Below are 144,179 nucleotides of genomic sequence, written 5' to 3'. Positions count from 1 at the left end.
TATATATAAATAACAGTGCACTATTCTGCTTGTGTTTTAAGTCTTCGACAACACAAAGTTAGGTTACACATTTAAATTAAAACCAAAATTAAACATGGTTACAATTAATTTGTATGTTCCTTCAAAAGAATCTCTAATTCACACAGATACGTATTTGGTAGCAATTTGGATTATGTCAGAATTTACTGTTAAGTGAAGTGAAAGTGTGTATCAGGGACAGTATTAACCAGTATGGTAATAAGGTTGTTGGTGTCTTGCTTACACAGTGATACACTTGTACAATTCTTAATGTGAATAGACCCTTCATGTACTCAATATACCACAGTATACTGTAGAAAATGTGTGTAGTCAGCAGTTACTCTCTAATGTGCTTAAATCTGACCTTCAATGTTGGTTATTGTCATTTTAACAAAGGCCAAAGTTGAAGCTTTTTGATATACATTTTATATATTACATGAGGTGGGGTGTTGATTATAGGGTTCCTGTATTATTGAGATACGTCTGATTTTTTTTAATACATGCAAATAAAAAGATTTAAGTGAAAAGAGTCTGGTAAATTTGTTTCTGAAACTATGTATGCTATTTAGCACATGTCATATGTCTTTTTACTTAAATGTATTAGTAACTATATCTTTGATATAAAATTTTAACAAAAACAAACAAACAAATAAAAAACTTGATAATCATTTGAATCTGTAGTTTCAGTACCTTATGTACTTAGAAGGAAAAGAATAACAAAAGAAAGGAAAAACATTGTAAATACAAAAAAAGACAATATTTCTATACCTTCATCACCTTCTTGTCTCTGTTGTGTATTTCTTAGGCCGAGATTTCAGAAACCAGTCCTAGTTATTTATTCATCAACAATTTTTAGTTTTCCAATTTATGTTACATACAGAGATAAGAAAATGTCTTCAATTACTATTGCTTTAAGACTTTGAAGATAAGATGATTTGTACTGCAAATTTTTAATAGCTCTTTTTGGTTTGTTAACTTCCTTTGTCACTGTATGTTTGTATGTTTGCTAAAACCAGCATTACATTTAGGATTGTTGATGTTAGAATATCAAGTACAGTAAATACTTTTAAAAATTGAATGCCCTTTTTTTTCAGTTTTATCCCAAATCTTCTTGCAGTCTGGACTGTTTTATCAAAATGGTTTTCAGTGTTTTACGTGTAAAGTTCTGATATAAAACTGTTTTTAGGAAGATTGAGAGATTATAAAATATACGCAATATATTGTAAAACAAATTAAAATTTAGCGATCAAATTTTACAGTTGTTTACAGTAATAAAAAAAAATGCTCAGTACTTGATAATGCCAATTTCAGTTGTTAGATTAGGCATCAGAACGTGATTATTAAGTGTTAACTTGTAAGTCACACCCACAACACAAACACTGTTTTACCATGTGGACATTTCCTATTGAAGTATCAGTTTCAATATATTTATACCCCCCCGCAACGAAGTTAGAGGGGGTATACTGGAATCAGGTTGTCCGTCCGTCTGTCTGTAGACACATTTTGTCCGGCTAACTCCTCCTAAACCTGTGAACCGATTTTGATGAAACTTTACAGGAATATTAAGGATCATGTGTAGATATGCATGCCCCTTTCTTTTTTTGAAAATTTTGGTTGCCATGGTAACTGGTCACTATAAACAAGTTTTCTAATAAATGTCCATAACTCCTCAGTTATTTGACCGATTGTATTCAAACTTAGTAAAAAGATGTAATTCAGTAAGGCCAATAATTGGAAATATTAGACGTTTCCCAAACTGTTACCGCAGAAACACAATCTTGGCCTCTGATTGGTCAAAATTTAGATATTGTCCAGTTTTGACCAAATTTGGTATATAGGGTTATTAAGGGATGCCAAACATTATAAAATAGGTTTTGTTGCCATGAAAAACATGAGTGTTTAGTGTAGATCAAGAACATAACGGCAGACATTTTTTTGTCTCTGTGGCCCCTCAGTGGAAAATATTACTTCAATAAAGATGTAAGTATTGCAAGACTCTCTTGATCATGAACAACATGTATTCCACCCCTTCTGATTTCCAGAAATGCAGGCACATGCAGAATATGTCAATTACTCTCAGAATAACACTTTAACTTATCCATTGACTCATTGCAGTGTGTGGGGAGGTATTGGTCAGCCATCTAGGCGACAGTTCTAGTTCACTTGTGCAAGAGTTATTTCCTTTGACAGTTTGAATCTGTATTTTTATGATAATTCATGGTTTCTTTAGATATCAGTGTTATTTGATACAGATACCAATTACAAATTTGTAATTTGATAGATATTTAGATGGGGTATTAAAACAAGTGTGGTTCAACACAACTGGCAAAGACGGTTTAATATTGCAACCAAAAAGATCTATTTTTCAAGGTGGCTTTTAATGTTACAATATAAAGATAATCTATTGAAATTTGGGTTTACTGTGAATTTGTTCTTGGACTTGAATTTGACCTTTAAAACTGAAAAGTAAGAAATCAGATTTTAGATGGATATATATATCCATGAATAGAAGTGATCATTGTTGTGGGTTTATAGCCCCATGAACAGTCATGGCCATTTTTAGGCAAGATCTTTGTGTAGTATATGGATAATACCTCACTGAACAACATGCAGGAGGCCCATCACACACTATCCAGAGAAATAGCAGTATCATACTAAAGTATTTTGCCCAAACATACAACCTTGACAACACAGCATTGATGGTGGTCTGCAATCTTAGCTACTTTTGAAATTCAAACTGCATGGTTTCAACTTAAAAGGATCGTACTCTTTTTCCCTCTTCCCTCCTTCCTTCTTAAAAAATGTGTAATTAGTAACAAAACTAGGTAGTTATTGTTATCACTAAAGGGCATATAGTGTATTGTAACCACATTCATATCTACTATCTAGATCCAGTCATATAGATTTGAATATGACCTTTGACCTTGTGTGGAAATGATTGACATGTTACATAATAGGAAGGTTAAACTCACATGTTGTGTGCGATGTGTGTATTGTGTCATTACAATATTACTTGCATTGAGGTAAATGGTTTCGAGCTGGTACAATATACCAGTCAGTAACTGAATATACGTAAACCTGTGTTTTTGTTAAGTGAGATATCATGTTGATCCAGACAGTTTAGGTGAGGCCTTTGTATATTGATCCAGATAGTTTAGGTGAGAACTTTGTGAATAGATCCAGATAGTTTAGATAAGGCCTGTGTATTGATCCAGAAACATATTGAATCTTACATAACACACTTGTCAAGTTTGCGATAATGTTGGATTTGAAAGTAAACAAAGATTTAAATATTGATATTAGTGCATATTTTTTATCTTTTGTTGCCTGCAGGATTGATACACTGACACTGAAATCTGACATGTATCTTTGGATGGCAGTTTCAACAATAATTAAGGTCGAAGAAAATCTTTTATTATATAATGCAACTATTGAATTTATGGCGGTTTAGAAGACTGTATTGATCATAAGTTCTCAAAAATGTTTTATTTCATAAATTTTAAATAACAAAATAATATATGTAAGCTGACATTCTGAGATCAAATTTTTTTTTTTTTTTTACCTTTATCTGCTCTGAAAAGTATCTGCTCACATTACGTAGGTGTATTTATTATGTGGATTTTTATGGTACATAAACAGATGATGTTTGAGTTTGAAGATAAAAAAGCTTTTGATGTAATTTGACACAAAAATCTATTTTGTAATAATCTTTTGAATCTAAATTAAAAATGGTCAATAGTTATTTCTTTTTGTATTTAATTAGCAAAAATTTGATTTGGGGAGAACTTAAATTTTATGAAGCACATACATTTTTATTTATCTACAATATTATGTAACTGATCAATTTGATATTCAGCATATATATATATATATATAATTGAAACAAGAACATCTTATCATAAATCTAGATTATTCAATGTCCACAGTGTTTGGGTTTGAATTAAGAGGGCAGCTATTTTAAATTATAATAATGAAAAATTTGAAAATTAATCGAAGAAATAAATCCTTGTTAGGTTTTATATCTAGTTATACAGGTAAACGTGGGTGTGCATGCCAGCCATAACAAACATTCCTGTGTAGTCCGGCATCCAGGAAAATAATATATTTGTGGGGGTGTTATCAACATTTAGTGGTTTTGCTTGTGTCACGTAAATAGTGTTAAATGTGTTACAGGGAGTAACATATACATCATGAGGTCAGCAGTTTATAAAATTTACCTGTGTTGCAGGTTTTATATTTTTATTTTTGAATCTTTAAAATGGCCACACCTTTAAAATTGATGTTATTTTATGAAATCAAATTCATCCCGTTTTGGCACTTTTTCTTATGAAAATAAAAGAATAAGAAAAAATCCTTGCACCTGATTTAAAAAAAGAAAATTAAAAAGTAGATGTAAAATAGTTAAATCATTTACAAAGTAATTTGTATGGATTAGTTTGATGAGAAAACTAGTTGTTTTTATTTCTGTCAAAGAAAATAAACATACACAGATGAGTACCATATTTATCTGGTTACAAGCCCATGCTTTCTGATAAGCCCAGCCATATTTTTTTCTGTTGCTTGGGATTACAAATTTCAATCTACTGACTTTTAGTGAGAGCAAACTCATTGTAATCCACTGGGCTAACTCAATGATATATATTCTCTCTCCCACCCCCACTGATAAATATATATGTAGGAGCTCACTTTATCAATATATTAACACCAGATGCCTTTAATGTTTAACAAGAGAAATAATTTGGGTTGGAAGACATTGGTTGGGTTAGTGAATAAATCACAGGTGAAAACACCTTTGTCGTTTCTGGGATGATACATTCAGAGGACCATGAGTCATGGTCAAAGTTGTATGGGTGTTGGAATTCAAGTCAGAGATGCTTTTCAACGCCCATCCCACCATTGTCACCAAAATCGGTCTACATCTAAGGTGAAACATTGCTATGTCCATTTTAATAGATAAATTTAATAGATAATTTTTCGTATGTGAGATAAATAGATATAGTGTGTATTTATAGATATGATAGAGATATCAGGTCAGTAACATACAGGAAATAACTAGTGTACTGTAATCTCACCCTGTGGATATTCGGTATCTATCCAACAATACGCTCAGCTAGCAAACTCTCCGTCAGTGTCAGAGAATTCATCTAATTCATAGTGTTTCATGGCTTTTCTTCTTTCATTATAAATTCTTGTTGTTTTTATGTCCCTGAAAATTCTCAGAGGAGCATATATAGTCATCGCATTGTCTGTCCTTTTGTCTGTCACTTCTCATCTTTCCGTCTGTCCTCTTCTTTGCCCACACTTATGCAAAATCATGAAACTTGGTGTATACATTGGTCATACAAAGGGGGTGTGCAGTGTACCAAATCCATCGCCCTAAATCCCTCATTACAGAGTTATTGCCCTTTATTTAAATTTCTTGCCTAAAACACAACTTTGAATTGCTTGCATTTAAATTAGGATGAAAAAATTGAGTGGATACTTTGATCATACTTAAACAATGTGCAGTGTACAAAATTAAGCCCATGGCAACCCCTTGATTACTGAGTTATTGCCCTTTGTTAAAGTTTTGTGTCGGGAGCATTACTTTGCCTGCATTTAAACAAAGAATATTGAAATGTAATGTAAACATCGGTGATACAAAAGCAAGGTGCAGTGAAGCAGAGTCAGGGCCCATGACCCCTTAGTACAGAGTTATTGCCCTTTATCAAAATTTTGTGTCATGAAAATAGCTTTCTTGCATCAAAACTAAGATCATGAAACTTGGTGTATACATAAGTCTTAACAAGAAATGTACAGTTTACCAAATTCAGTGCCTGCAGCCCCTTAATTACAGAGTTATTGCCCTTTATTTAAATTTTGTTTCCAATGCAGTTCCTGGGGAGTTTTACTGATACTCTTGTTTTTTCTCATTTTTCACAGAAACGTCACAAACAATGGCCTTTGTGGTTACCCAGGAGACAATATGGTGAAGGATTTGCCCATTATCTCAAATTAAATACAAAAGTGTTTGGAAAAATCTTCAAATGGCTGGCCGGTAAGATATTGGTTTAAATGTTGATGTGGTAATGTTTTTGTTGCTAAATATTGTAGTTATTTTATGCAACAATATTGCTTTTTAGATGACAGTTTTAACTCACATACCAATTGATCAGTCTCTAAATACATATTTGTCACTATTGTAAACCAAGGTTGGATATGTTTGTGTTGTGATGTTTAATAAGAGGTAACCTTTTTGATAAAAGTATTTATCAAAGCTCTAAGTATTTTTGGGGAAGTTATGTAGTAATATTTCTTGCTTTTGATTGAACCTCTCATTACAAAGTTTTCTTGTTTTGAACTTGTCTTCAATGTGTCTTAGATGCCTCGATGATTAAAGGAAAGAATATTTATCGGGCTTTTAAGCTACAAAAATTGTCAACTTAGAGAACAATGTATTGATAAGATAATTTCTTTATTCCGACAAAATGACATTAATCAGCACTGAATACTCACTGTAATTATTAAACTTTTGTCTTTTTTCCATAGGTGATGTTTATATACCAGCATTATGGCAGAGTCCCCCATGTCCAAACGGACTGAAGTTCCCTGTGGTTGTTTTCAGCCACGGCATAGGCGGTAACCGAACCACCAACACCACGATGTGTACTGAACTGGCCTCACAAGGGTTCATAGTGGCAGCATTGGAGCACAGGTAAGGTCAAGGTCATAGGTTTGGTCAGGTTCAAAGGTGATATACTCCTGTATGTTTATTCAGAGTGAAAAGCTTAATTTTGTGTCTGTTTGGTTAATTTTTAGGTCATTGTTCGAAAATACAGTTCAATAACCCAAGTTTAGGATTTAAGGTCAAAGTTAAAGGCCAAATATCAAAGTTAAATTTCAAGATTATGAAATCTTAAGATGCATTCTGATATCCAGCAGTTAAGGTCATATGCTTAATATTGGCTGTACTGGCCAAAGAGTCTGTCTGATGGTCTGTAGTTAAAATCAGTGTGTAAAGATGATCTCAAATGACCTCAGATAACCTAAGGTCAAGATCAGTAGATGAAGATCATCTGTCCAATGGCATTACGTTAGGTACAATTGTAACCAGGATAATGAAATCCATAAAAATTATTACGGGTATTTATATGAAAAATTTGTATGTATGTAAAATGTTCTTCTAGAGATATAATAAATAAAGATTATACATTTTTTCAGAGATGGGTCAGCATCTATGACGTATGAGCTAAAGTCAAATGAGAAAGGAAATGTGGAGATCGTAGAGGAAGCAGAACAACCACAACATAAACAAAACCGTCTTAAACGTAACCACAGTTTTCATGGTTACAACACAACAGATGCGGAATGGAAACCTTATGTACATTATGAACCCTGGAATGAATTTGAGTATCGAAATAATCAGGTGAGACTTTGTTTGAAGAAGGCAATCACATGTAGGTATTATCTGTCCAGCCATGTATCTGTCTGTCTGTCTGTCCGTCCGTGTATACAGCTGTGATAAAGTTTCTCGACCTGGAAGGTCCATGTGCCACAGATATTGAAGAGCATGTGACTCTGGTCTATGGAGAGACTTACTTCTGAGACTTGAGACTTTCCTCTGTAACTATCAGGCACTAGGCTACTCAATTCATTCTCAAAAAATCACATTTGCTTTTTTGCTTACAAAAACAATAGGATAATTCTGTATGTGAATTGGAGATGGGTAGCCATGCAGGCAAACTTTAGAGGTTGTATGTGAATTGGAGATGGGTAGCCATGCAGGCAAACTTAAGAGGTTGTATGTGAATTGGAGATGGGTAGCCATGCAGGCAAACTTAAGAGGTTGTATGTGAATTGGAGATGGATAGCCATGCAGGCAAACTTTAGAGGTTGTATGTGAGATCTTATATTGTATTGCTGATTAATCTTTCATGGGAATATGGTTTGAATTGGACATAAGCCATGTTATTGAACATCAGAACATATTCTTGGTTTTCAGTACTGAATTTCATTTTATTTTTTCTTCAAGGTCAAGAAAAGGTCACGAGAGTGCTCTGAAGCTTTAGATATTTTGACGTCACTAAACCTTGGTGTAGAAGTTCATAATACCCTCGGAGGAAATTTCAATAGCAAACTGTTTAAGGTATGTTAGAACTTGCCACATCAACAAAATTGTATACACCGTATGTATGAAAAAATGTAACCCATAAAAAATTAAACTTGATAAAACTTGTACTTATTGTAGTCAAATGTTCATGATAATCTATTCTCAGTTTTGATAAATAATGACATTAAATTTTTCTTTCTTCCATTATTTGTGTATGATCTAAGGGAGGTAACTCAGTTGAAATGCAATTTGAAGTTGTATTTAAACAGAAATAAATATTTAGAGCAATCAAGTGGACATAATTTAATGAATGTTGATAATTTTTTCAAAGTTTTGAATTTTTTCCATCATAATTTTTCCAGGATCGCATGGACTTATCGAAAGTGATAATGATCGGCCATTCCTTTGGTGGCTCCACCTGTCTTCATACCTTGGCACATGACAAACGATTCATGTGAGTTTCTGTTCAAATCAGTGACATATTTGTTGCAATGCTAATCCCAGGGATCTGGCACAAACCTATATGGAGTTTGTCTGCAAGTTGCTCTACAATTTCTTTTGGTCCTAAATCATACGTAAAACAGTGATACTCGAACACCTACACTTTATAGTGGGTTTTAATGAAACATTATGCAAAGGTCAAATGTGACAATATCTTTGGATTCAAAGGTCATGATAAGAAAACATTACTAGTTTTAGAAATTTCTTAAATATGGTTTGTATACTTACTGGTTTATATATGGAAGTGAGGTTATTCCCGTCATACAGGTGTTTTCTATTTAAAGGAAATGACTTTCTCCAGTATGTTTTAATTGTATTTGCTAATCAACTCACCTGTTGGACTTTCAGTATTGGTGCTGTGCTGGATGGCTGGATGCATCCTATAGGTGAAGAAGTATATACAGGGATCACACAGCCTTTACTCTTACTTAATATGGAGAAATTCCAGTGGAAAGAAAACATCGAACAGATGCTCAAAATCCAGAAAAATCAGACAGAGAAAAACATGATCACTATGAAGTAAGCTCACCTGTAATACTTTTACCTGTCCTTTGAGCAGGGAACTTTTCTCACTATGAAGTTAGCTCACCTGTAATATTTTTACCTGTCCTTTGAGCAGGGAACCTTTCTCACTATGAAGTAAGCTCACCTGTAATACTTTTACCTGTCCTTTGAGCAGGGAACTTTTCTCACTATGAAGTTAGCTCACCTGTAATATTTTTACCTGTCCTTTGAGCAGGGAACTTTTCTCACTATGAAGTTAGCTCACCTGTAATACTTTTACCTGTCCTTTGAGCAGGGAACTTTTCTCACTATGAAGTTAGCTCACCTGTAATACTTTTACCTGTCCTTTGAGCAGGGAACTTTTCTCACTATGAAGTAAGCTCACCTGTAATACTTTTACCTGTCTTAAGAGCAGGGATCTCTTATCAAGGGAATAAGAAATTTGGAAGTAAATTTCAAATACATTTGGTAGTGATCTGTTCTGTAGATAAATGGATAAGTTGGATTATTTACTGGTGAAATATGACAAAACCTTAAAAAAGTTTAAATTTCAATTCATTCATCACTGAAATTGATAATGTATTGACAAATTGACCAGCATAAGGTAGATGTAGAGATGTTTTTTGTATTTGTTTTTAAATCTGTTTGTTTTTACTGGTATTACCAGCTCAGTATATAGACTATAGGACTTGTGTAAGTGTGTCTGTAGGGCTTTTCTGTTGCTTGTTTACAGAGCTATTTATATTAGTTGTTAACATATACTTGTTTTTATTGATTATTACAGGGGTGCATGTCACCAGAGTGTTACAGATTTCCAGTTCATTGTTGGGAAACGACTGGCTCGGTTCTTGGATTGTCGACATATCATACATCCCCGTGTCTCCATGGACCTCTGTAACAAAGCTGTGCTCAGCTTTGTGTGGAAACATTTGGGTAAAAAATTAGTCACAGTATGATGATATATCACTTAGAAAATAAAACTTGTCAAACATTTTGTTGAGAAAAAAGGTTTACAGCCATTACACCTCAAACTACAGGTAGATTTGATTAAATTGCATAAGTTTGAAACTTTTAAATTAAAATTTCCATTTTATTTTTTAAAATACCTATTGAAGGACTGCAGAAGGATACAGTGGTATTGAACATTTCTTTCAGCCAGAATTTGTTATCCAGGATGTACTTGTCTACATTTGTTCATCTCTTTTTCAGGCTGTGAAGACCGAGAAATCCATGAGGATATTTTGTCAGGTGAACACTCCCTCATGATAAAGGGAACAAACGTCAACATGTCATGATAATCAAATATTTGTAGCTCGAAAGTCAACATTGTAACGACAAATTTTTCTTTGTTGTTTAATTATCTATTTGTTAAAAGCGTTTTGTGATATATCAAAAGTTGCAAGTTGATGGAAATATGTTTTAAATTTTCAAATATCCACAGAGCACATCTCTTAGAATTCACGCAGATCAGTGTTCGTTAGATGCTTGACACTTAAGCACTTTCTGATGATGTAGTGAAACGTTTTGTTGAGTTCTTAAAAATCAAGTCGTGATTTGTCCCCTGGATTTTTGCTTTTGATTTAATGGAATGCTATTATAATAGTTTCCACAATTAGAATAGATATATCCATAGTTTGCATAAAAAGATATGAAGTTATTTCAAAATTGATTTAAAACATTTCAGTTTTGGATTCATATGTTTTAGAACAAGATTGTAAAAATGTTTGACAAAATTATTGACACAATTTATTTTTCAAGTCATTCTGGAAGTATGAGATATCAACTTTTGTAATTTAAGTTTGAAAAAAAAACCAGAAATATGGAGAAACAGGAAGAAAATTTGACACCAAGGTATGATTTAACAATAGTGTAATCTCAGTTCTCCTTGTCAGGTTCTTTAGAGATTTAATTTGTTTACATATGACAATTATTACCATGAAAGTTTGTTACTATGGTTACCAGTTCGTCTCTGGAGGTTGCCATGGCAACACTCAACCCATTAATGTCTTTCACTGTTAATGTAATTTGTTAAAATGCAACAAATATTGTCTTTATTTCCGTTGTCTATATTTGTATATAATGTATTAATTTGCCTAAAACTTGAAGCTTTATAGTGTATATTTATATTGCTATGTTATAAGTTATTATTTTTCTTGAATGTCTTTTAAGAAAAACAACATCACCGTAAATTCTAAAAATTACAATTTTTGTATTTATCTGACAATAAATCCACACATCTGTATTGTTGTGCACGTAAATAAATGGTACAATATAGTTGATTATTTCCACATGGATGATATTTTTTTTCACTCTGTCATGAGGAATTACTTTGTTGCCAAAATTGAATGTGTGAAATAAAAGTCGCGTAAAAGTTATATGCGATATAATAAATTGTAACTAAAGACAGTAACGGTCTAAAGGAAATTTTATTTATTATGATCGAGAGGAATGGAAAATAGACTGTGACATCTAAAACATAGATTATTATTATGAATTGTAGTGGTGTTTGACTTATAAATCAATGATTTCGTGTTTAAAACTTGACATCAGCAGCAACAAAAATTCATTAACACAAGTATTCCTCTTCAAATCCAAATTACAAAATTTTGATTTGTTAATATTAAATTCTCATGTTTTAAATTGAAAATCCGTAAAATTTTGATGTACAAAAACAACCAGCTATATGGCATTTCTTTGTCCTGTGGTAGGCCAAACATGCTGAGATTTAGTGAGAATTTGTAGAAGCCCCTCTACAAAATAAATAGTCAGCATTTTCTGAATGCAGAGCTCTTTTAAGATAAAAATACCATGTCTTTTTTCTAGATTATTAACCAATCTAACTCTTGGTACCTATGACTTATATTTTGTTTGGTGTATGTCTTCTATATTCTGTAATAAGCCCATGCCTTGTAACATGCCACTCCGTATAGATTTGGCTGTTCAGTAGAAATATGTGCCTATTCCATTGACTTGTGTTTAGTGTAGCCCTAGTAGATTCTGACCACAACATACAGCGTGGCAGGAATGATCTTATCTCAGAAGAAGAATTGGTTGTGTGTAAAATTAGTAAGCCAGAGGACCAGGGTTCAAATCCTAGCCGAAGCATTGAAATAAAAAATTATCTCTGTTACATTGGTGCCTGAGAAGGAACTCTATGCTTAGCATTGCATTTATATGCATAGCTGTAACCCATGGAAACTCAAGAGCAAGTCATTTCCTTGAAGGGGAGTTTGTAACCCTGGAGAAATAATTGCCTCAATATACCGCTAAGCAAGAGAGTGGTCTTCTCTATAGGTCAGTCAGTTTGGCATTAGACAAGTAAACCAGAGGTCTTGGGTTCAAATACAGGAGGAGGCATTAATATGAATAATGACTTCTGTGACATTGGTGCCCATGAAAGGACTCTGGTATAAATACTTAGTGTTACTTTCACAAGCATCACGTTGATGGGTTGGGCAGTAGATCAGTAAGCCAAAGGTCCTGGGTTCGAATCTTAAGCATGGAAATAAGTGCGAACCTCCATCACCTAAGCCTATTGTCTTGCATTTAATATGGGGCATATATTGTCAACTTTGGCTGTTGTCGGATAAATAATTCTTACACTTGATTAAGAAACAATGACATTTATAAATCATTAGATGTTGATTTAGATAGAAAAAAAGTCAGTAAAGCTTTACACTTAATCAATGCAATTCATTTCACAGTCATCAGATAAGTTAACTGCATAATTGTTCATTTTTCTTTGTAATCTCTTAAATGTAATTTTTTTTTTTTTTTTTTTCATTTATGACATTTTTATTTTTCTCCACTTAGATTATACTTAATTTTGGAACAATATCAAGCAAAAGATTAAATCGTGATTTCAAAACTGTTACTTAAAAAAGATTTGCAACAGGAGCAATGTTTGTTTAGAAATAAAAGATTTTAAAGTGAACACAATAGATTAAAAAAGTAGAAATATACCAAGAATTAAGAAATCTCATTTTTGTTTTAATGTTCTTACCTGAGGTTAATTTGACTTAACGTTCGTAATGTGACTCAAACACGAGTTATTGATAGCATTTTTTGTATAAAGAACATTAACACATTCCAGTGATCATGTTATCTACACAATGTATATCAGAAGGTTTTTAGCATATTCATGACATGAATATTTATGTTTTATCATCAAAGATCTGAGTTCATAATTTTTTTAAGATCTGAATTTTAATATCTCCTTTTCCCTTCCCTTCTCTATTTTTTGCAAATATCATGACATTATACATTTTGATATATATGTATAAGCTGGTGCTTTTCATGATCTCTGTATCTTGAGGACTATCTGTTTCACTGTTCTTGTATCAAATCCCTCCATGGTTTAGAGTAATGTAGCAATAGACATTACTCGTTGGTATATGATACTGATGTACCTCCGTTTCAGAGTTAATTGAAACCCTTTGTGTCACGTGTTAGATTCTTTAGAATATATACATCTTGACATTTTTCTTACGTTAATCCAATCTGGAGTAGGTACTTCTCCCTGTCTACATCTTTTATTTCAGCTTAATTTGATATCACTACCTCCCCATTTAGATTTCTTTACATATTTAAGCCCCTTGCATCAATGACGAGTCTTAAAAAGATGAAAAAGCTATATGATACCGGTTCATTTATCATTCAACATGCTTATATATTATTCATATTATCAAATCTGTATTGAAAGATTCTGGTTATTTGAGCGTCATTTGTACAAACTTTTGTCTATGATAAAATTCGGTAAAATTGTAAAAACAAGACAGTTCAACCATGAAGGAGTTCACAATATTTTTCTGTAAACTAGGTAGTTTGGCATGAAGGAAATTTGGCAAATTAATGTAATGTTGAATTATCACATTCACTCTAACTGCTATTTAAATAAAATACCAAAACTTCAACTATCACAATGGTATTTTCGCACAATATTTCTCAATGCTAAAATCTGATTTCCTTTGAAATATATACATTTACAGTATTTTACAAAACTACACAGCCAAGGGCAAGAAACAAGTCCTTAATTTTTTTTTCTTTGTTTTAAATAATTATTTTTAGTGTTTTAATACAATGTATGAAGGTGCCTTATACTCAATTTGAAATCTTAGACTTAATTGATGTACGATAAATCAAAGGATGTTTTTAAACTTTCTTTTTCTATTTTGTGTTTGATAAACAAAGTTTATTTAAAGAAAATTGAAATGTTCTTGGATGATTTTTGTGACAAACAATTTTTTGAAAGACATTTAAATAAGGATGTTCTTTATATATTTTATCAAATACAGGGTATTTCATCAGCATACAATATCGTTGAATGTTGATCATTTTTACTGTACAATTTTTGTTATCATTATGAAATTGATGTTAGAATTTGAAAATTGTGATATTAAAGTGATTTCGTATTGTCTGTGTTTTATGCTATAATTTCATCTTTCGTTTATATTCTGTTGTTAAATGTCACACAAATTTAATTCAAGACATAATCTACGTACTTCAGATGAATCGTAATATTTCAAAAATAAACAAATAAGTTTACAAAGTTAAAATCAATTATCACTCTCTTGAGAAAACTTTGAAATTAATAGGGTACTAAACAAGATTTGTTTTTTGTTAGGAGAGAGAATGTTGATCTTTCAGGCCAGAATTAAAACATTGTATGGTACTTGACACATATATACTCTATGTACCCTGAATTCATTATTCAGCAAAATGGAACAAAGCAAGATTTTGGTGGTGTATTTTTCATTATCGGAAAGAAGCATGCAACATTTATGTTTTTATATTGTGTAAGAATATACCCATTGATGACCCGTATAATCACTTTTGTATTATAGCTTATTAGTGTATTGATCTGTAAGTTAAATTTCTGTATGGCATAATATTACTCATCTTAGTGGTGCTCACTGCTACTCTTACCAACATGTAAAACTAAAAATCTGATACATTAGATAAATACATTGTACCATGATCTTATAATCTGATTGAATGTGAAATATAAATTATTTTCATCTTATCAAACTGAATTTCTCAGTTGTGATACAAGAGTATATACACCTGGGTATATGAATCTAAAGCTGATATGTAAACCTGGTCTATACTTGTCTTAATTTGTACTAATTTTTTCTTTTTATTTTTCTTAAATTTTTCCCTCGGATTACTTGTGTACACAAAATTGGTGCTTCATTTCTTATGAATTTTTTTTATGGTGTGTATTTTTTGTATTTTTGAAATTTTATAGCAGTACAAAAAAAATCACATTTTTAATATTCTATTGTTAAATACATGAGAATTATATATCTTTTTTTTATCCTTTCATAATATTTGAAGCTTCTTAAATATCTTAATACCAAAGAGAATATATTTATGCTCATGTAAACAAGGCAGAATCATGATTCCAAGAGTTGAAATACTTAGTGCTTTGTAAAGTTTTTAGAGAGAGAAAGAAAGTTACAGTCAGAGGAAAGAAAAGACAAGAAAGGACAGAAACAAGGTGCTTAAGGATTAATATCTTTACATGTATTTGATATAATATATAAATTTTGATTAGTCATTTTTTTCTTCAATAAATCTGTTTTTTTTTCTGTAACATAGATATGACATAATTGTGTATATGACTATCGCATTACATCAGACACCAACTCCAAACTCTTGTGACATGTGCTACAGAGTATATAATAAGTTCTACAGAGTATGTAACATGTGCTGGAGAGGATGTATCACAATAACACATACAGAAAACAACAAATAGTTACTAAAACAACAAAACGTAACAAATAGTCGCAAACAAGTTTGTACAGAAAACAACAAAACATAACAAATAGTCACGAACAAGTTTGTACAGAAAACAACAAAACGTAACAAATAGTCACAAACAAGTTTGTACAGAAAACAACAAAACGTAACAAATAGTCGCTAACAAGTTTGTACAGAAAACAACAAAACGTAACAAATAGTCGCTAACAAGTTTGTACAGAAAACAACAAAACGTAACAAATAGTCGCTAACAAGTTTGTACAGAAAACAACAAAACGTAACAAATAGTCGCAAACAAGTTTGTACAGAAAACAACAAAACATAACAAATAGTCACGAACAAGTTTGTACAGAAAACAACAAAACGTAACAAATAGTCACGAACAAGTTTGTACAGAAAACAACAAAACGTAACAAATAGTCACGAACAAGTTTGTACAGAAAACAACAAAACGTAACAAATAGTCACAAACAAGTTTGTACAGAAAACAACAAAACGTAACAAATAGTCACGAACAAGTTTGTACAGAAAACAACAAAACGTAACAAATAGTCACGAACAAGTTTGTACAGAAAACAACAAAACGTAACAAATAGTCACGAACAAGTTTGTACAGAAAACAACAAAACGTAACAAATAGTCACAAACAAGTTTGTACAGAAAACAACAAAACGTAACAAATAGTCACAAACAAGTTTGTACAGAAAACAACAAAACGTAACAAATAGTCACGAACAAGTTTGTACAGAAAACAACAAAACGTAACAAATAGTCACAAACAAGTTTGTACAGAAAACAACAAAACGTAACAAATAGTCGCTAACAAGTTTGTACAGAAAACAACAAAACGTAACAAATAGTCACAAACAAGTTTGTACAGAAAACAACAAAACGTAACAAATAGTCGCTAACAAGTTTGTACAGAAAACAACAAAACGTAACAAATAGTCGCTAAAAAGTTTGTACAGAAAACAACAAAACGTAACAAATAGTCGCTAAAAAGTTTGTACAGAAAACAACAATACGTAACAAATAGTCGCTAACAAGTTTGTACAGAAAACAACAAAACGTAACAAATAGTCACAAACAAGTTTGTACAGAAAACAACAAAACGTAACAAATAGTCACGAACAAGTTTGTACAGAAAACAACAAAACGTAACAAATAGTTACTAAAAGAACAAAAGGAAACCAATAGTTACGAACAAGTTTGTACAGAAAACAACAAAACGTAACAAATAGTTACTAAAACAAACAAAACGTAACAAAAAGTCACAAACAAGTTTGTAGAGAAAACAACAAAACGTAACAAATAGTTACTAAAACAACAAAAGGTAACCAATAGTTACGAACAAGTTTGTACAGAAAACAACAAAACATTACAAAAAGTTACTAATACATTGGAAACTTGATACATTTATTTTCAAGTTTGATATCATTAATTAGTGCTTTAATATTTTGAAAATGTTGAATATTTAGTTAGTTACCCATATTTCTAAGTTGCTTTCAAGGATTTCAATACTTAAGATATATATATAAACTGTACTTGGTATAAGGAATTCTTTCAGATAAGGTTTTTTCATATAAAATGTACATAGGATTAGTTAAACCTGAAGTCATATGCAAACTTTGATGTGCTTTCAGTTCTATTATGATATTGCACATTGTTTTTATATGGTACAGTTATGTTCCTTGTGGTACAGTTATGTTCCTTGTGGTACAGTTATGTTTCTTATTAAAGGAAAAATAAGATACAAAAAGGCTGAAGGCATCTCTGTTTTTCATTTCTTACTGTTGGTTACAGAACAATTTTATAAATGATTAATCTCCTAGCTCTGACCTTACGTACAACAGTTTTGTATTTAAAAAAGATAAAGTTTGTTTTTTTAGCACAATTTTTTATTAAAGGAACTCAACACAAGCAAGCAGTCCTTTAGTTGCACATTTACAGGGTGATTCCTAACTCAGATTTATTGTTTTTTTTTTTTTTATATAATTTGAAGAAATTCAATATCATCAAATAGGAATGGATGAAGTATTACAGGTGGAAAAACTATTGATGCTATTTATAAATAATTTATTAGATTTTAAATTTGGTATTATTTATTTATAAAGTATTAAAATATGTATAAATTATATGATATTACAATATATATGATTAAGTTATAATATGTATGAATTATATATACATGAGATAATGTATGGATAAATCTTATGATATGACATTGTATATGATAAATATATATATGATAAATATATGATATTACATTGTATATGATAAATATATATCGTATGATAAATATATTATATATGATATGATAAATATATTATATGATAAATATATTTTATATGATATGATAAATATATTATATGATATGATAATATATTATATGATAAATATATGATATGATAAATATATGATATAATATGATATGATAAATATATTATATGATAAATATATTATATGATACTATATGATAAATATATCATATGATAAAGATATATGATAAATATATTATATGATAAATATATCGTATGATAAATATATTATATGATAAATATATTATATGATAAATATATCGTATGATAAATATATTATATGATAAGTATATTATATGATAAATATATTGTATGATGAATACATTATATGATAAATATATTGTATGATGAATACATTATATGATAAATATATCATATGATAAATATATTATATGATATGATAAATATATTATATGATATGATAAATATATTATATGATATTATGTATGATTATGTAATACTTTATAGATAAATCACATATTATGCATGGATGAAAAATATGGATGTAACAATTATTACATAAAAAAGATAAAATGGTCTGCATAGAATCAGAAACTACCTGATACGGTTGTCAGTAGATTAAATAGTATTGTCTCCAAACACTTTATCCATGAGCATCATCTATTAGTGAATGTAAGAAAAAATAAGTGAGTGTTTCCTGCCCTTTGTGCCTCTTACTGACAAATTTGTGCTGTTGTCTTATTTTTTGAATGATGTTGTATGTATGTTTCTTTAAAATGTCCTATAGATATATGTATCACAATTGATGTTATTTGCTTGCTGAAATTGTCAAATTATTTTTCAATAAAATATGAAAATCATTTGATGATGTTTTAGTCCATTAATATTCTATAGGACCACGTTAGCTGATGCTGTGGTGGGTTGTCTGTCCAGCATCAGATTTTCCCTATAAACAACTTCTTCTTAATAACCAAAGGGCCTAGAATCATATTTGTTATCTGGATGGAAAGTTATTTGGATGAGGACAGACAATTTTTTCTCTTTTTTTTTTGTTTTCTTTGTTAAATGACTTTAACTCATATTGAAGGTCATAGGGGTCAAATTTGTAAAAACCTTTAGATGACCTCCCATTAACCTTATGGCTTATGATCATGTTATTTTTTACTATTAGGTGCCTGGAATAAAACTCAACAAAGTTTACAAAAAGAAATTACTTTGACTCATGTTCAAGTTCACAGGGGTCAAATTTGTCAAAAACTTTAAAGGAAGTGTTCTTAGTAACCAATAAGCTTTGACTCAAGATATTTGGCTGGAAGGTTTTTTGGATAAAGACAGACAAAAAAGTTAAAAAGAACTTGACCTTTATTCAAGGTTACATGGGTCAATTCTTTCAAAACTTTTGGAAGACCTCTAAAAATCAGAAGGCCTGGAATCATGATATGTAGCTGACTGGTTCTTAGAATGAGGTCCTACAAAGTTTACAGAGAAATGACTGTAACATAACCAAGGTCACACAGGGTTACTTTGTCAGAGCATTTAAATGACTTTTCATCATCAAGAAGGCCTAGAACCATGACATCTGATAATTGTCTTGAAGTGAAGCTTGAAATATGTTATAAAGAGAAATTAGAAGAAATTACTATCAACTATATTTGAGACTAGAGATATCAGAATTGTCAAAAAACTTGAGTGTCATCTGATTAATAACCAAATAGAATATAATCAATCATATTCATCATATTCAGGTACCCATCAAAACCTTACATATCCAGTCACCAACTAAAACTTTATATATCCAGTCACCAACCAAAACTTTACATATCCAGTCACCAACTAAAACTTTATATATCCAGTCACCAACCGAAACTTTACATATCAAGTCACCAACCAAAACTTTACATATCCAGTCACCAACTAAAACTTTATATATCCAGTCACCAACCAAAACTTTACATATCAAGTCACCAACCAAAACTTTACATATCCAGTCACCAACCAAACTTTACATATCCAGTCACCAACTAAAACTTTACATATCCAGTCACCAACTAAAACTTTACATATCCAGTCACCAACCAAAACTTTACATATCAAGTCACCAACCAAAACTTTACATATCAAGTCACCAACTAAAACTTTACATATCCAGTCACCAACCAAAACTTTACATATCCAGTCACCAACCAAAACTTTACACGTCAAGTCTCCCATCAAAACGTTGCATTTCTAGTCACCAACCAAAACCTTACATATTTAGTCACTTATCAAAGCATTACATATCCAGTCATCCATCAAAGTTTTACATATCTAGTCATCCATTAAAACTTTACATATCCAGTCAGCAACCAAACCTTTACATATTTAGTCACCCATCAAAACTTTACATATCCAGTCACCCATCAAAGCTTTACATATCCAGTTGCCAACCAAACCTTTACATATCAAGTCATCCATCAAAGTTTTACATATCAAGTCACCCATCAAAGCTTTACATATCACCATAACTTAATAAATACAGTTCCCCCCAAAAAACCTATTCATTCACTGACCAAACCTTTCTATATATAGGCTTTACAAATATAACCATCCCTTTCGGTCCCTTCCAACGGTAACTTTTACATATTTAACATAACTTTAACGACATACATGACTATCAAATACGGAAACAATGTATATCTTATCAGAACTCAATATCCCTAAAATCAAACTCAGATAAGTCACGTGCTATATTGTCGTCTGTTTCTATTTATAACTCGATCTGATTTTTTGCACCTTTCAGCTGGACAATCTCTTGCATTTTCAAAACTTAACTTTCTTAATAAAATACAATTGTCCGTGAAATAGTCGGATGATGCGTGAAATAGTCGGATGATGCGTGAAATAGTCGGATGATGCGTGAAATAGTCTGATTAACTTGTCTGTCACGAAATAGTACCACACAATTCTCCCTGATATGAGTTAATCAGACAGCGTCGCTACCGTCGTCTGACTTAACTTGTAGATTATTCCGTAACACTACTGCCATGATAAGGGCTTGGCCATTCTTCATTCTACTCACACTGACAGGGTAAGTTTTTACACTGAGGAAGTTTCCTTAAGGAATCACGTGGTTTACGCTGAATATGTTCGACTTCTGCGAGAATTTTAGTTTTTCGATTTCGGGACAATTGCAGTTTCCTTGACACGAGAAAGAGGTGGATCACTGGGAAGCCGTGTGTTTGACATTATAATCTGGTGAAGATCTCTCTATTTTATTCGAGATTGTAGATTTGTAGACACTAGTACTGCTGGTGGACGTTTAATACTCGAAATTTGCCGTACTCTCGCCATGTTTTATTTCCTTCAGACAATTCCACATACCCAGGTTCTTTACGTTCTCGAAATTATCAGATGAGTGATTATTTATGGGTCCAGAACACATCCAGCTTTCTTTCGATCAATTTTTGTTTGCCTCGGTCTCCTTTTAGGTCTCAAAATGTCGGCCCTTAACACGGTTTCCAGAAGGACAACAGTGTTTTATAGCTTGGTATATAATTTGGCTCTACTGTATCTGATCTAAATTATTATTTAAAGGGACTGTTGACATGTGTGTCTTTTTACAAATTTAAATATCATTCGTTCAGTATATATTCTGATATGTCTATATATACAAAATTAATTTTGTCAACCGCAAGCCAAACTATATTTTAACATTAAATTTTGTTTTAAGATAACGACAGTAGAACCCAGCTTATACTTTACAAGTATCTAGCTGAACTATTTTCACATCAGTGTTTCCTCCACAATCCTTACTTTAATAAGGTGGTCATCGGCCGTCCTACACTGTCAGAACGAATGCAACTGGAATGGACGATGTGACGTAAACAGAGGTCACTGCACGTGCTTCCAAGGATACTTTAACGACGACTGTTCCGGAGATTGTGGGTGTTCTGGTCATGGGACTTGTAAAAACGGTAGTCCATTGGGTCTTTGGTCATTATAACTTCAATATAGCATGCTTCTTTTCATTCATAATTTGTGTAGGGTTGTGTTCGGTAGTGTCAAATGAACTAATACAAAAACCTTGTCGTACTCTCTTAATATAGTTATCAAATAGCAAGCACGCATAAAAGACATGCCTGTTAAAACAAACAAAATAAAAACAAAAACAAAAACAAAAAACAAAAAAATGTAAATATACATGTATTTCACTGGCACCATCTTTAAGTCTGGTGAAAACAAGTAGACTAATGATCCCACAAATTAAACGAAGGATGGACCTATAAATATTGATGCTGAAGGAAATCACTTTAATGCATATTCTGTATTCCAGACCATACATGCGCTTGTGAAGCCGGGTGGACGTGGTCAGGAAGCCTACACAAGTGTGTCTGGGAATGTAATTGTCCACAGGGTGAGTATTTTACTGGTAAAACAGTAGTAAGTAGTCCTTGTATGGAAGTATATATCTTGGAACTGTAAGGGTGATCACTTCCTCAGAGGATGGACACAGAGTGATCATGATGTTACACATAAATTGAGTATTGATTCTTAAAACAAAACATACGTATATGTAGTTTGCAGTTGTTTGTGTGAAGTTTTCTGTCCGTTATTAATAGCACGAAACATTTATCTGAGACAGTATTTTTCAATATCAGATGTTGTAACTACGACTTGAATCTCTCTGTAAAGAACAGCAGTTTTTAATTTTCGATATTGGCGAATACTTATGGTACATTGAGGTTACTAGGGATACAACACAATATTGTGAAAGTATTGCACCAGTAAAATTTCTTACAAACAAGACACCTTTATCAATTATAACTTTAATTAGTGAAAATTGGTATCTTACTAAATGTTTGTGCTTACATAAGTCATCCTTCTATAAGAATAATACAGTTTTGAATATTATCATTGTCCGGTATCTTAACATAATTCATGTTTTCGATTTACACAATTTCTGCCCTTAGCATCACTGTCGAGTCCTAGAAGGACGAAACAGCTGTGTGATGTATCATCACTGACGAGTCCTAGAAGGACGAAACAGCTGTATGATGTAGCATCACTTACGAGTCCTAGAAGGACGAAACAGTTGTATGATGTAGCATCACTGACGAGTCCTAGAAGGACGAAACAGCTGTATGATGTAGCATCACTTACGAGTCCTAGAAGGACGAAACAGTTGTATGATGTAGCATCACTGACGAGTCCTGGAAGGACGAAACAGTTGTATGATGTAGCATCACTGACGAGTCCTAGAAGGACGAAACAATTGTATGATGTAGCATCACTGACGAGTCCTAGAAGGACGAAACAGTTGCATGATGTAACATCACTGTCGAGTCCTGAAAGGACGAAACAATTGTATGATGTAGCATCACTGACGAGTCCTAGAAGGACGAAACAGTTGTATGATGTAGCATCACTGACGAGTCGTAGAAGGACGACATAGTTGTGTGATGTAACATCACTGTCGAGTCCTAGAAGGACGAAACAGCTGTGTGATGTAACATCACTGACAAGTCCTAGAAGGACGACATAGTTGTATGATGTAGCATCACTGACGAGTCGTAGAAGGACGACATAGTTGTGTGATGTAACATCACTGTCGAGTCCTAGAAGGACGAAACAGCTGTGTGATGTAACATCACTGACGAGTCCTAGAAGGACGACATAGTTGTGTGATGTAGCATCACTGACGAGTCCTGGAAGGACGAAACAATTGTATGATGTAGCATCACTGACGAGTCCTATAAGGACAAAACAGTTGTATGATGTAGCATCACTGACGAGTCCTAGAAGGACGACATAGTTGTGTGATGTAACATCACTGTCGAGTCCTAGAAGGACGAAACAGCTGTATGATGTAACATCACTGTCGAGTCGTAGAAGGACGAAACAGCTGTATGATGTAACATCACTGTCGAGTCCTAGAAGGACGAAACAGCTGTCTGATGTAGCATCACTGACGAGTCCTAGAAGGACGACATAGTTGTGTGATGTAACATCACTGTCGAGTCCTAAAAGGACGAAACAACTGTGTGATGTAACATCACTGACGAGTCCTCAAAGGACGAAACAATTGTATGATGTAGCATCACTGACGAGTCCTAGAAGGACGACATAGTTGTGTGATGTAACATCACTGTCGAGTCCTAGAAGGACGAAACAGCTGTATGATGTAACATCACTGTCGAGTCCTAGAAGGACGAAACAGCTGTATGATGTAGCATCACTGACGAGTCCTAGAAGGACGACATAGTTGTATGATGTAGCATCACTGACGAGTCGTAGAAGGACGACATAGTTGTGTGATGTAACATCACTGTCGAGTCCTAGAAGGACGAAACAGCTGTGTGATGTAACATCACTGACGAGTCCTAGAAGGACGACATAGTTGTATGATGTAGCATCACTGACGAGTCGTAGAAGGACGACATAGTTGTGTGATGTAACATCACTGTCGAGTCCTAGAAGGACGAAACAGCTGTGTGATGTAACATCACTGACGAGTCCTAGAAGGACGACATAGTTGTGTGATGTAACATCACTGTCGAGTCCTAGAAGGACGAAACAGCTGTATGATGTAACATCACTGTCGAGTCCTAGAAGGACGAAACAGCTGTATGATGTAACATCACTGTCGAGTCCTAGAAGGACGAAACAGCTGTATGATGTAGCATCACTGACGAGTCCTAGAAGGACGACATAGTTGTGTGATGTAACATCACTGACGAGTCCTAGAAGGACGAAACAGCTGTATGATGTAGCATCACTGACGAGTCCTAGAAGGACGAAACAGCTGTATGATGTAGCATCACTGACGAGTCCTAGAAGGACGAAACAGTTGTATGATGTAGCATCACTGACGAGTCCTAGAAGGACTAAACAGCTGTATGATGTAGCATCACTGACGAGTCCTAGAAGGACGAAACAGCTGTATGATGTAACATCACTGCCGTGTCATAGAAGGACGAAACAGCTGTATGATGTAGCATCACTGACGAGTCCTAGAAGGACGAAACAATTGTATGATGTAGCATCACTGACGAGTCCTAGAAGGATGGAACAGCTGTATGATGTAACATCACTGACGAGTCCTAGAAGGACGAAACAGCTGTATGATGTAACATCACTGACGAGTCCTAGAAGGACGAAGCAGCTGTATGATGTAACATCACTGACGAGTCCTAGAAGGACTAAACAGCTGTATGATGTAGCATCACTGACGAGTCCTAGAAGGACGAAACAGCTGTATGATGTAACATCACTGACGTGTCATAGAAGGACGAAGCAGCTGTATGATGTAACATCACTGACGAGTCCTAGAAGGACTAAACAGCTGTATGATGTAGCATCACTGACGAGTCCTAGAAGGACGAAACAGCTGTATGATGTAGCATCACTGACGAGTCCTAGAAGGACGAAACAGCTGAATGATGTAGCATCACTGACGAGTCCTAGAAGGACGAAACAGCTGTATGATGTAGCATCACTGACGAGTCCTAGAAGGACGAAACAGCTGAATGATGTAGCATCACTGACGAGTCCTAGAAGGACGAAACAGCTGTGTGATGTAACATCACTGACGAGTCCTAGAAGGACGAAACAGCTGTATGACGCAGTTTGTTCATTGTTTGGCTCTAATGAGTCTAACGTTACATGTATATTGGTATTTAAGTATTTTTTTTAAACAATCCTTTCAAAGGTATTAGTTGCATGGGTCCGGGCATCTGCGCATGTACACAGAGCTGTAACTATGGCACGTGCTGGAATGGTCAATGCGAGTGTTGGACAGGATATACAGGTCATACTTGTTCACAATACGACCCGTTAACGTAAGTACTGATTTTTAGAACAACAGGCCATCTCTGTATTGAAGTATAGTGATATTTCCTGTTTAACAAGTCAGTATCAACAGTTGCTCATTGTACTCCACACGGAGTCTCAATAATATTCTAATATCGCGTGATTTTATATTCAAAATGTGATATGTTTTAAAATTTGTGATTATATTTTTAAAATTTTCTAAATTATTTAAATACATTATAGAATCTTTTCTTTTCTTTTCGAATTTGTCTGATGTATATTCAAAATAATTTGATTCATGGGTAATGTTACGTTGTCGAGTATAATATGATATAATAAATATTACATTTTATAAGATATTGAATATAAAACAGGATATTTGATATAAGATACAAGACTTACAATATAAAATACAAGACTTACAATATAAAATACAAGATTTACAATATAAAATACAAGACTTACAATATAAAATACAAAACACACAATATAAAACACAAGACTTACAATATAAAATACAAGACTTAATATAAGATACAAAATTTACAATATAAAACACAAGATTTACAATATAAAACACAGGACTTAAATATAAAATACAAAATTTACAATATAAAATACAAGACTTACAATATAAAACACAAGATTTACAATATAAAATACAAGATTTACAATATAAAATACAAGACTTAATATAAGATACAAAATTTACAATATAAAATACAAGATTTGCAATATAAAACACAGGACTTACAATATAAAATACAAGACACACAATATAAAACACAAGACTTACAATATAAAATACAAGACTTAATATAAGATACAAAATTTACAATATAAAATACAAAATTTACAATATAAAATACAAGATTTGCAATATAAAATACAAAATTTACAATATAAAATACAAAATTTACAATATAAAATACAAGACTTACAATATAAAACACAAGACTTACAATATAAAATACAAGACTTACAATATAAAACACAAGACTTACAATATAAAACACAAGACTTACAATATAAAACACAAGACTTACAATATAAAATACAAGACTTACAATATAAAATACAAGATTTGCAATATAAAATACAAGACTTACAATATAAAATACAAGACACACAATATGAAATATAAGACTCACAATATAAAATACAATACTAACAATTTAAATTTCAAGATATTGAACATAATTTTTTTAAGATTTTAGAACGTTTTACATGCGTACCTTCTTCGAATATTGGGATGAGATGAAATACCTCTAGCAATGTGCAAACAATCTCTGCCATATTTCTGATATCATTGTTTTTATTTATCTGTTATCTATTGTTCTTTGTTTACCTGGTATATATAATGTAAGTGTTCTATGTTTTCCTCGTCTAGTTCTTGACTTCATCAAAACCTCGAACTACGATTCGTAGTACTATCAGTCTCAGACTTACTGTAATACTGTTTACTCAATAAATGTAATTAACAGGATGTGGATATCAAAGAACTCCAAACAGCCTTTAACCAAGTTTGAAATTCTATTTTGAATACATTTCTTCTGTAAGAGCATTCTCGGTCTCTTGTTGTGGGAGTTTTCTTTTGAAGGAAAGATTAAAGGCGGCTGCACTGTATATGGTTGTGTCAATGTATATGGTTGTGTCAATGTATCAGGTTGTGACAATGTATCAGGTGAATGTATAAGGTGGTGGCAATGTATATGGTTATGGCAATGTATCAGGTTGTGACAATGTATAAGGTGGTGGCAATGTATAAGGTTGTGGCAATGTATATGTTTGTGACAATGTATATGATTGTGGCAATGTATCAGGTTGTGGCAATGAACATGGTTGTGGCAATGTATAAGGTTGTGGCAATGTATATGGTTGTGGCAATGTATAAGGTTGTGGCAATGTATATGGTTGTGACAATGTATATGGTTGTGGCAATTACATGGTTGTGGCAATGCATCAGGTTGTGACAAAGTATAAGGTTGTGGCAATGAACATGGTTGTGGCAATGTATATAGTTGTGACAATGTACATGGTTGTGGCAATGTATATGGTTGTGACAATGTGCATCGTTGTGGCAATGTATCAGGTTGTGACAATGTACATGGTTGTGGCAATGTATAATGTTGTGACAATGTATAATGTTGTGACAATGTACATGGTTGTGGCAATGTATCAGGTTCTGACAATGTACATGGTTGTGGCAAAGTACATGGTTGTGGCAATGTATCAGGTTGTGACAATGTATATGGTTGTGGCAGTGTATCAGGTTGTGGCAATGTATTAGGTTGTGGTAATGTACATGGTTGTGGCAATGTGTATGGTTGTAGCAATGTATATGGTTGTTACTATAATATCATCGAAACCAAGAAGAAATGTACACATCCCTGCATCCAGCACCTACGGTGTTGACATGTCACAGTCCGTTAAGCATTGGCGTGTTCCAAGTGTCACGATTGGCGTCCGATATGTTAACAGCTAACAGACAAACGTACAGTACAGGTTTTCGAGAGATGCAGATTGATGATAATAAGGAATCTTCACAGTCGCCATAGTGATCTTGTGCGATATGAAGCTGGACGTTGATTTTCCCGGTGATCTCGTAGTTGGTAATCATGTTCCTATCTGGGAGTCTGACGTTTCTTACTTGAATTAATCAAAATTTACAAGTCGGGAACGTCACAGAAGACTCTTAACCTCCCGGTGTAAATCTTGTTTTGTTTATATTTTGTCCTAGTTTAATCAGTTTTATCGAATGTTAACTCAAATTGAGATTCTGTAAACATGGCGATATTTTACTTGGTTGTTTTTGTACCTGTTTCTGAAAAAAAAGATGAACGCCCCGAAAATATGACAACCTTGATTTCGTCCATTTTTAATGACTTAACGTCGCCAGACAATGGTCAAAGGTGCATTCCTTAAACATTACCATCCGTTTGATGTGAGATTTTGTGCTATTCTCAGAATTAAAATATTTTATATGCTTCTACTTATCAGGATGCCTAACAGGAACGTCACTGTGGGCATGAACCTGGGAGGACTGTCCTATTACTCCAGTGAGATCAAGTTTGTGGATGTAGCAAAGGAGTCGATGGAATGGATAACACAGCGCCGCGAAGGTGACCAGGCACACCAGTGGAACACTCATGAGGAGGCCACAATCCTTTTTGACGAGGACGGGTATCCTACACAACTGGAAGGTTTCGATTTTATCTATTGTTTGGGAAGGGGGATGGGATCACAAAGTAATGACTAAAATGATGATTGGAGGTTAGAAGAACAGAATGTAGTAAGATCAGCTTTGTTTTTATTTTGCTTTCTTGCTTTTGTTTTGACGTTTTTAAATTGTTTTGGTTGTTGTTGTTTTGTCCCTCTGCCTAGACAGCACGAAGGAGTTCAAAACGGGTCTCCTACTAGCTATTAGAATGAGGCACATGAATTTAATTTTTTTTTTCTTTTATAGAAGAATTCTACAATATTTCTGCATCCTCGTGTGAAGTATCCAATTTGTCATCTATCTCTTACTTTTCTCCACTGTATTGTCTATTTTTAAACTTTTTTGTATATCTCCAAAATGTTCTACTTTCTCTTTGTAAACATGTATTTGTTCAGGTTTGTTTTTATGCGGTTGCACGTCCCCGCAACAGTCCCAGATAGTCAGTAGGACGGTTGTCTACCGAGCAACAGTCCCAGATAGTCAGTGGGACGGCTGTCTACCGAGCAACAGTCCCAGATAGTCAGTAGGACGGTTGTCTACCGAGCAACAGTCCCAGATAGTCAGTAGGACGGTTGTCTACCGAGCAACAGTCCCAGATAGTCAGTGGGACGGCTGTCTACCTAGCAACAGTCCCAGATAGTCAGTGGGACGGCCGTCTACCTAGCAACAGTCCCAGATAGTCAGTGGGACGGCCGTCTACCTAGCAACAGTCCCAGATAGTCAGTGGGACGGCCGTCTACCTAGCAACAGTCCCAGATAGTCAGTGGGACGGCCGTCTACCTAGCAACAGTGCCAGATAGTCAGTGGGACGGCCGTCTACCTAGCAACAGTCCCAGATAGTAAGTGGGACGGCCGTCTACCTAGCAACAGTCCCAGATAGTCAGTGGGACTGCCGTCTACCTAGCAACAGTCCCAGATAGTCAGTAGGACGGTTGTCTAGCTAGCAACAGTCCCAGATAGTCAGTAGGACGGATGTCTACCTAGCAACAGTCCCAGATAGTCAGTAGGACGGTTGTCTACCTAACAACAGTCCCATATAGTCAGTAGGACGGTTGTCTACCTAGCAACAGTCCCAGATAGTCAGTTGGACGGTTGTATAGCTAAGGTACACCAATAGAGAGAAACTTCTAGAGGGATAGATATACAGTGAGATCAAGTTTGTGGATGTAGCAAAGGAGTCGATGGAATGGATAACACAGCGCCGCGAAGGTGACCAGGCACACCAGTGGAACACTCATGAGGAGGACACAATCCTTTTTGACGAGGACGGGTATCCTACACAACTGGAAGGTTTCGATTTTATCTATTGTTTGGGAAGGGGGATGGGATCACAAAGTAATGACTAAAATGATGATTGGAGGTTAGAAGAACAGAATGTAGTAAGATCAGCTTTGTTTTTATTTTGCTTTCTTGCTTTTGTTTTGACGTTTTTAAATTGTTTTGGTTGTTGTTGTTTTGTCCCTCTGCCTAGACAGCACGAAGGAGTTCAAAACGGGTCTCCTACTAGCTATTAGAATGAGGCACATGAATTTATTTTTTTTTTCTTTAAAGAAGAATTCTACAATATTTCTGCATCCTCGTGTGAAGTGTCCAATTTGTCATCTATCTCTTACTTTTCTCCACTGTATTGTCTATTTTTAAACTTTTTTGTATATTTCCAAAATGTTCTACTTTCTCTTTGTAAACATGTATTAGTTTTTATGCGGTTGCACGTCCCCGCAACAGTCCCAGATAGTCAGTAGGACGGTTGTCTACCGAGCAACAGTCCCAGATAGTCAGTAGGACGGCTGTCTACCTAGCAACAGTCCCAGATAGTCAGTGGGACGGCCGTCTATCTAGCAACAGTCCCAGATAGTCAGTGGGACGGCCGTCTACCTAGCAACAGTCCCAGATAGTCAGTGGGACGGCCGTCTACCTAGCAACAGTCCCAGATAGTCAGTAGGACGGTTGTCTAGCTAGCAACAGTCCCAGATAGTCAGTAGGACGGATGTCTACCTAGCAACAGTCCCAGATAGTCAGTAGGACGGTTGTCTACCTAGCAACAGTCCCAGATAGTCAGTTGGACGGTTGTATAGCTAAGGTACACCAATAGAGAGAAACTTCTAGAGGGATAGATATACAGTATAGCTGGGAACACTGGTCAGGAAAGTGGGTCATTTCCCATTTATCACTTGTAAACATCACATCTAAACTACAAGTAATAATTTGTGTTTCTTTCTGCAGATACAATGATCCTGGTGACCTTGATGCTCCGCCAAGGTCATAGTAGCCCCGGCGGTAACTACACAATCCTTTATGACGGCGAAGGAGAAATTGGTCTGGGTCTTGTACGTTTCACCCGTATGTACGAAGGCAAAGGTAAAGTTGAACCATCTAGAGAACATATCAAAAGAATGGCCTACAACTTCAATTCAGTTTTCCTCAATATTGTCTTTGTTAGATTAGTGTTGGTTCCACTCACTTGTCAGGCATCTATCTAAATAGATAAGTTTTTGTGTCTATCTTTATGTTCCGCATTGTAAGCACAACCTGGCGACAGGTGTGAGTGAGTGTAGTATTTCAGGATATGATGGAGTCTTGGTAAGGTGCCCCATATCACATTTGATACAAGTGTTGAAACATGTTGTATTTATTTTCCATGTTACAGCTTAATTATGAGTAAGACCCATATTTAGAAATCAGAGGTATCCACGAACCTTATTCTAACCGTGTTACGTTTAAATGATTTGCGACGAATTAATTATCAAAAATCCATATATGACAACATAGATGACGTCATTTTCAGGACGTATGATAGTAAACATGGATCCTGGTTCAGGTGGTATTGAGCTGAAGATCATGCGCACAAACCCACAAAACCATATTCGGAACATCCGTGTTATACTTCCGGGGTTTGAGGATAGGCATGCGCACTTTCCTTACAATCCCCTGTTTTTAGAAACAATAACACGTTACTCCGAGTTTAGATATATGGACTTTATGCATACAAATGAACATCAAGTAAGTAACAGCATCTTATGATAATAAATGATAATAATGTGAAGTATGAAAGATCTTCCCAGAAATAAAGTACTGAATTTATACTTATTCATCTTATAGGTTACTATGTAATTGAGAAAATCTAAACAGAAATGTATGCTTCACTATTGTTTTATAGCCCGAACCAACTACATGGACAACTCGAAGGAAGAGGACTTTTCACACCCAGACCGGAAGTTATGGAGCCGCTCTAGAATACATGATACTGCTTAGCAATATGATGGGCGCCAATCCTTGGTTTAATATTCCTCACGCAGCAGACGACGACTTTGTCAGAAAATTTGCCTTATTTGTCAAAACTTCTCTTCGTCCGGACCTTAAGGTTTGTTCCTTCATAATTCCTCGTAAAATAATTTTTGAGATGTGTAAATTTTTGTTGCTTTCATGTGATTACTTTTCACTCAAAATATCAATTTCACGTGATATATAGCATTCGTTAATTTCTTTTTTACAATTACATTAATGTATGTATAAGGTACAATTATCGATACATAATATATATAGGGGACAGCTCATTCCCTGGCGAAGATTTCTTTTTTCTATGAAAAAAATATAGTGAACGTATTTCATAATTCAAAATTTAAATTCACACACAATAAAGAGAAAATAAAACAGAACAAAATCCCCCCTCAACAAAACCAAACCCCAAAACACAAAACTGAAACCTTCTGTTTTTGTTGAAGGAACGCGAAAAGTTCAATGTGTTGTCTTCATCCTTGTATGGGAGAATCACCAAAGGCCGGAATGTTGAAATGTGTCGATGTTTTCATATTGGTCACATATAATGCAGCAATTTTAAGCGAACATTTGAATAAATAAATAAAGGAGTTACAGACATCTAGATCAAGATATACTTTATTCTGTTCATACCTATATACCTATTTATAGATTTACCTGGAATATTCTAACGAGGTGTGGAATGGAATTTTCCGCCAGACAGCATACTCCGCGGAGAAGGGTAAACAGCTAGGTCTGGACAGTCAGGGTTATAAAGCCGGACTGAAATATTATAATAAGAGGTCATCAGAGGTCATGGACATATTCCAGTCGGTAAGCTTTTCTGACTGTACGGTAGAGTGATGTACCGTGTTTATGATATTCAAAATATCTTAATCTAATGAATCAATGGTTCACACGGCAAGACGCACTATACCTTTCTAGTGACGTCACATATCCTGCCATAGGTTTAAATGATATATCTTTGTGTCACTCCTAAGGCAGTGGTTCAGCTGTTATCTTTTAAATTCTATTTCTATTATGTTTTATTCTGATTTTTCTCTTAAAAATTGTTTCAAAGGTTTTATTTCATAGTATTTTCAACAAAATTGAAAAAAAGTTAACTTTCTCTTTGTCTTCACGTCACATAATCTTGTATTCTTCATTCTGTTCTTCTTTGTGATATACGTAGATATTTCAAAATAACCAGGTATTCGGTAGCCATAGTAACGACAGAGTGTTTCCGGTTTGGGCTTGGCAGACCGGATATCAGGATTACTACAGACAGGCCCTGGACGACCTCGGTAATCGGACACGAAGTTTTAAAGCTCTGGCGATCACTGGTTACTTTTCATGTGATGGCGCTGCCTCTAAACACGTTAGTTCACTGTTTTATCGTTTGTTTTTATTTTAATATTTTGTGATATTTCTTTAATCATGAACGCTGTGATGGTGTTAGTTATTGAAGAGTAAATTGGAGTATAATGCAAATGACGTTCATGTTTTCACAGAACGGAATCGTAGGTATATTGCATATGTAAAAAAGGAAATTGATGAAGTATCATCGACCCCGTGGATAAATACGCCCTTTGGCCTCAGGTTTTCCTTTCAGCCGCAATGTTTAAACCATTTTCATCATAGCAAAGCCATTACAGTATTCATCATCAGAGTCCTTTTTACGTTGGAGACATTAAAATGTTAAACCTCTAGGTACGTTTGGTAGGTTACCAACGCCAATAGAAGCAGTGTGTATAAGCATAATACAGTCAATGGAAGCCATGTGTAGGAACTGCCATCGTAAGAATATTTTTGGGCCCCAATCAAATATAGTTACATTCTATATACATTATGATAGCGGAATTAACAAGAACCGGCGTTATCTCAGAAACCAATATTGTAATATAATAAACTGTTTGACTTTTTTTTTAATTCCTGGATACCGAAAATTATGATTATCATAATTATACTTATCAAATATTGTTTTTAAAGGTAAATGTTTAGCCGTTTAAAAAAGTCCTTTCACATTTTTTGATTGTAAGTTACATTTTTTTCTCGCTAATAAAATAATTTAATTTTAGGATAGGAACCATTACATCAGTAGATCCCAATACACAACCTTGTTGTAGCACTGTTGTTCAATATTTCCCTGACACTAGCGAAGCATGAAAAGGAACCTAAAGTCACATTATGTATATAAATATTCTGAAATCAACATAAAACTATAACAGAATAAGTCGGTTTACATCAGCTTTGACTATGTCAAATGTTTTGGTAAATGCACTTTTGTGTATTATTAGCGCTAAAATTTGAAAAATTGTGAACAACATGATGTAACCTTAATTTGACGCTCGAAAGAATATTTTTCATAAGGTATTGGAAAACAGATTGTCCGTACGTGAAATTTGCTTAGCTTTTTTGCTTCATGATTTATATTAAATATCTCTTTTTCATCAAATTACTTTTTCGATTTTCTCGGCCCCAATGGTGCATTTGACATCTGTCCTCATAGCCTACACCCTATCTTAGATATACATGTAAAAGGTAGGAAAAATTAAAACAGCGACAAATATCTTCTATAAGAGGCATACATAAAGGATCTGTTTTAGGTCCGTCTTTGTTTATTCTTAGTGTTATTGATGTGCATGACAAAGAAATGAAATCAGAGTGAAGATCTTTATTTGGAATAAACAAAAACACTCTTATTGAGCGAAATAGTAGGAGCGTGAGATATTAACGAAAACTACAAAATTGTTTCACAGACTAAACAAAAACACTCTTATTGAGCGAAATAGTAGGACCATGAGATATTAACGAAAACTACAAAATTGTTTCACAGAAAAAAAAACAACACTTTTATTGAGCGAAATAGTAGGACCATGGGATATTAACGAAAACTACAATATTGTTTCACAGAATAAAAAAAAAAACATGTAAAAACCTCGCACGCGTATGATACCTAACACTACTAATTTAACATTAGATACAGGACAAGCCGAACAAGGAAGGTGTGTAACACGTGGTTAGGAGATGAGGCATGTTGGTAAACAACATGAAATTATATAAAACAAAGACACGCACATAAAAGTACATTTCCAACAGATGTGCATGGATTACTGAAGGCCAAAAGTTCAATATACATTTTGTATGTTAATTTGAATATTGGATGATAGGATACCTAGTACATGTGTGTATTCTGAACCGTGCTACGATTCAAACGAATTAAAACACTCACTCAAGGACATGTTGTTTAAACTTCAAATAATTTGTATCAACAATTAATATACAAATAAATCATATGTATCAAAGCAGTAATTTTGGCAAGCAACAAGAACTTAGATCATGGGAAGATATATGGAATGGTTGTAAAAAATGAAAACAATATCATTCATAGAACAAAAATTTTTTTAAACCGCAATGTTTTAGGATACTATTCCAAAAGCTTTTATAGTTGCCTTGTTTTGTGAGTTTAAAGGGGACAAGTTCGGGGTACCAAAAACAAGAACCTATTATATCAAACAGATAAGGCGTAAGAAATTGTACTAAGCAGCAATGGTGACTATAAAAGACAGACCATAAACTATATCTTAGTACATTTTCTCATCAATCCTGCACCATTCGACACTTTGAAAAAAATATCATTTCATTTGTAAAAAATCACAATCTTTAAATGATATACAACCAAAACAAAAGATAACAGAAGTCAGCTTTTAAATCTTAATTATCGTTATCTTGTTCTTGTACACTATCGCTTTACATTATATGCTTATCAGAGTCCTTGCTTTGTTTAACGATGTGTTCTGTACATATAGAAATAAATTAATGCATTAGGGCAAAAAATGATATATAAAGACATGCAGTAGATGGTGATTACATTTTCTGTGATTTTGTTTCTTTTTTTATCCATGTGTTATTTTCGTATTTTGTTGTAGAAAGCGGAACTGCCACAAATGTCAATGATTGAGATCAGTAATTTATGCGCCTTGGAACTTCCTTCCCAGGAAAGTTTGTATAGACATTACATGGACGTCGCAAAGGTAGAAAACACGTTTATAGCATCCATTTCTATTTGATATTTCTCACGAATCCCAGTGATTGGTTCAATTTCAATTTACTATAGAAACAATCTTTGAAATTGCAGGTGGCAGGTGATTGGAGGACATTTAGCCCCAGAGGTTTGCAGTAACATGCATGCCACGTTTCAATTGATCCATATAGTAACACAGTTCAGAATATGCAAACATACCTGACGGTGTTTCAATAACTATCCGATATATGAAAATTATGTAATTGATTGAACCATGGGGCTAGTGCACCTCCCTGGCTAGATTTTGACTTTCCTTTTGATCACTCTAGATATTCCTCTGTCGCTTCCTAGTCTTTAAGATTTAGGCCCTTGACATAACTGAGGAGTCCAAGAAGGACCACACCTTATGATGCAATCTGATTTATTGTTTGGCTCTAATGTATCTTGTGTATTTTTTAAAAATCTTTGATACGAATCTGCATGACAGGTGGTGAGGAAGGGGAAAACGCTTAAACCGCGTGATATTCCTTATTTACTAATCATTTTCTTCGTCTTCTTTTCTTCTTCTTCTTCTTCTTCTTCTTCTTCTTCTTCTTCTTCTTCTTCTTCTTCTTCTTCTTCAGAACCACAGTTTGGCACTAGTGATGTACGAGGGTGGACCAGCCGTAATGGAACCAGGTGCTATTTCTCTTGGTTCATCAAATGATTCTGTTACAAACAAAGCCATCGCATTTAACTCGGATCCTCACATAAAGGACAATGTGAAGGCGATTTTGAACGCTTGGAAGAGCATTGTGACAGACGCTGCCGGGAATAAGGCTCCTGGTCAGTCTGTTCACTCAAAATTGAATCAATGTTTATGATAATTGCCAAAGTACGATAACCTTTTTCATAATCTGGAGTGAGAACAAAATGATTTCAAATGCGTTTCATTGTAACCTACACATATTTGTGAGCTATTGACTATCTTTCATTATACATAAATACGAATTTATTCCATTTACCCAACTATAAAGATCCATTGATAGATTATCTGATATTTGGTCAAAATGACCTATAGTCATCGTGTTTCTCCCGTCGTCGTCCACCGTCCGCCATAACATTTTACATATTACATTTCACATCCAAATCAAGTGATGGGATCCTGTCCAAGTACTTTTATTTTTCGGGTAGGTTTGAAATCCAAGGTGGCTGCAAATAACTGCCATCTTGAAAATATATTTTAAACTTTTCCAATTCCACTGGTGCTAACTGGGCTGAAAAATGGTGGCCATGCTAAGGAAAGGAAGTTTTCATATTTTTGTCATCGTCAAAATCCAACATAGCTGTTGTCTGAAATACTCCTTGGACGGTCCTGACCGTTCTTATATTTTAGATTGGTCCGAAATACAATATGGCCGCCATGATCACAATTTAAAAAAATAAATAAAAAGAAATCACTGACAAATGAATTTTTCATCAGGTGGTCTGTTTAACTACTTTTCTTCGACTGGATTTCCAAGCAAATACGGAAGTTGGGGAATGTTACGTTATACTGGCGAGGATCCTCACACCGTTCCGAAATACATGGCTGTCCAAGAATTCATTACTCAACACCTGGGTCATGACGTCCTTGGAAGGAAGTGTTCGTTTGTAATAAGTGGAAATCTTGCATTAGGATGTTTTAAGCCAAACGGTGGACACAGCTGGAAGTGTGGAAAATCTTATAACCGTGGATCGGGCTGGGAGGTATATTAGGAAAAAAGCTGAATGTGGTACACACATATTCAGTACAGTCGCTATTATATCGCAACATTTTAGTTGTATCATAACAAGATGCAATTCAAGTTCTGTTTGTTTACAGTCTACTTAGTGTTTCCAGAGTTATAATATCTTAACTTTGAAAACTGCATATTTGTTTCAAAATCGTTGCCTTTGATTTTCATTTTTCAGATTCTTTGTCATCGATTTTGCTGACAGATTTCCAATTTGACATCATATTCTTAACCATGTATTTTGTTTGTATGTCTAAATTCTTTACTATAGTCTCTGCAGTCGAAAGTGTTAGAATCAATTACAGTATCAAGGGAAAGGAATGTTTATTACATTGGCTACCTTTGGATTATAACATACACCTATACCTTAATCTTTGTTCATGGTCATCAGCAACAAGGTAGTTCCTAAGTCAAACTCAAACAGGTAAAAATAATGACCAATAATTACATGTGTGTTGGTGTTAGAAAACAAAATGAAAAAAAAACTAAAAAGCAACTGCACGTCTTTCTAAACAACTTATGGATTTGCGTCCCTTGGTAATAAGGTTATGTCATCTATGTCGCTTCCTTAGCTATGGTTCTATGACGTCATTCTCTTTTAGTTGATGTTGAAAGTTAGACCATAGTATCCCTGGCAAGTCCCAGCAAGACGACACAGTTGTGTGATTATATTAAATTCATTATTCGGCGCTACAGTACAGTACATTGTATTGAAAAGTGCTTATTGTTTGTATCATCTTCGAAAGATGCAGATGGTAGACTGTACTTTTGGACTGTATTCCTTTAGGTTTGCTGTACCCTGCATATCCTGATGGTCTTTGAAGGTCATTCGTTAATGAGAACTATAAAATAGGGTAAGGGGGTCACTTTCCCGACCCCATGATTTCTGTGGGTACTTCGATTTTCTTCCATGTTAAAATCGCCATGACAATAGACAAAGACGCCAGCAAAGTGATTTATTGTGGATATGTTTCGACAACCCTCAGTTCATTGATTTCGGTCTCCGAGTTTGATTCACATTTCGTGTCCTGCCTTTTAATATAGTTATAAAGTAGTCGAAAGCCAGTGGTCATCGTTCGAACCCAAGATGAGACAGAACCTTTCTCTATAACCCTTTGTATAGGAAACATATCATTGAGGGACTTATATATAAATGCAAGTCTTTGTTTCAATTTCAATGTAATGTACTGATAACCAGATTCTTATGTTTCAGTACTTGCCCGATATACATGATCAAGACTCTATAAATATTCTAGACGGATACAATCCCATCACTAACAAGTTATTTGTCAGGACAATTGATGCAGTCGGTGTAAACCAATACCACGTGACCGACACGAACCATTTCAACTGGACTACGTAAGTTTGATAATTTATTCTATATAGGTACTTGTAGATGGAGAGTTTCATGGTGATTTATCCACGTGGAGCCTTGATAATAAGACATCTTAGTCCTAATTTTAATCAATGATGAATTTCTTGAAACGTTATCTGTCGTTATAAAAGATAACTAAACATGTACAAAATTGAAGTGTATGAATTTTGATACGTTAAACATATATTTTCGGATAATATACAATCTGAAATATTTATTTTAAACATGAAAATAATCAGCATTTCTAGCGTACCTAGAATGATGATAATATGTATCCTCTTTTTGATCTAATCCTTTCATTTCAGTACCGACAGCTGGGACTATCATTCAAATCTGGCCTCTCGTCACGTGATACGAAGTCTCGCGACAGGAGATTATGATAATCTTTCTACATCACAGGCAGACTGTACATACTATACGCAAGCACATCCACCCGCCATAGGCTGATCAAGTAAACGTTCCGTGTATATTTCATATGCTATAAAGTTATGTTAGATATATATATTTATTCCTTGTTCGTTTTGTGATATATATCGTTTGTACCAAACACACGATGTAAGTAACATTTTAACATACTTTTTTTAGTTCACAGGTTTTTTTTTTCCTTTTTTTTTTTTTTTTAAATTATCATTTCTTTTATTTTTAATGTTTGAAAACCGTCATTTTCATACCATACCAGTGACTGGCGATATTCATTCGACTTTGTATCTTTAAAATAGCATTTTTTTTTCTAACGGCGATTTTTTGTGCGATACTCTTAATACTTGCGATTTATATTCTTGTGGTCCTCTGCATAGCCGCAAAAAACGCAAATATAACCTATAAGCAAACATAACCAGTTACACGGCGAACATTGATCATATGGGGAGTGAAGAAACCAAATCCCTGTTGCTAAAGGCGTGCATGTGTGTGAACATCAACGTATACTTTTGGTTTGGGGATAGCAGTAATGGAAGCAGGACCAATTATTAAACGATTAAAACAAGTATGAATACAACTGCACTGTTCACTTAAGCTTCTTGACATTTCCACAAAATTTTACTTCATAACACCACTTGAACTTGAAAAGAAACATCAAAATGTGTTTTTCAAAATGGCAGTCATAGAAACTATATTTGAGTTCGACCTGGATAACTCCTGGCCAGGATAATCTCATTTCTTGCAGATTTGAGCCCAATCCTAACGGAAGAACTTAAAAAATGGTTTCATAGGTGCTATTCAGGAAAACCATGTTTCACAATGACCGTCGAGACAGCCATCCCGAAGTTTTGAAGTGGCAGAAAAATAACAAGTTCAAGGTTTTATTTTCGAAACACCAGTCAAACTGGAGAATTTCTTAACATATGTATTTCAAGATGGCGGTCACGTTAGCAATATTAGATTTTTGACCGGTCCGAAAAAACCAAGACCACTGCGGGATCGTTTCTGGCAAGTTTGTGCTTAATACCACTGAAGGAACTGTTGGAGAAATTTAAAATAGCTGTTAATCAGTAAAAACCACGATAACCCAATCATGTTACAAAATGACCGTTGTGGCTGTCATTTTGAAGTTTTGAGGAGGCAAAATAGCAACATTTGATCACTTTCTTTTCCTTGACATCCCCACCGATTGTCAATTCAGTGGTACCTGTCAAACTAGAGAAGTTTTAAATGTGTTTTTCAAGATGGCGGCCATATTGGATATTTGACCGTCCTGAAAATCATTTGATGCAAGTTTGAGCTGAATCCTAGGGTAAACCTTTAAAGTTTTAAACGTGAAAAGTAGATTGACAGACTCTTTAATTGATGCCAAGCCAGTCTTTTAGAAGGCGTTCAAATAGTTGAAATATATTAATTTCTGTGATTTCGGAACATTTTCCTCAGGTTGGTTATGCCGATAGAATAGAAGTTCCTATAACACAACCAGTAGACTACTAGAGTGTCACCAGTGTGAAGCGTGCTAAAACTGACATACGTAGTTTGTGAGGAAGGTCAGGAATCGTACTGTACTGTGATCATATGCACATGAAGTAAGACGAAATGGTAAAAGGATTACAAGAAAAAAGTTAAAGAGAAAATACCAGATGATAACAAGGTCATATAGTCGATTCGATTATGCTTTGTTAACGCTGGTAGCTCATCAAAATTACACCAAGAAAATAAGATCGCTTAATCACAATATAGTCACCAGTATACCACTGCAGTGATGTACACCAATGATCCACAAAGAAGGGAACTCGCTACCAAATATATGACCTTGGTAGGGAAATCAGAACCCCATATCAAACACTTGATAACACTGAAGAAAAGTATGTCCACGGTATTTATATAAGAAAGATCAGGAATTCATTTCACACGATGTCATTTCTCTTTTCGCCAACAAACCCAGTGACAAAACACATTAGGAGCCGCTTAGAGCAAGACAAGTTATGGCGGAAGAGCACAAACCTTCATATCAAGTGCATCATTGTGGTACTAGAATTTGTTCTCGCCAGATGTTTTGTTTGCTAAGGTATGGTACCAGCAACAATTTGACACAGTGTCTCCGATTGCGACATTTATTAATTGAGTTCTCGGAGAAATGGGTCCCCACAAAATGTTAGCCTAGTCTGGAAATGATATGTCGATGACATTGGAAATAGTAAAGAAAGATTACAGGATTTAACTGTGTATATCAGTACCGTGGATACCACCACCAACACCAAATTCACCTGTTAGGAGGAAATCTACGGCAGTATGCCATTCCTTGACACACTTATAGTAAAGAAAGATGACGGTACTATCAAAGTATCTATAGGAATAAGGCGCACAAGGACCGATACCTCAACTTCTGATCGCACCGCCACTTACACCAGACGTAGGTAGTGGAACGGAATTTACTCCGCAGACATGAAATGGTCAAAAAGAACAAGACAAGAAGCAAGAACAAAATCACATCCATACAGCCATGATTACATATGGAAACCTTGATTCGAAGTTGCCAACGAACTTGTTGAAAGCATGGAAAAGTCACAATAGACGAAACATCAAGGAAAAGAACAAAATGAAAGAACAGGAACATCCCTTACATCAGAAACCATTCAAATGATTTCCCGTGGTCATGGTATTGCAACAGCCATGAAACATAACAAAACTATCCGGAATGTCCTAGTCCATCCAAAGAATAAAACACCTAAAGGAACGCCGCAAATGCATATAAAAATCTGATGTCATAACTCCGACTCATTGTAAATTGGAGAAACGGACAAAAAATATCAAATCAGAGCAAACGCATTCTCAGTCCAAGACTAATAAATCGGCTGCACATACAGAGCATTCTACACAGCAAAATCATAACATTGAGTTCGAAAATCCCCGTATAGCCAACAGGGAAAATAACATATGCAGGTAGCTGGTCGAGCATATTATCTGAGTACTGCAGCGGGCAGTACTAAACTGAGGGAGGAGGAGGCCAGACCCCACACATCTATGAGCTTGTACAAAAGAAGCACAATGTGAACAACACCATTTAATACAAATTTCTGTATGAAAAAGTAGAACCAAACACGCAATTAATCTACATAATATAGATGTTTCATCCTTCTAAGACTCATCAGCAGTGCTAAGGTCCTAAGCGTACCATTTTGAGTTTTACACTGGCTATTTATCTTATGAAGATGGTATGTAGTACTGGTTGTGTATATAACATGAATTAATTTCTAAAATTAGTTTAAAATTTAGAAATTTAATTGCAAATAAGAAGGGATGACATCATGCATATCTTCAAAAGTTACGTTTTCATTCGGTGGGGCGGGGTTTTCATCCGGTGGGGCGAGGTTTTCATCCGGTAGGGCGGGGTTTTCATCCGGTGGGCCCCGCCCCCTGACTTCAGTAACTGGTGGAGAAGGGACAACAGCATTGAACTGCATCCGCTCTGCCATTCAATGCGTCAGATGAACGGGTAAAAAACTGATGCCAGACCAGAAACAGAAAGGGCGATCACCAGGACTTAAAGACAAGACAAAGTCAACATAAAATTGCATTGTTTAATCTCATATTGCACTAACCATAGAAATGGCGGCATTCATCTCCAGGCAAGTAAATCCCACAAGTAACTAAGGTAAAACGTTTACGTGCTAACATCAACTTACATTAAAAATCTAAAATAATTTGCTTTTTTGGACACAAATATATTTACAACAATATTGGTTTATTTTGAATTATCCACACAAAGCATTTCTTTTTTTTAATCACCATGCATTTGATGCACTTTTATCTATCATAAACTAGTGTTAACAACTTGTTTACAAAATTGTAATAAAACGCCATGTGTTGTCTGTATTAACTAGTGGAAGTATGTATTGTTGTTCTTTCTATGAAGATCTTGCAACTCGCGAGGTCTCTTGTGTCTCCTAATTGTGATCTGATCACAGGACCGAAGTTACAACAAATGTTTTACCTATTTGTAGACAATTCTTTGCAATCATTCACTGTCAGAAAATGACTAATATGATTTGAGTCATAAAGTTTTTTGTCAATATCACTAATGCCCAAAACACATAAAAAGCTGTTTCCGAAAGAAACATTTGTCAAAGTGATTTGATCAGCTCATTTTCATGAAAAGGAAATGCTCTAGAAACCTAATGAATGTCAAAATAAATTAACACGCAGTGATTGTAACTGGCTGTTCGACCATAAATTAACGTGTGGCTATGCTTAATGAAGTGGTTGGACGTTTTCTTATTACAACTTTCTTACTTTTAGTTTCTGACATGGGAAAAACAACAACTTGGTTGAATGATAAAACAGTGTTTGTTATAATCAAATCATTTTACACATTTTAAGAAAGTTAAATATATTGAGGAGACTTTGTTCAATATCATCAGCGCAACAGTCATGTTCAAACTGCATTGAACATGTTCTATTGACCAGTAGTTAAGTATGAATGCGTAAATAGCTTTACGTTTGACAGATGCTTGTGTTGAAATGAAAGTGCCAAACCTTTAACATTAAAATCATTATCCAACACTTTAGATCTACCAACCCTTTGTTCTTACATACAGATGACAGGTCATGATGAAGCTCAAAAAGTAATGTGTTTCAAGTTACCTTATTGGAAACAAAATGGGAAGGTATGTATTTATATATATATATTTCTATATAGATTATAACGCAAACAGTTTTCAGGAAAGCTGACAGCTTAGGTACAAAAAGGAGGGTCAATAATAAAACCGATCTTTGTTGCTTTCAGGTAAGACTGAGTTTTATTATAATTTTTTCTGTCTATAGAAGCTGTCATAAAAGAGATTCCATAAATCGGAATAAGTTGTGTTAAGAGTTTTCGTAGCTTATTGAACAGCTTTTGTAATGGTCATCAATAGGAATGATAAATAAGCCTAACCAATTGATGTAAAACTAAGCCTCCTGAAACATTACCTGTAAAAGTGAGAGATACACAATGTCTTATCCATTTTGTGTTAAAATATATAATTATTAGTTACATATCCAAAAATAGTGCCAAACCCCTTTAATAATCAGAAAAAGCAGAAGTATGTGTTATCAAGTTATATAGCTAAAGAAAGATCTAAACATTTACAAAAATCGTTTTGGTTCATTTATCTTTAATTTGATAAACGGAGTACTGTTTTGTCTGATTAAGTCATGGTCTAAAGAAATCTTGAATAAAAAGCAAAACTACCGTTAATCTTTCCTTTAGACAAAAAAAAAAAAGAAAGAAAAAGATTAACATTTTCGATAATAATGAAAGAGCTTTTGAAATAAATGCACAATAGAGAATAATACTTCCTTTGTTTTTAAAATTTTTTAAAAAATGAAAATTTAAAATTAGTAGATGTAAAAACACAATGTGGTAGCCACTCAAACTATGCAGAGATCAGCTTACCCTGCATTAAATATAAAGTTACTGTTAGTGTTGGACTCCAATAGCAAAATGGACATGTTAGGGAACATGTTATCTAAAGTAAAGTCAATAAATGAAAATGAAGTTGAAAATGTGACTACTAATCTCTTCATGTGATTTTGACATGGCAAGCTCATACATACACATACTTTAAGATCAAACATTGGTATACATATGTATACGTAAAACTGGGATACTTTACGACTCACAGATATGCTCCCTTACTTCACAGCTGTTTAGTCTAGTTATCTTTAACAAGTTCAAAGTCATAAAATCCTTATCAATTTTTGCATTAACATATTTTGAAAATAATCTGTGCATGGCATTTCATGGATTTTCACCTTTAAAAATACTGTATGTTGAAAATTAGTGATATCCATAAATTAAGCTAACAATGCTTTCCTAAACTGGGTCAATATTTGAGCTATTTTATCTAAGTCTATATGGAAGTATTAAAGCTATATTTAATACCCAACGATCAAACTGTCATAGCATCTTCAAACTAAATTTGATGACAAAATTTATTATTGTGATTTTTCCCCTTTTCATGAGTATAAACTGAGAATTTTTTCATTGTTATGTGTTATTCAGTAAAATTGTACGAACTCTTAATCTCACATAAAATCCTATAAAGGTAGGATGAATGTTTCTGGTATTTTTAAATAATTGTTATCAATTCTACAGCGTATTGTTTGATAAAAAGGTAGAAAACACAAAGAATTCAAGGGGGGTTTGAACAGCATTACATTGCAAACATTAAAATCAGGATCTCTATTAACTGAACAAATATCAGGAATCCAGTAAGGAATGGGACTAACGAATAATATTGCGTACTGAAAACAGTATCAAATATATTGAAATTATTGTCCTTGGAAGCTTTAAATATTTCAAAACATCAATATAACTTACAAACATTTGAAATCAAATTTCAAATATCTTTGAATTAACCAAACTTCATTCACGAAAAGCACATTCGAAATCCAAATATACGAAAAAATAATGTTGTTACATTATGTTAGCTATCAATATCATTGTTACACCAACCTTTCCAAAACGTATTCCCACTCCTACACATTGTCAGTATCAATACTTTAACACGTTACATGTACTACACATATTTTGGCATATTCAATAAAACGGAAACATTTCACTCAACAGGCGCTCAGCTACAACCAGTATCTTACTGTAAACCCGATATTGTGGTAAGTTATTCAATATAACATGCATTTGAGTATGACAAAGTTTACCAAGTAAGCTTAATTTATGTGATCAAGTGACTCTGCAAGTTCTGTTACGTTCCTAGAACGGGAGATCAGGAAACAAAAGGGTTTTTTTGGGTTTTTTTTTTTTTTTTTTTTTACAATTTACAGTATTCAGATAAATTATATTCTTAAGAAAAAAAAGATAATATATGTATGTCATTTGTGAAGACAAATTCCATTTTTTTTTTTTTTACATCAAAATGACCAAACAGTTGTGCCTCAACAAATTTGAAAAAAAAAACTGACTTTCTGTGTGAAGAAATACATGTAGATTACCAATGTAATCTAACCTCAATTCTTTTTCTATAGGATAAAACAGCTTGTCAACAGCTTCATATAAGAAAATTCATAGTTAGGTTGATCAAATAATTAAAACTTTACACAAATTTTGATAAAATGACATGTTTTCCACCAATTTCAAATTGCATCAAATCTTTTGGGACAAAAACTTTTTAGCTCGACATCGGCAAGTCCTGACATTGATACAGAATATCCTTCATTTTCAATGTACCTATCAAGTGTTTAAGTTTTTACAGTATTACAAACATAAGACTATAACTTAAAAAGCAAATTCATTACATAATATTAATTTACATAGCTAATTAAATTTTATCATTTAATTATTAACTCATTTTGAAGGAAAAGTATTGCACTTGATATTTTAATATTCATTCAATTTACACTTGAGTTTAGAAGTAAAGATGTATTTCAAAAAAAGTGTCAGACAAGATTTCCCAAAATAATGCTATTTGTTTTAAATAACATTCAAGAAATATCATTCTTTTGTTGACATAAGCAAAACCCAATTTTAACAATGTAAAAATTGTCAGAAATTTATCAAGTGTATCAAATATAACTTATAAGCAGTAATTTTTTTAACACCATACAAAATATGGCAATTGTAAAATTTCCTCTCTGATGTAATACATCTTGGTAAACCATTAGAATTGCAAGACCCATAAGGAAGTTATTGAGGAGTATAGGATTCCATGAAAATAGGACAAGTATTACATCATGAATGCTGGTTTCACAACAATCATAAAAAATAATATGCTAAATTATCTTTTTTCTTAAATTCACTTAGTTAACAAATACTTGATATGCAAATTTGTCAAAGAATTATAGAACCCTACACAGTCCAGGACAAAGGGGAATGCCACTAATACTTTATCATAAAAGATACCACTGGACCCCACATGAAAAAATTCTACACCAAAAAAAAAAGGAAAATAGAAAAACTGGGAAAGAGACTATCTTAAAATGTACTCCGCTGAAACTTCATTCATACATGTACATGAAAACACAAATTAGTGACAGGCTAATCCAAAAGGGGATTGATAACTATGTTAAGTTAAGCATACTCAACTTTAATATTGTGTGTTGGAGTTTTTTGAAGGAAAGTGTGAACATCTTTTGGGAATGAGATATTGGACTCCTTCAAATATTAAGATTTTTTCATATATCGTGTACCACATTTATCACAGAAAAAGACACACATTTAAAAATACTTGTATAACACTTGTTCTTACCATCTATCAACGTTGTATCACGGGGACATGCAATGCATGTGGAAAATTTAATATTAGTAAGATACAATTCTATAACAAAGCAATTCATTAACATATCAATAACCCTGCTTGGCAAGGGACATAACTCTCATTTCCAAACGAAATAATCCCTTATACTAATCCACAGTGCTAGCTTTTACTTTGTAATCAATAGTTGATTACTGGACTACTATTTTAATTGCCTTCACCTCACAACCTTACAAATCTCTAGTCACAAAGTAAATCTGGGGTTTACTTCTTGTGACGAATGGAACAGAACATCTCGCCATTCTGCCTACACAAAACAACCATCAAGTCATCCGTTTTATGTGCAAGGTATCTCCAATAAACTAATCGTAACCTTTTTTACAATCCAATATTCCAAATGTCCAATTTGAAAACCAATATCATCCCATTTAGGATATCACTTTTGCGAAAACCTCAAACCAGTAACACGCACACAGGAAATTCTGTAACAGAATAATTTTGTGTGAAATTCCAGATGAAAACACCTTTGAAATATCAAGTCGTGAAAACATAGTTTTATACATACAGTGTCTTTCAGCACAAGGATGTATACATTTATTGAAATTTAGATCTAATTCCATATCTTCTGGCAAGAATTCATCACATCTAACACAAGCATCAACACTTTCTACAGAGGAGAACTGACAACATTCTGGTTATTGCGCCGAATAGTGTTAAACGTTATAGTCGCTTTTACACGATCGACAGTCATCCAATCAAAAATACTGATTGGTTTTCAGTATATGAAATGGAAGGTCCAGCTTAAGACCACACTGTCTTCCTGTTATCGTCGTGGTAACAAATCCACAACATAATTCCAAATGTTACATACAGTCGTTGATATCGTTCCCCAGTTCTGGCCCACTAACACAAGGGCAAATATCAAAACTACAGTACTGAGAATCCTTGCTCTGTAAGAAAAAAAAATAAAAATTACTAAAAATACATACAATTATCTCTCTATGGTATATAATGTATGCCTTGATATTAAAATTGTCTCCCATGATCTAATTTGATTTACATTAAAATTTAACGATTCCTTTTTCTGTAATAGCTAACATTTATATCCAGCATTAAGCCGATGATAAGTACCTACATCCATTGATGTTCAGTACAATTAACATCAGACATACATTTAATTAACCAAATCTTGGCCTTGTGGGCAGAATTTCTGTATTTTTTAGTCAAATACCTACATATAATATCATTTGGACAAAAAACCTACAGCACCTTGTAATACAAGTCTAGAATCAAGATACAGCAGAGCAAATAAACCAAACTACATCATACAGCTCCTTCAGCCTTATAGGACTTGACAGGGCCAGACTTTGTGAAACTTGGAAGGCTACTGTGGAATATTTACATCCAAAGTGATCGAAAGAAAAGTCCAAATCGAAATGGGGAGGTGCATTAGCACTATAGATAAATAAATTTCAAAATTTTAATTTGTTTGTAATATAATAATGTATTGTACTGACAGTTGTCTCCGTATCTTCCTTTTGTTCATATTTTGCCCCACTTTTATTGAATTTGAGTTTGGATTATGATTACACAGACATATTGGTAGTTTCTTGTTTTTTTTTTTTATCTAAAAACAAATCTTACCTGGTCGTGAGGAAAGGAGCAACAAGATTGGCAGCTGTAGATACGAAGACTAGAACCACGGCTAGAAGAGCTAATACTACGTTGATTAACTTAGTAAGCAAAGTTCGAAATGTCACATTGTCAACCATCTCCATAGAGATTATCTGCTGTTGCTGCTGTTGAAGTTCCATTTTTGATACCTGTGATAGGAGATAACACAACAGGACATGACACTCCTTCCAATCAAGTGAAAACAACAAATAAATAAATTTGTTATCATTTCATTTTGACTATCTATAAAACACATATTGCATATTCAACCAATCAATGATCCCGTGAATTCCTTTTCTTCAAAAATTCTGATATGAGTGATAAAACAGAATTTTTAAAGAGCCTATTAATACTCACTCTTGTTTGACAGTTTTCTAATGACTCGTGAAGATCACCCGTCCGTTCATCGAGTCGATACTCTATCTTCTCCTCCATACTGCTGATATCCTGACGTAGATTCGTAACCTCGTTTTGGTGAAGTTCTGTCATGTCGTTGATCTGCTCCTCCAGTCGTTCCACCCGATAGCGCTCCTCCTCCAGGAATGTCTTCACGAGACTGAGGTCAGATTGGGTTGTTACCTATCATTACAAATACAAAATGCTTTTGAAGTCTCTACATGTTTTTTACTGGACGTTACCACTTCAGAAGAAAAATCAAAAATGTTCCGAGTAAGAGTTTTCTTCTTTTTTTTAGTGTTTTTTTTATATAAATTAATGTCAAAAAGGCATAATAATCACCCTGTACACTTCAAACCTGGCCTACGGGCACAGAACTTCTACTTCAAACCTGGCCTACGGGCACAGAACTTCTACTTCAAACCTGGCCTACGGGCACAGAACTTCTAATTCAAACCTGGCCTACGGGCACAGAACTTCTACTTCAAACCTGGCCTACGGGCACAGAACTTCTACTTCAAACCTGGCCTACGGGCACAGAACTTCTACTTCAAACCTGGCCTACGGGCACAGAACTTCTACTTCAAACCTGGCCTACGGGCACAGAACTTCTACTTCAAACCTGGCCTACGGGCACAGAACTTCTACTTCAAACCTGGCCTACGGGCACAGAACTTCTAATTCAAACCTGGCCTACGGGCACAGAACTTCTAATTCAAACCTGGCCTACGGGCACAGAACTTCTAATTCAAACCTGGCCTACGGGCACAGAACTTCTACTTCAAACCTGGCCTACGGGCACAGAACTTCTACTTCAAACCTGGCCTACGGGCACAGAACTTCTAATTCAAACCTGGTCTACGGGCACAGAACTTCTAATTCAAACCTGGCCTACGGGCACAGAACTTCTACTTCAAACCTGGCCTACGGGCACAGAACTTCTACTTCAAACCTGGTCTACGGGCACAGAACTTCTACTTCAAACCTGGCCTACGGGCACAGAACTTCTACTTCAAACCTGGCCTACGGGCACAGAACTTCTACTTCAAACCTGGCCTACGGGCACAGAACTTCTACTTCAAACCTGGCCTTCAGGCACAGAACTTCTACTTCAAACCTGGCCTACAGGCAAAGAACTTCTACTTCAAACCTGGCCTACGGGCACAGAACTTCTACTTCAAACCTGGCCTACGGGCACAGAACTTCTACTTCAAACCTGGCCTACGGGCAAAGAACTTCTACTTCAAACCTGGCCTACGGGCACAGAACTTCTACTTCAAACCTGGCCTACGGGCACAGAACTTCTACTTCAAACCTGGCCTACGGGCACAGAACTTCTACTTCAAACCTGGCCTACAGGCACAGAACTTCTACTTCAAACCTGGCCTACGGGCACAGAACTTCTACTTCAAACCTGGCCTTCAGGCAAAGAACTTCTACTTCAAACCTGGCCTACTGGCACAGAACTTCTACTTCAAACCTGGCCTACGGGCACAGAACTTCTACTTCAAACCTGGCCTACGGGCACAGAACTTCTACTTCAAACCTGGCCTACGGGCACAGAACTTCTACTTCAAACCTGGCCTTCAGGCAAAGAACTTCTACTTCAAACCTGGCCTACAGGCACAGAACTTCTACTTCAAACATGGCCTATAGGCACATAACTTCTACTTCAAACCTAGCCTACAGGCACAGAACTTCTACTACAAACCTGGCCTACAGGCACAGAACTTCTACTTCAAACATGGCCTACAGGCACAGAACTTCTACTTCAAACCTACAGGCAAATATCATCTTGTACCTCAAAACCCTCCAAGCATCCATCCCCCAAAACTTAGAACCCTGTACACTGCAAATCTAACCTGGAGGCATCAAACCTCTGAAACTCACCCTGTACATTTCAAACTCTTTTAGCAGACACTGTATAGTTTCCTGCATTTGTGCATTGCTGTCTCGAAGTTCCTTCATCTCCATGACAACAGGGTCAAGGCTAGCCTGTGTGAGGATCGGAAGTTGTTGTGATGTATTCTGGGATACTGAAGGAGGACTGCTATGAGCTCCAAATCCTGATCCAGAAGTTATACTGCTATTATCATCATCGGACCCGTATTTAAAACTGTAACAACAATAAAATGAAAAGTTATAAAAAAAAGTTATAAAAGAAAAAGAAAAAAAAAAAAAAAAAAAAATTAAAACCCTGTCCACTTTGTTAGTATAATAAAGCTGAAACAGAACCACATACACAAATACTGCATCTCCACAACTTCAATTGCTGTTTGTTTTCTTTTCTTCCACATAACCTAAACAGAGGCAATAAAATCTTGGCCTTGAACAGTGATGAGTAAAAGAAATTATTCCTATTAAAAATTTTTCAAATGATATCAGCATGACTTCGCAAGTGAAATGGTTTCAAATCAATTCAAATCAAAGTTTTTAAATGGTGGAATGTCATCATATTCCTTCAATCAAATTTTGATAACGCTTGCAACTCAATCAATTCTGTAAATAATGTTATCCTCAAAGTACAAGAAAGCATTCTGCTGGTGTAGATTTACAAATAGGTGATAAGATTAAGTATTGTGCTGTGTGAAAACATGGTAAGATGGTCAAATATACACAGTATTTAACAAGCTCATGTAAATACAATGATTTTATTAAACTGTGTCTGAAACTATCGTGCCTAGTGTTGACAGAGGCCTCAACTTCCTGATGTATACATTCATTCCTGTATCAATATCCCCCCTCTTCCCTATTTGAACAAAATCTCATATATCATATATTCTATCAGAATGATGGAATTTCACAGCAAAATACACATCTGAAATGTCGTTCATTAAGATTTCATGAGAAACAAAATCCATGGTACTACAACTGACATTCTGTTTAAATGTTACATATTATGAAAAGTTTAAAAGCTGTTATTACTAAGGGACATAACTCTATCAGAAATTAAAATCTTAGTGGCTCTTCCAAAAAACTGTTTGCTCCTATGTCATTAATTTCTACAATTAGGATTTTGATGTTAGATTACTCCCATCACCTTGAAAATTCAGTATTACAGGTAATGAGATACATAACTCTTTGTACACAGAGATTTTTTAGTTATTTTCCACGCACATTTAATATCATGACCATTTTAATAATGTTGATTTTTTCCAGCAGGTTTAAACCCTCAAATTTTATTAGTATCTTTTAAATAACTTCACTAAAGGATCTTGATTACAAAAAAGCATGAAGTTTAGTGATTAAACTTTAAATAATCAAAATTATAAATCACAGTCGACCAGCTAATCTTAACACTGAGTCAGATAAAAAATGACACTGAACTAAATTTGAACCCAGACACAGATAGACACAAAGACACTTAGTTAATGAATCTTAGACAATCACAAACACACACACATATTGAGCAATTGACTCTTAGACAATAACATACAAAGACACTGAGGTAATGACTAAGTTAATCACAAACAAAGACATTGAGTTATCAACCCTTAGACAATTACACACAAAGACATTGAGCTAATGACCCCTAGGCAATCACACAAAAAGACATTGAGCTAATGACCTGTAGACAATCACCATGGCATTGAGCTAATGACCTGTAGACAATTACCAAGGCATTGAGCTAATGACCTGTAGACAAATACACACAAAGACATTGAGCTAATGACCTGTAGACAATCACCATGGCATAGAGCTAATGACCTGTAGACAATCACCATGGCATAGAGCTAATGACCTGTAGACAATCACCAAGGCATTTAGCTAATGACCTGTAGACTATCACCAAGACATTGAGCTAATGACCTGTAGACAATCACCAAGGCATTGAGCTAATGACCTGTAGACAATCACCAAGGCATTTAGCTAATGACCTGTAGACTATCACCAAGACATTGAGCTAATGACCTGTAGACAATCACCAAGGCATTGAGCTAATGACCTGTAGACTATCACCAAGACATTGAGCTAATGACCTGTAGACAATCACCAAGGCATTGAGCTAATGACCTGTAGACAAATACACACAAAGACATTGAGCTAATGACCCCTAGACAATCACACACAAAGACATTGAGCTAATGACCTGTAGACAATCAAAGCATTGAGCTAATGACCGGTAGACAACGATCAAGGCATTGAGCTAATGACCTGTAGACAAATACACACAAAGACATTGAGCTAATGACTCCTAGACAATGACACAAAAAGACATTGAGCTAATGACCTGTAGACAATCAAGGCATTGAGCTAATATCCCCTAACCAATGACCAAGGCATTGAGCTAATGACCCCTAGACAATCACCAAGACATTGTGCTAATGACCTGTAGACGATGACCAAGGCATTGCGCTAATGACTCGTCGAAAATCACCAAGGCATTGAGCTAATGACCTGTAGACAATCACAAACAAATACACAGCTATTAACCCATGTACAATGGTCAGACAGACAACACACAAAGATTTGGAGCTAATCCTAACATATGAACATTTTGACAGACAAATGGCTTAATCTGAGATTAGGTCACAACCATGCACTAAACTTGAAAAAAAATAAACATAATTGAAATGACAATATTAAAACATTGAAACTTAATTGAAATCATTAAAGATCACTATATACAAAGGTAGATGTCAAGGCTACATTTTTCAGGTAACATTACAAGGTTAGACTTAACTGCACTTTGATTAATTTTGAAAAATACTGTTTAATCATTTATCCTGTATCCCCTTTAATGTGAAGTGGAATACACCAGTACAAATCCTGGATAATGTCAATTTGATTACATTGGGGTATAATTATATGATTAAGGTGCAATGTTACATGCTAAAGAATAGAAGTATATAAGGCTGTCTGAAAGACACAATAAAAATTGTTAGAAAGTGAAATAAATTACCGAATGGGGTTAAAAAACTGCTCTGGACATCTGAAACATATTAAATGTGTTTTGCTTTGATAAAAAGTGCACATAATTAGTTCAAAAACAGAAAGAAGATTGAATAGGAAAGTCATGAAAATAATGGAGAAAAAGATAAAATCAAATTGATGATTTTATAAAATATGGAATTCAATAATATTCTTTTAGATCTTTAAAGGCTTTGTAACAGATACTGTGCCAAATAAAAAATAACAGGTTTTACAAAATGATAACAATTTATATTTTAGATTGAATTAAAGGTCTTTTACTTCGTAATTACTACACATATTAGCCATTGCTGATGGAATGGTTGGTACAGATACAAGTTTTACAAGAATTAGATCTAGTTATAAATTTGCCTCTGTGATAAGTTGTAAAGTTACATCTAAGTAGTGATAGTCCTATTTTTCTCTATTTGTCATTGTTTGATGTGCTTCATAAAAGTGTTCAGTGTCTAAAGCATATTAACTAGTCTGTTACACAAACAACAGAACAGCAGGGATATTAAACAAACAGTAGGTAAAAAAACTGTGCATTAGTCACCAGCAAAGTAGTATTTTTAAACAAATCAAGGGAATCTATAGTCTGCTAGTATGGAAGGTATGAAATATGCTACATTTTACAACATTTAGTATAAAAGTGACTGGTATAAAATGAAATGATTCTTTAAATGTCATCCAAAGCCTTACTTAGAGCTATGTGCCACCTTAATTCATTAATTTTTTGTAACGAAATCTGTTAAAGTGATGATGTACCTTGTTTAATTTTGTTGTCCAGTATGACTTAACTGTAATAAATGGATAAGTATGGTGTACAACTCCACACTTCAATGTATTTACAATCTTTATAAAAATTCCATTTTTGGATTTGGAGTGACCCCCCTTAGACTATGCAGGACTTAAAAAACATCAACTGAGCAATTAACACGGAGTGTTAAGTGAACAAACTTCACGTCATGTGTATTTCACCTGTATCATCCAGGAGTGTTACAGGGCAAGTATATAAACTTTGTATAGTATCCTGTTATGCTGATAATCTTTTTTCTGGTGGATAATTTTCCTTCCAGCTAAAGATCAAGTAAAAAAGAACAAGTTCATGAGTGACACAAGAACCATTAATTTGTGACACTGTGCTTTGTGAGTCAGAACTGTGCAAGTATGTTAGGAGTGTATAACCTGTGATGGAGTTCCTTACAACTCAAAGCTTTACCACTGTAAAGCTGTTAACCTGTAGTCAGGTAACTATTGAGTTTTATGTGACAGACGAGGTGCTTAAATGTCATATAAGTGAGAATTGTTCAAGTAAGACATGAGCATAGGTTATCAAGCTCTGTTAGTCTCTAATCAAGCCCATAGGGTCTTAGTGCCTTTAGTCATCACGTCTGACAGCCATTAGCAAGTGAGTACTTGGCCAAAATTAAAACCAGACCAATAGAAGGCCCTTACACATGTGCCTGTGTATGGTTGGCTACAGCGATCATGCCAGGACTTGTGGCAACTCGTACAAGAGAAGATGTGGCATGCCGGGGTTGACTTTTTGATCTACAGTACCTTGCAGGCAGTGTGCTACCATGAGTTTTCTCTCCCTCTGTTGATGGGACCTCATCCATGATCTCTGTAACACCAGAAATACGGAAAACTTGCTGTATTTTACAATGTATCATAATGGATGGGATTATTGTCACATGTTTACAGAAAAATTAAACCAGGACTGCATCTTCACAGTGGAACCAGTACTGTATTTTCACAGTGGAACCAGTACTGTATTTTCACAGTGGAAACAGTGCTGTATTTTCACAGTGGAAACAGTGCTGTATTTTCACAGTGGAACCAGTACTGTATTTTCACAGTGGAACCAGTACTGTATTTTCACAGTGGAAACAGTGCTGTATTTTCACAGTGGAAACAGTGCTGTATTTTCACAGTGATAACAGGACTGTTTCTTCACAGTGGAACCAGGACTGTTCCGTCACTGTGATAACAGTACTTTTTCTTCACAGTGGAACCAGTACTGTGTGCTGTATTTTAACAGTGGAAACAGTACTGTTTCTTCACTGTGATAACAGTACTGTATTTTCACAGTGGAACCAGTACTGTATTTTCACAGTGGAAACAGTGCTGTATTTTCACAGTGGAAACAGTGCTGTATTCTCACAGTGGAACCAGTGCTGCTGTATTTTCACAGTGGAAACAGTACACAGTGATAACAGTATTTTCACAGTGGAACCAGTACTGTGATAACAGTACTTTTTCTTCACAGTGGAACCAGGACTGTTCCGTCACAGTGATAACAGTACTGTTTCTTCACAGTGGAACCAGGACTGTTCCGTCACTGTGATAACAGTACTTTTTCTTCACAGTGGAACCAGGACTGTATTTTCACTGTGGAACCAGGACTGTATTTTCACTGTGGAACCAGGACTGTATTTTCACTGTGGAACCAGGACTGTATTTTCACAGTGGAACCAGTACTGTATTTTCACAGTGGAAACAGTGCTGTATTTTCACAGTGGAAACAGTGCTGTATTTTCACAGTGGAAACAGTACTGTTTCTTCACTGTGGAACCAGTACTGCTTCTTCACAGTGGAACCAGGACTGTTTCTTCACTGTGATAACAGTGCTGTTTCTTCACTGTGATAACAGTACTGTATTTTCACAGTGGAACCAGGACTGTATTTTCACAGTGGAACCAGTACTGTATTTTCACAGTGGAAACAGTGCTGTATTTTCACAGTGGAAACAGTGCTGTATTTTCACAGTGGAAACAGTGCTGTATTTTCACAGTGGAAACAGTACATTTCTTCACTGTAGAACCAGTACTGCTTCTTCACAGTGGAACCAGGACTGTTTCTTCACTGTGATAACAGTGCTGTTTCTTCACTGTGATAACAGTGCTGTATTTTCACAGTGGAAACAGTGCTGTATTTTCACAGTGATAACAGGACTGTTTCTTCACAGTGGAACCAGGACTGTTCCGTCACTGTGATAACAGTACTTTTTCTTCACAGTGGAACCAGGACTGTATTTCACAGTGGAAACAGTACTGTACTTTCACTGTGGAACCAGGACTGTATTTTCATAGTGGAACCAGGACTGTATTTCACAGTGGAAATAGTACTGTACTTTCACAGTGGAACCAGGACTGTATTTTCATAGTGGAACCAGGACTGTATTTCACAGTGGAAACAGTATTGTATTTTCACAGTGGAACCAGTATTGTATTTTCATAGTGGAACCAGTATTGTATTTTCATAGTGGAACCAGGACTTTGACATTGACCTTTAACCTTTTGGGAAGTAGAAATGATGAGAAAAAAACATTTGATGGTACTATGATCTAACATAAGGACTATTGGTCAAACGGCCAACTTGCTTGAGATGGTTCTTCAGTTCTTTAAAATGTTTCATCAAAATAGGTCTTAAAGTGTACCCTGAGAGTAATTTTATATTTAGATATAATGTTAAGAATGCTGTAAAAATAATAATAATGAAAACCCCGTCAAAATCCGTTGCCCCAGTGTCGAGTTATTAAAGCTCAAAGTTGTCGATTTTCACCTGTCCGCCCAGACCTAATCAGCCGAATCGTCATTTCCGCGGAATCGAGGCTCTTCTACTCGTGACATCATAAGTTCAACAGAAATGGCAGTCAACATGACTGACAGTGACAATGACACCGCAACTGAGAGCGATTTGAGCATGAGTTTTGAGGAGTCTGATTATGGTGTGAATGATATGTCTGAAGACGGAATCCAGCCCTACCGATTTGAAATGGAATTACAAGACGATGTATCCAGTGAGGAGGAAAATGACCCTTCGAAAAGTGACGATCGCTTGGGCAACATAGATTGGCACGTACTTCACTGGGTCTCACCAGTAATCGTGATAGTAGTCGAACAGTGAATCGTCGTTTCAAAGAAACAAAATAAAATTGGGTGTGGTTTTGGACTAATTTTACTATCTTCAAGTCTCGATCAACAATTTCTGATGTCGGGAAATCGCGTTTGTGCAAGACTATGCATACATTCACGAGGTGTCGGGAATTTTCTTACCGAAAAAAGTTTCGTCCGAGGGAAATTTTTCTTTCCAGGGAATTTTCATAGCACTATGGATACATATAGATAGGGTGTCAACAACCAATTATAACACCCTCCGCTGTGTTAATAATAAAAATTTGATGTTTTCGAAGTTTAAACAATTATTTGACTGGTTTTTACCCTAGCACTGGTACGCATCTGTTGTTTGCCGACAGGCGTGTCGCCTCACAGGTGTCACAATTGTTTTTTCCAGCCACAGAGGTGCTAATTACCTAACCTGGCACAGGTGTGATTATGAGTTTAGATGACATCTCTACACTGTGAACTGTGTTTTCAAATCAAGATTGGTGATCTTATTGTTATTTTTACGATAGCAAAATTAATAACTAAACAACATTGTCTGCTGGAAGATCTAAAAACCAAATACACCTTATACAAACAACATACACACATAACCTATTCTATAAATTCTAATAATTCTATTCTATACTATATAATAGTAGTATGAAAATTCTTGGGGTGAAAATTCCCGTGACCCATTCACGACTAGGCCTTCTCCGAGTATTAGGCGTTCACGATTACGAAGGAATAATATTCCTATGACCGCCCAAGTCATAGGCTAGCCTATCAATTTAAAATGTTTAGTTGTAGAATTAATAACAAAATATCAACCTAACAAATATACTTTTATTTAATCAACAATCAGTTTTATTTATCGACGTCATGCATCGACACCCCATCCGTGTTAGTGTTAGGACAACCATACACACCGCTTCCCTCCTCGATAGGAAGCCATTTTAGCGGATTTAAGCGCTAATTCACCGACCCCTCGTTCACTACCTTAGATATTGCGAAGATGTGAAGTACTTTCACGTAAATAAACAAAGAAATTACCACGGAAAATCCCAAAATAGATCACAATCACATGTAGCACAGTAAAGACAATATGGCTGCATCAACAAAAGCGTTGAACTTATGACGTCACAGGTTTGGGTGCCCGAAAACGAGGTCAACGCCTCTCAGCCAAAGGTGTGTTTTTCAGAAAAGTCGCAATTTCTCAGTAACGGAACATTCCACGGCATTCACGTTTTCGGCATAGTGTATTTTATGTGCATAACTATTTTTCAAGGTCAACATAGCTGACCTCTCAGGGTACACTTTAAAAGAATCCAAATAGAACAATGACAAGCAGTTGAACAAACGGCAGGACTTTTCAGCTATGACAGATGGACACCATAACATACGGCATATTAAAAAATATGATCAGAGCATCGTTATTTTTGCACACTTTTTATACTTCAAGATTTCACAACAATGTTTTATAGACTACTGAACTATGTAATCCTTTTAATATCAGAGTAACTTACTGAGTTCACTGATGTCGCCAGCACTTCCAAATTTGTTCTTGATGAGGTGAGCAAATTCCTTGGGTTTTGACACAATAGTACTACAAAGAAAAACAAAACAAATAAAAAATCATGTAAGTTATTTGTGAAAAAACAGAAACCACAAACGTATTCTATAACTTTTCAATAATAAACAAATAAATCATTATCAAATTCTAGCTTTACATACATGTGTAAACAAACTTGATGTGTCAGGATAATTGAAATGACATCCACTTGATGTGAAGACTTTTCATAATTCATAGTTTGTTCTATGGTACTATGTAGATAATAGTACCCTGTTTGTTTTTTTAGGTTTTATTTATATTTTTTAGGTTTTATTTATAAAGTCAGCAAATAGCCAAAGAGCTTTTTTTTTCTCTTCTTTTTCCCCCTTTGGTAAAAGAAGAGGCTTTTTCAGGTATAATGAAGAGATTTTAAATAAGTGTTTAAAATTAAGTTTTAGGCATTATAAAAATAATGATAAACCAAAACGTGTTTTTTAAAAGATTTGTTTACAAGTTGTTTAGGCAAAAAAAAATAACACACATGCAAAAAATGACTGTCTGATTATTTCAAAAATAGAGAGTTAACTAACATAACCAATATTTCCAGTTACATTTCACAATTTTGAGTAGATTCTAGACTATATCATAATAGATATTTCTTCTTACTTAATTATATCTTGAAAAATTAGGCATGTGGAAAAAACAAAATAGTGAAATATGTGTTTATCATAATATCTGATATCATAAGTAAGTTCCTCTCTATTGCACTTACTCTTTGGCACCTTTGATATTGTCCACCACGCCCCTGGAAAATATAGAGGATAAAGATTTAAATCTTTAACAATGAAATTAACAAAAAAAGTAAAATATAAAAAAATTGGTCACATAGAACATCAGAAGAGACTAATAAATATTAGTTGGATATAAACATCCACATTTCCATGCTAATTAGCATGATTATAATTAGAAATTTCTATAAATAGTAACAGTGACCTTAATCTTGGTACCCATGGGATCATGTTGCTTGACCTTAGTATTATTTTCCATAAGAAGAAGTGAAGAAGTGAGAATGATAACATGTAAACAAATAAACCTTCCTCTTCACGACCTCAAAACATGACCGTACACAAATTCTGTTTATCTGATCTGTAGATGTTTTGACCGTTAATATGACTTAACCTCAAAACAATACCAGTCTTAAAATGTGCTGCTGCAAGAACTTTCAAATTAAACTAGATAAAAGAGCCAATATGCCAATATGAAATATAGATTGTTTGGAAGAAACTGGTTTCAAACTGATATGCAGTGAAGTGTTTCATAGAATTTACATACATCACGCAAATAAAAGCAGGCGGTCATTCAAAATTTTATATCAAAGGTGAAACATTGGAAACAAAGGTAACACCAGTTTGTACTCTGGCTCACAAATAAAAAAAAATTCATCAATGAATTCTGGAGTAATCTTGTGTACAACGATTAAAACCCATATGGCAAATATTGTGACTCAAAAAAAATATCAGAGACTAAAAAAAAAAAAAAAAAATATATTAGCCATTATAGAAGTTAAACCTAACAATGTTATATTTTTCAGAAATTAAAATACAAAATGAAAAGGACAATCACAAAAGTAACCATGGGGACAACAATGAGCCGCAGTCACACATACACATTCTGGGAATTGACCTGCTACATTCTAGCAGAACATTCATAGGGGAACGTTAAGTGAAGGTGATAGTTGTATTGTCACTACATTTACACTCAACTGCTTGAAGCTGACACTTTCAGAATGTGCCTATATGACAGCTTATCTTTTGATGATATAGATCACACTGGTGGTCTATATGACAGCGTATTTTTTGATGATATAGATCACACTGGTGGTCTATATGACAGTGTATTTTTTGATGATATAGATCACACTGGTGGTCTATATGACAGCGTGTCTTTTGATGATATAGATCACACTGATGATATAGATCACACTGGTGGTCTATATGACAGTGTATCTTTTGATGATATAGATCACACTGGTGGTCTATATGACAGCGTATTTTTTGATGATATAGATCACACTGGCGGTCTATATGACAGCATATTTTTTGATGATATAGATCACACTGGTGGTCTATATGACAGCGTAGCTTTTGATGATATAGATCACACTGGTGGTCTATATGACAGCGTATTTTTTGATGATATAGATCACACTGGTGGTCTATATGACAGCGTATCTTTTGATGATATAGATCACACTGGTGGTCTATATGACAGTGTACTTTTTGATGATATAGATCACACTGGTGGTCTATATGACAGTGTATTTTTTGATGATATAGATCACACTGGTTGTAAGAATATGACGCTGATAATATGAGGTTGTGATATAGATCACACTGTAGGTCTATATGACAGTGTATCTTTTGATGATATATATCACACTGGTGGTCTATATGACAGCGTATTTTTTGATGATATAGATCACACTGGTGGTCTATATGACAGCGTATTTTTTGATGATATAGATCACACTGGTGGTCTATATGACAGCATATTTTTTGATGATATAGATCACACTGGTGGTCTATATGACAGCGTATTTTTTGATGATATAGATCACACTGGTGGTCTATATGACAGCGTATTTTTTGATGATATAGATCACACTGGTGGTCTATATGACAGCGTATTTTTTGATGATATAGATCACACTGGTGGTCTATATGACAGCGTATTTTTTGATGATATAGATCACACTGGTGGTCTATATGACAGTGTATTTTTTGATGATATAGATCACACTGGTTGTAAGAATATGACGCTGATAATGTGAGGTTGTGGGGAATCTTTGGAGAGTGTGTTACCAAAAACTACATTTCTCTCGGCTTGATCTGGACCTCAGCAAACGTCACAACAAGGTAATTGAGAACATAGCAACAATGTGTCGGCTTAACAGTGATCACATCAAAACTTGGCAGGTATGGAGGGTTGTTGATTATATAGACGTAAATCATGGCATAGACTTGGACATAATATTAAATCACATTTGAGAGGTTGTTGAGTACATTACGGCACATCGTGGCATGGACTTGGACAAATGAACTAATGCCACATTCTACCACATTTGTGAGGTCGTTAAGTACATTATGGCACATTGTGGTTTAGACTTAAACAAATGTACTAATGCCACATTCAGCCACATTTGAGGGGTCATTGTGTACATTATGGCACATCATAGAATAGACTTGGACAAATGTAATATGGCCACATTAAACCACATTTGAGAGGTCGTTGGGTACATTATGGTACATCGTGGCTTAGACTTGGACAAATGTACTAATGCCACATTAAACCACATTTGAGAGGTCGTTGGGTACATTATGGTACATCGTGGCTTAGACTTGGACAAATGTACTAATGCCACATTAAACCACATTTGAGAGGTCGTTGGGTACATTATGGCACATCATGGAATAGACTTGGACAAATGTACCAATGCCACATTAAACCACATTTGAGCCACCTTCACTTTTAGTACAACAACACTGATTTCCCCATGTCATCACGGATGAAGCCCAGTCACAGTAGAACATAACAGTCTTGCACCCAGCTGTTAGTATGATCTATTGTTTCCATTCTAATTAAAACATGGCTAACTTTGTTAGAATGTAGCTAAGAACTTGGATCAGAATGTGTATGTTTGACTGGGGCTTCAAGGCGATGAAGCTTCAAGCAGTTGATGAACATAGAAGAAGCAGGAACATCACCTCGACTTACCCCGAAAACCCTGTGATACCATCTACAATGTTAGCACCGACACCCCTGTGAAGAAAGGTCATGCAATATTTACTTGAATATTTTGACCCCAAAAGATCAAAGGTCATTATGACCTCTACATAAGTTTGAACTTCAAACCTGTAGCTACAGAACCAGGAATTATGACAATTACAAAACAGAATCAAAAGGTCTCGACTTCAACAAAAGAATGAAAATTTAGCATTCAGGAACTCTAATGGAATCAGCTACATTTGACCAAAACAAAATGTCCTATCTTCTACTGAACATCGGTCATGAACGATAAACTACAGATATTGATTAATCATTTTACATATCTGAGATAAAAAAAAATTCCTGTCTCCACAGAGTAACACGATTTTATATATATTCATTTTTTGTCCGTAAAATGAATATTTTTATTGCACTCTCTTTTTCTTGATTTTCAATTAATCAAAGATTATATTGAAAGTTACATTACATTTCATGGATTAACAAATCCATTCAGTCAAAATTCACATAAGAATACAAATATTTCACCCACTAAAAACTTTGTTAAGGAATTTTATAAAGAATTGTACTCTACTCGAGTGTATCAAACAAATAACAAAGAGGAGTAAACAAAACTCAAATTCTTTAAACCTCCACCTTCTATTTCCACACACAACGAGTGTGAGGTTAACATTCCCTAAACATGCCTAACAAGATCCTGTTTATGAGAATGTGTTGTTCTCACCAGCTAGACCTAGAGCCATATTTTTTCCATACAGACCGCCACAGTAAAGGTCTGTAAAAGTGAAATATCAAACTTAGTACCTGTAAATCTACCATCTAGGTTTAAAGCCTACTTGTGTTGTTATACTCAGTACCTGTAAATCTACCATCTAGGTTTAAAGCCTACTTGTGTTGTCATACTCAGTACCTGTAAATCTACCATCTAGGTTTAAAGCCTACTTGTGTTCCTACTCAGTACCTGTAAATCTACCATCTAGGTTTAAAGCCTACTTGTGTTCCTACTCAGTACCTGTAAATCTACCATCTAGGTTTAAAGCCTACTTGTGTTGTCATACTCAGTACCTGTAAATCTACCACCATCTAGGTTTAAAGTCTACTTGTGTTGTCATACTCAGTACCTGTAAATCTACCATCTAGGTTTAAAGTCTACTTGTGTTGTCATACTCAGTACCTGTAAATCTACCATCTAGGTTTAAAGCCTACTTGTGTTGTCATACTCAGTACCTGTAAATCTACCATCTAGGTTTAAAGCCTACTTGTGTTGTCATACTCAGTACCTGTAAATCTACCATCTAGGTTTAAAGCCTACTTGTGTTGTCATACTCAGTACCTGTAAATCTACCATCTAGGTTTAAAGCCTACTTGTGTTGTCATACTCAGTACCTGTAAATCTACCATCTAGGTTTAAAGTCTACTTGTGTTGTCATACTCAGTACCTGTAAATCTACCATCTAGGTTTAAAGCCTACTTGTGTTGTCATACTCAGTACCTGTAAATCTACCATCTAGGTTTAAAGTCTACTTGTGTTGTCATACTCAGTACCTGTAAATCTACCATCTAGGTTTAAAGCCTACTTGTGTTGTAAACATGCAATTCTAAAGCTGAAGGAAGAGTATGGTAGAGCCTTGTCTAACTCTTCAATAAAATTAAGTCTATGTCTACACCTTCAAAAATGAGAAAATGACAACAAAGAGGAAGGACAAAGGTCTATATCTGAATCATCGCTTAGAGTCACAAACGGTTCAAACATATATCCTATAAGAAAGGTGGACAAGCACTAGTCTACATCTGAATCAGTTAAAAAGTGAATTCAGACAGATATCATGTGATGTTTTAGACACAAATGTCATATGATTTGATTCGAAAGTCATGTGATAGGATTTGAATGTCATGTGATTTGATTCAAATGTCATGTGGTCATAATTAGATATCAAGCCAAAACCTCTTGTGATGTGATCTCATTCAGGAAAATATCGAATGCAGCACACAGACGTAAAAACCTATAGCGTGAAGTTAACATGTTGATAATGGTACTTACTTGAGTCCCTGACCCATATCCCGTAACACTTCTCTAGCTTGTTTATGTCCAGACACACCGTAAGTTTCTATATCGCTTAAACGTTTATGATAATTCTCCAGTTTTTTCTGGAGATGACTAATCGTCTGTGTGGATTTCTGATTTTTTTTCTCAAACATTGTTTTAATCCGTTGTAACTGTTGTTTATCAGCACTAGTACTGGCGGCAAGTTTTAGGTATTCGTTGACATTTTCTGCGGAGAGAAGACAATAAATACTGTACTTATTAACTCACTTCCTTATTTCATTGAAAAGCAATTTTCACAGTATCATGTTCATGCTAGGTATTGACAAATTAAAAACAAAAACGGCACCTGAAAGTTTCGGTGAGAAGATAACGAGAATCAATAATTACTGAAAAGTCACGTTTAAATCACATATATTGTCCGTGCAATGAACAATGACTGAACTTCAAGGATGAGAAAGTTCTGCTGACAACGCTGTTATACAGACACTGAACTTTCAGGACAGAGAATTTTCACTGCCTTTATGGACTTTGAGGATGATATTATCTGTACATATATAACAATACATAAAAGTGTAACAAGAGTTATCTCCACCTTCTTTGGCAGCTTGTTCAGCCTTTATCATCTCCATGGTTCTGCGAATTTTTGCCTGAGTTTGTTCAATGGCAGTTTTGGTCCTGAGGGGGTCATGGGTATGAGTATCTGTGGGCGTTGGGCCATCCATCTCGTCCAGCCCTCCTTCCCCGCTACTCCCATTTTCACGACTGCTCACCTCCACCTAAATCAATAAAAAATAGATATAACTCAATTTTCACAAAATCAAATTTGTACTCTTCAAAAATTTTCACAAGACCAAAATCTGTAATCTTCGAATTACCTCTACGAAAATAAAAACCGTTTACCTTTCAAAAACTGTAACATTCCATGATTTTGCTGCATGAAAGGTTCTTTTTCACTCACTATTTAATCAATCTTGTTTTTAAGAGGGATTCTTACCATCTTATCACCAGTTTGATATAGAAAAAATATCTTAAACAGAGGTTAAGATTTTAAAGTTTGGCACTTGGCAAAGCTTTATGCTGAACGTTATAATTATCTTGCATAAATATGTCTATACTGCACAGATGTGACTAGATTCTTTTTTATCATCATTATTACTTTTTCTCCCAAACTTTCTAATCTTTGAAATGCTAGAAGTTTTTGTGGCGAAACTTCAAAGAACAAGAGGGCCATGGCCCTCAACAGTCATCTGACTATCGACAAATGGATGGACAAACCACAGAATTCGCTGATGATGGTCTGACAAATCTGATGAATTCACATTTTGAACATTCCTTGAAAGTATCAGAAACTAATAAGTGGTAGGTTCTATTCATGAAAATCAGCTGCACCATCATTTTACAAAATAACCACTGTTAAATATTTTTTTCATTGGTGTGAATGAAACATGAGAAGTTTAGACTATTTGTTCTAGACGAGTTATTTTGGATTTTGGACCAAAGTGTAAAATAAGTTTTGGTCAGGACAATCTCAGGATCACTTCATGCATGTTTGCCACTCCTTGATAATGTTTCAGGCCAAATCTGGTTGAAATCTACCAATCAAGGCATTAAGAAGGAGTAGCATTTGAACAAAATATTTCTAATTTCCCCTTCTTGAGCCCTGCCCCCAAATCCCTAGGGGTCAAATCAACTTTCTGTATTTAAGAACAAATTCTCCACCCACAATCATGTTTTGTACCACATTTGGTTTAAATTCATTACAGCCTTAATTTTGACGCAAAATATTGTTTAACTCCCCAATTTAGGGCCTCATCCTCAAGTCCCTAGGATTGAATCAACTTTCTGAATCTAAGAAATGATTTCCCACTCTCATTGACGTTTTAGACCAAATATGGTTAAAATCCAACAAAGTCTTAAGAAAAAGTAGCGATTTGAACAAAATATTATTTAAATTCCCCTTCTGGGGCCTTGACCCAAGTCCCTAGGGGCCAAATCAACTTTTTGAATTTAAGAATTATTTACCATCCCTTACTGATGTTACAGCCAAAAATTTGAATGAAATCCATTTAAGCATTAAGAAAGAATAGTGTTTTAAAGCAAAATATTGTTTAGTTTCCTTTTTTGAGACCCCTCCCCCCCAGTCCCTCAGGGTTGCATCAACTTTCTGAATTTTGGGATTATTTACCAACCCAATCTGATAGTACAGCCAAAATGTGAATGAACTCCATTCAAGCATTAAGGAAGAGTAGCTTTTTGAAGCGAAGTATTGTCTAACTACCATTTTGGGACCTCATCCCAGGTCCCTAAAGGTGGAATAAAATTTCTGATTTAATAAACAATCCTCCACCTCAAACAATGTTTCAGACCAAATTTGGTTGAAATCCGGTCAGGCGTTAAGCAGGAGTAGTGTTTTAAGCAAAAGTTTACGGACGGCAGATGGTGCACAACGACAGCCAATGCATGATAGCAATAGGTCATCTTGATTGACCCTTTGAGTTAGATAACCTAACAAACTATGCTCAAAAATATAATTTTCTTGTAGTAAATTTTACCCCCTCCCCTTGGGGAAATGTGAGACTCTGGAGTCATGAAATTTACAACTTTGGTAAAACGTTTGAAGGCCTTTCCATCCATGAAGAGAGTACTTGATTCTACCATACATGGAATATGAGAAGAAGATTTTTGAAGTTTCAATCAGTTTGACCCTTTTTGGCCCCGCCCCTCAGGCCCCTGGGGGTTGGGGACCATATAATTTACAAATTTAGTGCACCTTTGGCTTTGTCTCAGGTGACCTAAAATTATATTAACTTGACAATTGCTTTATTGCATGTGAACATTTCCTAATCAGGATAAAAAACAAAACAAAATCACGAGAGCTGACTTAGCAAGCACTTACACTGTCTAGATCCTCAGTACTGCTTCGCAGCATCTGTTGCTGGTCATCAGAATACGGCACCCCTAGATTAGATCCCGCTCTTGGTTTGGTTGTGGCTGCACTCACAGCCTCTTGGGACGGGGTTAGCGGGTGTTTTTTTGGCATACTGGGACTTTTAGATGTGCCTTTCTTTTGAAGGCCCTTTAACGCTGGGATTTTACTGGCATCTGACTTTTTCCTAAAATCAGAAAAAAGAAAAGAATATTATGCACACTTTCTAAACAACAATCTGATGAAAAATGAGTAAAAAAGTCAACATCATCAGAATTGCATAGCCAAAGCCTTTTACATAGACAGTGTGGTAAACTCATGTTTAGTAAACAAAGATGATTAACTTTGTACGAACCATAAAACATAATATTGTTTAAATCATGAATTTGAAAACCAATTTCTTAATTAACCTAACATAAAATTTAAAGTAGAATTATATTAAGAATTTTTCATGTTAACTTAATTTCAGTCTCCAAAACTGAAAAAAACCCACTACAAATAAGAAGAGTAGATGTCCAAGTACCTGACAACACAGAAGAAGCCTTTCACAACAGAATAATGTGAATCATGAAGGATTTTTTAATGATTTAGGGGAAAAAAAATCAGAAACAAGACATTAATCAATGAGTTTCTTCTCCCAGACAAATTCTAACCCTGTGTGATATCATGGCAGCCTGACTCACACTGTGATTCACCTACAACAAACACCCAGATCCACTCACAAAACTTGCTATCAGAAAATTTGATAGGGGAAAAAAAATCTCATCAATCTTAATTTTCATTAAACCTTAAGGAAAGTCTGATGTATTCAGAATTTTAACCAACATAGTGTCCTGCTGAAATCAAATACATTTAGTGCATAAAGTCTTAAATATTTGATATCAATGTTACATCAGAGTTAAGAATCCAATCAGTCCATATTTCCACATATTTTTATTTTACATTGTAAAATTTTAAAGTAACAAATTGATTTTTCAGTTAAACAGTAAAGACTATAGAAAATATATATATATATACAGATTTTTGTCTTTGATGTAACTTTTGTTTATCTTGAACCAAAAGAACTTTGTTATCAACAAAATTTATCCTGAATATTTGATGTACCTGACTCGCTGAACCAGACGTCTGCTATATTGCCGCTTAACTTATCACTAGAACACTATAGCACGTCTGATTAATAACATCATTATTTCTTGAAAGCGATTGATTTTCTCCGATCCACACAGGCACATATGTTTCGGAGTAATCATCCCCATCGAACAACACATGGGTCATGTGACCTGATCACATTTCCTCCAGTTACATGAATGGAAAAACTTGTAATCGTAGGAAGTGTATTATATACACATACCTTAGGTATCCTGAGATAAGCCCAGGCCTAGTAGCACTAAAAGGTATTGTTGTATGACCTGTAGAATTACCTACAACTACTTTCGCATAAACAGTACAGGTGAAATTAGCCTTGGGGCTTATTTCTATTTTATCTCAGGGCTTATTGTCATGAAATAAGGCAATCCTTCAAGTCTTTATTATAAGTGGTGACCTTGACCTTATTTTTCTTTAATAAACCTTAGTTAGTTAAAGTCATTTGTTGTAAATTGGTTCTCTGGACTTATTGTCCTGCAATAAGCCCACTTTTGTTTTGTAAACTGGTTCCTTGGTGTTTTTGTTTTGAAATAAGCGCATCTTCTCACTGTATCAAATTAAGCATGATATGATGGTTCCCTGCAGAAGTGTTGAAGTGCTATGATACTTCATGTTTCTAACTATATAACAGATGCTGTATTTACTCCTGGGCTTATTGCCCTGTAAAATGTTTTTTTGAAATACTACATCTATTCCTACTGAAAGTTCTTCTTCATTTATAGTTCTCAACAGGTGTGGGGTGTTTACAAGACTAGATAAGGTATACCAATCCTCTTAAGATTTACTGTCAGCTGTCTCCTGATACACCTTCCAATAACAATTCACTTACCGAGAGAGCTATTGTCAGCGCTTCTGTGAATACTTCTAAAAACAATACTGTTATTGAATTTCTTGGTAATTTCTGTGAAGCTACCCCCAGGAAAACAAATTTCTTTAAGAGACATACACATCAGCTACACCAGTCTATATTTGTTTGCGTGTGCATTCCCTGTCGTGACTTAACAGATTTTTTGTGTTGATTGGTTTGGTTTTGGGTTTTAAAGCCTTGCAACAGCTAAGGTCATCTGAAGGATAAATCCATGGATGATGGGGCTACACAAGGCCAATATTATAGTGCTGTCATACTGGATATCATCATTTGGACTAGGTGACATGACAGTTCATTCCTAGACTCGGTCACATTATTAATGCTAATGAATAGTTTCTGTTCACTCAAAGCTGGACATCAAGCAGAAAGTGACAACACTGAAGTCTGATAGGTTGTACTGGAGAACCCCACTACATGTTTTCACATTGCAGAAGGTAACAAAGTGCCCCCACCTCCTCCCCACATACACACAATTGGGGATTTTTCTTCTCTGTCTTCCACTCAGGGACATTGAAGGGACCAAAATAAATCTACTTTGTCTCCATTGCAGCCCTGAGAATCTTACGATATAAGCTTTGTCTTCGCATCCTTCTTCACATTTGTGTCTCTTTGACAATGGCTGTTATTCACAAAACAAAACCAACCAACAACTGTATGTATTTAAAGTGTAGTTTATCTGTACAGTGGATATACAAAATTGCAGGGAGAAAATGTTAAATCAAGCTAAATCTAAGTCAACTTTACAGCAAAAGTTGTATTTGATACAACTAAAAGTGAAGAATATGTTTTCTGATGTGTGTTTAAAAGAAAGTACAAAGTTAGAAAGTTGTTAGGGGAAGGTGACTTCTGAAAACAATTGTGAAGTAGAATATAAACTTGATCAATAATACAGGGTGCAGGATATAATTGAAAATTCCACAAATGCAGACAGACAGAAGGACTAAGTTGACCCTGATTGTGTGACCTTTTGTATTTAATTTATATTTCGAATATCAAAAACCTCAAATATCAATAATTTTCCACTGAAAGATATTGGTTGATCGTCAAATATTGTCCATCATATGAAATATTCCCTTAAAATATAGAAAAATGATGAAGAGTCAAATTTGAATATGGCAAATACAGCATTTAATATTTTCATTTTTGTACGTACACAAGATATCGCAATGCATTTAAGTCTAGATTGAAGTTGAATCTAAGTATTACATCCATAATTCTTCTAAGATGAAACAGACAATTCTTCAAGCATAGCTTTCCATCCAGGACAACAAGTAAATTTCACAGACTCACAAAGCTACACTACACATTAAAATTATATGTTAGCGATTCTACTGATTTACTTAAATAACCAATTAAAATTACCAAAAAGCCTATATCTCTTTAAATATTCATTCTTGAAAATATATTCTTGTCTCTAATCTACGAAACAAACAACTAGCAATATTGGACCCTTGTTCTCATCATACACATAGTAAGAGGATATTCTTCATCCCAGCATACACTAAGTTAGCTAAACACAAAGAGAATTCTTCACCCCTACCAATCACAATAGGACAGCCTATTATAATAGACAGGAGAGTTCAAGTTGCAATCCCATATATACATGCTTCAGAAACTCAGCTTAATTTCTGTTCATATGAATGCTTAATTTGTTGTCATAATTTTTAAAGTGTTGAGTTTTATATTATCTTCAAAATGAACATGATTTTCAGAATTAAATATAATTCAAAATTAACTTTTTTTATTAGGAGTTAAAGATGAAAAACTTGTTAATGCTATCAATTTTAAACACTGCGCCTCCAGAATTGTTATTTTATTAGAGTGAGTATACAGCTGAAACCCAGAGTTATTCCCCCTTTTCTTCCTTCAGAACAGAGCCGTTCAGAATTCTGCCAATTAAAACTTCCTCTTCTGTATATCAGTAGCACAACAAAACAATATGACCTGAATAAAAAGATCTATTTTTATTTCTTTAAATGTATCTTAAGACCTTAAAAGGGTTATTTTAAAACAAATTTATGAATACCCAAATCAAACATGACAGTGGTTATATGCACCCCCTGAAAAAGGACATACATCACTGCAATACCGCTTGAAATACAAATATAAAATATTGATGCAGTTTAATCACAATTAACAATTTTGTTTCTTTAAGAATTATGATGTGAGTGTCGAACATCAGAAGAGGAAGTTACAGATAGGATATGTAAGATTATATAACAGTGTGATGAAAACACTTTGACCCAGCACTGAACATCAGGGGCAAGCGAACTGCAGGCTTGATCACAAATATTAAAAGAACCAAGCAGGTATAATACAAAACTGAATTAAATCATACAATCTTTTTCAAAAAGATATGATAATTAAGTAACCTAGCTGTTGCAAGTTCAATTATTTTCAAAGTATTAATATCTTTTTCAGCATTTACAGGTAAACATTATCTTTTTTATATGAACACCAGAAAAATAATATTACGCTAAACCTCTAGTCAGTTTGAATAGGCCGGATAGTTCCAAAATGAGATTTTTTTTCAATAAAAACAATGATTTTTTGTCTAACAATGGTTTGGACCCTTTCTAGTTTGTTTCACTTACATTTCAAATTGTTCGAACATATCATGAGACCTCAGTTTTATCTTTGATAAAGGCATTGGTGTGGAAATATTTATCACACCATGTGATCACGATTCACATCTTGGTTAAACGCTGTTGTTAGCAGGTTGTAAATAACCATAGTAAGTAAATGCGTCATATTATTCACATACCTGTCACTAAATTAGCATCATATTTTGATAAGATAATCATTCAAAACTATTTCAATTACTGTAAAATTTGTAAAGAGTTTCACAAACAGTAATCATATTAAGTCTCGATCTGCACTCAGATATGTCAGCGTTAACTTCCGCAAGTACACAAGTAGAACTGTGCTCTTACTGACTTGTTTCATAATGTTGTCCAATTTTATGAAGATCAAATTGAAACCTGTGATTTCTGAATGGTTGATTAACATACATTGCAGTACAGTAAGTGTTTCAAAAGATAATTATTCTATAATCAACCCCCCACCCCCAAACCAGTAGACACAAACAAGCCATATTGGATTGTGGGCCTTGGATTGTATATAGTAGATGTCCTATATGTGAAAAAGACTACCTTATATGGTAATTGTAGTTAAAGATATTCTGGATTCTTACAAACAAACATTAATGTTCGTTTAAAAATTACAATTGAGCTAATTTGCCTAATCAACAAATTTGCCAAGATATGAAAAACATATTTCACTACTGTAAATCAAATTGATTAAAAATTCTTAAAAAATACAACTACAAACAAAATGTTCTTAAATTGGAAAGAAAACATCACAACACTGCAAAAACAAAACTGTTAAACAGAAAAGACTTTTTGTCAAATAAAAACTGAAAAAAAGCTCAATTCAAACTAATGAAATGACTTTAATGAAAAAACTAGTCTGATTTTCTCACTAGAAAATGATTTTTTCTTTATCTTTATTTATTAATTTCAACATTTAGTACAATTTTAGTTCAGTATGAATTCAAGAAAGAATTAATATCTTTGATGAATATATGAAGTAAATCAATGAGTGGACATAATGATGATTTAAGCCAGCTGTCTTATTAACACTGCTCCTGAAATTTCTGTTTATAATATTAAAGGTATCTCTTGGGTATATAGTATAGCACTTTGTTGGAAAATAAGCATGGCAAAATATTGAATTATACAAATTAAAAGCATGAGCTAAAGGAATATGGATTTAACCAATGAATAGACATTTTAAGCAAATTAATTGACTTAGCCAATGAGTGGAATTAGCCAATGAATTGACTGAGCCAATTAATGGATTTAGCCAATTAGTGGAATTAGCCAATGAATTGACTGAGCCAATTAATGGATTTAGCCAATGAGTGGAATTAGCCAATGAATTGACTGAGCCAATTAATGGATTTAGCCAATGAGTGGAATTAGCCAATGAATTGACTGAGCCAATTAATGGATTTAGCCAATTAGTGGAATTAGCCAATGAATTGACTGAGCCAATTAATGGATTTAGCCAATGAGTGGAATTAGCCAATGAATTGACTGAGCCAATTAATGGATTTAGCCAATGAGTGGAATTAGCCAATGAATTGACTGAGCCAATTAATGGATTTAGCCAATTAGTGGAATTAGCCAATGAATTGACCGAGCCAATTAATGGATTTAGCCAATGAGTGGAATTAGCCAATGAATTGACTGAGCCAATTAATGGATTTAGCCAATTAGTGGAATTAGCCAATGAATTGACCGAGCCAATTAATGGATTTAGCCAATGAGTGGAATTAGCCAATGCGTGAAATTATAGCCAACGAATAGACTTAACTTTTTTAAATCAAAATAATGAAGGCATATATATTCTACAGAAAAACTACCCATCAAATGAAATTACTCAGCAAAAGAAATATTTTCTAACTGAACTTAAATTGAAGATTTACATTTGCATATGTTCAATTTTGTCTGATATTTCTGTGAAATTAGTAACTATCATAAGCTACTGCAATTTCTGTGGATTTGTTGAAAACTGATTCCTTACACAGAACATTTAGCTATAAATAGTTTTAAGGCAGTTTAAGCAAATAGGGATAATTTTACAAACATTTATTGGTATATGGTACAAGAATATAACAGGCAGACTATTATCAATATGGCTTAGGAGGAAACTTGAGAAACTTACATTAAAGATTCTCAAAACTAATACATGTATAACAGAGTAATTAACAGGACATCTGTTTTTTTTAAAAATATTTTTTCATATTTTCCACACAGGTACAGACAGAGAAAGTGATTGTAACCACTGGAGTATTGAGGATGGTTCCAGGGGGTAGAGAGAGAAAGTGATCTTAACACCTGTAGTATCGAGGATGGGATTGTTTGGATATACTATTAACTCTGGTCGTCAGACTTCTCTGAATTAAGTTCCCAAATTAAATCTCAAAGGGCAAAAACTGGTCTAGATATCATCTAAACAGAAACACTAACTATCAGAATGAAAGTTTTGTATGAAATACCTTGTCTAGTATATCAAAAATCATCTAACAGTTTCACCATTATATTTAATTGATTTTGTGACTTATGCAGGTCTGTAGGTCATAGAAATCAATTTGAATTTATTCATTGGTTTTTTTCACTTACAAAAAACAAAGCTGATCAAACCATGTATAAAACTCTCAAATTTTCAATAACTTTTATCAAAATAAGTTTTTGAAAATATCTTCAGCATACCATTATTTCTAGAATTCTTTCCAAAAAATAGAACACTTTAGAAAACCCTATCTCTCAAAATTGTTGACATCTTCACTATTTTCTCTATAAACAGGGCCAAAACAAATGGTGGTTGCCAAGGTTACTGGAAAAAATCCATATCATGATGAAAGGTAAAATATTACTATAGGGAAACAGATCAGTGTGGCACACCTGATGTTCATGCTTGTCGAAGTGGGAAACACATGTACAGTGACTATGAAAACAGTGAAGCAGTTACCTGGCCTATAGGGTTAGGCGACTAAATCAAACTGAAAGCGTTACCATAGTTACCTGGAGGGAAAGCTTGATCGCCTCCCTTGTGACGACATTACAATTTTTGTCTGACTAGAAATAAATCATTGACATTAAAATTTCTTTCTAACTTTTTAATTTTTTTTTCTGTTTTTTTTTTCCAATTTTGTACTGAAAAGTAAAGGTAAATAATTGTCAAGCGAGAGTGACAAGTTGTCCTTATAAAAAAAACTATTTATGTTATGGAAATTTTTCCTTTTCTGTGTCGTGGAGTTTCATGTATTTCCGGCTACTTTTTTATCATGCTTCTGCCTGACTGTAAAAACTGAAATTTTGCCTTGATCATTATTTTAGATTTTAAATTTTTGGACAACTGTGATAAATATGGTCTGCTTAACAATTTTGGCTGAAAGGAAATAACTGCAAACCTCTCATTAAAATAAAATTTACAGCATATAGACTCTGATTGATTTGATTAATATCTTGATTATATAGATTGCTGTGAAAAGTTGACATTGAATGAATCAGAGGAGAAATAAAGATAATGTATACGTGCCATTATATACACCAGTAAGAAACGTAGGCTTTATTTCTTCTTTACCTAACCATTAATGAGGATTTCATTCAACACTATAGATAGTATTGTAGAATAGATTATAAGAATTATTACATACAAGGAAGTAGAATATTAACAGATACCAACATAATTACTGTATAGTTGTGTAATTTCACGAGACACAATATTTCATTGTTGTTCGGATTTAAGCTTGGTCATGAAGTATCATTGCAATATTACAAACAAAACAGATATATTTTGATTCACTACATGGTGGATAATTAATTTTGTGGGTTTCAAATGCAGCAAAATTGAATTCTCATAAATATTACTAACTATACAGTATCTATGATTCATAACATATTAACTCTAATTAATCAAATCTTGTCAAGGAATACAACATTATATTAACTTACAACAACCTTACAATACAAAGACGAAAGGAAACATTCTACGTTTGTTATCTGCAAGTACGTGCCATGTGTTTCACAAAACATAAGTCACTTTGTATTATTACGGTACCACCAGTAACTGTGTTACAGCTATTCTGAGTGGTGTTTGGTCAAAGTCATGCATCTGAATGTTCCTTTTATGAAACCAAGACAAATAAGTATTTTATGTTTTAAAGTAATGGAAAATTTAACTGAATAGAACACCTCTGCGAAGTAATACTACGCATATCTTCCAATCTGTGGAATGTAAATAAATCATCGTTTTTTATCTATAATCAACAGTCTATCTTACAAATTGAACTTTTGACATTTTAAATTTTACGACAAATCATCCCACCACTGAGCTGGGTAGTTGATTATACATAGAGATATATGAAAAATTCATTTGTTATAAATTATTTTTGCTTTGGAAAATATACCTTATATCTGGAAATGGTGTGATTGCATCACTGTCCAGTACATTATAACAAGAGACTGGTCAGAAAAACTGACCAGCAGGTGACCACTACAGTGTACTTGTACTAAAAGCCAAACAGTGAGTGCTACACATTTTTAACTTCATTGTAATGTCTTTGTTAATATGGATTATCATAGTGAAATTATTATTGATAAATGACAAAGGTGACATAGTCTTAATTCTTCAATTTTTAAAGTGAAATCTGTTTACATTTAACAAAATTTTTAGTGACCTACAAATAAGTTTTTTTTTATTTCAATGAATTAATACATGTAAATGAAAGACAGATAAGGAGGTCGAAAAGGTTGTTTTCCATCACATAGGAAAAATTACGAAGATGTTCTAGGGTATAAGAATAATGAATACATAAATTATTGATGTAGGAGACCAAGTAATATGCGACTGATGTTGGGGAATTATTTTCGTTTGTCTGTGATGTTAGATACTACTTACATCTTAGTTTGTTTGTGACTGCGGCTCCTCAGAGGCAGTAGGTAGCCCAGTAGGGAGCTGCTTGATTTGGATTGTGTACTGGTGACATTGGAAGGACTACTGCTTACATTGTTCTGAAACGTTCCATCTGGTACCTTGTCGCATGTAATGATCAGATCTGTAACATATAGAAAAATAACATAAATCTTCAGTCAACAGACTTCTAAAAATATTCTTCACAGATTTCCTGTCTAAACAAAGAACAGTTGTTACATCATGTATTTCCTTGGGGTCAAATATCACTGTTTTCTACAAAGTGGCAATCTGGTTCTGTTGTCATTAACCTTTTTCTCATTTCTGAATGAGACATTCCTTACTTGGAATTGACCAAGATTTACATAAAATGTGTCTCAAATGAAGAAGAAGATGCTTACTCTTCCAGAACACCTGGTCTTATTCTTGTACTTTTTCGGGGGTTTCTGTGAAAATCTTTCTTTTTTTTTCGTATTTTGCCATTACTTCTCTCATCAAATTAAGAGTTTCGAATTAAGATTTTGTTGGAATATCAATATTTACATTGTTGTTTTTGCAAAGACAAATGGCTTATAACCAAACAAGAAGTTTTCTTTGTCGAGTAACGTTGTAAGAAAATAATTTCCCTTTTCCCTCACTAAATTTTCATAATCTTAAAAATTCAGAGTTTAGAGATAACTATACCCTGGACAGCCGTAATTATACTGGAACCACTTCAAATACCATCAGTAATTAACCTTACTACAAATGTCTATAGAATGTTAATGTTCTAACCAAGGAATACATAAACTGGTCACCATGGAAACAACACTGCAGCACCTGTAATTAGTGCAGGTAGGGGGTTTAGAGTAAACAGCGACAAGTCTAATAGAGAGTCAAATCAACACGTAGGTTTAGAGTAAACAGCAACAAGTCACACAGAGAGTCAAATTTACACATAGGTTTAGAGTTACCAGTAACAAGTCAAACAGAGAGTCAAATTAATATATAGGTTTAGAGTAACAAGTCAAATAGAGAGTCAAATCAACACATAGGTTTAGAGTTAACAGTAACAAGTCAAACAGAGAGTCAAATTAATATATAAGTTTAGAGTAACAAGTCAAATAGAGAGTCAAATTAACACATAGGTTTAGAGTAAACAATAACAAGTCAAACAGAGAGTCAAATTAACACGTGTGATATATAAAATACACATCAACACACTGAGAAATCCAGGAGAGGTTTATGTTCTCCCATAGTAAGAAACATTTTCTGTGCATGATGGAAATAAATATGTTGATAATGATCAAACCAGCCTATTATTAAGTATGTCATCACTTTAACAAATTAATAAAAGTTATGGTACAAAGTAAATTATTAATATTCTATGTTCGATACTTAATATTTGTTAGATAAATATTTTGTCAGTCAGTTCCTACATATCACCGTGTCTTATGTCATACAAGTCTCAAAGTCATCACAAAGAAAAGAAGACATGATTTCGATGATGTCTCACAGTGTCATGAAGGAATTATGTGACCACTTTTTTGATATGTCATGAGTATTGAAATGTTCAAATACTTTGAAATCAAAATTTGAGTCTACTACAGAATTGTTTTCAACTGTCTGAATAGTACTAGAGAAAATCAGAAATACGAGGACCAACACAGCCATCTTTTTTAAAAAGCGGAATCTTCGTGGATGGATAGGTAACTGATAAAGTATAACCATGTCAGTACAATACTTATTAATTGATAACATTTTAATCAATACACTTCAACATCATACACCACAGTAGGAATAGCCTTGTGTATATACCTCTCTAAAATATGCTTGTTATATGACAATAAAATTCATTGTTTACCAAGCTATATTGGTGTAGGTTTGTTTTTACAGCTCGTCGTATGTATCTGAACTCCATTAAACACTACTGTATTGGGAGGTCTGAATGACTTAATTATAAACCCTATTATTAGCATTTACTGAATGAAAATTCTGATAAAAGCATCATGATCAGCCAAGCATGAAATTGTCCTTTATACGTCATGATATTTCTGAAAGATGAATGATGATACAGATCAATATGAATGGTTACGTCAGAGAGGTCCCATGGGACAATTCAGAGAAACTGCTGTCAGAATTCATCAATTAAATGTTGACAACGAGTGCATGGAGGTGACGTCAGGGTATTTCCTGGGAGATATTTATCATTATATTGTATGTGGGAGACGTTTTCACTAGATTTAATTGTTAGCTTGGTTTCAGGGCTTCTAATGCCCCATCAACAGACAGAGTAATTATTTCTTTAAAATCAATCAAGCTGGGGGATCCCTCAATATGACATGCCCAAGTCAGGCACTCAGTACATACACTAGTCTTTGTCTAGCATAAATGGAAAACTCTCTTGGTTTCTATTTTCTCTTTTACATATCAGTGACTGCCAATATCACAATTTTGTAACATATAAGGATTGATTTTGTGTTAGTGTAGTATATTATACCACTGCCACACGTGGTTTTCTCTCCTGTTTCTGTTTACATTTATCTTAAGGAGTTACAAGGTAAGACGGGCAACTTCTGAGACAGGGCGTCAGGCATGGCAGCTGCATGGATATACAGCTTCTTCATCAAACATCCAAAGAAAATTGGGGTATGGTACTAGTAGCGGCACAGGACAACTTGAAAATGTCAAACTACACACACCTCAGAAGATTGTAAATCAAGTCCAACACTACACAAGGCCTTTCATGTCCCCTCCGTGCTATCCCCAAACCATGTTTTGGGGGTCGCTGTGGCCAAGTGATTAACTGACTGTTTTACCACTAACCCTCAACCTCTGGTTTCTACCTACAACAGTGGCCAGGCACTTGCAGCACTTGTAGGTGGTTTTCCTTTGGTAACCAAGTGAACTCTGGCTTTCTTTAAGTGACCCTAGTTGTAAATATGACGTCATTCAAGAAAAATAATAACAACACCCCTAACATGTTTGATGGCAATGCTTAAATGTTACTTATAGTTTCTTATCTGATAACAGTAGATTTTTAATTTTCACACAGTCCCTGATCCATATATGTTAAAAGTGTATCTGCATTTATGGCGCAATTTTATTTTTCGTTTTTCGTATCAGCTCACAAAATATGATACTAATATAAATAAATATTGAAAAAACTGCATCAGCTTCACGATATCATGTCCAAAGTCAATAAATACTCCTTAAATCTTACAAACAAATTTCCCCTCTCATTTATCTAAAAAATCATATAGCTTAATTAAAAAAAGTATATATATATATACATCGATATCAATTACCTCAAATATTATCCTAAAGGGTTGGATTTGTCAATAACTAACTCAATCAGAAAGCTCTTAAATATGTAACATTATACCTGTGGTTTCTATAAACCTTTACAACCGTTAAATACTTTGACTGGACACATAATGGCACTATTTGTGAACAGCTCCATGTAAATACTGTAACAGGAAATCCTTGTCATTTGTGTGATGACAGCCAAAATAATCATTCCTGGTTGCTTTTCAACTTTTGATTAGAAACAGTCAATACACATGATGTGTTAGAGTAATATATTACGTGTACGTTCACAGTGAAATAAATACCACTAAAAAAACTAGGCTTGGTTCTCGTATCTAATTGGTAGTGTTTTTTGTGCCATGAACAGCGTCATTTTCATGCAGCATCTACTTGCAGTAGCTGGTCACTACCTCATTCAATAATAAATTGGAGGCCTACCACGATATGCCATCCTACCCAATTACAGTAGAGTATCTAGCCCCAGAACATATGAAGACAGCACAAATTGTTCATTGCTCTGCTTTTGAAACAGCTAGTGTCACAACATGGAAATTTGGGCTCAAAGTTAAGGGTGGGCTTATCAAAGGACATTCATGGCAATGACACTCATTGGTTATTGTGTGCAAGAATAGTACTGTGATTGGGCAGACAGGTAGACATCATAATCTGTTTTGTTTAGATGGGACATACAAATTCCATAAAACCAGAATTATTACCAGCATGGGCTTTTTATGGAATAAATAGGATACAGTGCTGGAACATGAATGAGGCAACTAGATAGCTTGGATGTGAAAATCACAAAAAAATAGCGGAACGTTACAGCTACAAGGCACTCGATCTCCATTCCACATAAAACGGTGATGTAACGTGTTCCTCTTTGTGACTGAAGTGCGGCAGTGTTGATGTCTTTACGACCTATACTGTATTTATCCTATGACAAGCCCTGGAGAGACAGACAAAAATTAATCCTATCTGAAAACTTATGAGGAGGAGGGCTTATTTCAAACAAATTCATGGCAGAATAAAATCTATTAGGAGGAGGGCTTATTTCAAACAAATTCATGGCAGAATAAAATTTAGTAGGAGAACAGCTTATTTCAAACAAATTAACAGTAGAATAAAACTTAGGAGGAGGGCTTATTTCAAAATAAATTCATGACAGAGCAATTTTTTGCATTTCTACTTAAAATACAAAAGACATGGGTAGGCTTATTGGCAGACATGGGTTATTTTTTTAAAATCCATGTTACATTGACACAAGTTTAAGATTCCATTTATCATATAATCTTTATTTCAGAAATAAAAACTCAAATTTGTTATCCTAAATATGACAAGAATTTTTTAGATGCTGAGATGGTACACAGATGACACAATCAAGCTGTGAGTTTTTAAGATATCACAAAAGTATAACTAGAAAATTAGCTCGGGAACCTTTACTATAAATCATTAGTAGCCAAGTATTTGCTATGCTTCAATGACTTGCACACCATTTTAGTTCAAACTATCAAAATATGAAAAAAGTGGACTTTGATGGGTATAAGAAATGTAAACGTGGTCACAATTATCACCATTTTTTTTACTCTATACTTGTACAAAAATATTCAGTTTACACAAAGGTCAAAGATATGTTTATTTTAGAAAATTGATGGAAGTGCAATTTTGAAATCTGATTAAACAAATAAAGGATTTTTAGCACAAGCAGAGTAGTCGTCTTGAGTCTCCCTTCTTGTCAGTCTACTGCAGCAATCCTAGAACCTAGGGCCAAATTTCTCAACTTCATTGCCAAATATATTTACTCCTTCCTCCCCAAAGTGTCATCAAATTACAATAGACTTGACTAAAAACACATTGAACGAAATTTAAAGTTAGCTTATACTGAACCGGAATCTGTTTCCTTCCTAATCACACCTGACTGTCTCGATGATTTACAGACCATGAGTAAACACTATCAACCCAGAGGTCACAAAGTCTGAATCAATAATCAGAGACAGAAAAAATGTATTTTAAGATTCTCAGGGGAAAAATCACTCTGGTTTTCCCATTACATCATAAAAGAACTAAGCTGACATTAAAACTATGTAATAACAAAGATGGTTCATCATTAGATACAGAATACATTATCACCTGCCTCCATCATCAATAACCCGCTGCCTATCACTCACAGGAACCAGAAACATAGTCTTATATCATATTTACCAAGTCCATATTGAGTATAGAAAACCTTAGATTTATCTACCAATAATTGTACTATTTTATTTTATATTAACATATCAGCCTGTATCAAACTTTATCTTAAAATAAAATGGAAATGTAATCTTGCATCCAGTCAGCAGCCATCCTTCACATTATACCTACAGGGTAGATATACCACAGGTGATACCATTGATTCTGTAACAATGATTCAAATATCATGGTCCCGTCTTCTGGTGTGAGGAAGAAATCTACTTCACACCTCCCGTACCAACGGACTTATATATGTGTGTCAGTACAAAGTAAACCTAATTACCTCTAATTAATACTCACAGTAACCCAGTTTCCTTGTAATTTCTAGATAACCGAGTTACACCATTTTTAATTCCTACATTAAAGACCATGCATGGTGACAAACAACCATTGATATTAGAAGTATGTATTGTATTTGGAAATGAAAATTTGAATGGAACCAGTGTGAATTCATTCATAGTCTTGCAACAGTTACATAAGTCCTCCCCAGTATGCTTTGAGCATTTTGTCAATTTTTTTTTGAAAGATAGTTTTACCATTTAAGGTGTGTAATTTAGAATCAGGACCAAACTACAAGGCTGGGTTTTAAGTCAGGAGTCATTCAGTGAAAAACTGTTTATTGCGAAAATACAGCAAACAGCATTGTTTAAAGATTTAACTTTGGTCTCAATCAAAACATGGCATACTGTCTACCACATCTCTTGACAATATGACCCTGTCTATAGTGAACATTTTACTCAGGACCCCTGGGCATTCATTATAGACAGGTTTACATGTATAGTTTTAAAAATATCAAGGGAATATTGCCACCAATCTAGTGCCTTCATATCAACTCATTAGATTAACACATGTGTCAATTAAGTTTAATTAATTTGGGAAAGGATCAATTTCAACATTCATACATACCGAAAAAACAAGATGTATTTTAAAGTAACACAAAAGAGCTTGTTAGTCACGATTTTATTCTCAAATAAAAGTGTGCATGCAGTGATCAGGAGACACTTTCCACCTAATACCAGGACCTCTAGACCTTGTGTTCTCACGGGCAAGAGGAAAGGAGAATGACCCAGAGGGCTCTAATGACCTTCCATCCTGTCACTGGATCAGGGCAGTGTCATCATTTTGTATGTGTCATGTATTCAGTGTGTCATTACCTCTTGTACATGTATCACATGCCTGTTTGCAAACATTTTAGAATTTCCATAGGGCAGAGGGTATATTGTTATACACGTCCAAAACTTCAAGTCTAAAAACCAACATCGTGAAGTCACTCTTCTAAGAGGACAAACTAGAGTTTTGAAATTATGAACAATTAATTCTTGTATTTAAGAAGTAAAAAAGCTAAGGAGAAGAACAGTCAATTTTTCGTTACCTTAATTTTCTATAAAAAACTTAAATTTATAAGTATGTTTATATAACATGATCTTAACTGCATTCACTGAAGCATGAACATCTGTTACACAGTCGCTGGTTTGATACTAAATGCTCCATGTGCAGTGATGTGTTAACAAAAGTTTAACATATACCAGAGATAGGCTGATAAAGAAAATAAGCCAGAATCAACTGATTACAGAAATGAAACAATTGATTAATCACTAGATTTCAGGACTGACTTTAGAGAAATGCAGATATCAATTAAGTGTGACATACAAAAAGCAGCACAAAAACCATTATACAAACACTGTTATAATTACAACCAATTCAAAGCTTCTAATAAACTGCTGTAAAGTGATAAAAATATTTTTTTCAATTCAAGACAGAAACAGACAACAGCTCAAACTGAAGTTAACACATGAACTGATAGTAATCAATGATCAATCAATTATATATACTGAGCTATCAATTATAAAGCTAGAGCTAATAGCTATTTCTATATACCTGCAGGGCGTATATGTCCCTGATATATGTGTTTTGAATACACAGATGACACTGTGTAAGGGATGAAGAGAGGAACTTGATATCATCACCTTCACTCACAAGGTATTATGCATGCCTGAAGAACATTTCATAAGCTTGATCTACCCAAATACCAGATTTTTTATTATAAGTGGACAAACTTCTAACAGTTTTGCATATCATCTTTATACTAACCCTGACACATTCTGATGTCTGAAAATCCAGAAGTCTGAAATTTTAAAAAAATCAAGTACCTTGTTGAAAATTTTCAAATCTTTTGCCTCAAATAGACATGCTATTAACAGATGCGTTTTGAGTGATGCCACCAAGAAATAGATTTCGTCTCAATAAAGAGATAAAATGATGTCTTTTGTATTCCTATAATATGAAAAGTGACTGTGTATTTATGTCACACTGAGATGTGTACATGGTGGAGCAATGTCAGAAATGTGCCAGCTGGTTAGAGGTAATAGATGTACCGTAATTCTTCTCATAATCCCACAGGTCACATATAAAATATAGGAGAGTATTTGTGGTAATAGATGTACCACAATCACTGTAATAAAACCCAAAGATGTATGCTACAGTCAGTACTTAATTTACCTGAGTCTCAGGACAGCTGGTGCAAGAAACTTCAGGTGGAGATGAGTATTTGTGGTAATAGATATGCCGTAGTTATTCTGATAGTCCCACAGATGTCTACCAAAGTCAGTGTTCAATTTACCAGAGTCCCGGTAGAAATGTCACATACCTTTCAAAATAGTCCCATTAAAACTGGGATATTTAAGATGCCATGTACAGGGATTGTCACATTATTTACGTGTTATTTGGTGGAAAACTTTCAAACATTTTTGAATGTAAATAAATCACAGCATAAATTTCAGTGACATTGACAGTGGCATCTAACATATTGTGTTTAAAATCTGACAGATCTAACATATAATGTAGTTGTGGAAGTAGTATCTTAAATCACACTTATGTTTTCTGTATTTACTGACTAGAGTTTACAGACTAGTGAACAGCCAGAATCACTTTGGAGATGGATATCTTTGTAGTAACTAATGACTTACCTCACTGAACATCATGCAGGAGGCCGGTTGCATGCTATTTAGACCAAATAAAATAAAGCATCTTGCCTTAAGGACACTCCACAGCAGCATAAAGCAATCTATGCTTTCTAAGAATCAAAAACCTGCCTGAGAAATGATAATCGAATGACATAGTCCTCTGATCTTTACCTGAGCTAACGAGCTGTCACAGACTCATCACAGACCCATCACAGATTACTGCAGTGATAATCTAGTCATTCAAAAGATCCCATATACATTGTAGTTGTACCAGTTAACATTGAATTTTGATTACAGACCACATAATCTCCATGAATTGTACATGTATCCCTTAATTCCCTATTGAATTTGTTCAAAATTGAGAAAAATCAGAAGTCTCACATAAAGCTCAATTTTGGTTTATATTATAGTTAAAAGGAACCTGCAACTACTTTACTAAATACCAGATGAACCGAAACAGACTTATGCAGTGTAATGTAACCCTGAGGGTGTGATTGACAAACAGACAGGCAACTTGGTGTATATGCCTCCTGGTCATTCTGGAGAAGTTTGGTGCTATTTTCATTGAAATCCTACATTCTATTATTCTAAATACATCTGTTCAGAAGTGATCAAACTCGGTAGAGCTCAGCGTATAAAATGATAAAACATGTTTCGCTGGCTCTGCTACAATTTGGGTATACATCCACCATCATTAATGTTACACAGAGGTATCCCACTACATCATTACATACATTCCCTAACTCCTTTGTACGAGGTAACAGTTGGATTTCTCTCCCAAATTTTTGGAATCCGAAACAGTTCCATTAATACACATACATTCAGATGTAATTTTACTGGTAAATGGGATTTTACACGAGTTTCTATCCATTTTACATGAGAATGTATCCATATGGAATGAGAATTAGAATTTGAAAACTTTGTGACAAAGATTTATCAATCACATAATATGAAAACGAAACAAATTGATGATTATTATTACCTAAGGACCAATCATTTTGAGAAAATATTTTGCTGAAAGTTTTATTTTCAATATAAAACTATATCACCTTGTCTATAATATTTTGTGGTGTCCATAATGATGTCACATTACTATCTTTTCAAGTGAAATCATTTGAATTATCCTGTTAACCCAATAAGCAATTACATGGATATATTTACTGAAAAAGTTCTGGCAATCATTAGATTAATAATTAAAATTAATACATACCATGATCCTAAACCTCTCCTACTATGTTCATACACTAACCAATGTTTTGTGTAATGTTGATGGGCTCTACAAAGAGCTAAGTATCATGACTCAATTTTATAAGTTAATGATCCAGACAGAAACAAGATGATTAAGAAACAGTTATAATTTATGTACATACCTACAGTGTAGCTGTTACTTAAATGGATGACTGTGCGGATGTCCACCCGACAATAGATTGCTAAAATTTGTTAATCATACACCCTTACAAGTATTAAATGACTCCGAGGCCACGAGTCCACAACTCAAACTTGCAATACCACAGACAGAATTTTTGGTGAAGCCCCCCACCAACAGAAATCTGCAACAATGAGCTTGATAATAAGAGACACTCTGATGAACTACCATGTCTCTTAGCTATAACCAGGTTAGATTAAATTTGGCCTGAGATATTCAATGGGAAGTATATTTACTGTCTACAAATGTGATGCCCCATGGTCAAACCATCAAACTGTTGTGAAAAGCACAATAAAACAGTCCTATTATCAACAGCTTAAATCCTGACTTACCTTACAAATTAGTATCACCATTTTCTGTATGTACACCTCCGTCCCAATATGTCGAAGTGACACAGACATTTAACCACAAGGTGATGTGTGTTAGGATACTGACAATATCCTGCCACTAATACAAATTTTAAACTCCTTCCTCTGTCAAACTTTTCATCTTCCATGCCTGATCCGCAGCTTATTGAACACATGTGATCTGTATATATATGTGTGTATGAAGATGGTGTGTATATATGTGTCAGTGGAATTCACAATACAAGGAACAGAACACATGGTATGTGTTTACAATACACAATCACTGCTTAGTACTGTCTGCACATTAATCTCATTTGTGAGGAGCAATGGTACATGCAATACACATAAGATCACAGCCTGTACTGATCACAACTGAATCTCACGTGTGACAAGCATTTAGACATCACTACCTGGTACAAATCACAACTGAATCTCACCTGTGACAAGCATTTAGACATCACAGCCTGGTACAGATCACAACTGAATCTCACATGTGACAAGCATTTAGACATCACTACCTGGTACAAATCACAACTGAATCTCACCTGTGACAAGCATTTAGGCATCACAGCCTGGTACTGATCACAACTGAATCTCATGTGTGACAAGCATTTAGACATCACTACCTGGTACAAATCACAACTGAATCTCACCTGTGACAAGCATTTAGGCATCACAGCCTGTTACTGATCACAACTGAATCTCAGGTGTGACAAGCATTTAGGCATCACTGCCTGGTACTGATCACAACTGAATCTCATGTGTGACAAGCATTTAGACATCACAGCCTGGTACTGATCACAACTGAATCTCACGTGTGACAAGCATTTAGACATCACTGCCTGGTACAAATCACAACTGAATTTCACGTGTGACAAGCATTTAGATATCACAGCCTGGTACTCATCACAACTGAATCTCAGGTGTGACAAGCATTTAGACATCACAGCCTGGTACTGATCACAACTGAATCTCACGTGTGACAAGCATTTAGGCATCACTACCTGGTACAAATCACAACTGAATCTCACGTGTGACAAGCATTTAGGCATCACAGCCTGTTACTGATCACAACTGAATCTCAGGTGTGACAAGCATTAAGATATAAAATTGCTGCCTGGTACTGATCACAACTGAATCTCACGTGTGACAAGCATTTAGACATCACAGCCTGGTACTGATCACAACTGAATCTCACGTGTGACAAGCATTTAGGCATCACTACCTGGTACAAATCACAACTGAATCTCACTTGTGACAAGCATTTAGGCATCACAGCCTGTTACTGATCAGAACTGAATCTCAGGTGTGACAAGCATTAAGATATAAAATTGCTGCCTGGTACTGATCACAACTGAATCTCACGTGTGACAAGCATTTAGACATCACAGCCTGGTACTGATCACAACTGAATCTCACGTGTGACAAGCATTTAGACATCACAGCCTGTTACTGATCACAACTGAATCTCACGTGTGACAAGCATTTAGACATCACAGCCTGGTACAGATCAGAACTGAATCTCAGGTGTGACACGCATTTAGGCATCACAGCCTGTTACTGATCACAACTGAATCTCAGGTGTGACAAGCATTTAGGCATCACAGCCTGGTACTGATCACAACTGAATCTCAGGTGTGACAAGCATTTAGGCATCACAGCCTGTTACTGATCACAACTGAATCTCACGTGTGACAAGCATTTAGACATCACAACTGAATCTGACGTGTGACAAGCATTTAGGCATGAAATCACTGCCTGGCACTGAACGACATTCAATTTTAAGGTGCATCAAGTTCAATAAACAGAATCATTGCTGAGGCCTAGTGAACAATTATTAAATACTCCAGGGCAACATACATCCTTAATTCCATATATATCAAACACTTATTATACATCATACCATGGCACCGTACACACGTAAATCATTTCAAATAGGAGTACATGTTTCATTTACGATTACTATAGGATACAGTGTTCACCTAACTTGTATTTTATTTATTCTGTAATAGCCCCTGGTTGTCAACACCTGATCTGAAAGGACAACAAAAAGGCTTCACTTTTAATTTCAATGCACAACGTGTGCGATTGGACTAATGGCAATGGTTTTAATTTCAAGATAAATACTAAACATTGGTGACCGGTCAATTATCCATCTCTAAATGAACCCCTTTCACCTCACCATTTCCCTGTTTACAGATTTTATGAAAAGAAACTTCTTAAAAAACATAAGAACTATATACATTACATGTCGATACAAATAAACAAAAAGTCAAGCAATGTACTGGTTAAATACGAGTGTTTACTGCTTACTAAATGTTATCTTGTCAAGTTCATTGATTTTTGGGCTCCAGTCTATTTTAGTAGATCGTTCTCCCATGTAAAATTTTGGTTCAAAACCAGAGGATTAAAATTTTTTCCTCTTTTACAATTACCAGAAAGTTAAATTCAATTCAATATAAATCAACTGATTACAGTATATTGCATTCTGATAATATGTTTAAGTACAAACATGATTTAATTAAGCGACATAACCAATGACCTCCAGTTTCTGAAATATTTTCAAAATTGTATAGAGATCTCCAGTTTGCCAGTTCTGATAGGTATGATTGCTGGAGAAATGACGTAGCACTAGGACAGATCTCCACAGAGTAACGATAAAACTCTATAGACGGAATGTCCTCTATATCCTTCAGTAAAAACCACATCTACAGCAACTACTCTGTAGTATATCGGCAATAACAATCAGAGCTCGGATGTCTCGTCATTGAATAAGGATGATAAAGTACTATGTCTAACATTAACAGATTTAGAGGTTTATCTGTTGGGGCTATAGTGATGGAGAAAACGGAGTAGGACATTAATCAATATATATTGTGTACATCAATTTACTCCATAGCAAAAATCATTGTAAACATTGTTATCTTGTCATCTGAAGCTAAATGACAACAGGATAAGGTCAAACTAAAAACAATTCCTATAGTACCAATACGATAACCATATTTCAATTTGAAAGTGTTGATATATAACACCAAATTTTGAAAAAAAATTTGATCGTAGAAGGAAGCTTAAAAAATGTTCTATGGATCAATTTTCCAAAGAGATAAACAAAAATTGAAAAAAAAAAAAATTTAAAATGATGTTAAAATCATCAATTAGAAAGCTATTATAACTGTAGTCTTTTATAGCAATATATCTCTAGCAATCAGCTGTTATTATGACTACAAATAGACATGGTATATGGAAAATCAACACTCTCCGTATCCTTGTAATTTTCCCTGTTCTTTCATGTTAGGAATCAAAGGACATCCCTATTATATTCCTTCAATAACTTGATAAAGTCATTACCATGTCAACAAAACATAAACAACCCAGAAATATATTGATGTTTACACATCAATGTACAACTTTACCATTCATATATAAAAACCAGTATATAACACAAAGCATGTGAAAATCATTTCCACATGTTACAGGAATTAAGTTACTCATTCATCACGCAATTATCTAGTTTTTTAAACCTTTATGATGGACCAAATTAGTCCAATAAACAGCTGTCTGCCTGATACCTATCCTGGGTTCTCAGAACGCTGCCACTCTCTATACCGACAGTCCTGAGAACGCTGCCCCCCTCTATACTGACAGTCCTGAGAACGCTGCCCCTCTCTATACTGACAGTCCTGAGAACGCTGCCCCTCTCTATACTGACAGTCCTGAGAACGCTGCCCCTCTCTATACTGACAGTCCTGAGAACACTGCCCCTCTCTATACTGACAGTGCTGAGAACGCTGCCCCTCTCTATACTGACAGTCCTGAGAACGCTGTCCCTCTCTATACTGACAGTCATGAGAATGCTGCCCCTCTCTATACTGACAGTCATGAGAATGCTGCCCCTCTCTATACTGACAGTCCTGAGAACACTCTCCCTCTCTATACTGACAGTCCTACCTCATTGGCCTGCCCAACGCCCCCTCCACTACCTCATTGGCCTGCCCATCATTCCCCCAGTAGCCCCCCTCCACTACCTCATTGGCTTGCCCATCCTTCCCCTAGTAGCCCCCCTCCACTACCTCATTGTTTGCCAGCCCATCCTCATCCTTCCTGCCCCTCCTGTAGCCCCCCTCCCTACTCATTGTTTGCCAGCCCATCCTCATCCTTCCTCCTGTAGCCCCCCTCCCTACTCATTGTTTGCCAGCCCATCCTCATCCTTCCTCTAGTCCTTCCTCTGCCCTCATCGTCTGCTTGTTTGTTGCCCATCCTTCCTGCAGTACTCCCACTCCCTCATCACCTCCTCATTGTGTGCTGCCCATCCTTATTCCCTTGTCCTTATTACCATCACGTCTAGCTTGCAATCCTTCTATAAACGAGTCTCTGATGTTACCATTGGGAAATACAGACAGGTGGTGTCTGTTATTGTTAAAGCATTCACACAGACAGGGTATGTGTGGTGAATTAAGTCTAGAAGGGAAGTATGTGACTTACAGATGGCCTCTATATACAAGTGGTCATTCTAAACAGGTGATCATTTCATATGCATGTTCATTCAGAAAGTGGGAAGGTGGGCTTATCACAGGACGAAGACAGAGGATTGATTGGCTTCTCCACTGACTTATTACTAGAATATATCATGGGCTTATTGCAGGTTGAATACAGCCTTATCATTAGGTAGAGGGGAGCATCTCCTTTAATTATGTTAGGGAGTTTTCAATGCTTATTGAGATTGGGAAGAATTTTCTCTATAGGTATTACACAGATCTTCCCGTAACAATGGGTTCACAAGCTAAATATTTTCACTTTTACTCTCTTTTCCCCAGAGTTCATGATCATGTGTCAATAAATCCAGAAGATGACAATTACTTTTTAATATAACATAAATTCAGGTGTACAATTCAAGCAAAGAAGTCACCCCAGGCTATTTACACAGGTGACATTTTTTTCAGTGATGATGTATGAGATAAAAGAACAAGGCTTACAGCTCTTGGCTATATGATTTGATTATTTCATTTCTCGTCACTAAACTCAGGTCATGGGTGAAATTTTTCTCTCATATTTTTATTAAAAAATTCTGAAATTTGTTTTTATGGTGTTATAGGTGTGGCCACAGCTTTTCATCCATTTCCAGGACATAAAGGCTTGTCACTAAGAAATATAGTGTACCATTGAAGCGTTTTGCAATTTAAAACAGCAGGAAAAAGGGTCACTTTCAGAAGCTATAATAAGTTATTTGGGTAAATTCCGGCCAGAGGTAGAAGACGGGAGGTACAGATTTTTTTGATGAATAATGAGTTGTACATTTGTATAGTTATAATAAAGTCAGGAAGTTGTCTTTTTTGTGAAAAACTTGTTAAGGAAGTTAATTTTGTATCATATGATATACACAAAGTGGAAGAAAAACACAAAAAGGTGGAGGAGTCCAACATCCTGTGTGTGGTACTGGTTGGTAGATGTACCGGTAGAGGAATCCAACATCCTGTGTGTGTTACTGGTTGGTAGATGTACCGGTAGAGGGTTGGTAGATGCACCGGTAGAGAAATCCAATGTCCTGTGGGTGGCGCTGGCTGGTAGATGTACCGGTAGAGGAATCCAACATCCTGTGTGTGGTGCTGGTTGGTAGATGTACCGGTAGAGAAATCCAATGACCTGTGTGTGTTACCGGTAGAGAAATCCAATGTCCTGTGTGTGGTACTGGTTGGTAGATGTACCGGTAGAGAAATCCAATGACCTGTGTGTGTTACTGGTTGGTAGATGTACCGGTAGAGGAATCCAACATCCTGTGTGTGGTGCTGGTTGGTAGATGTACCGGTAGAGAAATCCCATGTCCTGTGGGTGGCGCTGGTTGGTAGATGTACCGGTAGAGGAATCCAACATCCTTTGTGTGGTGCTGGTTGGTAGATGTACCGGTAGAGAAATCCCATGTCCTGTGGGTGGCGGGTATGTCCTGTGGGTGGCGCTGGTTTGTAGATGTACCGGTAGAGGAATCCAACATCCTGTGTGTGGTGCTGGTTGGTAGATGTACCGGTAGGGGAATCCAACATCCTGTGTGTGTTACTGGTTGGTAGATGTACTGGTAGAAGAATCCAACATCCTGTGTGTGTTACTGGTTGGTAGATGTACCGGTAGAGGAATCCAATGTCCTGTGGGTGGCGCTGGTTGGCAGATGTACCGATAGAGGAATCCAACATTCTGTGGGTGGTGGTGCTGGTGGGTAGATGTATTGGTAGATGTATTGGTAGAGGAATCCAATATCCTGTGGGTGGTACTGGTTGGTAGATGTATTGGTAGAAGAATCCTCGCTGAATACTGGAGTATTCAAGTAGAGTTCCACAGATGATAGGCAATAACAACCAGATATAAGCCAACAGAAACATGACAACAAATAAAATCAAAGTTACGGAATCCCTAGTGTTGATGCTCCATCCTATCATCTGCTGATGATATACACAGCAGACTTGGGAACGACCAAGGGATATTTGTAAATTGACATCCACAGGTCAATCATCATCATGGAATAAAGAATTGTTTGTTTCAGACTGTTCTAACTAGTGAGAAAGTAAAATGTTTAAAAGTTCAACTTTCTGTGTCCACAATACACATATACATGCTATAATATATATATTTGTTTTTATGGATCTATTCTCTATATAACTGTATTCAAGCAGTTTCTGTTTAACATGAAATCAATCCTCATTCTAAATGTTCTTTTGTTTCCGACTGAACAGATTAGGTCAGAAAAACATATCTTGCTTTTATACAAGAATCATCATTCTTTAACTTTATATCATATAATATCTATACATGGTTTCCTGCTTTGTCTTATTCTAAGGATAAGATAAGTACTTTTCTATCTTTTATACAAAATTGTTTCATGTGTTTTTCTTGATGAGAAAGATTGTCGAGAAAATTAGATGATTCCCTTGTCTTTTTTGTCATTTGTACATACACAGAGTCAGCCATCCTAATAGTAATATATATAACTGTTCACTTCTACTTGTTTAACACTGTATTATTCCCTGTTGGTGTCTGGAGCCATCAACTGTCATTATCTTGTTCTCAGCATCCGCCCACACAGTATTGACCAGTACTGACCATTGAACCTTTCTGTTGTCCATTGACCTGATTTAATAAAGATATCAGGACACCACCTGGTGTGTGACACCTTGTACTATTTACCAGTTATGTGTCTTTCTATATCAAACTGGAGGAATACTCAGCTAAAGACATCATTGGTTACTGTCAGCTAAACACACCATTGGTTACTATGTAATTTTGGCCTGTTATCTTACAAACCAGCTGACAAGGCATTTGCAAGTGAAACTTTCTAAATTTTCCTTGTATTCGTATCAGATTAATTTAAAAAAAAATTCATTACATATTTTTTTTTTTTTTGTGATTCAAATAACTTTTGAATAATTCTTTTATGAGTTTCCATAACATCAAAATTATATATTTCATGCAGCTTCCTGCTGTAATTCTTTTTCTTAAAACTCTCGGTTAAATGTTTTTTAAAGGAAATCTTTCTCAAATTAAAATTTCATGCCCTTTCTTTGATTTTTATAAGGAATTAATCCTGGTTGTTGATTTATTCTGAAAGTCTGGACAATGATCTAAGAGTCCTTGAACAGAAGAGATTCACAGACAGGAATTTCCATGAAATCCATCATCAGGACAACCAGTGCATTGTTTTCAGCACGTTTTGTTATTTTCAAGCAAACTGCAGAATGTCAGTGAAAAATTTATTTTTCCATATTTAACCTAATATTGTTAAAAAATTGGAACAAATAAATGTGGAATAAGAAAATACCAATTAAGAATGAAAGTCATACAATCAGCATTATTTTCTGGCAGGGTCGCCTTGTGGCAGCTAGAGGCTACCTTACCGAACACCATCCAGGAGGCCCACAACACAAAACAACTGAGATAAAGTATCTTGTGCATCACACACCTGGAGTTTTTTTACCTGACTAAGATTGAAAAGCCAATTGTTTTATTTAACTCTGTAACTTTACATATGATCAATAGACAAAATATAAAAAGACATAACAAATCCAATCAAGATTTTGTAAAGAAATCTTGACTACTACTTCAAAGACAGCTGTAACACTGACCATTCACTCGAAGTCAGCACTCAGTATGTATCTACAGAAGCTAATTGGACTCAAGGAAAATCTGACCAGTTCAAGAGCTGGTAATGAACTGTATAAAAGCCGGCTCTGTGGAGCTTGACCCATACACACGAATTAGGCTTATAAGGAAATCTTGACCTTAGTGATTAAACTGAGTCAAATATATAAGCACTTCATAAACATACAATAACTTGACGTCAGTAACAGAGGATCTGGGCATTTAAAAGACTGGTCTAATATATAGGTTATGAATGATCAATGCCTTTGTGACCAGTGCCAGGTCAATGACCAGTAGGTGTGGACACTGGTCACTCAATGAACTTGAACAATTGATTGAAAAATAACACATTTGCGAAATAAATACATTACGGTCAGATCATATTGTGTATGTGAAGGTCTTAAGGGACCTAACAAAGACAAGTCATGTAATCAAAATTTGACCACAATATACAACGGACTGTATGTGTGAAATAAAATATAGTTAATCTACAGACATTCACTATTAACTGCGAAAACAAATTCTTACTGTAAGGTATATATAATGTACTATATACCAATCTTTGTTAAAACAGACAAAATGTAACCTGTGTTAGGAAAACCTACTTGGATACATCTGACTCTAAGTCAGAGGGAACCACATACCTGGACACCAGTCTGACTCTAAGTCAGAGGGAACCACATACCTGGATACCAGTCTGGGTCAAAGTCAGAGGGAACCACATACCTAGATACCAGTCTGGGTCAAAGTCAGAGGGAACCACATACCTGGATACCAGTCTGGGTCAAAGTCAGAGGGAACCACATACCTGGATACCAGTCTGGGTCAAAGTCAGAGGGAACCACATACCTGGATACCAGTCTGGGTCAAAGTCAGAGGGAACCATATACCTGGATACCAGTCTGGGCCAAAGTCAGAGGGAACCACATACCTGGATACTAGGGTGAATTTGAATGAGATCTGATGACATTTAATGACATTTCAGATCTGATGATCATCACACTTGCATCTCATTTTTAATTTAAACACACTGATAAGAACATATATAAGAAAATATTTAATTATTCTCAAGATAACTGTTAAAACATGAAAATCAATGTGTTGTACTTACATTGATGATGACAAGGTACATTCATTACAAGACAGGTACGATCACGTAAGATCTGCCTGTATTCAACAACTCCTAGTCTTATCTTCTACAGGTCAAAAGTATTGAATTTCTTTACATCACAAATTATATATCTTTACCTTACCTGTCAAAACATTTCTTTAATTCTAAGTATAACATTTTTCAGGTCAACGCCTTGTAGAACATTTTCGCCAAGAACAGTAACATTTAAATACAACTTATAACATTTGTAAGTTAAAAAAACAAGCATGTTCCTTACCTGTAACAGTCAAAATAGAATATATTACCAGTGAGGTGAATGACTGTTTAACCAATAGAAGCACAGGTAAAACCAGGTAAATATTTCATTATGTCATCAGGGTGTATCTGAGTCTTATACAAATCAAAAACATAAACAGGTTTTCAGGTAAAAATAACACACCTCATCGGTTTACAAATCAATTTCTTAACATAATACTACGGCAGTGCACTGATGGAAATATGATGTACTTAAACAATTACCAATGAGTTTAAACAGAGCTCTAAAACAACAGATCTTAAAACTCATTGCCTTATATTTTCTATAAAATATTTACTGTGTATATTTAATCATATTGGATTTTCATTATTATAGAAGGAAACTAGGAGAGAAGCATACCTTAAGTGTCGGTGAAGAAAAAACACAAAAAACATAGTATGTATTTATCAAAAAGCAGGAAGACAGAGCTTCAGACTTTTTTAAAAAAAAAAAAAATTCTTTTAATAATTGAACAGGCATAGTGACCAGTGATGAAGATCAAACCGCCAAAAGCGTGAAGTCTGTGTGGATTTCTGTATCGGAAAGCTACAACAGCTAAATCATTTAGAGCCTAGAGCCTATGTAACCCCTGGACAAAATGGTCAGGGTTCCAAGCTACCTATCTCTGGCAGTTTGTGATCCGCAGGAAGCTGAGAAACAGATCTGTATGTACTGACATGCATGATTGTGTCCTCGGCAAAGACGCTTTCGTCTGTTCTGGGCAGCATGTGATGTGGGCCTCTGGTATGTTTTAGGATTAAACATGATATGATTTGTTTCAATATTTGAATTCTGAAAATTTGTTTCTAAGAATTACTCTTTCTGGATTACTTTTCACTGTTATTTTGTGTGCCAATTTCAAGTAATCCTTCTCCCACTTCCTCACACACTTTTCTAATCACTGAAGCAATTATTAAACCAAGAATATCTTAACAAAACCTTCTTTTTTTTTGATAAAATTCAAAATGTTATTGGTTACCACATATAAAAGTGCATGTTTCTGAACAGCTACCTAATGACAGATTGATGACAGGAGCATTAAACAACCTCAATTATTAGATAGAATTTTGAATGGATGGATATTCAACTTTCCAAGAGGACATCACATAATTATCTGAAATAAAATCGGTCAGCTTACCATTCATTGAAGCAACTATAATAGAGCCAGATGCAGAATGAAAACTCCAGAAGGCAGACCATCACTCGGTCATTAAGAACTGGTCAGTCTCACATGTGTTAAGTAGCCTTAGGTCAAAACAATCCCAGCAAAGTCATAAAAGTATTATTCCTCACCACCTCATGGAAGACTTTTTGTGTGAACCGGAACATTTTTTTCTTAATCTTGATGTAAACAGAAAACACAACAGATTTGTTTCTCTATGGAGTCACGGTCAGCTAATGGCCAGTATGTGGTCATCTCAGGCTGAAGGTGATATATCAATGTCTGCATGGCTAATTCATAAAACAGAAAATCTGATTAACCTAGTTGTTATACATTAGCCTGTATTTTATTCCGTAGGGCATTTTACACTGTCCGTCCAGTCAGTAAATAGCTGTTGGTCATTATAAAGCTTATGGTGGTCAATGGGTTGACCACTGACTGGATCATACTCATATTAAGACCCTTTGGACTGTGCATGGTCAATAATGTCAGGATGTATACGGCCTGCAGCCATTTTTGTCCACCAAGAATTCCACACGCATAAAATACTGTCCATAAACCACTTAAACAATCAATCTGGTGTCTTGGTTTTTAATTACATTTCAGCTCATCAACACACTTCTCCATAAAAGAACAACTTTTTGTTTTTTCTAAAATCTGGGAATTTTTCCCTTCGAACGCTGACAGTAATTAGTGAACAACTAACCGTAAACAATCAAATATCTTATTGTTTTTGCAGACTGTAGCATATGTATGTACAGTGATATGTCTTTTCATAGATAATAATTAGTGTCTGTTTAGAAATTACATTTTTGTGTCTCTGAGAGAAAATGAAAGAATCCCTCTATTCTTCTCGAATAGATCCTTATAGTTCTAGAGGATAAAGAAAGTAAACCAGAAAATAATTTTCTTGAAATGTCTATTATTAAATTATATAAATCACCCCATCAGTCATTCAAAATATAATATACCAAATGTCCAACTGAAATTATCAAATGATCTTTCAACCCTTTTGAACTGCGTGTCAGACTGTAAATCTATAGATCCTATATAGATATAAGATATTTATGGCTCAGTTGTCATCACAACACATTCAGTAATTCAGCCACACCAGATAAACCAAGAGTCTGGATCAAGCATTTCAAAAATCAATAAAATTTTTATTTTCAAAATTTATAAAATCAAACTTACCTCCAACTCCAGGTATATGGTGAGATTCAACAAACATTGTGCTAGTATTATTTTTCTCCCTGATTTCACTATCCACAAACACATGAAAACTGGGACCATATCTTTAAGTGAATTTGAGGAGAAAATACCTATGGTTCAAGGACGAAGACATTTTGTTTGGTGCTAAGTTCCACATCGGAGAATTCATAATAATCAAACCATTCATGAAAATGGATTCCTTTCTGAATCCACACGCAGGTATCAATATCCGACAATGTACACTGAACAGTAAGAAATATGACTCTGATTTCTGTGTTTCACTTCAGGAGATTGTATCCGTAATGAAGGTGCTAAAATGAAGATGAACACCGAAATCAAATCTGATAAATAACGCACGTCATTGCCTCCATCTCAATCGAGAAAGAAATCCAGTCAAAATACACCTCGCTGTGTCATTTGTTAAAGAATCTTTTCAACAAAGCATTTCATGACAATACAGGGCTCCCAGTCAATAGGATAAGAATCGACACAGATTTATTGTGCACAGAGATCAGATCTACATCTTGTAAACTCTTTTAGTACAGGAGAAATAAATATCGAATCCATATGCAAATAGGTCCATTATGGGTGCTTGACATCTTGCTGTTTACCCTGAGCTTGTATTTCGTATGACAACACGTACTGTACAGTATTGGTCCTTGGTGAGCTATGTTGGAGTCAGTGCAAAGAACAACTTCTACAAGGTATCCATTTGATGTGGAGGAAGTGAGACAGCAGCACCTAACCAACACTTCCTACAAAGTTTCTGTTTTATCTGTTTTAAAGACAAATATCAGACTTTCTCCCCTATGTTTTCCTCTATTGCTTTACCTCCCACTAGGGATATTTGTAGTTACATACTGCTGATATGAAAGAATAGATTTTTTGTAGAATGAATGAATGTGTGTAGCTATGATGTCGTGGTCCATTTTTTGTTTATATCATTGAATGACAGCAATCCACACACCAAGTGAATGTAAACAGATATTCCATTATACACAATAGAAATTCCAAAAGACAGTGGTATGTTGCCATTGGCTCCTCCAATCATTATCAAGTGGGTGGAGTTATATATTTTTTTTCATCGTGAAATGAAAAAAAACCCTGATGAATCAGAAATCTGCATTTTGCATACAAAGAAAAATTAATTATACAACATTAAGCCCATGCTTACAATAAACCCACCGATATTTATTGTAGTTTCAGAAGAAATGCCAGCAGATACTAGTCTGCTGCTATACAGAAGATCCGTAATACTTTGGACACTATATAGTCCTGAAAACTCACAATCCCAAAATGTTGGGAAATTATTTCCATAATGTTAATTGTATGACATAAGTTCAAATACTAGAATTCCATTTCAGGAAATACTTTTTGGGAACAGAATGGAATTTTTAATAGTAACATTCAAACAATGATGCAGACAATTTTTGTGACCAAGTGAGGATATTTATTCTGGTGTTCAGTCACCCATGACCGAAGTGCATACCGCTTGACAACTGTGTAGTCATAGTGAAAGCAGACAGATCAGCACCCAAGGCATTCACCTGTGGAACTCGTGTCAGATTTAACAGCAATTCTATACTGGGCAAAATGAAATATATTGTGAAGAAAATACCAAATACAACTTTATCGTAATGTGATCAAGGAAGATAACTCCTGTTAGATAAGTTGGTGGATGAAACTCAGGCTGGAAAACTCGCAATATGGACAATTTTATAACAAAACAAAGGTGTCCAGATTATCACTGAGCTTATAACAGGACAAGCAAAGTTAGAGCTGGACCAATCCATAGCTCAAAATTTTATGTCTTATTTTTTATTTATGAAATCCAGATTCTTAAGACTGCTACAGTCTATATAAAACAATAAAAACATGACCCTGAAATGAGAAAAGAGCAGAATAAATTACCACTGGATATTGTAAAAATAGTATCACAAGCTTATATATTTTAGCAGTAACCTTATTTTCTTATTTTCACACTAAAATATTCTCCTAAGATATGACTGCGCTAACTCAGTTTCTGTATGTTGTTTATTAATCAATAATTGTTGAAGCTAATTATGAGCCAGAAATTGATCCTGCCCTAAAATCACAAGGTGCTAAATTAATTATGTGTATAGTTTTCCATATATGTCTATTATCCATGATTCAAACATTTTTAGCCCAGGAAAGCTTCAGATCAACCTGTCAAGTTAAAGATATTAAGTTTTCAATTAACTCCAATATTATGTTCAAAATGAGAAAATATATTACAACTGAATTAATATTTAAGCTGCCAGTTATGGATATGAAACACATGCTACAGACAGTGAATTTTTTTGAAAAATCAATACTTTCTTATAACAATACAGCTGCCATGACATGCTTTATACAACACAATCAACATACATCTACAACGTTCATGACCAGATGTTTAGCCAAATATATCCTTATGGGGCAAATAGAACAAAATCCTGTTTTGATAAATGAAATCCTCTTAGAAAGCTGCTTATAATTAATGACATCACATACAGATTCTTTAAATGACTAAAACAATAAATTACAAAATAAGAATATTAAAATTTAATAAAATTATATAAACTTCAAAGCTAAATCACACAGACTCTTTAAGTTCTATGGTCAAAAGAGATGAATTTTATGGAATTCAAATTCAGATAAAAATAAAAAAAGTTCAAAGTTTTATAATAATGTTTACATCCTAATTCACTATTTCAGTTACCAAAATTATCAAATTGCATTTCATAGAACCATAAAAATTTCTATGTAGGAATTTTATTACAGATTCTTTCACAAGAATTGGCAATTTTATGCAATTTGAAATTATGGACAAGCTAAATATAGCCATCCAATGTTGTACTTTATCTCTCTCAAGTGTATATAAATCTCCAGCAGACTTCATAACAAACAAGGAAAAACCATGTCTGTCTTTTCCTGAATGTGTATTCCTATAAGTAATATAAGGCATACACATTACATGAAAGTCAAACCTGAGCCAAAAGAAGTTTCATTTTCTACACAAACATCTAGGGAGTAGTATCAACGAAAATCTTGACATGCCAAACTGTTGTTCGTGCATTACAACATGTGCTAATGCAAGTCGGTAATGTGACTACATGTCACGACTGCATGCCGAAGCTGTTGCCAATTCAACCTGTACATTTCTCATGTCGTTTTTAACTTTTCAACAAAGAGCAACTGCAATAATTAGCTGTTGTGCTGTTGTTTCAATATCTTTTTTGATGATTTAAAATTTAGACCTGATCAAGTCTCATAATTCACAAGCATCGACTACTAAAATGCTTGCTTGATTTTTTTTTCAACATATGTAGATTGCTCGAGCCAAAAATAGCAACATATTGATCTATGAATCCGAATTGTTTATTCATGTTCCAGATCAATTTCTGATAGGATCTTCCCCCGAAAAACATTTCTGCTTTAACATGAGAAATAGAACAGAAAATCTATTGTAACAGTCAAGGCAGAATGAAAATGATATGGACAACAGAACACGCTGTCAAAATGTTTTCCCACTAAATCTGATATGATGAACATCAAAGTTAAAATGATTTTCACTGTAGGTAACAATTTCACCTTCACAGGAACAAAAACTCTGACAATTTTCCCATACCAGGGTTTTTTTTTCCCCTAAAAAATATCTTTTAGAGCTTTGTGGGGCCGACAATTGGCCCCATTCCCCTTTGAAATCATTTCATATTTAAGAACAAGAGATCCCAGAGGGATCTTGGCGCCCACCATTTGAGGATCTGTTTTCAGTTCTTGAAGATTTGTTTATTTTTTTTTTTTGTTACAGGTTTTGTAAATGTTCATGAACTGGTCTTCATTGAATGTACTCAATGATGGCACAAGATATTTTTATTAAGCACCTGTTAGCAAATATCATTTGAAAAAGATCCCAAAGTATTATTAGATAGCAGTCAGTTACAGGTGGATAATGGACAATATGCTTGTGGTGTATTACTGTTGACATCCAAGATGGCTGCCTGTGGGCCACCTTGATTTCAAATCAGTCCAAAAAAGGTACAATGCACAACTAGGGACCAAGGGAAACCAATATCTATGAAATATCAGAAGGATCCATCCAGTACTTCCTCAGATATATCAGTAACAAGATTTTACTCTCAAAATCCAAGATGGCTGCCTGTCAGCCATCTTGATTTCGGATCAGTCCAAAAAGGTATAATGCACAACTTGGAACCAAAGGGAACCTGCATATGAAATTTGAGAAAGATCCATTCAGTACTTTCCAAGAAATAGCAGTAACAAACTTTTACATTCAAAATCCAAGATGGCCACCTGTCTGCCATTTTGAATTTGAATCAGTCCAAAAAAGGTACAATGCACAACTAGGGACCAAGGGGAACCTGTATATGAAATTTGAGAAAGATCCATCCAGTACTTTTCCAGAAATAGCGGTAACAAGAATTGTTTACGGACGGACGGACGACGGACCACGGACGCAGGGTGATTTGAATAACCCATCTATTAGATAGATGGTGGGCTAAAAACCTTCAAAATATGCAATTTACTCCTATAAATTTCTTTCTCTATCCATCAATTTTCTTATGCTGAGGCAAAAGAAAAGAAAAGAAACCTTGCAGAATACAATTGTTTATAGCAGTGACTGACTTCAACACCAATCATTATTTAACTTGGTAAACCCTTGCTTAAAATAATCAAACTTGCTAATAACACAGCAATTTTTTCCCCTAATTTACTGCATATTATCATACATGTTTATTCATTGAGAACTTGAATTATATCCAAATTCTTACAAAACAAATCATCATGATCACATCCCAATCCAAGCACGTTACCTAATACAGACATTGTAGAGATCAATGATTTTATTTATGGTCCTTCTAGCCTGAGATTATACACACCTAAAGACCAAAGACCCTCGCTAGGGAAGATCCATCATTGCATCAGGTAGGGACACCATAATTACCCAACATTAAACTAAGTATAGTTACATTAATCAATACAGGTTTGCAGACAGCTCACAAAAGTCGAAAGTCGGCAGTTGTTTCTGTATACACCTAGAGTCTTGTCAGAATTATAAAAGTGCAATGTCACACTGTATTTATCAGATAGTATGCCCATGCTTGGAAATAAGCCTAACCATATCTCTTTAATGCTGTAAATTGTTATTTCTTTATCCTGATAATTTTTTTCATATCCTTCAATAAGTCAGCTGGGCTTATTCTACTTCTGAAATGACATTAAATGATTTTGCAATTCTTTGTTTAAATCTATATGAATTACAATAAGAATGACTTCACCATCTGAATTTTGCAGCAGAATATTGTGATAATTCTCTCACAAAAAACCATTTGAAGGTCTCGTTATTACTGTACGTCACCAGTAATTAGCTCAATATGCGACATTATAACCAAGATAATATTACCTCCTTAAATATTAAACTGATTAGTCTGTCCCTGAAATACTGTATACTATAAAGCTTTATCCTGAGGTCAACAAGACTCTGAGAACCTTTCCAGTTATCAGAGCTCTCAATGTGTAAATTAGAACTAATTAATAAAGGAAAGGTTGTTATCATAGATTTGATAACATTGGATCGAGGAACGTGATGAGCTTACTGGAGTGAAAAGTTCCATGTGACAAAGTTTGAATTCACAGAACTTTATGATATATTAATTTTATACTGAATGATCCAGAGACGAGAATAAATATTGAAATGATTGATATATTGGTACCATATACATACATGGTAAACTAAAAAGTACATGATGATCATAGTGTTCACTTCACTGTCAACCATTATTAGGGGGTCCGACATGTCTGGTATGATGGGCGTGTAATTTAGCTTGATACACAAACAGCCATGGATGGGACCCAATGGTGAGTTTAGAAACCTAGTAAGTGCAGAAAAGTAAATCGGTGAGTACAGAAACCGGGATATCTCTTAAGAAAGAAAACAGCATCCTACATCTGAATCTGCACTTGAATTGCCACATCATAGCTGAAATCATAATTATGTACATCATACCAAATCTGGCTATGTACACACCTACACATACTGAAGGTCATGTACACCAAAATCAGTTGTTTTATTTCAAAATATATAGTGTATGTATGATTTACTAAAACCATGAGCATGAGTAATTGATGGTGGGAGCACACTTATATAATTAGCATTCTGAAATACAAATATCTACAATTTTAATATCTGCATGCTTACATGAAAATTAAAATAATTTATATCAACCCCATAAAACAATTAAACATTTCTGTCTTTGTGTTGATAAAGTCATTATAAAACTAACCAAACCCCAGCCTTGGAAGTTTTCCTTTAGTAATTGGTAATGACTACATAATATGGCTGACAACACCCAGGTGCCTTGTATAACTTCCAATCACGTTAATTATTGATAAATCAGGGTGTTTTCTCACACCATCTAAACTCTCCATATTTCTGGCATAACTCCACATAACTGGTTTTCTGCAAGATTTTTCACAGATGTTTCTTCTTGATCAACATCTGACTCAAGCAAATATAATGTTAAATTAAATAAACTGTTCTATTTAATTATTGAGAGACGAAAGTAAATATCTTCTTCCTCCGAACCCATCAGGTTCAAATATTGGCCTACTGAGGTACAGTATATACATTTACACTTTAAAATCATTAGCATTAGGTAATGGCATGACTTTAGGTTCCAATATCTTGATTATATTGCCTCACCATTAGACTGAATAAAATTTGAAAATTCAAAATCAGATTTAAAATTCAAACAATGGCTTACCATGCTTTGTTAAATGATTCAGGTTCAAACCATGAACTCTAGAAACTCTCCAGAAACCAATGTATATAAATCGTCTTCACTTCAGTTTTCTCTCACTAACATTGTTTAGAAATCTATGTCTGATAACGAGTGTCCATCTGGACCATTAAACAAAGTGGTTAGATAATTCAAACACCTAAGCAGAGACTTAGCAAGAACTGAAGCATCTATCAGAAGTAAAAAATAATTATGTGATCTGGACTCCTGTATAAACACACACCTGACTTTTATGGTTTTTCAAACCCCCATGAATCTCAATCATTGTACATACTTTAACGTTGATGATTCCATGTGGGGAACATATGTAAGAAACAGTTGGTTAAGAAAGGTAGCTGCCAAACCTTGTGAAGTCGCTTTCAATCACCTATTTATTGCTGTAAAATGTAGAAACTTTTAACTGTTTGAAAACACACCAGCCCCAACCCCACCCCCCCTCTCCCATCCCTTCCCCAACCCCAACCCCCACGTAACTTTAAGTTCATATATATAGAAAGCATATACCTGCCAACTTTTTGAGATTTGCATTAAACATCAGTATAAAGTGCATCAATATTGCCTCCAGATATTCTTTTACCTTACAAAGAAGGCACTCTTTATTTTTTACTATTTGTGGTGAGCTAGGACTTTGAAGATGCATGATTTATGTGTAAAATCTGGAGGGCTAAAATTGTTATCTCTTAATTATAAAGGGGCAGTTAGTGATGCGTATTTTTGATAAAACTAAAAGATAAATCCCCTTATTTCATATTTCTATGTAACTCTGTTATATGAACTGTTACAACATCATTAAAATGTAATCAGTCAGTGCTATGTCATGGCTGCTATTTTTTTTATACAGTATCGTACATGTAGACAAGTGCATAAAGTTCGGGAATATTTTACACCTTCAAAATCACAGAAATTCAATATATTTACCATATCAATATTTGTATGTGATAAAAATTGTATTTGTAAAAAAATCGGGAAAATTAAGAGGGAATGTCTGATTTAACCAACTCACATACAGGGCTAAATTTTTACCAAAATTTTTGAACAGAAAAAAAAATTAATAATGTATAAAAAAAAAGTGGGGGGTAAAAGTTAAGATGTAATGTTACTATTCACATGCCAAAAATGTAGGATTAAGGAAGCACCACATACAGCAGCCAAATGGCATTAATCAAACATAGGAGCTATATATGTCCTACTACTGAATTCAATGTCCTGTTAAAAGCCTGCAGTAACTTATATCCCAATGCCTGTCTCAAAACGCAGAGATGACTCCGAATCAATAGGGAAACATATCACTACCAGCCAAATCCGGGGATTTTATATCTAAACTTGGTAATACCAATCTCATCCAAGTTCCCTGATAGAACTGAAATAAAAAACCTTATATTAGTTCCAGGAGTTTTAGCCACGAATCTGTACGAATGATTAGACAATCCAAATTGATTTATTGTATCGCCTGAAATTGACCGTTAGGGGCATGACTTAGCATAATTCAGGGTAAGGAGATTGAAATAGTTTGGAGCCTGGAATGGTGCTGTAATAGCCATGTTTTGTCTGTAAATAGTTACAACATCAGGTCAACGAGTCCACAGCAGTAAACTAGTATTTGTCTCCTACAGAAGGGCAATACAAATACACCGGCCTTGTTTACTTTATCACTATAGTTAACAAAATGTGACAGTCCTTTTTTTTCTTTTCTCTTTAAACAAATGAGCATTTCAGCTTCTCTCTTCTTCAAGTCAATAATATGGCATCATTGCATTACATAATACTTCATCAACATCATTTCTTCCCCGACATGTTTACACTTGAGCTTGAATCGTAAAATGCTACACAACCAGGAATTCCATACTTTGGTTTTTTTTAACAGTAAAGAATAATCTTCAAATAACACTTAAATATATTTTTTCTTTCAACTATACCAACAAAAAAGCCATTTTCAATCCTTTTCTATTACATAATCATATATAATACCTATGTCTTTCAAAAAGTTATCTCCCTTTCTGATTTTTCCTATTGATACACAAGAATTTGAAATATATTTGCATCACTGTTATCAAAAAAACTTAATCTTGTCTTAAAATCTAAATAAACTTACTCATAAAGAACACATCATACAGCAATTATAAAATATCTGTAATGTCCAGTCACCTGCCATCAAATACAAAGGGCCATAACTCTGGTAGGACAACAAATACTGATCCCAGCTTAGTATGCAATACTAATCAGTAAATAATTACATAAGGTTATGTTGTTAATTGGCACTACCCCAGTTAATTTAGTGAAGCAGAGCTGTCATTATACTAAAGCTAGGGTTCAGAATGGGATTTCAATACTAGATATCTAATTGTCATAATAAACAGTATAAAATATATCTCCATAAGGTAAGGCATATCACATGGAATACAGCTTAGATAAAGGTGGTGCATACCAACGACCTATACTACGATAAAGGATTACCGTACAGCAAAGCTATACTGCACAACCACGATAACACCACAATCCACTTAACTGTAATTCTAGTCATTTAAGTTTGAGGAAATTAAAACTTGAATGTTTATCATGTATGTACATCTACAGTCTTGAGTACTGTGACAATATATCTGGATAGACCTAGTATTTTATCTGGCGAGTCCAGAACACCTTTCCCAAAATGTTAAACAGAATTATTACTAAGAGATATTGGACACCGAACAGGTGGTCGGGTGGTGCAGTGGTAATGCACTCGCCTTTCACCTAGCCGTTCAGGGTTTGACTCCTGGAACGGACGTGAGAAGGTAAGGGTCACCTGCCCGACCATGTGGGTCCCCCCCCCCTCAAGTACTCCGCTTTCCTCTCACAATAAGACCCCTCACACACTTACATCCAGGCCAACAAGAGTGATTAGTATAAGTTGAAATAACTTGTTTCCCCAATGTTGTAAAATAAATAAAGTTTATAGAAGATGTTGGACATGGGTCACACAGGAAAATCATGAGTCCAGGACTCAAACATTCGAGTACAAAAAATCAATGTTTACCTAGTCTGTACAACTTACTAGAGAGCTCAGAAATATTTTTATACAGTCATGTTGTTTTCTACTATTTGGTTTGTTTCATTTTATTTGTTGAAGTGAGTGCAGACAGATCAGTCAGAGTAGGAACAGTGTTAGTCACACACATTATATTGGTCAGTATCGTGATCACACCCATTCCAATACAGTCTTATCTATCTTTAACTGCCCGGATCTGTGAACAGACGTGAGAAGCTAATGATATCTTAATTATTGAATAACTTGACGGGAACTTACCGTGCCTTGAGAAGTTCACATGGGACGCCTTCTTCGCTAAGTTACGTTTGTTTTCTACGGAGCATATCCCATCTGTAACACCAAAGAATAAAATCCATGCATTAGTTATGAAACATCAGAACCACGAGGAAAAAAACTGAAAAAAATCTTTAACAGGGAGCAAACTGAAGGGTATACCTTTGTGACTGGCAGACTCCAGAAATAACATGGCCACATTTTACATGTAAAACGAGTATCACAGCGCTTTTGGAAAAATGGATTACCTATATATCAATGTATATGACAACACTTAATAAGGAGTTACCCCAGTGTTGTACACACGTCCATGATGTCACTCATAGTCTTATAGTCATTACTTGAAAGCAAACACCTAAATTTCCACAGTCAAGTATTCAAACAAAACACTGGATATACTGCTAATTAAAACCTACTAGCGAACACAGGTAACGCAAATGATAAACAACATCCATATTCAATAATCCATGTATTAGCCCATGCTCAGTAATAAGCCCATCTATCGACACCTATTGCTGGTGAAAATATCAATACAAATGATTTCATGTAAGTATTTGTCTCCAGGGCTTAATATAGAAATATTAATGTGTGTAAATTAACTCTAACAATTTGACTGGCAGTTGGGTGTGTATTATACACAAAACATACTAGTATATCAGTCAATGTCAGATTCTGATTCACCACATACCCAGTACAATTTATTTGGCAATCCATGAGGGTCGACAAATGACTCAAAGTTAGAGGTGGGCTTAATGTTCAACAACGAAATAAGAACGGTTCATCTGGTATAATTTATTTTTTGATTAACAGCAAGTATAAGAAATGGGTTAATACAGATGTATAAGATAAATATTGTACAATATTGTACGTACAGAATGTATTCTCCTGTATGTATAATAAATATTAAATTGTATATATGTGTACATTAAATGGCAAACGACCAAGATAAACCTAATTACATCAACACTAAATATAAATTAATTACAAGTTATACAAATAGATATCAGACAGATATAACATTGACCCTGTAACTATACAACAGTGCACAAACCATATACTACTCAATCAACATAAACAACGACCGTTATTTTCTTCACCTAAAAAATTCACCATATATTGTTTGTCTCAACTGAAATTTCTCCAAAATGCAGAGAACAAGTGTAAACTGGTAACTTAGAAGGGTATTTATCAGCTGTATAAAAAAGTAGAAAATACACCACCAGTTCCAAACTTCTAATATAAACAGCTGTAAAAAATATAATTCTTTAATACAAGACAGAAACAGACGATACCAATTCCAGTCCATGATAGATCAATTCTTCAATTATTAATTACGAAACATGGAATAGATTTCCATCAAAGCTTTCCATCTTCCATCAGTTCTTGTTTTGCAATTGTGAGTCTATTCTTTAAAAATATTGTGTCTACCAAGACGTGAATTTCCATTTATAAACCTGTGTTCCTATAGAAATACATCAAGCCTCATATCTTACCTTGGGACGAAGAAGTGCTTTCCAATATAGGTCTCATGTCAGATTTGAGTTTGGCCCTCTTAACAAAGAGACCCATCAAAAAAGATCCACTGTACTTTCACAAGCTATACACATATAGACTTTTGAGCAATACAAAAGCTAAACAATTTCCTTAAGAAATATAAAATGCACCATTACATATAAAAACATGTATTCCATTTTTCTTCGTATTGTGTGGCTATTAAAATGTATTGTTGACAATAGAAGAAAGTTGTCTCGTCACTCCAACATAAATTTATATTAACAGTACACAGTACATAGAATTTCCAGACTTCTGATGCATACACTGTTAGACAGGGATATGCATTACTCCATTCACATCGTCGTGAAAGCAGGTAATGAGAATAACTCAAGTATATTATAAATTGCAATCTAATCCAAACTAATATTCCATGGAGAGCACAACAGCCTTTTGGAGAGGCGTCGACTTAATGTGGTCATTTCTCCACCATCATAGTTGTGTACATATACACATAAAGTAAGTTATTGTTTTTCTGTCGGTACGGAAAGGGTTTAACTTCCTGTGCAAAAGAATATCCTTCCGTTTTACAACAGAGGTCAAGCTTCAAAAGTCCAGGTTACACATGTTCCAAACAGAAAAATGATGACTTTAAACAGGTTTATGCATTGTTTTTACCAAAAAGACCTAACACCCACAAACTTTACTTCCTCAACCTTTTTTTTTGTTACATCTTGCTTCAGAAAACAAGAGAAAATGCAGATATCTAGAATTAATCTTACCAAAAACTATAACAAATATTTCACCCTAAAAAAAAAATTAATTACAGTTACATATTTTAATTAGTTGAGAAATATGAGGACAAGAAACAGTCCCAAATATCATTAACTAATTAAATAAAACTTAAAAAAAACTACAAGAAACCTGGAACTATTTAATTATCAGGATAATCCGTGTCCCAATCTCCGTAATTTGAAAATCCAAGTACTATATATATCCCAATGTTTTACAAGAAACTTCTCCTTCCAGTATACAGACATATACCTAGTCACTGAAACGTTATTATTACATGTGGTTCTTGATCAGCTGATCAGTGGTCTGATCACTCGTATGGTACACCTAGGTTAAGGGGATTTAAATGGTATTGTCCAAATAAAAATTAGGCTAATACACACATTTCTCACAACTTAACACCACAAAGCATTGTCAGCATTACATTGTTTTCATTCAAACCTCAGAAAACGGAATAACTGTGCTAAACTCTTACCTGAAACACTATCTTGGTATGTTCTCGTGTAACTATGGATCTTCCATAAGCTATGGATCTTCATAAGCAGTTATTAGTCTAAGTCAAGCTTAAATTTTTTTTAAATACTGGACCTTTTTTATTAATATAATACTTACAAGCAATAATATTTGTTCAAATATTTAAATAGCCAGCTTAAACTCCTCAAACTTGAACATGTAATCTAATACACTTGAACAATGCACATGTTGTAACACCTTTCTAATGATCTTCAATGACATCTGAACGGGGTCATCTTCACTTCAAACCCTTACCTAGTTCAGCTAGCAAGTGATTACACAGGCAGTTAGTATAGGGTCAAGGGTCATTAGCTCCTCTAAAATGAAACTGATCCCTCCATGTTTTTAATTTTCTTTCCATTTTACACAGAACTGACCCTTAGCTCCTATATCAGTAAAAATTTGCTGAAAATGACCAGGTAATCATTTTCCTAGTATTTTTCCTGGATATAGAAATACAGCAGGAATTTTTCTCAGAAATATGATTTAATTTGAAATTTTTAATAATCAATAAACATATCTTTTTATAGTTGAATTCTAAAGAGCAGAACCACGAGAATAATGAAGGACATTATATTCACGGTAAGAATTATATAAGCACTCTGAACACAACCAAGAACATCATACTGATGATTTTGTCATTATATAGTCGAGGAAGAAACTTGGTATTCCGACAAACTCATAATCCAGACAATTTTGACCGGTAATAAAGGTCGAAGTTCAGATTATTGAAGGTAAACTTATTTAGACTAATATGTTATATAAATCACTTGAATCTTGAGATCTTTTTTTTCTCAGCTTTTTTATTACAATAATTAGTTCTACGTTATTAAATGTTTTAGTGCACTCTTATTTCAGCAAGATGGCAGTTCAGGCTTCATTCCCCAATTAGGAAAGAAAAGGACATAATCTAAATTGTATTTTTTTCTCCTAGCTTTTATCAAATGGGAAACAATAGTGAATTGTATAAATAGTTTATAAAGCTCATTTTAAATATTTAAAATCATTTTGTACCCCAATGGAACACAATACTATCAACAAGTTCTGAAATCTCAAAAACAAAAATATGTTTACGTCAACTGACTTTGGTATACTATACTCAAATCTAGATTATATTAATTAATGACGACAAGCAGTAAGTAATTAAATCAAAGGCATACAATGGCCATACTACAATACATCCAGGGTACCAACCTATATACATGTAGCTATAGATTACAACACTAGAAGTATACCTCCATTGTATTGATGAGTGAGTTATTTTAAGATATTAATACCTGTGTTACCAAAACATAAATACACAAAACCTAAACCATCATTTCTATACTTCTATACTCATCCTTGACAACAAATAATACAGAAATAATGTTGCCTTTGTTTCCGTTTCTTAATCCTCTTTATAAGTATGTACTACAATACACATATATATGGCTACACACTATATTATACGGGTGTTACAAACATGTAACAGACTGACCTATATATATATATCCTTGATTCAAGGGCTTTACGTCATATCGAATGTCCTAGGGTCAATGAAACGATCCATCATTTCTTAAAGAATAATACAGTTTACATCTGTTTGATCCTTCAAACGAGCAGACCTGTGAACATTTAATAATTAGATCATTTAAATTTTTTGTCTCTCCTTTGAATTTTTTTAAAAACAATTTTGGCAAAGTATAATAAAGGAAATTGTAATTACAGGTAATGTTCGATCAACGTGTCAGAAAAGATGTAGTCATGGAAATTAAGGACTTAAAAGATTAATGGGCTTTAATGTAATTAAACAAAAAATCTGTGAATTTGTTGGCTCTGTTTAATTCCCTATAAAAAGGCTGAGGTAGGGTGTCCTTTTGGCAATGGTGGCTATTTCACTGCATGAACATCTTACAGGAGGCCCATCACAAGCTATCCTAAGCAATTTGACAAAAAGGACTACCAACTGCACAGAATAGTCTGTGACCTTATCTACCTGAGAAATACGAACTACCCTGATCCTAGGAGCCAAACTACAGATTGATTGAGCATGCAAACTTTAAAGACTTAAACAGTACAGAGATCCTGATTCTTTCCCAAAACATCAAGGGATACCTACCTTAGGGCACCTCAATGTCCTGCTACATATATATAAGGTATCTCATAGATACTTACCTTAAGACACCTAGCGTCCTGCTACATATATATAAGGTATCTCATAGATACTTACCTTAAGACACCTCAGCGTCCTGCTACATATATACATAGTATGTAAAATACTGAATATCACAGCTTTTGAAAACATGCTGTTTAGAAAATACTACAAGACCCCAAAACAAGTTCATGAGTTACAACTTACAACACAACTTTAAGCACATTCAACTTTGATGAACTCAATACAATTACATGTACTTGATGAAAAAAACACTTGGAAACATTTTGATACTCATAGATATGGTAATCAATTACACAGATGTAATTAGCGTTATTTGATGAGATCAGCCTGGCTTGGTTACATTAATGTTCATCTGACATCAATGCACCAAGAATTCTCGAGTCTAGGAAAATCAATATACTGCCAGTGATGGAAAACATCATGAATGATCAGTATTTCCGGTTCATTTTAGTGACAACCTGATAAAATTTCAATTCTCCAACAAAAAAAAAAAAAAAAATTAAAGATAAAAAACACGTAAAAATTACATAAATTCTTGCAGAGCTAAAATTTCACGGTGCCTCAAAAAATTTCAATTTTGTAAATCATGAGTAATTGATTTTTATATGATACTTGAAATACCCACTTATGCAAAATGTCCATGTAAAATTTCTCACAGTATCATTTCACAGATTAAAAATATCTAAAGACTATAAAAATCTATCCTCCATCATTAATGGGTTTACCATATAAGGGATCTGGTTATGATCTGGGGAGAAAAAGACCTAAAAAACAAGAATTGTTGAGGATTGTCAGAAAATGAATACCATGTCTGCACCAGAAAAGCTTACTCGCACTCGATTTGTTTCAATATTATCTCCATATGATACAAGAAGAATGTACTTCAAAAAGACAACACTCGCATCACAAATTATACTCAAAAAGACAACACTCACATCACAAATTATACTCAAAAAGACAACACTCACATCACAAATTATACTCAAAAAGACAACACTCACATCACAAATTATACTCAAAAAGACAACACTCACATCACAAATTATACTCAAAAAGACAACACTCACATCACAAATTATACTCAAAAAGACAACACTCACATCACAAATTATACTCAAAAAGACAACACTCACATCACAAATTATACTCAAAAAGACAACACTCACATCACAAATTATACTCAAAAAGACAACACTCGCATCACAAATTATACTCAAAAAGACAACACTCACATCACAAATTATACTCAAAAAGACAACACTCGCATCACAAATTATACTCAAAAAGACAACACTCACATCACAAATTATACTCAAAAAGACAACAACTCACATCACAAATTATACTCAAAAAGACAACACTCACATCACAAATTATACTCAAAAAGACAACACTCACATCACAAATTATACTCAAAAAGACAACACTCACATCACAAATTATACTCAAAAAGACAACACTCACATCACAAATTATACTCAAAAAGACAACACTCACATCACAAATCATACTCAGAAAGACAACACTCACATCACAAATTATACTCAAAAAGACAACACTCACATCACAAATTATACTCAAAAAGACAACACTCACATCACAAATTATACTCAAAACGACAACACTCACATCACAAATTATACTCAAAAAGACAACACTCGCATCACAAATAATACTCAAAAAGACAACAACTCAAAGAAGCATCTAGTATCTTGCAATGTATAATAACGGAGTATATCTCCTCAATATCTAATTGACAACAAAACTACAACATTACATAAAACAACAAAACTATTGTACCTCCAACAATCGACCTGACTTAGATGCAAAATGGAAGACGGTTCAACATGTTTAAGTAATAACGATGTCACTATTGTGGTTTTCAATGACAACGCAACATTTCCCAATGATCTAACATCAACAATGTGTGATTTATATGATTTATGACTCGATATGAATCGTTTTGATCAAGTAATTATGTGGCAAACTTACTTCCGCAAATTTCGTCATTTCCAAAAATAGTAGGCTGAATATTGCAAAATGTGAGTACCTGGCTTTGACAATCAATATATTTACCAACTACGTCATGCAGTGACCACAATTCCAAGATGGAAATGTTGCTTATGTTTATATAAATATCTGAAATGTTCAGGATATAGGCACATGAACTGAACATATTATAAGGAAATTACTGTTTTTCAATAAGGTGATGTGCATTATATATAAGAACAAAGCATATTCATGGATGCTCATGCTCCGACCCATATATAGATCAAGGACTTCCCTTATCAAAGACTATTTGTATACAATGCTGTCAAAGCGATTAAAAACACAAGGAATTAAAAAATTCTTCTGTGTTTAAGGTGTTGGAGTTTCAGTTAAAGAACACAGTAAATAAGTCAGGATAAGTTAACCATATTCGTTCTTTAATTTACTCAAAACAGATTTAGGATTATAACCTGGTAACCATCAATGTTCAAAATCATTTGAAATGTTTTTCCAGCCCCAACGATCTGCCAGCAGCTGCCACATACCCTATTCAGTGGTATGTTGTATACTGATCTCCACCTCAGATGTTCCTTATGTAAGGTACTGCAATGCACTTTGGGAGAGATTAGCTGTTCAACTATGGCAACTGGTGACTAAACAAAACTATATCTGAGTGTGTGACACACCAAATTTCCTTCATGTGAGAACAAAAATGTCTGGACTGTTCTGAGAATATTACTATAAATAAATTCAATTCTCGACTGATGAGTATAATTAACATTACTGAAATCTGTTCCTCAACATTTCCATGTGACTTTTCCAAACTATCAGAATCCAGATTATTGCAGGTCCATTTTTATGACCTATATATCTAGTTAAAGATCATATGTTGTTTGTTATTTACAAAGCAGAAGCAAGAGGCACAAAGGACATGTTCCATGCTCTTAATTTCTGTTGGAGGAGAAATAGGTGGTTTGACCTTGTGTGAGAAATATTGACTAGCTTTTATTCTGTTAACAATTTGTTCATGTAGGACAGTGTTAACAAAGTCAGTTTTCATTCATGCGATGAAAACCATCATGTAATCAAATTCACAAGAAACACAGTATCCTAAGAAAACTATCTGTCAGCAAAGATTTGACAGCAATTGTAAATAAGAGGATTATATTCTATTGAAATCCTAAAGAACAGGACTAAACGAAATACCTCACAGCTTTATAAATTCAATAAAATGCGTGTCCCGCATTATCATACCAGTATGTTTAGATTGCCAACTTTATAAACCTTTAACAACATGGTGTTATAGCATCTTTACATTCTCTTCTGTCTGTACCTATAAAATTTCCTATTGCAGTTCCTTACATAGTTTGCAACTCTGCCAACTCTTTACATTTAATAAATTCTTTCAATAAATATTTTAGTTTCAATGTCTTTTGTTAAATCTGGTCAATAAAAAGGACAAATATCTACAGGAATTCTGTATTATTACCTTGGTATGGTCGCCTGTGTTAATACAGACTACTATCTGTATATATCTTATATATCTGACAATCCTTTGAATACATCTTGACTGTCATGTGGTCATACCTGAAAATCTCCAGTCTAATAATGGTCAGTCACAAACTGGAAATATCCACTTTAATAGCTTGTTACAAACTTGATCTCTCAAACTGGAGATCTAATACTGGCCTCCTATTTAATTGCCTGTCACAAACTGAGTCTCTCGTTTAATGACTTATTTAATTGCCTGTCACAAACTAGAGATCTCTAGTTTAATGACCTATTTTATTGCCTGTCACAAACTGAGTCTCTCGTTTAATGGCATAAGTCTGTCACAAACTGGAGATCTCCAGTTTAATGGCCTATTTAATTGCCGGTCACAAACTGGAGATCTCTAGTTTAATGGCCTATTTAATTGCCTGTCACAAACTGGAGATCTCTAGTTTAATGACCTATTTTATTGCCTGTCACAAACTGGAGATCTCTAGTTTAATTACCTATTTTATTGCCTGTCACAAACTGAGTCTCTCGTTTAATGGCATAAGTCTGTCACAAACTGGAGATCTCCAGTTTAATGGCCTATTTAAAGTCTGTCACAAACTGGAGATCTCCAGTTTAATGGCCTATTTAAAGTCTGTCACAAACTGGAGATCTCCAGTTTAATGGCCTATTTAATTGCCTGTCACAAACTGGAGATCTCTAGTTTAATGACCTATTTTATTGCCTGTCACAAACTGGAGATCTCTAGTTTAATTACCTATTTAATTGCCTGTCACAAACTGGAGATCTTAGGTAATGTCACTTAAATCCTATAAAATTTGCGTTTATAACACCACACAAACTTTGGTGCCATTATATATATCATATCAATGTAAGAATAATGAAAAGAAACAGACCTCAATTTAAAACAACTCCAATTTGGGAATGAAAGCTCACATTTTAGATTGTCAAATTTACTCGAATAAACTTGAATCATAAGTCTAACACTGGAGACAGACAAGCATGATTTGTATCTTAAAATATATATCTATAATGTAAAGACAACACTGATTAGTTTGCACCAGATTTATCACTTGTCATTCAGATGTGATCATCAGATCAGATGAATATTAGTTACAGCATGATGAAAATTAGGCTTTGATTAGTAATGCTATACTCTGAACTCTCTTATCTAGGTGGAATTAATACCAGACATGGCTTATTGTTAGACATCAACTTATTACCAGACATGGCTTATTGTTAGACATCAACTTATTACTAGACACTGCTTATTGTTAGATATGAGCTTATTACCAGACATGACTTGTTGTTAGACATGGGCTTATTAACAGACACAGCTTATTGTTAGACATGGGCTTATTACCAGACATGGCTTATTATTAGTCTTGGGACTTATTACCAGGCATGGACTTATTACCAGGCATGAGCTTACTGCCAGATAAAAGAGACACATTGTATATACATATTAAAGGCTTCTTATAGGCTAAAATTTTGACTCCTTATTAAAATTTACAAAAAATTAATACATTTTTTAAAATGGACATGTTAAAATCAAACCTGATTGTCACAAAACACAACAAATAGATCTGTAAATTAGGAAAATACCAATTTTCTGCTAAGCATGAGCAAAAACCTTGTAAATATCTTTTAATCACAGCCATTATACCCAATGCCAGCTCGACCAATCTGATACATCAATACTAAGAATAATCAAACATTGATCAGAACTGGTTTTTGATGTTAGTAACCCACCTATTGAAGTTATATTTTCAAAACAGAGAGGCAGCTGGTGTATCCTCAATACAATATCAGGTAATGATAGACATCAAGCATACAGGTGTTAATTAACTGTTAATTACAACTTTACACATCCAAGACAGGTGTAATGCTAAAACTATTTGTATTATGAATGTTAACTTGTGTAGACAGTTACAATGCAAAGGACTTTTCTTTATCTGAATGGTTTTTAACTTTTGAAGTGAGATAAAAAAAAAATGTATTTATCAAAAGAAAAATATATTGATCACATAAGCCCAGAAGGCCTATTGATAAATTCTGGCTCAAAGTCATGGGGTGGGGCTATTACAGCACAATGAAATAGCATAACGTTGGTAATCGTACTGAAAAGCAGGCTTATCACTGAATATATATGATTATAAATAAAACCAGTTGATAAAATACATAATTATAAGAGACATCACATTTTTTGAGGCTGATAGGTTCACATGCTGACAGTTCTTGAACCGAATATAGACCTATACCATCCCAGTTTGTTGTCAGCTTTTGTAAGCAACAGTATAAATAGTTTTGTGAAACTTAACTGCAATTAAATGCAATATCTGTGCACAAATACATAATTCAAGCATTGAATAAGAAGTACAAAGAATCTGGTCATCATATGTAATCCATTCAACAATTTGGAGTTTTTATGTATGTTTTGTCAAATAATGAGCACTCCAGCCATGAAACACAAAACCTGACATAAAGGAGTCCACAATTTTGAGTGATTTTTGATGTCAGAGTAATGGGCCATTTGTACCATTTAATAAGTCTTCTGATGGACAGTGGCTCTTTCCTAAGGACATCAGGGCCCGTATTCATGAAACCATTCTCATGCTCAAGCATAGATTTTGTGCTCAAGCAAACTTTTTTATAATTCGCCTAAATCATATAAAATAATACAAATGTCAAATATAGATATGGAATATAACTTTGAATTGAAGTCCCTTCAATTTTTTATTCTAAATCTTTGGCAAAATCAGCCTTATTTATTAATTTTTAACTTAAACAAGACATAAGGCTTGAGCATTAAAGTCATTCTTGAGCATGAGAACGGTTTCATGAATACAGGCCCTGGTATAGCTGGAAAATCTTCAATAAAACTACGCTGAATTTCTGTCAATAATTAAGAGTAGGCAATTGACGCAGATCATCTTATCAACACACATCAGGTGCATACACTGGATTGTGGCTTATTTAAAGAGACACTCTAACACCTACTTCTTCATGTACTTCAATTCAAAAGAGCTCAGATTTAGGTAAACATGGTATGAAATCAAAATAGACAACTTTCCAAACTTCTTATATGATAAATTGATGGACATTTGTGTCTAGAAATAATAACAATCTGATGCTAAATATTCATTGTGTCAATAACATCTAAACAATATTTCATATAGTTTGCTATCAATAGCATCAATTAGAAATCATTATCAAAGAAATAAATGTAATTTATATCCGAATAAAGACTCTTTGTGTGTGTAATATCCTTTAATGGATTCAAAGTGACGGCTACCTTACTGAGCAACTTGCAGGAGGCCCATTGCATGCTGATCAGCCAGTCCAAATGAGATAAATTGTCCTGCAAAAGGACACAACCACAAGAGCAAAGGATGATTCTAAATATTGGCTTTCCTGAGAAACACAATCTTCCTCAGGTAAAGTAAAAAACACTAAATTTCTGAGACCTAAACTGTAAAAAGTTTTACATGTGTTAGGAAAAATATTAAGAAATGTACATACCCTGAGGTCCAATCTGATGTACTTGATCAAGAGAAGAGGTCAGTCATAACAGCTAAATACCATCTCCTGGACAAGTTACATGGTGGAGGTAGAACATCAGCCCTACACAGAAAACATATGATACCGACTTAAACTACCAGTCATAACAATACAATTTACCTGCAACATGTGGTCATATACACAGGACCATACATCAGAATTTACTCACCAGGGACTTCATATTGACTAAATCAAATCGGAAGACATTTACATATTATATCATACAGTTGCATTATTCTCATACATTGTTTGCTAGGTTAATCGCCCTGTCAACAGCAAGTTTGAGGCAGGTCTCCTTGTAGTAGCTATGGCTACCAGACTGAACAACATATGGAAGGCATGCCATTATAAGTTTGAGGCAGGTCTCCTTGTAGTAGCTGTGGCTACCAGACCTACCAGACTGAACAACATATGGGAGGCATGCCATTATAAGTTTGAGGCAGGGTCTCCTTGTAGTAGCTGTGGCTACCAGACTGAACAACATATGGGAGGCATGCCATTATAAGTTTGAGGCAGGTCTCCTTGTAGTAGCTGTGGCTACCAGACTGAACAACATATGGGAGGCATGCCATTATAAGTTTGAGGCAGGTCTCCTTGTAGAAGCTGTGGCTACCAGACTGAACAACATATATGAGGCATGCCATTATAAGTTAGAGACAGGGTCTCCTTGTAGTAGCTGGGACGACCAGACTGAACAACATATGGGAAGCATGCCATTATAAGTTTGAGGCAGGGTCTCCTTGTAGTAGCTGTGGCTACCAGACTGAACAACATATGGGAGGCATGCCATTAAGAGCAGTCATGAAAGGACACAACCAGCTTCCTGAAAAGCATAAACCTGATTAAACTTCTAACGTCGTAAACTCTCTATCCACTGATCAGTACCAGCTGACCCCTTTTATCGATCTACGTTAATGTTTTCTTTAATTCAAACATTAACAGCAGTAATTTTTTCTGCAGATTTAATTTGGAGACAAATAGGAGTCCCATTCCAAAATCCATTTTCTCATAACTACCAACCCAATCATTAAGATTCTAATGGAAGATAGTTGTCCAAAAAACTGTGGATAGTGCTGCTTAATGTACACTCTGTAGACAGATCAGATGGTTACGTATCAGATTAAACAAAGAATATAAGCTATATGTACATGTAAAGGAGAGAAATGAACCTATTAGTTATGATTTAATTTGAATATCTAAATGATTTATCACCATTTCTAATTTGAGATGTTAATTCTTTCTCAAATTCAAATTAAGACCACTATTTCCACAGTGATGGGGAAAAAAACATGGTTGATCACACAGGTTAAAAATGTGTATATATATATATACAATATGAATATGTCACCAATGCTAAGACATAAAATAACATCTATTTTCCAAATATTGTATCAATGTTTTTTCTTATGTATAAGAAACAGTTTTACCCAACAATGACAGCTAAAAATAACTAACCTAGAATCGTACACAGTGTAAGTAAGGCTATCAACTACAAAATACATGTATTTCTTCTGTCAATCTATTGTGTTGTAGATGTCATCAATGCATTTTCATCGCCAGGCATCGATCATCAAGATCTACTAAAAATTCTGTCTTAAGAGTCAAATATTGAAGACTTAAATTTCAACATACATCATTTACTGCGTGATTCAGAGAAATTTGTTTTTGGTACAGTTTTCAGTGATTGCAGAAGATCAGAATTTAAAGACAACTTATGATGTTTTACAGATAAGGATCTCTATTGATATATATATATATATATCCTTGTTGCTGTTCATTACATCTGCTGTTACATAGATCTCAGTAAATTTATCATTGTTAGAAACTCAAATATGACAGGACCTGTATTACTTATGAGTAAGCAGTATAAAGGGATATGATAACTTATGGTGATGGGTACCACGGAAATACAAGCTACATTTCAAGTATCCATGACTTCCTGAGGTGTTATATATATATGAAGACTAAAGTGCAATGTATCAATGCAAATTTAAGTAAGAAGAGGGACTTCCATATTTTCCTCCTCTTTTGCTTACATAGTTGTTGACAAGGGAATTTTATTTGTTTTATTTTGTATACATTTCAGTGTTTATGAACTTCAATCTTTGGTTATAAATGACATTTTTCTTTTATAAGATGGCATATTACAAAAAAAAAGGAAAAATTCATTAAATGCTTGAAGTTTGAGTTTTACAAGTTCATTTAATACATGAATGGTTATAATATATATTAAAAATTATCAAAGACTAATTTTGAAAATAAAGTATGATAAAGAATTAAACTATATTACAGAAAATACTGAAACTGTTAGATCAAATTCTTTGAAATCCGAGTATCCAAAGCAGACCATGTTTTGAATAAATACAAAAGTTCCTGTAACTTGTTGTTCCTTACACCTTTTAATCTCTATCCTTGATGTATAGAACTGATATGATTTAACTTTTCTCATTCTAAGTGTATAATATTTTAAACATGAATTATGGACAAGGAAATGTTTTTTATTTTATCCATTTCCCCCTCTTTACGTGGTCCATCGACCTTGTACCAGATCTGGTCTGTTTTGGGTCCTCAGTGCCATATACTTCAGTACATATTTATTATCATTGGGCACAGTACACTGTTCCGGCAACATAGTGGCACATTGTCACCAATGCAATGATATTCATCAGCGAGACATCTAGATATAGGAAGAGTCATGGAGACAGTAAACCTGTAATCAACTAACCAATACTGGTCACCAATATAATGACACTCATACCCATGGCCCTTTCGTTGGGACTTACTTAAAAATATGTACTTGTTATGCCAAGGGTAAAAAGCATAGCTATATGATGACAGAATTTAAGATGTTCCATATACTTGTACAAAAAAAAACTGTTGCAACGAAACCTAGATAGAGGTATGACCCAGTCTTTTTACAGGAGGAAAGACATATACAGTCCACAATGATACATTTAATTCATTACCCTTTAATTAATTATAAATGATATTCAGTAAGTATTTTGTCAATTTGGTTCCTTGCTCATATCTTCTTCAAAAATCTTCTTAAATTGTACTTCACACTAGGGGTTTCTTCTTAAAATTACATACAAAATATTGCACATCCACCTCTTGTGCGAAAAATAGTCTCAGTTGAAACACCTCTGTTTAAAGAGCAGACTGGAAACTTCATAAATGATGTTTCTGTTGAAAAAGTCATCCAGTTTGAAGAAACTTAACGATTGTTTGCTATTCACTATCTGACATCCCTATCCTACACCAGGCGTTCTCTTATTCTCCCTTATCAATTCAAACCAAGTACACAACCCATCATCAGCAGACGTCTGGAGTTGTTTTTCATGCTGGACTGCGTTACGTTCAGTTAGCAAACGTTACGATACAATTGTACGTAATCAACAACAAATGTTACAGTGTGTAAGATATTCGACGATATATAATGTCAATAGGCATTACAGATATGGTTTTATTACTTATTCTTACCTATCCTTTCCACATGCAACAGCTGCGAATCTCTACAGACATGCCAAACGGAACGGAAGTTAAGAAAAAGTCACCTTTAACGGGAGATAACTCTATCGGATGTTGTGACGTAACATATTTCCCTTGCAGGAACTGTCTGAGAACACTGTATATTAACAAGGGCAGCAAGAATTTTGAAAAAAAGGTTTCAATTTTTACAATAGACAAGAGAAAACACGAATAAACAATACTAATTCAAACCAAATTTTGCTTGCATGACGTTATTGAAAAAAGTGTCAACTAACGCCCAAAATTTCGTAACTGATGACAAACTATAACTGATGTAGGGGAAACAACTCTAAGTAAAAATGACAACAACATACGCGAGTACTCCTTATCAAAACATAAATTATAATTGCTTCGGAAATGATAAACATTTATAATGAAACGATTTTCCAAAGTACTTATCTATTTCCACTAGAACTATTTGAGAAAGAAACCATGTCTTAACTAATATATATAATCAATGAAGTAATAGCAACAGTACGGACAAGCGAATTGTCAAATTTTCGAGACAACCTGTCCCTTAAACAAAACACAAATATTACATAAATTACATAACATACATATTACATGAAACATATACAAAGTTATAAATCTAGATCAAGAACGGTGACGTCAATTAAAGTGAAAGCTCGTCATTACCGAACAAGAGTAAATTAATTGGTGGGTAGCTGGTTTCGTTTTTTTGTGTACGTAGTTGGGGGAAAATACAACAATGTATTAGATAATGTTTGTTGATAGCATTTGTTTGCATGCAAGAACACAGAGGACTATCAATAAGATTTATTTTGAATAAATTTTAGGGAGCTACATTTCATTCTTAACCTAACATATTGAATCTTTCCAATTCCGGTGCCATTCAAGTAAAATATTGGAATTTTGTGAGTTGGCGTGCGTAGATAGGCCGTCTGTTTATAAATTAAAAGGTCAGTTTGGCAAGATGTTCCAGATGCTGATAAAAGACGACAAAAAATATTTTATAGACTCATGTGACACACTGGAGGACGGAAATTACTACCCGTGCGAGCATCATGGTGGTGATAATGTCGGTATCGCTGAGGAAGAATACTGAAAAGATATTCGGAGTATCAAGACCATGAATCATTTTGCGGAAAAGAATAAATTCATGTTGTTTACGTCTTACCTGGAGGGGAAGTTAACCTGTTTCTGATACAGGTTGTCTCTGTGTAACCTCGTACCACCAGTTATAATATGTTCTGTTTCTAATTGAAGATGTTATGATAACTGAGACTGGGCTTTAGTAAGGCAGTCCAAAACGATATTGCCGTAGTTAAATACCGGTCGAACTAGTCAAGTACACAGTTTGTAAACTATACTTTTCACATAAGAAACTGAATTTCCTTAAGATATTTATTTTAGGCGAAATCTTAGATATTGAATAACTGAAGTACTCATTCCACCGACCTTTTCCTAGAGAAAAATACATAAATGTTAAACATAAATACATTCTTTATTTATTTACAATAATTGAAAAACAAGTTATTTCAACTTATACTGATCACTCTTTTTGGCCCGGATGTAAGCGTACGAGGGGTCTTGCTGTGGGAGGAAACGGGGAAAACCCACGAAATCGGGCAGGTGACCCCTTACCTTTTCACGTGGGTTCCGGGAATCAAACCCCGGATGGCTGGGTGAAAATCGACCACCCTAAGTGTTCGTGTGAAATAGCTTAAGATATGTTAGCGTTGTTCATATTTAAGGGAGGATGAAAAGTTTTTATATTTTTCTACTAATGAGCAAGGTTTCTCTATAAGAAGGATTGAAATTTACTAATAATCATTACGACTAGTTATGAATTTTATTTAGGTCAATGTTTAGAGTTTCTATATTTACCCTAGGAACATCAACAGTGACATAAAGAGAGATGTCATCAGCAGATAACTTTATGTTTGCATGTGTATCTTTAAAAAAAATGTCATATAAAAATTAATTTTCAAGAATCGAGCCTTGTGGAACACCAGCTTTTTAACCAATTTGATTTTTTATCATTGATAACAACTGTATGCATGCGATTAGAAAGATAATTTTCAAACCAATCTAATAGCGAATTTCGAATTCCAAAGCTGGATAATTTACAAAGAAGACGAAAACGAACGAAAGCTTTCCTTAAATCACAAAAGACCATACGTATTTCCTTACCATTATCTGAAGCTAGATATATATCATGAATGATCGCAACTAGTTTATGCCTTGATCGTTCAAGCAATTGTAGATATAGTTTAAAACACATCTTTCCATTAATTTTCCAACTACCAAAAGCATTTATATTGGTCTGTAGTTTATTAATCTATACTTGTTATCTTTTTTGTACATAGAGGTAACATTAGTGGATTGTCATATAGATGGGTATATTCCGGTACTAATTGACGTGGATTTATAGGGTCAGAACCAATGGCCTTAAAACGACATGTGGTGTGGTAAAAATAGCATCTCTGACATCATCAGCTGTAATGTTAATATTGGATAAGGAATCATTACATTCGTCGACAAAGTTCGTGAGATTTACTTTAGAGTCATCAACGTAGACTGGGCACAAAAAAAATGATTGAATAAGCAAGCTTTCTCGAAGTCATCGGAGACAATGCTACCATTATGAAGCAATGGTGGTGTACAAGACTTCCCAGAGTTGAGCAATAGTTGTTTGACAGTTTCCCACCATTGTTTAACACCGATATTGTTAGGTTTTCAGAGCTCGCTGCATAAACTTGAGAAATATGTTAATTTGGCGTGCTTGATGGTGTTAACACGTGTGTTTGGAAGTCGACGAGACTATTGTTGAAATATGAAAATAACAGTAAATTGGACCATATATAACAATTAGGTCGGGAAAGATTTGTCCAACATGACATTTCTAATAAGGTTATCACTCCTAGTGCAGATTATATCTAACGATGTTTCTATAGAAAAAGTTGAAGATCCAACAAACTGAGGTGGTCTACCCAGATATTTGTGGTGAAGTGGCCGGTTATTACATTGTGAGAAATACCTGTATTATACGATGTTTCTATAGAACGCGAGAAATGGGACCTTTTGGTTACAGTGGAGTTCGGAGGCCAATAAAAAGTACCGTATATTTTATCTGAACCCAGTACAACCTCTAACAAAACGAAACTAGACATCTCCATGTCTGACCTTTTCTTCGCAAAAATATAATCTGTTACCTACATTGATATACTGTCACCAATGCTGTCAGGTCTACAATAGCTGAAGGGGTCAGAATATCCGGACAGGTTCAGGTACAGGGCTCTCGATCTGCCAAGTTTGGGGCCGAATATATTCCCAATCCAAAATAGTATCTTTTTTTCCCCAATTTAGACCCAAAGTTTTCCCAATTCGAAGGAAAACACCATTATTTTTCCCAATTCTAAAATTTAATCATGTCTCAGTAGAGGATAAAATTGTTATATTACTTAACACTGTGTATAGGATATCAAGTTTCTGTTTTAGACTTTGAACATTGAGATGTACAAATGACAAGTTAGTCTTTACATCAAACTGGCCACTAGTATTTGAAGGTATAGATTAAGGAGACGTACTAGAAAAACATGGACCAGGATACAATGCCAATAGTTCAGATTTTCGTTAGCGGACTTAATAGACGTGGAAAAGATAACACCTTATATGTAATACATATCTGGTTTATATTTGAGATTGTTGACGCTAAGATGGACAGAACACATATTATTACAGAGACAATCGATTGAATGATAGAGTGAGGGCGGGTGTTCAACTAGATGTCACCTGCAATGTACCAACTGGTCAATGCATAATGTGATGTAATACAAGTATGTAGTTCCGTTACAGAGGGTGCTAAATGGTAACACGATATTCTCCGGAACCACTTTCTGAACAATGTGATGACTACATGTAAATAAAACGTATAAATATATACATTATATAACAAAAAGAACAATAACGAAACATTTCGCTGATGATGTCCGGAAGGTCAAGTAAAGAGCGAAATTAGTGGACTGTAAAAAGTTGTTGAAGACACCAGTTCGAAGGCGATAGAGAGAAACAGCAATATGTATTATATAATACCAAATAGGAAAGGGAGGTGTGTGTTCGATGAGGCGTCGTAATCAGGATAAGATATGTAGTTAATGGCATACTGGGCAACAGGGACAGGTATTGGGCAGAGGAGGAAAGGTGTCAGGCAGAGGAGGAAAGGTGTCGGACAGACGAGGAAAGGTGTCAGGCAGAGGAGGAAATGTGTCGGGGCAGGAAAGGTGACGAGCAGAAGAGAAAAGGTGTCAGGCAACATGGAAAGGTGTCGGACAGAGGAAGAAAGGTGTCGGGCAGAGGAGGAAAGGTGTCAGGCAGAGGAGGAAATGTGTCGGGGCAGAGGAGAAAATGCGTCGGGCAACAGGGAAAGGTGACGAGCAGAAGAGAAAAGGTGTCAGGCAACATGGAAAGGTGTCGGACAGAGGAAGAAAGGTGTCGGGCAAAGGAGGAAAGGTGTCGGGTAGAGGAGGAAAGGTGTCGGGCAACAGGGAAAGGTGTCGGACAGAGGAAGAAAGGTGTCGGGCAGAGGAGGAAAGGTGTCGGGCAGAGGAGGAAAGGTGTCGGACAGAGGAAGAAAGGTGTCGGGCAGAGGAGGAAAGGTGTCGGACAGAGGAGTAAAAGTGTCGGGCAGAGGAGGAAAGGTGTCGGGCAGAGGAGGAAAGGTGTTGGGCAGAGGAGGAAAGGTGTCGGGTAGAGGAGGAAAGGTGTCGAGCAACAGGGAAAGGTGTCGGACAGAGGAAGAAAGGTGTCGGGTAGAGGAGGAAAGGTGTCGGGCAACAGGGAAAGGTGTCGGACAGAGGAAGAAAGGTGTCGGGCAACAGGGAGAAGTGTCGGGCAGAGGAGGAAAGGTGTCGGGCAGAGGAGGAAAGGTGTCGGGTAGAGGAGGAAAGGTGTCGGGCAGAGGGGGAAAGGTGTCGGACAGAGGAAGAAAGGTGTCGGGCAGAGGAGGAAAGGTGTCGGGCAACAGGGAAAAGTGTCGGGCAGAGGAGGAAAGGTGTCGGGCAACAGGGAAAGATGTCGGGCAGAGGAGGAAAGGTGTCGGGCAGAGGAAGAAAGGTGTCGGGAAACAGGGAAAGGTGTCGGACAGAGGAAGAAAGGTGTCGGGCAGAGGAGGAAAGGTGTCGGGCAGAGGAAGAAAGGTGTCGGGCAGAGGAGAAAATGCGTTGGACAGAGGAGGAAAGGTGTCGGACAGAGGAAGAAAGGTGTCGGGCAGAGGAGAAAAGATGTCGGGCAACAGGGAAAGGTGTCGGGCAGAGGAGAAAAGATGTCGAGCAACAGGGAAAGGTGTCAGGCAGAAGAGGAAAGGTGTCGGGCAGAGGAGGAAAGGTGTCGGGCAGAGGAGGAAAGGTGTTGGTAGAGGAGGAAAGGTCTCGGGCAGAGGAGGAATGGTGACGGGCAGAAGAGGAAAGGTGTCGGGCAGAGGAGGAAAGGTGACGGGCAGAGGAGGAAAGATGTCGGACAGAGGAGGAAATGTGTCGGCAGAGGAGGAAAGGTGTCGGGTAGAGGAGGAAAGGTGTTGGTAGAGGAGGAAAGGTGTCGGGCAGAGGAGGGAAGGTGACGGGCAGAGGAGGAAAGATGTCGGACAGAGCAGAAAAGGTATCGGCAGAGGAGGAAAGGTGTCGGGCAGAGGAGGAAAGGTATCGGCAGAGGAGGAAAGGTGTCGGGCAGAGGAGGAAAGGTGTCAGGCAACATGGAGAGGTGTCGGACAGAGGAGGAAAGGTGTCAGGCAACAGGGAGAGGTGTCGGGTAGAGGAGGAAAGGTGTCAGACAGAGGAGGAAAGGTGTCGGGTAGAGGAGGAAAGGTGTCGGGCAACAGGGAAAGGTGTCGGGCAGAGGAGGAAAGGTGTCGGCAAGAAGTCATGCTGTTCCGAATGGTTATAAAACATTAACTGTATACTTAAGTGGTCAACCGTTCAGAAATATAAAATAATTTTCTTTGGTGAAAACATTTACTGTACACTACAAAATTCTTGAGATATATTAAACAAGATGGTATTGTATATCGCCATTATGTTTACGATGCGTTCAATACTTCGATTGATGCAAACATTATTATGACATCATAACAATGTATTATTCATTGTGACGTCATTACTTGGAAACCATCTCCATGTAGTCGTCATCAAACCATGATCCTAGCAGCGGTGGTATCATCTCTTGCCATACGGAACAGCAAAGCGGGACAGGAAATGGAGGAATGCCGCATACAACGTGAATCAGACAAAACAGACGAACAAGTCCAACTGAGCGCGCATGCGTATGATGTTCTTACAGACCTAAGAACAAATGGACAACTTTGTGATGCTATACTAGAGGTCGAAAACCGGAAGTTCTCAGTTCACCGTGCAGTCATGTCTATCAGTAGTCCATACTTCCGAACGCTTTTTACAAACAAATTAACGACAGCTGACCAAAGGGAATTTGTGATCCCGTCAGTAAGCGCAGAAGCGATGCAGACTATCATTGATTTTGCATACACGAAAAAGGCTAAAATCGACTTGAAAAATGTGAAACAACTACTTCCGGTTGCAGATCGACTACATGTGTACGAACTTGCAAAGCAATGCTGTGACTTCCTGTCTGAAAACCTAGACATAGAGGGATGTATGGATACCTACAGATATGCGAAGAAACACTACTTTTCATATCTAGAGGGAGCATGTTACAACTATATAATGAAAAATTTTCGCAAAATTTCATTGTCAAGTGAAGCTTTTGCAGAACTCAGTATTGACGAAGTTTGTCAGATCCTTTCCTCTGACGATCTAAATGTTAAAAATGAAGAACTGGTTTTTACTGCTCTTATACGTTGGATTGATCACGACCCTGACCGAAGGAAATGTGAGATATACCGATTGTTGAAAACAGTACGGCTCGGATTTCTCACTACAAGATTTTTCGCAGAAAGCGTTCGGTCACATCCGTATGTCGCTGAAAATTTGCCTAGTCAGCCTCTCATCCACGAAGCCTTAAAGTTCCTCTGTTCGCTGGATCTAGACGATTTCAGGGTAAGATGAAATGAATCAAATTTACCTGTTCATAAAAAATCAGATGGTCCCATGTAGTTGGTATGCATCGTGCGTAATTTGGTTTGCACATACAAACATGACGATCGACCGATTAGGATAGAAATGGTGAGTAAAATGTCCCCAATTTCTCAAAATTTGCAGATGATCTGGTCGTGACAATATTCCATTTCGGATTAAGAAAGTCTCTTTTTCAATTCTTGCCACTGGTATTTCACTATATTGATAATATTTCTAGGCAGCTATTTAAATATACGCCCTTTTAATATGAAACGCTGCATTGTCGACGATGTAACATCAATACAGCAGTTTTAGCAGTATAACACACAGTTATACACAAACAAATAATTACCATAATTATGTACCAACAAATATGGACCTATCCATATAAACTCACAAATGTTGTATTTGTTTGGTTGTTGTTGTTTTTATATTTTTTGTTTGTTTATTTTTTGTTGTAAAAAAATTATGTATGCATCGTTATAATTTTAAATACATGCATAACTTAGTTAAAAATATTTATTAAATATAGCAACAAAATAAACAAACATATTTTGCATTTTAGGATAGGAAAACAAGCTACGATTTTATATTAATTCCTTTCCCAAGTACACACAACAGCAAATGGAGCTTCAGGTCTTGGAACACCTTGTACACATCTTACTGTGAATAACAATTAAATTTAACAATTCATTATTCATACGTGTGGTGAATAGGATAGATTGTAGAATATATTCTATAAACAAAGTATATGATGCCGTAATTGATACTTGTGGTCAAGTACAAGTTACAATATGTAATAGTATCGAGTAACATGTATCAACAATTATTACAATAGATTCCACACAAATAGATACTCACCACAAAAAGTATGAGACTATGGTAATCAAAACGCTTACTTAATTTGATATAACTTGGTATAACTGCAGTATTGTAATATATTTTACAAGAAGTTTGATAAATAGCATGATTACCACAAGTCATCGACCCATGACAACTTACAATGTTTTACTTCAACGTTTACGCCGTTTACATGATAACCATTTTGTTATCGGGGAAACGATTCGTGTTACATGTTGGGCAAGTATTAAAAATGTTCATATTAATGTACCTCACACCAGTTAAGGAATAAATTATACCAATGATATACATTTAACTATGATAATCACACTTGTTGGTCGGTGCCGAAGCAGGTAATGACCTGAGTATGATTACATATACAAGTCCGTGTGACCGGGAGATCATTAAAACGTAGAAGCAATTACCGTGCGCCATATTTTGGGCGTGATTTTTGGCAGCTGGAGTATATGACACCAAAATCCCACGAAAAAGATTCTCTGAATGATATGCGGTTTGTAACCCAACTCCTGTTCACGTCCAGGATGTGAACCAAGGGTACCATCTTGTCATACTTGCATTTTTGTGAAATTGTTAATAATCTCGACTTTTCGTGTAACATTTGTCATCTTTTCGTATTTTCGGGTTGTTATGACCAACCCGCTAAACCTGCCGAACTTCGCTTTTTCGCGTTGTTCAAAACGCGAAAAACCACCGAACGTTGCCTTTTTGCATTATGAAATAAACGAGAAACCCGCCGAACGTCGCCAGTTCGCCTTCCGGAATGACTTGTGCATAAGACGACGCTCAGTGGGTTGTCGCATTTATTTTTTAACATGAAAAGGCGGCTTCCTGATGGTATTCGCGTGTTTTTCCACTCAAAAAGACGACGTTCGCGGGTTTCCCGCTTCAAAAAAATGCGAAAAGGCGCCGTTCAACGAGTTTTTGCGTTGACAAAAGTTAGGCGAAAAGGCGTTACTTTCACAAGTTTGAAACCGCGTCATCGTGTTCATTAAGTCACCTTTTAGCTTTTTCGTAGAAAAAAAGAAAAGGCAAAATTCCGCTGTTTGGTTAGTTTTCGTTTTAGAAACATCGCGAAAGAGCGAAAAAGCGAAATTGCACAAATAAACCATAGTTACTATGACCATATCTATGTCTGTAGTCTGCTTATCGGCTTCATACACGGGAAGCTCGATTATAGACACGCGCAGTCGGCAGTTCACTAGAGAAAACAACATGGATCTGTTAGGTACAGTAAGATTTTTGGTACAAATTCCATCATTTTATAAGATTGCGTTTAACATTATTGATCAGGAAACTTGAAATAGAATGATAGAATAGGTAATAGTATCTGCCAACAGAAGCTTTATTGTCTCCTTCGAAAGGTACTTAACCTTGAGAGCCCATTGGCCAAACCAAGGATCCCGCACGAGGTTCTGTTCATGGTTGGCGGATGTCGTAATGGAAGCATGACCAATGACGTAAAATCCTATGACAGTCGGGCCGAAAAGTGGATAGATTGTCGTTTTCTGGACAAAGGTGAGTGACAAGAAAAAAATCGTCGAACACAACATCAGTTGCATTTGGTTTATCTTTTAAGAAAGATGTATCTCGGATTTGAGGAAGGCAGAGACGTTGGAAAATTTAAACCTCGTTACCTTATATAGAAAAAAGCACATAAAGAAGGACACGACACCACGGGCTCAGCAATGAGGTTTGGGCTCACGCTTTTCCCACGAGACTCAATCAGAACCTAGTGTATTTCTTAGTATTGGGAATCCTCAAAATTATTGGTATTCTGGATTCGCATGAAAAAAATCTTCAAAACTTACCGCGGGCTGTTAACAAAACATCAATCAAGCCAGAACTTTTGATGAATCACTTTTTTCTTTCAAATTTTCAGATCTGCATGCTTACCATGCGTTAGTTGCCATGGGAACTAAGATATACGTCATCGGCGGCTATGACGGATTTCACTACATCAATGGCGTGCGGTCTTTTGACGTTGTCAGTAAGAAATGGGCTGTCGTTGCTCCAATGCACGAAAACAGGTACATTTAGTCACGTGATAATACAAAATTTGCATCAATCTCTCCAAGATTGTATTGAGGTATCCCCAATAACACACCTGAAAACGACTCATGGCTGTAAAAGTTGTGGATTTTTTCGCGGAAGATTACCGTGAAAAGACACCGTGTTTACATTTTGTACTTTCACTTTTGAACTACTGACATGTTCTTGAGATACACGATGATATATTGTGATATCAGTGATAACTGATGGTAACTTGCCTACCATATTGACACATATACTCTCAAATTGTACAAATATTTTTTTATGATTAATCTGGTAGAGTTTTAGTGTCTTGATCGAAGGGAGATAACCTCTGTTTAATGACACAAATATCTTGGAGAAATTTGATTTCGGGACTACTGTTCCTAATAACGAGCATTTTATAACACATTGATTGGAAATTAAAATTCATTAAAATTAGAACGCAGCAAAACACAACTGGCTGGCTGTGAACTTTCGACTTATCGATAAGTTCTAAAATTGACGAGGAAATTAAACATGCTAAAATATAAAAATAAAACGAACAAATATATATCATATTGTGCATTAACCAACATTTCATGTGACCTTCTGAGATCTATTAAGGGAGGTAATCTAGTCCATATAAGGTGTTATCAACGTTAGCCCCAGTGAAATCCTTTAAGTGTGTCTTGTCTTCAATGTGGCGTCAATTCGACAAATATTGACTTATCGATTGGTGTCTCTAGCTTGAGCAGGGACATGCATAGAACTCAAAAACGTATACACCATTTGTTTAGATATTACAGGAACACAAATTACTTATAATGCATCAAGTGCACCTAAAACAGCTAAATTTGCATGTCACAGAATTGGCCTCGCTCTAAGGCTGTGATTGGTTCATATTACTATGATTTTCCTGAAAAACAAGGTGTTCCGGAAGGGTAAGCGTCTTCTGCTTTATCAACGACAGCCGCCGCCATTTCAACCTTTGTCTATCCAAGTAAGTTATGTCATGTTCACAATTAACCGGGAAGACTGTGAACAACAACGGAAACTACAAGTATACCAACAAGCATCAAAATTACTATGACATTTTGCGTTGTAGATGTTACGTCACTGCTGTGCAGCTCGGGGAATACATATATGCCATAGGAGGCTTTGATGGCCACGACAGACTAAGATCGGTCGAGAATTACCTCCCTTCCCGGAACCAGTGGACAATGATCCCATCAATGCATCACCGACGCAGTGACGCAAAAGCCACGACACTTAACGGTAAATACACGTACATGTACACTTTATATGTATAAGCCATCTTGGATTTTCCGCTGAAGCGCCGGAAACAACCGAAGGAAATGTTGGCAAATATGTGGGCTGCATGATTACATAGACTCGGAGCGAATAAATATTACCATCGCAAGATTCAAAACATGCAGGAGTTTCGTCCCTTCAATCAGAAACTTCTGGTTATAAGATTGAGAGTAGGCAATCACTAAGTTGCGTCAATGAGGCAGGTTGTTGTGGCGAATGGGTCGTTATCTATAGCGACCGTGGTTCGATTCCTCTTGGAGCGATCGGCACGGGTCTGTGTATACTTTTCTGTTACTAATCAAAACTTTTTAATTTGTTAGGTCAAAGACGGAGACACGAGCTTATTAAGTGTATAACTTTTTTCTTTTATGTTTTGTTTAAAACTTTGACATCTCTCAGGTTCTGTTCTCATCCAATGAAATTACCCCTCGCAAAAGTTAAGACTCAGAAGTTCCGCCCACATACCTAGTACTGTGTGTATATCCCTGGGCAACCATATCGACATCAAGTGGTCGGAAAATTTCGGAGATGTTTAAAACGTTTTTTTGTACATGAATAAGTTTTTCGGAATTAGCTGCTTATGTACTAAATTTCCTGGTGTAACATGGATTTCTCACAGTAAATCAGAATTTGCGATCTCCATTACTGACAGCAATTTGAATTCGTCCACAATAACTTGATTCAAAGTAACTTGTTCAAATTTCTGTTTTAGGGAAAATTTACATTTTCGGAGGTTTTAACGGCGATGTGTGCCTGAACTCTGGGGAATATTACACACCTTTAACTGACCAATGGACGTTGATTGAACCTATGCGCATGCGCAGAACCGGCTTCGGTGTGGCTGCACTGGACGGTTATATATACTGTATGGGAGGATTCGGTGGGATCACTCGCCTTTGTTGTGGTGAACGCTACAATCCGGCTACTGACACGTGGCATGCGATCCCAGATATGTTCTATATTCGCAGTCACTTTGGGTTCGAGGTTAGTGAATTTTGGATTTGAGATTAAGCTATGGTTTAATAACGAGTCAGGTAGGTTGCCTTTATCACACCTTTTTATTTTGTATTTTATGAAATGTGTTTGATAGCAGTATTTCATTACTAAATGATCAATATTTTGCCTGAAGTTTGCAGTTTTTTTCGGGGCATATAATACAATGTTACACAAAACACATGTTAGATGAATGAACTTTATTTACTTAACAACAACTGAGAACTTTTCAAACTTCTATTAATCACTATTCTTGGCCCGAATATAAGCGCACGATCTTACTGTGGGATGAAATCAGAGTACCCAGAGAATACCCATGTAATCGGACAGGTAACTCTTTACTATTCCGGGAATTCGAATCGTCTTGGTGAAAGGCGAGTGCGTTATCACTGCGCCACCCGACCGACCGAAATACAAGTATCACAAGCAAGTAAATGCTTTATAATGTAGTTTGTATTATAAAGACGCTTTGATAACATTCCTGTATTTACTACGCACACCCTTATATCTGAACCCTGACCTGTATATAATTAACAACACGCTAACATTTACAGTCTGTATTGCCTTAACACAGAACTATTATAATATGGGGACACAACCCCGAACCCTGGTACCTTTAACTTACATCGATATTTTGACATAATCCTTGCACTGGTACCAAGACCTGACCACGATATCTGTATATAGACAATACTCCCTGACCTTACCACTATATTTTGACACTGTCCCGACTCTGGTACCTTGACGTCACTATAGTGATTTGACACTATCCCGACCCTGATACCTCGACCTCACCACATTTTTACACTACCTTGACCCAGGTACTTTGACCTCACCACGATATTATGTCAGAGCTCCAACCCGGCTACCTACGTGATCTTGCCACGGTATCATATCACAGCCCTTACCTGGGTACCTCACGTCACAACGACTTTATGTCACAGCCCCGGCCCGGGTCATGACCTCACCACCGATATTATGTCACAGCCACTACCCGGTTCGTGAGCTCACCATGATTTTATGTCACAGCCCCGGCCCGGGTCATGACCTCACCACGATATCATGTCACAGCCACTACCCGGTTCGTGAACTCACCACGATTTTATGTCACAGCCCTGGCCCGGGTCATGACCTCACCACGATATTTTAACACAATCCCGATTTTTGTCCTCCAGGTGGTAGATGACATGCTGTTTGCCTTTGGAGGATTCGACGGAATCAGTTCTATCGCCGGCGTCGAGTATTTTGATGTCAAGACACAAGAATGGTGAGCGCAGACTACACTTGCTTATTGATGATGTGTCATGATTTCACAATTTAATTGCTAGTGTTACACTTTTTATTCCACCGCGATTTTGGCTAATTCGAGAATCCGGATTCAAATGAATGTATGTATCGTTTTTCAGTTGGGCACACTAAATAAGGAATACTACCGACCCCTCGCCCTACACCAACCACCTTCACTGCTAGATAGAGCGTGCTATCGTGTAATTCTCTCCCTCTCTCTCGCGAAAAGCTTTTGCGGGGAATATTAATTTGGGTTCCGTGTGTTCGTCCGTCCAAGGGGGCTTCTCCGGGCTACAACATGCAAACCGTTCAACGGTTGTAAAGGAACATATGTACAGGATAGGACCTACTCCTTAGTTGTACCTTTTGATATTGGCGGTATTTTTGTTTTGACATTTTCTCAGTCACCATGGAAACAAAGTCAGCAACAAAAATGCTTTAAAAGCCTTTTCCAGACTGTAACTTGGAAACTGTTTAGTACACCTGACAAAACGAATTTATATCGAAATAAACTAGGAGTCATATCGACAGTCAGACAATGATAATGTCACGCTCTGCTTTTCCTTTTTTCCCCCTGACGTTGTCTGCCCCGAGGACATTTTAGGAAATGCCTGTTACCCCTTTATCGATCCGTTCGCAGATCCTGACTGTCACATACATTACTATTTACATATGCTCATTTCTTCTTGCAGGTATGACGCAGGAGACTTACCACGCAGTCTTGAGGCATTCGGAACATGCGTTATGAAAGACATTCCGAACGTCAAAGATTACATTTATCAACCAAAGCAAAAAGAAAAATCTGACATAAAAAAATCTATTTGAAAATGAATGTATATTATGTATTTGAAGCGTACAATGTAAACTGTGCCAAATAAACACCACACCATTTATCTTCCATTTCACTACAGAGTCCGTCTTGCTTTATCCGTCCTTTCACTGCAGGACCTCTCATCTTTTAACCGTCATTTCTCAACATGACCTCTCTTCCTTTACTCGTCGCGCACGTTCCTCCCTTGCGCTTTTTTCCCATTTACACACGCTACTCCTCTGTCTATTATTTCACTACACACGTGCTTCTCCTCCGTCTATTATTTCACTACACACGGTAATCCTTTGCCTATTACTTCACTAAACACGTGCTCATCCTCTGTCTATTGTTTAATTACACACGTGTTCCTTTGTCTATTATTTCACTACACACGGTAATCCTCTGCCTATTATTTCACTACACACGTGCTCATCCTCTGTCTATTATTTCACTACACACGTGCTCATCCTCTGTCTATTGTTTCACTTAACACGTGTTCCTCCTCTGCCTATTATTTCACAAAACACGTGCTCATCCTCTGTCTATTGTTTCATTACATACGTGTTCCTTTGCCTATTGTTTCACTACACACGGTAATCCTCTGCCTATTATTTCACTACACACGTGCTTCTCCTCTGTCTATTATTTCACTACACACGTGTTCCTCCTCTGTCTATTATTTCACTACACACGTGCTCATCCTCTGTCTATTGTTTCACTTCACACGTGCTCATCCTCTGTCTATTGTTTCACTTCACACGTGTTCCTCCTCTGCCTATTATTTCACAAAACACGTGCTCATTCTCTGTCTATTGTTTCATTACACACGTATTCCTTTGCCTATTATTTCACTACACATGGTAATCCTCTGCCTATTATTTCACCACACACGTGTTCCTCCTCTGTCTATTATTTCACTACACACGTGCTCATCCTCTGTCTATTATTTCACTACACACGTGCTCATCCTCTGTCTATTGTTTCACTTCACACGTGTTCCTCCTCTGTCTATTATTTCACTACACACGTGCTCATCCTCTGTCTATTGTTTCACTTCACACGTGCTCATCCTCTGTCTATTGTTTCACTTCACACGTGTTCCTCCTCTGCCTATTATTTCACAAAACACGTGCTCATCCTCTGTCTATTGTTTCATTACACACGTGTTCCTTTGTCTATTATTTCACTACACACGGTAATCCTCTGCCTATTATTTCACTACACACGTACTCCGCCTCCGCTATGGTTTCACTCCACATCTCCCTATCTTCTTTTTTCATTATTTTAAATTCACTCTCCGTCCCTGCAATATTACTTAACGCCTTTCCCTCCTTTGATTTAAACATATTTTATGATCAGTTGCAGATAAATGGATCAGAGACAGGTTCTAGCAACTTATGAACTCTTCTCTTTAAATCATATTACAAATAATTAATATACTGCACGTGACACATATTTTTACTATAAACAAGAAAATATGTAATTCGTAGACGTACAATGTACAATTGTAAGTTTAAATAATTTTATCAGAAGGAGGAAAAGATGATAAGATAGAAAGAATATTGTATAAGAGAAAAAGAGATTTTTATATTTTATATTAATTCAGTGCCGACTACAAACAGTTCATAATCAGGTAATATTGAAACGCTTTATTGTTTTATAAACTTCTGAACAAATCTAACGATATTACAATTAGTTTCATATGAACAAGCATCACTGTCGCCCCATAAGACAGATAACAAAACAAACAAAAAAATATTTAAAAAAATAAGAAGAAGATCCCAAATTGCTAATTTCAAATATCTCAACAAGTGGCGTGAAGTGTTTCTCCAGTAGCTAAGGACATATTAATACCTTCTGTGCTGCAGAGGTACATGTAATATCAAACGAGATACATCAGGGCGACCTAGTCACCAAATGACCTTGGCTGAACGTCCAGACACAAAACATTCTTCTGTACATACTGAGTTCTCATCACCCACAGATGCTTACTTACCAAATTTGACCAAATTAGAAGAATTTTGCTAATTCACTCTTTTGGGTCCCGCCCCTCAGTCATAGGGAGCCGAGACCCCAAATTTTATACAGATTCTGATAAGATTTTGTTCAAACCCAATCATAACTTTGGGGTGTTTTATTTAAACCCTCCGGAAAGCGATGGTCAAAGGAAGTTATAACTCCTTCTAATTCAGTCCATAAAATGTTGATTTTAGAGGAAGCCCACATCGCCTTCATCATAAAAGATAAATAATTTGTAATGCTTTTTATTTCCATTTCCAAACCTGTGGTCCTTCGGATTACTAAGGCCTACAAGGGAAGTGCTGGTGAATGATGACTATCTGGGTGTCGCTTGTACGACCCTTTGTAAACTTTTGAAACAGTTACTGGATTCCTGTTTTCATTAGATCATTCGCATATCATTCGGCTTCGTCTCGGAGAAACTGACCTGATCACGATAAATCAGTGTTTATTTTTCCTCCCATACTTTTCAGTTTACAACAAATTTCCGTTTACTGCGAATGGAACATATGAAGAGCTACACAGTTAATGTAGAGAAGGGAAGTAACTCTCATCAATCCAATAGGAAACGAAAGGAATGTCAACAGTGGCCAGGTTGTAGATTTGTTCAGTCAGAGTCATTTCTAGGCGGAGACTCTTTGAAGTAGCTGGTGACTTCTTCATAGAACAACATACGGAAGGCCCGTTGTAAGTCATCCAGAGCAATAAGGGTAAATGTTATTTTCCAAGGATACATACACGAAAGCTCTGACTGATCCTTATACACACCACCACGGTTTGTGAACATCAGATGGTGCACGATGTTCACGGGACAATAATTAATTATGCAAGTTATTTGTGTATATATTTTACGCCGGTTTTATTTCACGAGTATAACATAAAATCTATATATTGTTACGACTGTGAAATATTCCATACACATGTATAGATCTATTATATCGTTATTTAAATTTGTTAATGCGTTTTCTAATCAGCTGTAAATAAATCAAAGTTGAGGGTTGAAAACACCAATTTGTTAGAAATAATTAAATGAATGTATTTATTACTTTACAAATGATACAAAATAATTTCACAGCAAACGAAATTTGAAGGGAAAAATCTATAAAAATCTGACAACGCGATACGGTTAAAC

General features: G+C 35.1%; 5 protein-coding genes across 7 annotated transcripts in view; 4 read left to right on the top strand and 1 right to left on the bottom strand.

Moving 5' to 3' along the window:
• The window catches only part of LOC132561598 (platelet-activating factor acetylhydrolase-like), a 21,587-nt gene extending 11,180 nt beyond the window's left edge, over positions 1 to 10,407 (top strand). Inside the window, exons 2-9 of the mRNA XM_060226297.1 lie at positions 5,941 to 6,055; positions 6,547 to 6,712; positions 7,219 to 7,423; positions 8,030 to 8,143; positions 8,470 to 8,561; positions 8,957 to 9,127; positions 9,897 to 10,045; positions 10,322 to 10,407. Of these exons, the coding sequence (XP_060082280.1) occupies positions 5,941 to 6,055; positions 6,547 to 6,712; positions 7,219 to 7,423; positions 8,030 to 8,143; positions 8,470 to 8,561; positions 8,957 to 9,127; positions 9,897 to 10,045; positions 10,322 to 10,407 (1,098 nt within the window). The remainder of the gene's footprint in view (positions 1 to 5,940; positions 6,056 to 6,546; positions 6,713 to 7,218; positions 7,424 to 8,029; positions 8,144 to 8,469; positions 8,562 to 8,956; positions 9,128 to 9,896; positions 10,046 to 10,321) is intronic.
• Positions 10,408 to 25,851: 15,444 nt separating this feature from the next.
• Positions 25,852 to 40,016, top strand: LOC132561592 (uncharacterized). Its single transcript, XM_060226291.1, has 12 exons — positions 25,852 to 25,970; positions 28,942 to 29,144; positions 31,385 to 31,519; positions 31,947 to 32,161; positions 32,319 to 32,522; positions 33,089 to 33,250; positions 33,627 to 33,794; positions 36,346 to 36,450; positions 37,064 to 37,265; positions 37,903 to 38,168; positions 39,408 to 39,553; positions 39,875 to 40,016. Exons 1-12 carry the CDS (start codon positions 25,852 to 25,854, stop codon positions 40,014 to 40,016), a joined length of 2,067 nt encoding a protein of 688 aa, XP_060082274.1.
• Positions 40,017 to 47,399: 7,383 nt separating this feature from the next.
• LOC132561591 (transmembrane and coiled-coil domains protein 1-like) lies at positions 47,400 to 123,153 on the bottom strand. 3 transcript variants are annotated; one of them, XM_060226290.1, is made up of 15 exons: positions 123,143 to 123,153; positions 111,166 to 111,237; positions 78,902 to 79,058; positions 77,023 to 77,076; positions 69,391 to 69,607; positions 67,087 to 67,270; positions 66,489 to 66,720; positions 64,439 to 64,483; positions 61,437 to 61,469; positions 60,639 to 60,718; positions 56,789 to 56,852; positions 52,205 to 52,430; positions 50,276 to 50,497; positions 49,889 to 50,067; positions 47,400 to 49,194 (listed from the first exon to the last, which is right to left on the bottom strand). In XM_060226290.1, exons 4-15 carry the CDS (start codon positions 77,058 to 77,060, stop codon positions 49,068 to 49,070), a joined length of 1,647 nt encoding a protein of 548 aa, XP_060082273.1. In that variant the 5' UTR covers positions 77,061 to 77,076; positions 78,902 to 79,058; positions 111,166 to 111,237; positions 123,143 to 123,153; the 3' UTR covers positions 47,400 to 49,067. The 3 variants fall into 3 exon arrangements, with proteins under 3 accessions (XP_060082273.1, XP_060082271.1, XP_060082272.1); XM_060226288.1 differs by lacking the exons at positions 77,023 to 77,076; positions 111,166 to 111,237; positions 123,143 to 123,153 and having other exon boundaries at positions 78,902 to 78,982; XM_060226289.1 differs by lacking the exons at positions 64,439 to 64,483; positions 111,166 to 111,237; positions 123,143 to 123,153 and having other exon boundaries at positions 78,902 to 78,973.
• On the top strand, positions 123,013 to 132,121 carry LOC132561595 (golgin subfamily A member 6-like protein 25). The gene is made up of 4 exons (XM_060226293.1): positions 123,013 to 123,057; positions 123,438 to 123,625; positions 130,847 to 131,419; positions 131,551 to 132,121. Exons 1-4 carry the CDS (start codon positions 123,013 to 123,015, stop codon positions 132,119 to 132,121), a joined length of 1,377 nt encoding a protein of 458 aa, XP_060082276.1.
• Positions 132,122 to 132,858: 737 nt separating this feature from the next.
• LOC132561599 (kelch-like protein 10) lies at positions 132,859 to 141,042 on the top strand. The gene is made up of 7 exons (XM_060226298.1): positions 132,859 to 133,737; positions 135,978 to 136,131; positions 136,496 to 136,643; positions 137,732 to 137,901; positions 138,650 to 138,921; positions 140,106 to 140,197; positions 140,910 to 141,042. Exons 1-7 carry the CDS (start codon positions 132,859 to 132,861, stop codon positions 141,040 to 141,042), a joined length of 1,848 nt encoding a protein of 615 aa, XP_060082281.1.
• The last annotated feature ends 3,137 nt before the right edge of the window (positions 141,043 to 144,179 follow it).

This window comes from Ylistrum balloti, unplaced genomic scaffold (assembly GCF_031769215.1).
Source record: "Ylistrum balloti isolate Yb309-2 unplaced genomic scaffold, AGI_CSIRO_Ybal_v1 Utg371236, whole genome shotgun sequence".
NCBI lineage: Eukaryota > Metazoa > Mollusca > Bivalvia > Pectinida > Pectinidae > Ylistrum > Ylistrum balloti.
The sequence above is the reverse complement of the archived record's forward strand: the minus strand, read 5'-3'. Positions and strand labels throughout refer to the sequence as shown.

Coding starts and splice junctions, on each gene's coding strand:
- LOC132561595 (XM_060226293.1), top strand. CDS start 123,013: ATGATTCTAAATATTGGCTTTCCTGAGAAACACAATCTTCCTCAG. Junction 123,058..123,437: donor AGAAACACAATCTTCCTCAG/GTAAAGTAAAAA, acceptor ATTGTTTGCTAG/GTTAATCGCCCTGTCAACAG. Junction 131,420..131,550: donor CAGAGGAGGAAAGGTGTCGG/GTAGAGGAGGAA, acceptor GTCGGGCAACAG/GGAGAAGTGTCGGGCAGAGG.
- LOC132561599 (XM_060226298.1), top strand. CDS start 132,859: ATGATCCTAGCAGCGGTGGTATCATCTCTTGCCATACGGAACAGCAAA. Junction 136,644..137,731: donor GCTCCAATGCACGAAAACAG/GTACATTTAGTC, acceptor TTTGCGTTGTAG/ATGTTACGTCACTGCTGTGC. Junction 137,902..138,649: donor AAAAGCCACGACACTTAACG/GTAAATACACGT, acceptor TTTCTGTTTTAG/GGAAAATTTACATTTTCGGA.
- LOC132561592 (XM_060226291.1), top strand. CDS start 25,852: ATGGGTCCGGGCATCTGCGCATGTACACAGAGCTGTAACTATGGCACG. Junction 37,266..37,902: donor TGCCGGGAATAAGGCTCCTG/GTCAGTCTGTTC, acceptor ATTTTTCATCAG/GTGGTCTGTTTAACTACTTT. Junction 39,554..39,874: donor AACCATTTCAACTGGACTAC/GTAAGTTTGATA, acceptor CTTTCATTTCAG/TACCGACAGCTGGGACTATC.
- LOC132561591 (XM_060226290.1), bottom strand. CDS start 77,060: ATGTCGTCACAAGGGAGGCGATCAAGCTTTCCCTCCAG. Junction 66,721..67,086: donor TGAACAAGCTGCCAAAGAAG/GTGGAGATAACT, acceptor TTCTCTCCGCAG/AAAATGTCAACGAATACCTA. Junction 56,853..60,638: donor TGGCGACATCAGTGAACTCA/GTAAGTTACTCT, acceptor CTGGTGTTACAG/AGATCATGGATGAGGTCCCA.